The sequence below is a fragment of the Phocoena phocoena genome, chromosome 2 (genome assembly GCF_963924675.1).
Source record: "Phocoena phocoena chromosome 2, mPhoPho1.1, whole genome shotgun sequence".
NCBI lineage: Eukaryota > Metazoa > Chordata > Mammalia > Artiodactyla > Phocoenidae > Phocoena > Phocoena phocoena.
The window spans coordinates 95,391,192-95,506,401 of NC_089220.1; the positions used below are offsets into that span (position 1 = coordinate 95,391,192).

At 40.0% G+C, this 115,210-nt stretch overlaps 2 protein-coding genes across 3 annotated transcripts; one reads left to right on the forward strand and one right to left on the reverse strand.

Annotated features, from left to right (window-relative positions):
* The first annotated feature begins 9,528 nt into the window (after window positions 1–9,528).
* Window positions 9,529–96,437, forward strand: TMOD3 (tropomodulin 3). 2 transcript variants are annotated; one of them, XM_065901475.1, is made up of 10 exons: window positions 9,529–9,629; window positions 47,802–47,995; window positions 52,828–52,984; window positions 78,238–78,360; window positions 79,663–79,752; window positions 83,417–83,547; window positions 85,275–85,382; window positions 88,851–88,994; window positions 90,818–90,962; window positions 95,837–96,437. In XM_065901475.1, the coding sequence occupies exons 2-10, from the start codon at window positions 47,870–47,872 to the stop codon at window positions 95,869–95,871; spliced, it is 1,059 nt and encodes a 352-aa protein (XP_065757547.1). In that variant the 5' UTR covers window positions 9,529–9,629; window positions 47,802–47,869; the 3' UTR covers window positions 95,872–96,437. The 2 variants fall into 2 exon arrangements, with proteins under 2 accessions (XP_065757547.1, XP_065757548.1); XM_065901476.1 differs by lacking the exon at window positions 9,529–9,629 and adding an exon at window positions 80,393–80,401 and having other exon boundaries at window positions 47,870–47,995; window positions 79,663–79,728; window positions 95,837–95,871.
* Window positions 96,438–104,880: 8,443 nt separating this feature from the next.
* On the reverse strand, window positions 104,881–112,690 carry LOC136118472 (RNA polymerase-associated protein LEO1-like). The gene is made up of 10 exons (XM_065871726.1): window positions 112,607–112,690; window positions 111,815–111,960; window positions 110,975–111,059; window positions 109,802–109,896; window positions 109,087–109,221; window positions 108,450–108,585; window positions 107,007–107,148; window positions 105,980–106,077; window positions 105,710–105,937; window positions 104,881–104,943 (listed from the first exon to the last, which is right to left on the reverse strand). Exons 1-10 carry the CDS (start codon window positions 112,688–112,690, stop codon window positions 104,881–104,883), a joined length of 1,212 nt encoding a protein of 403 aa, XP_065727798.1.
* Window positions 112,691–115,210: the final 2,520 nt, after the last annotated feature.

The following is a 115,210-nucleotide window of genomic DNA, read 5'->3' on the forward strand; positions in this document are numbered from 1 at the left end:
ACTTAGTCTCTCAAGCCTTAGGTTCTTCAGCTATACTATAATGGGAATAAACTTCACTAACTACCTCACAGACTTGTGGTGAGAATATAATCAGATAATGGGATGAAAACACTATACTGGAAAGGGCTATACAAAAGTGGGAGATCATTTTTATTATCTATTCACTAATGTTTTCCACTGCCTCTTGAATCCATTTTATTCTAACCAACAATTACATCTCTCACATCTTTTTGAATATGAGGAATTAAAACATGGGTATGATGTAGGGGACTGGAATTATTTTACTTTCCACGTAGAGGTGGGAGAAGTGGTTGATGGGCGCAGTGGGTGTTAGATATACCAGTGAAGTATGTGGGTGGGCATTTTCCTGGGCCACTTTCACAGTACCCTGGGATGTGATCAGGACCCTTGCAGAGACACTAAGGGGAAAGCAAACAGTGATTAGGAGTTGAGAGGAGGGTCTGGCGCACTGCTGCCCTCCTGTCAGCTTTGTCACTACTCAGGGGGTGGGGTAGGCTAAGATTTGAGGTGTGATTGGAGGCCTAGGAAAGAAGACTGTCCTTAGGGCCCCAACAGCTGTGTAACAGGCTCGAGCCCTGATGGTGAAGGGGAGAAAGTGTTACTTGTGAGATCAGCTCTCCTGGGCATCAGCTGCTTTGTTATCACCAGCAACCTTAGTCCTGGTCAGTATTATTTTCTGCTAAGAAAGATATTGAAACATAGCCTCAAGGAACTTTCATAAGCACTGGGAAGCAGGGACTGTCTCATCAATCTTTGCATCTTCAGTAACATCTAGTAAGGTGCCTTGTGTATAATAGGTGCTTAATAAATGTTGCTTGAATTGAATTATCCTCCAACCCCTCAAGAATTATGCTCAATTTTCCACCAAGTGATATTTTTGGAAAATAGTACTGATTTGTATGTCAGCTATGTGTTTCTTTGGGCAGGTCTTTCCATCTATCTTGTCTTCATTTCATTTGTAAAATGAAGTGAGTTAGATGCTCTCTAAGGTCCCTTCCAGCCCCCAGATGTTACAATCCTGTGATTCTAAATGTTTCCATTGCCTCTGAACGTGGGTGCGGGTGCGCAATGCCTCCCTTGTGGCTCCATCTCTCCTCCATAGGCTTTGTTCAGAGGAAGAGGTCTCAACAATCCACAGAGTTATTTGTTCCTCTGCAGCGGTTTTTACTGTTTTCAGAATAGTTCTGGAGGAGCAGCCTTTTTGACATTTTAAAATGTATGATATTTTCTCCTCATATTTTATTTCTCATGGTGGAGAAAGAGGAGAAAATGCAAAGAAAGAAACTGAGCACAGTAAACATGGCATGTTTTTCATAGGTTTTTATTTAGGGAGAGAGAGAGAGTGTGTGTGTGTGTGTGTCTGTGTCTGTGTCTGTGTCTGTGTCTGTGTCTGACTGAGCACATATTGACTGGATAACAGAGAGAAGCCAATCAGAATCAGAAGTACACTGTGTGATTGGGAGAAGCTGGACCAGGATTAAAACTTTCCCATGGATAATCTAAATGTGGATAGTTAAGAATTGGCCATATGGTGAAATGAGATGGGTAGAAAATGTACTTTTTAAGGAAATTTTATTTTAGTACCAAATTTTGCCAGTGACAATCTTTAGTTAAGAAAGAAATTATTCAGAACTAAAATTCTCATCTCTGCCACTTTGGTTTTAAAAAACCCCACTATATTCATGGAATGATATTTATATTTTAATTAAAACTTTATCTTAATTCTGTTTCATCTATTTAAAGAAAACAAATAAGCAGCATTTTTCACTGCATTTAAAAATGTAAAATACTTGCATGCCACCAATGTGTAATATCTTACCAGTTCAGATGCCTGTAATGTGTGACCTTATGTGTACCTGTATTGTTTTGAAGAGAACAAAGGAAATAATACTTTGTAAGCTGTTTAAACTTATATTGGCAACATTTATCTGGCTAAGCAGTTATTGATAAATCCACATAGTTTCATTTTTCATTTTGAAACTTTTCACAGGTAGACATTGATTATATTCATTAGGAAATTAAAGATTAATTTGCCTTTTAAATGTGAAATTGAACATTATGTGGGAAATAAATGTGTAAAAAAGCAAAATGTATGAAACGTGAAATACTTTTACCATGATAATTAATAAGGATCCCAGTCGGCACAGATAGGTGCAGTGTTTGACCTTTTGGAATTTGCCAGCCTGACCTAATGCTAAGGTAAAGGTATACTGTTTTAATTAATCAAGATCTTTCTGCTTTCAAAGATGTAATGTATTCATTTGTGTCTGGAATGAAGTTTCCAAGTGAAAGTGTACAGAACATTAGGAATAATAAACTTTTCTTTTAAAATGAAAGTAAGGACTGATTTAATCTAGATAATTTTAAGACACATTGTCTCTTTAAAATAAATGATTGGCACCATGTTCTCATATTAGAAAAGTACATTTGCTAGAAAGGACCATAGAGTGCCCTTATTATGAGGAAGATAAGAAGTAGACAACCAGAAGTAGCCAGAGGAGAAACAAGACCTCCTTATTAAAATGAAAATACACACACAGACACACACACACATTCAGCTAAACAGTTAACATTTGTTAGAATAAATGGGAGCAAGAATACAGATATACTTAACCCCAAATGGGTTAAGTGTTTTACCTTGAATTTTTTATATTAACTTTGGAATTAAATTTTTTGTAAGCTATGCTGGGATTCAAAACAGGGAACACTAAAAATAGTTACATTGTAAAGGCTTGTCCTGGAAAAACAAGAAAACCTACTCTTTCTGCCACCCTGCTGAACTCTGCCCGAACTCTCTGTCACTTAGACTGATGATGAGGTCCAAGAAGAGGCATAGAAGGCCTGTATCTAATTTCTATATTTGCCGTCTCACACCTTTTCATGGTCAAGGAGGTAAAGTAATTATTTTCTTTGAAGAATTCTCTCAGTCTATGAGGCTGTAATGAATGGGAGTTACAGGTGTGCACTTTGGGGTCAGACTTGCCCAGTTCAGATCTCACTTCTGTTAGTTGTGTGAAATTCTGCAAATTACCTAGCTTCAGTCTCTTCACCTCTGAAATAGGAATCACAGTCGTACTTCACAGTAGGACTATTATGAGGATTCATGTGTAAAAATACTTAGAGCAGTGCCTGGCATACAGAAGGCACTTAGGTATTAGTATCCTAAATTCTAACCTAAATTAATATCCATGGATATTAACAGCAACAAAGTTCTCCGTTTAATGCTGACAATGTCAGGAATTTAAGGAGGACTGAATCTTACTCATTTTTGTGTTTCCACTGTCCATTCCCTTCTGGCAGACAGGCCCTCCCCCATCACTCCAAGAATCAAATATAAATTAGATACAGCTGACTCAGAAGTTACTCCTGACCCACCCTCTCATTTAGCTCCTCATGAATTCCCTGATGTTTCAACTTGCTTGTACTTGCCCTGCTTTCTGGGTGCCCTCCTTTGGATTTGGCAGTCTGGCCTTGAGCAGTGACTCCTTGACTTTGGGTCTGTTGTCTATTAGACTTGACTCTGTTATGGACCACCCTCTCTCAGTTTGATCATTCAGCCTTTCTCTGGGGCTGTAAGAAGTGGTGCCCCACACCCTCCCTGCCTCAGCTAACAGCTCACTTCCCAGCCCACCAGTCAGGGAACACAATCAGATGCTCACAGCTTCCTGCAAGTATCCCACATATCACAGGGCCTCTGTAGGAACTAGATGTACATGAGCTTGAATGAGGCGGGGCTGTGCTTTGGCCCAACCAACCTAAGAAGGGAGATGATGTAGGAAAATCAATGCTGACTCAAAAGGCGTGGTGGTGGAGGCCGGGTGAAGGTGGGGGAGGTCTCCAAATTGTAGACCACTGAACTTATCAATCCTGAGCAAAATTTTAAAAAAGTATTTCCACTTTAGTGGTTTGTAAGCACTTAGAAGTGAAGCTCTGTGTGGATAAAGACTTTGGTGTTGACTAAAAGCTTAACTGTAAGAAGTAGAATGTGCCTGCCTAAAAGCCAACTCTAGCTTCAGTGACAGTAGACAAAGAGTCTTGATATTTGTCCAAAAATCTGTTATTTGTCCTGGGCTTTGGGCCTCAGCTTTTGGAATGCCTACTTCAATATTATTCCCATCATCCTTAAACTTTGGCATGGTTGGTGCTAGGTATTTTTAAAGGTAATTCTTATATATAATCAGTCAACAGTGTCACTGATAAGAACAAAGTATGTCATTTAAATTTGCTATTATTTTATGAATATTGATTTTCAGATATAGGCAGGTATTCTAGATTGAGTGAAAAATCTGTTATTTATTTCTTAAAATTCTATCAAATATAAATGTATATTGCTAATTGGATAAGTAAAATGCTGTAATAATTGCTGACTGTGAAAGGTTTCTTTTGACTTCAAAATTGATTAAAAATAAATTAATTCAAAAATTATTTAAAAGTATTAAGAACTTTCAAGTAGATAAGTAGGGAAATAGGTTGACAGTTACTACAAATATAAAGAGAGTACATTAGTTAGATAACTTAGGAAGAACAACAATATCTTTTTTAGTCAATATATGCTTAAAATTTTAAAATAATAATACAAGGAAAGATAAGTAGAGATTGCATCATACTATTATTCTTTTTTTTTTCTTTTTTTTGGCGGTAGCGAGCCTCTCACTGCTGTGGCCTCTCCCGCTGCGGAGCACAGGCCCCAGATGCGCAGGCTCAGCGGCCATGGCCCACGGGCCCAGCCGCTCCGCGGCACGTGGGATCTTCCCGGACCGGGGCACGAGCCCGTGTCCCCTGCATCGGCAGGCGGACTCTCAACCACTGCGCCACCAGGGAAGCCCATACTATTATTATTTATAGAAATCTTTGGTGTACCTAGCATGTATAATTTAAAACCAGAATTTAATTCTTATTTAGTTGCATTTAGGACATGGCTCTGTTCATCCGCTCGCCTCTGCCGAAATCTGGCTCTCCAGTGACTGTAGGAGAGTCTAACAGCTCACAGAACTGGGAAATTATTGTTCCTATGTTATACTGTGTTAAACTTTACTATTTTAGCACTAACATTTTAAATAATATTAAAACAATAATTTAAATTTTGGAATCAAAATTTAAGTTTATTTGTGTATCCAGAAGTTTATTTTTTTGATAGTGATATCTGTGAGCAGCCTTGGCTTCAGCTGAAAATTTAAATTCTCAGCCCTTTGGCACTTAGCTGAAATATGCATTTAATGCACCTTCAGCGGAGGCACAGTAGGGTATGAAAATATAAGGAATGGCAAAATCAATTCCAGCTGATGGCCTTAGGGAAGTTTGAGTCAGAAACAGGCATTTGAGACGGGCAATGAAACATGAGGAAGCTTCTAACAAGCAGAGATGGGGTGCTAGGGAAAGATATTTCAAGCTAAAGGCTTTGCCTGAATCCTTTCTATAAAATTGTGCACCCCAGCTATGGTGTTTGTCTTCTCTGAGTCCTCCCTCCCACTGCTTTAACCAACTCCAAGCTCCCAGGAATGAAATCCTTACCTTTTAGTTACAACTTGATGTCTTTAGCTTAAGTTTTCTCAGTTTTCCTATAAAACATGTTAAAAAAAAAAAAACTTCACTATATCAAGGAAACTATTTCCTAAAGGAACTTTTGATAACAAGAAAATTGCTGCTGGCATTAATTTGCAAATGATGATTCAGTGTGACACGCTTTATGAGTTACTCTGGCAGGAAGTTTAAAGATAACACTACTTAGGGCTTGTAATACATTAAGTAAAGTCACAGTGTCATTTTGTCAATCACTTCCACTCTGACAAAACCCTGAAAACTAACAGGATGTGTACTCTGTTCCTTATTCAAATATTTTACCTAACAGTCTCAGATATGTTCTCTTTCCTATGTTGAACTTAAACAAACTGTTTTCCATTACTTGAAGTGGGATTAAATGTGTGGGGGAGGGGTGCCAGACCACTTTTATTTCAGAGGATCGCCTGTCATGGAATAGGCACTGCAGTAGTCAGCTTTGCTAGGTCAGTCTATAGTAACAAACAAACCTAAATCTCTGTTTACTTCTTGCTCGCATTACACATCAGCACCTGTGTTCAGCCGAGGCTCTGATTCCATGTGACTTCTCATTCTAAAACCCAGGCAGAAGGACAAGACTCTATTTGGGACATGCCATTCTCTTGGTGGAAGGAAAGAGTAAGCACACGAGTAGGAAATGGCACTCTGAAAGCCTCCTCTCAAAGCTGTCGTATTTGTCGCTTCAATTCATTTTGTTGGCCAAAGCAAATTTATGTTTGTAAGCTTTGCGATTACAATATGACAGTATTTTTGTGAAGAAAGAAGGAAAAGAAACCTGAAGAGAGGCACTGCAAGTCATATAACAGTGGGTAAGGTAGTCTTTTCCTCTACGGGAGAGCAAATAGTTGGGAACAATATTGCAATCCACCACAGGCATTTAGTGGATTAACCTTTTCACTTATTTATGTAAATATAATTTTCAGGTTTTGCCTTTTTCTCCATCTTCTAGAACTGTGCTTTTTCTAACCGTAAGCTAATAATGGCAACCCATAAAGTGTAGTCCTTTTAAGAGAGCTCTGTCTCCACTTCAGGATGAGTTTCACTGGATCTTGTCCTGTGGAGCCAAACCCTCTCACAGCTGCTGTTTATAGCTGCATCAGGACCTTGGCTGGCATTTACCATGAACCTTGTGGATCTGTATCCCACTCATGCACAGGAGGGGAGGGAAAGTTATTCATTTATTTACAAATATTTATTGAATACCTATTGTATGTCGGGCATTGCTGCAGATGCTAGGGAGAGAGGGGTAAATGATGCAAACTCCTTAAGCTTACATGAGTAAATAAAGCAAGATGTTAGGGAGTGACAGGTGCTAAGAAGACAAAGCAAGTAAAGAGAAAGGGTAAGAGGATCAGAGAAGACCTTTCACAGGTGACATTTGAACAGAACCTTCATGAAAATGAGGGTATGAGCCACGAGTATTTGGGAGGGACGCATTCTCCTATGTAGTAGAAAGAACTTGAAGTGAGAAAATACTTGGCAGGATTGAGAAACCTCAGGGAGGCCCCTGTGACTGGAGTAGAGCAAAAGAGTGTATGTGTGGTAGGAAATAAAAATTTTCATGTAAGGACTGGTGGGGGTGGATTTAATTGTAAAGGAATTTCCTTTCCTTTCCAAAGGAAATGTGTTGGGAAGCCCTAAGTGGTTTGGAGCAGGAGGGTGACATGATCTGATTTATTTTAAAAAGGTCATTCTGGCACTGGTATACAGAATAGATTGTAGTTAGAGAGAGAAAGCAGTGAGGAAGGTTCTATTTTTTTACAATTTTATCCAATACTAGGATGTTATTCTTAATACGTCTGGTACCATATGTGGTATTTAATGTATACGGGTTTAGGCGATTCATATTTGTGAGTCTTGTGATTACAATATGATAACACTTGTCTGAAGAAAAGGAAAGAATCCATCATCACATCACTTTATTTTAGAAAATGAATTAGAATAAGATGAAGGCGTTTGTTAGGAAAAACTTAAAGAGCTAAAAAAGAAAATATATTTAATGTATGCCTAATACCCCATATTGGAAGGTCAGGGAGGAAATGTGTCATAGTTTAAATCAGTCAGACATTGAATTAAAAGCCCTCTCTGCTTCTTAAAGAGCAAAGCAGAAGAAGCCATATTGCTGTAAAGGAAAGTCCTTCTTAAAATAAACCGTATCTGGATAACCATGGTTCTCTGCTTTGCTTTTTCAGGAACTCTATTTTGTCAGTTTCCCCAGAGGTGTAGCAGGAACTCACAAGAGACTTGCCAGTTAGCATAACACCTATATATTAACTTATAATGAAATACAGATCTACCAAATGAATCCAGATATTCAGCTCATCCAGTCAGAACACCATCTCCCTGGACTGTGTTAGAGAATTTTTTTTTATGTACCTTGGACATGGTCACAGATGATCTTACTTTAAAGACTTTGATGAAATTTAGGAGACAGTCTGATCAACAGTGGAAAGCATGCTAGAATTTAAGTCAGGCTACTTGTACTTCATTTCTAGATCTCCAGTTACTGGCTGTGTGACCTTGCACAGATTACTTAACTTCTCTGGGTCTTAGTTTTCTCATCTGTAGAAATGGAAGATACTACTATATTCTTTGCAGGGTTATTTAGAGGATTGGATGAGATATTATAAAGGGAGTGCTGGCACAGTTCTTGGCGTGGGTTAAATATTCAATAAATATTAGTTGAACCTGAATTCTGTAGGAAATTGCTCTCAGCTATTATCTCCAAGAATATTTGACAAATTGATTCCCACGAAGATGCTATAGAAAATAAGATGCAGTGGCACAAAATTTAATGTTAATTGCCTCCTAAGTGTATTTGCATTTTGGAGGGTTTTTTTTTCCTTTTTTCTCTTTCTTTCTTCTTTTTCCTGAAGAACTCCAAATCATCAGTGATCTTCATTGCTAGAATTAGTGGATGTTAATTGCATGAAATTCCAGGGTGTTTACCTGGGGTGCTCCCTGCTCTGAGGGGAAGAAGTAAATGCCAGGGGAGGCTTAACAATTAGTCGGCTCCCACACTGGGTGTAGCTGGAATGTGTCTCAAGCAGGCACTTCAATCCTCTATCTGGCTGTATTCTTTGAGAAGGCGTATCAAAGCTGAGCATTACCCCGGGGAATGGTTTATTCCTGAAGATCAGGCCAGGAAAATTACCAGTGAGTGATTAAAGGAATGAATGCAAGGCCGTGGCTGTCCCCTATCCTCAGAGCCCTGGACAAAAGGCAGCCATTTCATAGGCCACCCTAGAGCTGCCATCTGAAGCATTCCCGCTGTCTTCCTCTTCGCCTTCAGAATGCCAACCTGCCCCAGTTCCCCACTTTAAGCAGCGCTTCTACTTTTTTCTCCCACTTACATCAGCCCAGTTCCACTGCCTGTCGTGCAGCTTGAAGCTGGAATGCAAAGATGGGATGGGGTGGAAACTGATCGCGGCGACATCACCCCTGGTTGCAAACCTAAGGAAATCACTAGGGCCACTATGCGCTTGAGGTGACATCCGCCTGATTTACGTCCCTCTCGTGGTTGGCCTGTTTCCTTTTCTATCATTTTTTCACGACAAGTTTAAAGGTCTCGATGTTATGTCCTCACATTAGCAACGAAGGGTACAACACAAGTCCTGCCTTGCGTCCCTCTTGACTAAAAGTCAAAGTAAAGAGGAAATCTATACTAAGGAGCCTCTAGCTGCTGTTTATAGCTCCCAAAGGGTGCAAGGTAGATATTTCCAGTAGTAAAGTACGTTTTCTCAGGCTGGTGTAAGGCTTGGTATCCGCAGCCACTTCCAAAGTCCTGCACACAGAAAAGACCAGGGTCTGCGCTGAGCCGCGCCCTCCTCGCTCGAACTACAACTCCCAGGATGCCCCGCGACCGGGGAGTGCGCACGCGCTTAGGCGGCGGAGTGGAAACAGGGCCGTCGAGTTGGGGGAGCTGCCGGCGGTGTATCAGACAACTCCCTGGGAGGCGGCAGCAGGCAGACGGGCGGGTACTGGGAACTGAGCGGCAGGCCGTCCCTGTGGGTCTGTGAAGGACGTCGGTGGCCCTAGCGGGCTCCAGTCAGGTAAGCCAAGCCAGTGCTTTCCAGGAAGTACGTCTGCGGGCGCGGGCAGGGAGTCGCACCGGCCATGGTGGCTGAGGCGGGAGAGGTTGCCTTCCAACTGCCAGGCTGTGATCTCCTTCCCTACCAGTCCCTCTCGGGGAGCGAGGGGACGCTGGGGTCTGCTTCGGGGCTAACGGGCCGGGGTAGGAGCCGTGGGACGCGCTGGGCGTTGCCCGCGGTGGAGGCGCGCGAATCCCGAGTTGCTGATGAATCACACGGGGGCCCGGCCTTGCCGGGTTCGGGACCGGACCCTTCCCCTCCCGGCTGGAGCCTGCGCGGGCCGCGACCGCGCGAGCTCGCGGTGCCTACCCTTTCCACCCCACCGAGGTGTAGCTCTGGGGACTAGCGTCTGAAAAGGTTTTTTTCACCAAGACTCCTTCAAAGGTTTCTGCTGGGTGAAAGTTGCAAAGAAGAAGAGAAAAAAGAAGTAGGGCACACCCTTTTCTTTTTGATTGAAATCTGGCTTGTCTTGCGTTCGCCGTTTTGATCTATCTGCTCTTAGAATAAATTCCTGGCTCTTGCGCAGCACAGCTGGACCCGGCTGTGAAGTTTGTATGTTGGTTTGTTTTGAGGACGTGACTGGGTCGTTATATTTTTGCTTACAGAAATTGGTGTGTTTCCTCTGCAAGCCCGCATTCTGATTACAAACAAATGAGAAACAGCCGCAGGGGGATTTTTGTTCTGGTTTTTGGTTTTTTTATGTTTAGTTAAGAATCATATTTCCAACTTGCCCTTGGCTTCTCTTAAAACCAAAAGTCATCTGGTAATGAACACTGCAGTAAAACTTATCCCAGGAGGTCATACTTGAACAGGAAATAAGCCTGTGGAGATTTAAGTTAGTTATGTGCGGTCTCCCTTGGTTTGTAACATTTTCATGCAGCTCATGTTTCTTTTTCTGAGAATTCCTTCAGATTTATTTTTCAGCAGATTAAATTGATTAATTCATTGGCCTGACCAAAAGTATATTAGGCTTAGAAAAATAGTTTTGTCCAACCTCATTTACCTTTGCCAGTCTCTTCTTCCTAGTCCTAGGCACCTTTTTACCCTATCACTTCTTTAAGAGCCCACAGTCATTTTATTAGAATACTTAGAATCACTTTTCTAACACATTCCTAGGAAAGGAACAAAAAGGGAAACAGTGAGATGCAGCATATTTTGGCTCGTTTAGCTTGCTTGCTTTTGAATCTCTCAGGATTTCTAGTTTGCTCGTCTTTAAAATGAGGTTGTTTGGCCAGATGACCCCAAGATTGTCAGCCCTAGGTATCTGATTGTAAAAATTCATTTGTTTTATTCAGTCAGGAAACACTGGCCACACCTGTCATTCCAAGCCCGGTGCTACGCATGAAGGAACAAAACTGAGTTCTTGAGGGTGTCACTGACCTAATGCTCAATTTCTTTTAATCATGTTGTTATGACTAGTTACAAAGTTTTGTGGTATACCTTCCAGGCCAAATTACTCTCTAATTAATAACTTAACCTAAAGTTAAATACATACAGATCAAATCCAATTACAATGATCAGTTTCCTCTAATCAGAGATTTTTCAATTGTTAGCTACTGGTCCATTTAAATAAAACACAAGTTCAGTACAACAGAAAGGACTTGAATGGTGTAGGTGGTGCTTCTCAAACTTTAACAGCTGTAAATCACCCAGAAACTTGTAGGTTTGAAGTGGGGGCTTGGAATCTGCTGGTCAGAAAGAGAATACTGTAGTTGCAGTGTGAGGCCACACTTTGAATATCAAGGGTTGGGAGATATTTTAAGGTGTTTATAATGACAGTTTAAAGACCAGTGTTGATAAATGCTGGAGAGGGTGTGGAGGAAAGGGAACGCTCTTGCACTGTTGGTGGGAATGTAAACTGATACAGCCACTATGGAGAACAGTATGGAGGTTCCTTAAAAAACTAAAAAGAGAACTACCATATGGCCCAGCAATCCCACTACTGGGCATATACCCTGAGAAAACCATAATTCAAAAAGCATGTACCACAGTGTTCACTGCAGCTCTATTTACAATAGCCAGGACATGGAAGCAACCTAAGTGTCCATCGACAGATGAATGGATAAAGAAGATGTGGCACATATATACAATGGAATATTACACAGCCATAAAAAGAAACAAAACTGAGTTATTTGTAGTGAGGTGGATGGACCTAGAGACTGTCATACAGAGTGAAGTAAGTCAGAAAGAGAAAAACAAATACCATATGCTAACACATATATATGGAATCTAAAAAAAAAAATGGTTCTGAAAAACCTACAGGCAGGACAGGAATAAAGATGCAGACATAGAGAATGGACTTGAGGCCATGGAGAGGGGGAAGGGTAAGGTGGGACGAAGTGAGAGAGTGGCATGGACATATATACACTACCAAACGTAAAATAGATAGCAAGTGGGAAGCAGCCGCATAGCACAGGGAGATCAGCTAGGTGCTTTGTGACCACGTAGAGGGGTGGGATAGGGAGGGTGGGATAGGGAGGGTGGGAGGGAGACGCAAGAGGGAGGAGATATGGGGATATATGTATATGTATAGCTGATTCACTTTGTTATACAGCAGAAACTAACACACCATTGTAAAGCAATTATACTCCAATAAAGATGTTAAAACACACACAAAAAAGACTAGTGTTGATAGCTGTGATATGAGGTGCATAGCAATGGCTTTTTCCAACTCTCAATTTAAAAAAAGTAATACTACTCTAACAAAAAGAATTTCCTTCACAAGTTTTCTTTTTTCTCTTCTTTTGCTCCTTCCCTTCTCCTTTCTCTTTGATGTATCCTCTCAGCTTTTTTTTTTCTCTCCTCCTCTTCCACCCTCAACTGTTTTCATTTACGTTAATTCAGTAATTCAGTAATCCAACTTGTGTTTTGCCCCATCCTGTTCAAGGTATTGTCTTAGGCTCATGGTGAATACAGACATGGAAGACATGGTTTTTGTCTGGGAGCCTACTCCCTCTGAGATTAGGCATGTGTACTTGTTTATAGTTCAGAGCACTGTAAGAGTTGTCTGTAGGGAATAAAATCTTGCAGTAGGAGTTCAGACGGAGAGATCTTCTACAGTTCTCGGGGTAGGAAGCAAGTGAAGTCATCTTTTTCCCACTCATTGGTCGTCTGGTTTTCCCCAGGCTGGACTCTCTGTACTGTTTGAGTGTGTTTATGACATCTACATAGAATATAGTACAATTTCATAAATTAATTTATTTGGAACTTTGAGTGAGCTGGCTATATGAAAATCAGTTAGGTCTGAGCAGTATTCTAGGGAGGATGAGAGGTGGTGAAGATGAAGATAAACCTGGATAGAGGCACGGAGGAGGACTCAGTAAAACAGTAGAAAGGATCTTGGTGGTTTTCAGGTGTCTGTCTGACGTACAGTGCTCTTGTTATTTAGCATGCATTATCTTTTAAAGTTCAAATTAGCTAGAAAATTATGCCAGCTTTTCAATTGTTCTTTTTCCATCCAGAGGTCTTTATTTATTTTTTTAACATCTTCATTGGAGTATAATTGCTTTACAATGGTGTGTTAGTTTCTGCTCTATAACAAAGTGAATCAGCTATACATATACATATATCCCCATATCTCCTCCCTCTTGCGTCTCCCTCCCACCCTCCCTATCCCACCCCTCTAGGTGGTCACAAAGCACCTAGCTGATCTCCCTGTGCTATGCGGCTGCTTCCCACTAGCTATCTATTTTACATTTGGTAGTGTATATACGTCCATGCCCCTCTCTCCCTTCGTCCTAGCTTACCCTTCCCCCTCCGCATATCCTCAGGTCCATTTTCTACATCTGCGTCTTTATTCTGGTCCTGCCCTTAGGTTCTTCAGAATCATTCTTTTTTTTTTTTAGATTCCATATATATGTGTTAGCATATGGTATTTGTTTTTCTCTTTCTGACTAACTTCACTCTGTATGACAGTCTCTAGGTCCATCCACCTCACTACAAACAACTCAATTTCGTTTCTTTTTATGGCTGAGTAATATTCCATTGTATATACATGCCGCATCTTCTTTATCCATTCATCTGTTGATGGACACCTGGGTTGCTTCCGTGTCCTGGCTATTGTAAGTAGAGCTGCAATGAACATTGTGGTACATGCTTCTTTTTGAATTATGGTTTTCTCAGGGTATATGCCCAGTAGTGGGATTGCTGGGTCATATGATACTTATATTTTTAGATTTTTAAGGATCCTCCATACTGTTCTCCATAGTGGCTGTATCAGTTTACATTCCCACCGACAGTGCAAGAGGATTCCCTTTTCTCTACACCCCCTCCAGCATTTATAGTTTGTAGATTTTTTGATGATGGCCATTCTGACTGGTGTGAGGTGATACCTCGTTGTGGTTTTGATTTGCATTTCTCTAATGATTAGTGATGTTGAGCATCCTTTCACGTGTTTGTTGGCAATCTGTATATCTTCTTTGGAGAAATGTCTATTTAGGTCTTCTGCCTATTTTTGGATTGGGTTGTTAGTTTTTTTGATATTGAGCTGCATGAGCTGCTTGTAAATTTTGGAGATTAATCCTTTGTCAGTTGCTTCATTTGCAAATATTTTCTCCCACTCTGAGGGTTGTCTTTTGGTCTTGTTTATGGTTTCCTTTGCTGATGAAAGCTTTTAAGTTTCATTAGGTCCCATTTGTTTATTTTTGTTTTTATTGCCATTTCTCTGGGAGATGGGTCAAAAAGCATCTTGCTGTGATTTATGTCATAGAGTATTCTGCCTATGTTTTCCTCTAAGAGTTTGATAGTGTCTGGCCTTACATTTAGGTCTTTAATCCATTTTGAGTTTATTTTTGTTTATGGTGTTAGGGAGTGTTTTAATTTCATTCTTTTACATGTAGCTGTCCAGTTTTCACAGCACCGCTTATTAAAGAGGCTGTCTTTTCTCCATTGTATATCCTTGCCTCCTTTGTCATAGATTAGTTGACCATAGGTTCATGGGTTTATCTCTGGGCTTTCTATCCTGTTCCATTGATCTATATTTCTGTTTTTGTGCAGTACCCTACTGTCTTGATTACTGTAGCTTTGTAGTATAGTCTGAAGCCAGGGAGTCTGATTCCTCCAGCTCCATTTTTTTCCCTCAAGACTGCTTTGGCTATTCGGGGTCTTTTGTGTCTCCATACAAATTTTAAGATTTTTTGTTCTAGTTCTGTAAAAAATGCCATTGGTAATTTGATAGGGATTGCATTGAATCTGTAGATAGCTTTGGGTGGTATAGTCATTTTCACAGTATTGATTCTTCCAGTCCAAGAACATGGTATATCTTCTTCATCTGTTTGTGTCATCTTTGATTTCTTTCATCAGTGTCTTATAGTTTTCTGAGTACAGGTCTTTTACCTCCTTAGATAGGTTCATTCCTAGGTATTTTATTCTTTTTCTTGCAGTGGTGAATGGAATTGTTTCCTTAATTTCTCTTTCACATCTTTCATTGTTAGTGTATAGGAATGCAAGAGATTTCTGTGCATTAATTTTGTATCCTGCAACTTTACCAAATTCATTGATTAGCTCTAGTAGTTTTCTGGTGGCATCTTTAGGATTCTCTGTGTATAGTATCATGTCATCTGCAAACAGTGACAGTTTTACTTCTTCTTTTCCAATTTCTATTCCTTTAATTTCTTTTTTTCTCTGATTGCCGTGGCTAGGACTTCCAAAACTATGTTGAATAATAGTGGTGAGAGTGGACATCCTTGTCTCGTTCCTGATCTTAGAGGAAATGCTTTCAGTTTTTCACCATTGAGAATTGATGTTTGCTGTGGGTTTGTCGTCTGTGGCCTTTATTATGTTGAGGTAGGTTCCCTCTATGCCCACTTTGTAGAGAGTTTTTATCACAAATGGGTGTTGAATTTTGTCAAAAGCTTTTTCTGCATCTATTGAGATGATCATATGGTTTTTATTCTTCAATTTGTTAATATGGTGTATCACATTGGTTGATTTGCGTGTATTGAAGAGTACTTGCATCCCTGGGATAAATCCCACCTGATCATGGTGTATAATCCTTTTAATGTGTTGTTGGATTCTGTTTGCTAGTATTTTGTTGAGGATTTTTCCATCTATATTCATCAGTGATATTGGTCTGTAATTTTCTTTTTTTGTAATATCTTTGTCTGCTTTTGGTATCAGGGTGATGGTGGTCTCATAGAATGAGTTTGGGAGTGTTCCTTCCTCAGCAGTTGTTTTTTTTTTTTCCTCAGCAGTTTTTTGGAAGAGTTTGAGAAGGATGGGTGTTGGCTCTTCTCTAAATGTTTGATGGAATTCACCTGTGAAGCCATCTGGTCCTGGACTTTTGTTTGTTGGAAGATTTTTAATCACAGTTTCAATTTCATTACTTGTGATTGGTCTGTTCATATTTTCTATTTCTTCCTGGTTCAGTCTTGGAAGGTTATACCTTTCTAAGAATTTGTACCTTTCTTCCAGGTTGTCCATTTTATTGGCATAGAGTTGCTTTTAGTAGTCTCTTAGGATGCTTTGTATTTCTGTAGTGTCCGTTGTAACTTCTCCTTTTTCATTTCAAATTTTATTGATTTCAGTTCTCTCCCTCTTTTCTTGATGAGTCTGGCTAATGGTTTATTAATTTTATCTTCTCAAAGAACCAGCTTTTAGTTTTTTTCATCTGTGCCATTGTTTTCTTTGTTTCTATTTCATTTATTTCTGCTTTGATTTTTATGATTTCTTTCTTTCTACTAAGTTTGGATTTTGTTTGTTCTTCTTTCTCTAGTTCCTTTAGTTGTAAGGTTAGATTGTTTATTTGAGATTTTTCTTGTTTCTTGAGGTAGGATTTTATTGCTCTGAATTTCCCTGTTAGAACTGCTTTTGCTGCATCCCATAGGTTTTGGATCATTGTGTTTTTGTTGTAATTTGACTCTAGGTATTTTATGATTTTCTCTTTGATTTCTTCAGTGATCTCTTGGTTATTAAGTAACATATTGTTTAGCCTCCATGTGTTTGTGTTTTTTACGTTTTTCTCCCTGTAACTGATTTCTAATCTCATAGTGTTGTGGTCAGAAAAGATGCTTGATATGATTTCAATTTTCTTAAATTTACTGAGGCTTGATTTGTGACCCAAGGTGTGATCTATCCTGGAGAATGTTCTGTGTGCACTTGAGAAGAAAGTGTAATCTACTCTTTTTGGACGGAATGTCCTATAAATATCAATTAAATCTGTCTGGTCTGTTGTGTCATTTAAAGCTTCTGTTTCCTTATTAATTTTCTGTTTGGATCTGTCTGTTGGTGTAAGTGAGTTGTTAAAGTCCCCCACTATTATTGCATTACTGTTGATTTCCTCTCCTATATCTGTTAGCAGTTGCCTTATGTATTGGGGTGCTCCTATGTTGGGTGCATATATATTTATAATTGTTATATCTTCTTCTCGAATTGATCCCTTGATCATTATGTAGTGTCCTTCCTTGTTTCTCATAACAGTCTTTATTTTAAAGTCGACTTTATCTAATATGAGTATTGCTACTCCAGCTTTCTTTTGATTTCCATTTGCATGGAATATCTTTTTCCATCCCCTCACTTTCAGTCTGTATGTGTCCCTAGGTCTGAAGTGGGTCTCTGGTAGACAGAATATATATGGGTCTTGTTTTTTTATCCATTCCGTGAGCCTGTGTCTTTTGGTTGGAGCATTTAATCCCTTCATATTTAAGGTAATTATTGATATGTATGTTTCTATTCCCATTTTCTTAATTGTTTTGGTTTTGTTATTGTAGGTCTTTTCCTTCCCTTGTGTTTCTTTCCTAGAGAAGTTCCTTTAGCATCTGTTTTAAAGCTGGTTTGGTGGTGCTGAATTCTCTTAGCTTTTGCTTGTCTGTAAAGGTTTAAATTTCTCTGTTGAATCTGAATGAGATCCTTGCTGGGTAGAGTAATCTTGGTTGTAGCTTTTTCTCTTTCATCACTTTAAATATGTCCTGCCAGTCCCTTCTGGCTTGCAGAGTTTCTGCTGAACTCGCCTCTCCCACCTCAGAGGCACAGGCCTGACAGCCAGCTGGAGCACCAACACCCTATCAGCCACATGGCCAGATATGTGGGGAGTTTCTTGCCTTTTGGGAAGTCTTAGGTCTTCTGCCAGCATTCAGTAGGTTTTCTGTAGGAGTTGTTCCACATGTAGATGTATTTCTGATGTATTTGTGGGGAGGAAGATGATCTCCATGTCTTACTCCTCCGCCATCTTGAAGGTCTCCCCTTCAGTTGTTCTTAAATTTAAATATATATGACTCTGACTTGATAAAAATAGTTGAGAGCCTTTTTCTTTAGGCTGTGATAGTGGTCAAAGCACTATTGTCCTTCCTTGCTGACATTCGATTTACATGCCTTACTCTTTCTCAGTCATTTTTATATCTGACCCTCTAAAATGACAACTATAAAATCATTGGGAGGAAAATGGTAAAGAAAACAAAATTCTACTGAACTTCTCATAGTCCATTAGGTATGTATTGAAATTGTGAAGAATCAAACTTGATTTGCCATTTATGAAAAATTCAACATTAACAGATACAATTATATCTATCTACCTATGTACATCTGTAATCCATTAGGTGATTTGCAATACTGAAGGAATAGAGATGTCAGTAATCCAAAGTGGAAAGTAATTGAACATGTGGAGGGTGGTATTCTAGAATTTCATTTGAAACAAAATCATTATATCTTTTTTTTTTTGCGATACGTGGGTCTCTCACTGTTGTGGCCTATCCCATTGCAGAGCACAGGCTCTGGACGCACAGGCTCAGCGAGCCTGCTCCACGGCATGTGGGATCCTCCCGGACCGTGTCCTCTGCATCGGCAGGCGGACTCCCAACCACTGCGCCACCAGGGAAGCCCTAAAATCATTATATCTTGAAGCAGAGTGCTACTTTGTATTGTTTTACTGAGGTGTAATTAACATTCAGTAAAATGCACATATTGTAAGTGTCCAGTTCAAGGCATTCTGCCAATTTTATACACTGTAACTTCTACCAAAAGAGATAGAAAATATTTTTATCACCATAGAAACTACCCTCATGCCTCTTTCCAGCCATTTTCCTCACCCACCCTCCGAAAGGTTACCACTTTCTTACTCTGTATTTCTGACACCATAGGTTTGTTTTGCTTAGTCTTGGACTTGACATAAATAGAATCATACAGTAGTATGTGCTTTTTAGTGTCTGCCTCTTTCCTGTAACATGATGTTTCTGAGATTTGTCTGTGTTGTGTGTATCAGTCGTTTGTTCTCTTTTATTGAGGAATAGTATTCCATTGTATGAATATACCACAATTTGTTTATCTCATTTCTTATTTTTAAAAAAAATTTATTTATTTATTTTTTAGTTTTGGCTGCGTTACGTGTTTGTTGCTGTGTGCAGGCTTTCTCTAGTTGTGGTGAGCGGGGGTTTCTCTTTGTTGTGGTGCGCAGCCTTCTCGTTGCAGTGGCTTCTCTTATTGCAGAGCATGGGCTTTAGGCACGTGGGCTTCAGTAGTTGTGCCTCCTGGCTCTATAGTGCAGGCTCAGCAGCTGTGGCGCATGGGTTTAGTTGCTCCACGGCATGTGGGATCTTCCCGGACCAGGGCTGAAACCCGTGTCCCCCACATTGGCAGGCGGATTCTTAACCACTCCGCTCTCAGGGAAACCCTACACAATTTTTAAAAAATTTTGTTTATTTGGCCGCACCAGGTGTTAGTTGCGGCACGCGGGATCTTCGTTGCCATGTGCAGGATCTTTTGGTTGCGGCATGCAGGATCTTTAGTTGCTGCATGTGAACTGTTAGTTGCTGCAAGTGGAATCTAGTTCCCTGACCAGGGATCGTACCAGGCCCCCTGCATTGGGAGCACAGAGTCTTAGCCCCTGGGCCACTAGGGAAGTCCCCAAATTTTAATTTTTAATGTTGCCAAATTTTAGTGCTGTCAGCCTTTTTTATTTTAGCTATACTAGAGGATGTAAAATGGTACCTCATTATGGTTTTAAGTTGCATTTTCCTGACGATTAAGGACGTTGAATGCTTTATCATGTGCTAATTAGCTATCCTTTATTTTCTTTTGTGAAGCATCTATTCAAGTCTTTTGCCTGTTTTTTTCATTGGGTGGTTCATCTTTTTATTGTTGTTTGCAGGAGTTCTTTATATATTCTGAGTACAGGTCTTTTGTCTGGTACGTGTGTTGGAGATTTTTTTTAACCTAGGCTTTGGCTTTTCTATTTATTTTCTTAATGATGTGATGAGCAGAAATTTTTTATGGAGTCATTTTATTAACTTTTAATTTTATGGTTAGTGTTTTTTTATGCCAATCCCCAGGGTTGCAAAGCTTTCTTTAAAAAAAGCTTTTCTTGGGCTTCCCTGGTGGCACAGTGGTTGAGAGTCCACCTGCCGATGCAGTGGACACGAGTTCGTGCCCTGGTCTGGGAAGATCCCACATGCCGCGGAGCAGCTGGGCCCGTGAGCCATGGCCGCTGAGCCTGTGCGTCCGGAGCCTGTGCTCCTCAACGGGAGAGGCCACAATAATGAGAGGCCCGTGTACCGCAAAAAAAAAAAAAAAAAAAAAAAAGCTTTTCTTCTTTAAAGCTTTCTTTTTCTAGGTTTTAGATCTTTGTTCCATCTCAGATTAATTTTTGTGTTATGATGGGAGGTAGGGGTTTAGGTTTATTTTCCTTTCATACAGATATCCATTCGTTGCAGCAACATAGGTTAAAAAATCCTTGCCATTAGATTGACTTGGCAACTTAATTGAAAATAAGATGAGCTACTTTGTAATTTAGTTTTGCTTATATTGTCAGTTTCTTAATAAGGGTCCTGTATCTTTAAAACAAACAAAGCAATAACTTTTATGCACCTCTTCCATACTGCAGCTAGACTGAGATTGATCTAGGGCTAGTTACCATGTATTTCCTGATGGAGGTGCTATTAATGAATTTGAATTTTATTTTATTTATTTTTTGGCCACACCACGGGGCATGTGGGATGTTAGTTCCCGATCCCTGCGCCCCCTGTAGTGGAAGCACAGAGTCTTATCCACTGGACCTCCAGGGAAGTCCCTAAGTTTTAATTTTAAATGGCTTTTCTGTTGGTTGAGTTAATGGAGCTGATCTCAGTTCAGTAGAAGTTGCACCCTGAGCAAGCTATAGAGAGCTTAATATTTTCCTGTTTATTGACTTGGTCAAAATAGATGTAGATATATATATACATATAAAACCCATGCATTTTAGTTTTCATCTTTCTACTGCACTACTCCAGTCCAATCCTTTTTTTTGCGGTACGCGGGCCTCTCACTGTTGTGGCCTCTCCCGTTGCGGAGCACAGGCTCTGGACGTGCAGGCTCAGTGGCCATGGCTCACGGGCCCAGCCGCTCTGCGGCATGTGGGATCCTCCCGGACCGGGGCACGAACCCGTGTCCCCTGCATTGGCAGGCAGACTCTCAACCACTGCGCCACCAGGGAAGGCCCAGTCCAATCCTTTTTGACACAGTTCCTGAATTTGTCTTGGAACAGTTTCTAAGGAGACGGGTTGGTTCTTTTTTCTTCCAGATTTTATTGACTGATAACACAATACAATTATAACATTTTTAAAAGAACGTCAGCTTAACCATGTTACTCTAATGTAACTGTTTCATTTTTCCTCATTTCCTTCCAGGCTTTGTTCATCCACATACCTATTTTTGTATGGTTGAAATCATAGTGTACATGTGCTTTTCTGTGATAACCAGTGGACATCGTGTTCTGTATGTGGGTCACCCTTGTTAGTAAAGATAAATAAAGCTGGAGATGGAGATGAGACCCCTAGGGGACTTAGCAGTGGGAAATGTTGAATCCAAAGCTTAATTAAAATTGAAGTCGAACAAAGTAAAGATTTTCAAAGACAGGGTTACCCTTCCATGGAAATGCAGGACAACTTTGGTTTCCTTATTCTCTCTCTCTCTCTGTCTCTTTTTTTTAATGTATAACAGCTTTATTGAAATGTAATTCACATATACAATTCACCGATTTACAGCGTACAAGAAAATGGATTTCAGTATATTCACAGTTGTGCAACCATCACCACAGTTCATCTTGGAACATTTTCATCACACCAGAAAGAAACCCCTGGGACTTCCCTGACAGTCCAGTGGTTAAGACTCCAAGCTCCCAATGTAGGGGGAGTGGGTTTGATCCCTTGTCGGGGAACTAAGATCCTACATGCCACGTGCCGTGGCCAAATAAATAAATATCAATAAATTAAAAGAAAAGAAAAGAAATTAACCCCCTTGACCATTAACAGTCACTACCTACTTCCTCCCAACACCCCTAGCCATAGGCAACCATTCTGCTTTTTGTCTCTATGAATTTGCCTATTCTGGACATTTCATATAAATGGAATCATACAATATATAGTCTTTTGTGACAGGCCTCTTTCACCATTATACTCTTATAGTTTGCTCTGAGAATCATATTACGAGGTAGGTTCCTCCACAGATATGCACACTTTTTGACCTGTAGAGAGGTACACTCCCTTTGGTACATATGTTCAAACACTTACACCTACTCACTAAGGGAGGAACACAAATACACCAAGATGAACTTACAAACTAAGGTAATTCATACATGGAGATAACCCTTTACAAATAAATAGTTTCATATCTGGGCATATCTAAGCACTAATATCACTACACGTACACACATGTGAACACAACTCCTGAAGCGTATGTGAGAAAATGGGTGAGGATATGATAAACTGGGAGGAAAAGAGGCCTGAGTGGACAAGAGTGAATGAGAGTGTGATGGCAAGTTGTGTTTATTTCAAAGTGTATTCTCCTGGTGTTTAAAACACTTTCTAGAGCTCTTCATCTTTTAAACCAGTAGCAATTGTCTGATATGTTTGTATTGTTTAATATGTGTATAGACTTGTAGGAAAGATTGTTGAATTAGCTTATTATATAGCAGTCCTTTTGAGCAGGATGTTATTAACTGTAAAGTAGGGGATTTGCACATGGAAAAGTATAACCAACAAAATATTTTAGTTCCCTGGGTGTGGTGTTATCATTTTAATGAGGAGTTGTTAAGGAATATTTCCTTGATATGCATACCAGTGAAAAGAGGATACACTGTAATGTATACAAACGTATACATTATAAGTCTGACATCTTCAGGCAACCCTTACCCTGGAGCAAGCGTGGCAAGATTTGATATAACCCCAGGATTTATTTTTGTTTATGGTGGGCAGTTATTAACCCAAGTTAGTATTCTTAAAGAATTGTTCCTTTTTTTTCTTTCTTTTGTCTTTAATGGCCACTGGGATGCTTGCTTGGCTTGAGGGTGGGATTAGCGGGTGGGGTGGGTTTAGAGGGGTGGGGAGATGGGGAAGAAAGTTTAATTTGATTGGCAAATATCAATAAATGATCATTTAAAAGTCAGCCCCCCACTTTTTTTCCACTCCTTTGTCCCAAAGATCTACAGTTTCTTAGAGAAAATCACAGAACCATACACAGAAATGCACGACAGATTTGCACATTTTTATCTCTGCAAAGCCTTCTGTGCAGCTCGGCCCTTCTGTCAGCTATCAGCACACCCTCTACACCTGCTTTTTCTTTGCCACTTTTCTGGAGCCCCCCCTTACTCCTCGTCAGATGATCTCACTTCGTACTCTCCTAAGATATCAGACGACATCACAAGTGAACTGCTGGATATAGTTTGCTCCCCACCACAGGACAGCCCTTGTCACTGCATTCAGCTTCTTAGTTAGCCTTCCCATCTGCCATGTCCTCTTTTCCCACTGCCAGATAGGAATTCTGGCTTATAACTCCTTTTGAATGGGATACCAGGGGAGCCTCTTCAAAGAAATGTTCTAACTGGTCCCTGAAAGGTGTGAAAGAATTTGAACATGAAAAAAATGTAGAAAAGGATATTTCACATGTAACGAACAGTGTAGTCTGAGGGCTGGAGGCAGAAGAGCCAGGAACTGTATTTACTTCTTTGGCTATGATCCAGGGTGTGTGAAGGTCATGCCTTCCCCTTTACTTGACTTTTCTTCCTCTTTTCCCTGGCTCCCTTCCCATCCTCCTTCCACCCCTTTTTAGCATGTCCTTTGATGTCTTTGCTTAGATATTGCTCCTCCCCACTTCTCTCTGGCTAAATCTATCCTTCCCTGACCACCCATAGCGATCTCTGAACTTCTGTATCACTAATTGCCGGTCCCATTCTTTTGTCAGTTAAATATGTATTGCCTTGATTTAAAAGGGAAAAAAAAAGCTTTATGTGCATGTCTCATTTTCCCAAATAGAGTTTATTAATCAAGGTTCTTAGGTCTCAGGGAACACCACCCATTTAAGCTAGGCTACTAGAAGATATGGCAGCAGGGCTGGGAGTTGTAGTGGGTTTTTACCCTGTTAAGGCAGCTGTGCTCCTTAAAATGAACTACAGCTGGAACCCAGAGCAGGCACTTGGAAAGTCCCTGTCCTTTCTCCCTCTGCCTGCAGTTTTGCATGGACTGTCTTCGGCTTCTTTCTGTGCCTCTGCTTCATTCCAGAACAGTAGTTTGGATTTTTTAAAACACTGTGCATAACACTATTATCTATCTTGATTACTGAGTTTCTTGGCATCCTCTTAAATCTTGCACCTGAGGCAAATGCCCCAGCGCTGCTCCATTCTCTCCTTTATAGACTGGCTTTCTCTACTCTCTCTTGCTTTCTTTTTCTCTTCTGCGTTCACCTTAGCTTCAGCTTAAATGTGACTTTATCTTGCTGTGATGCTGCCTCCAGACTGGATGATATATGATCTCTCGGCTTAGGTTTTGTTTCTCAGCTTTCCAAATTCCTGGGGAAGAACTGGATTTGATGTATCTTGCTTGGGCTAGGGGTACTGCCTGTACCGAATATCTGTGAGGGAGGGGCATTGTTATGGCTGTGTACTTCACAGGGCCTGGGGTAAGGGTCCCAGAGAAGGCGGTTTAGGGTTGGTATCCCCAAACCTGCTTACTTTAGTACCAGAGGTCAGAGGGAAGTGACCATGTCATTGTTTTTGTATCTGCACTGCATCTGGCAGATTAACAGCTAAAACGTGGGTGTGCCTCTTTAGTACTTGTTTATTGCTACGACTCCCTGACCATTTGGATTACCTTTTGGGCATAACAGGCTAATCAGAGAAATATGTTTTAAATAAATGTATTTATTTATTTAGGCTGCATTGGGTCTTTGTTGCTGCAGGTGGGCTTTCTCTAGTTGCGGCGAGCGGGGGCTTCTCTTCGTTGTGGTGCATGGGCTTCTCATTGCGGTGGCTTCTCTTGTTGCGGAACCTGGGCTTTAGGCATGCAGGCTTCAGTACCTGTGGTGCGCGGGCTCAGTAGTTGTGGCGCACGGGCTTAGTTGTTCTGCGGCAAGTGGGATCTTCCCGAACCAGGGATTGAACCCTTGTCCCCTGCATTGGCAGGCAGATTCTTAACCACTGGGCCACCAGGGAAGTCCCAGAGATTTTTTTTCTTTTCGGTATGCGGGCCTCTCACTGTTGTGGCCTCTCCCGCCGCGGAGCACAGGCCCCAGATGCGCACGCTCAGCGGCCGTGGCTCACGGGCCCAGCCACTCCGCGGCATGTAGGATCTTCCCGGACAGGGGCACGAACCCGTGTCCCCTGCATCGGAAGGCGGACTCTCAACCACTGCACCACCAGGGAAGCCCCCAGAGATATTTTTAATATTAAAAATATTACCAAAATTTGTTTTATCATCATTTGAAAGTTTTCTAATTTTAGAGCAAATTAACTATTTTTTAAAACATTTTTGAAATTTATTTTCTAGTTCAGAAAGAATAGAGGAGTAGAATATTGATAATCAGGGCTTCCCTGCTCCCAATGCAGGGTCCCTGGGTTTGATCCCTGGTCAGGGAGCTGGATCCTACATGCATGCCACAACGAAGAGTTCGCATGCCACAACTAAGGAGCCCATGAGCTGCAACTAAGGAGCCCACCTGCCTCAACTAAGACCTGGTGCAACCAAATAAATAAATACTAAAAAAATAAAAAATAATAAGTTCCTGTCCTTAAAGGGCTCACAGTCTATGAAGATATGTATTAAGCAACTGATTATGATGAGATAAATGTGGATAGAAGTGTAGGCAAAGTGGTGACTTAACACCTCTCTTCTTCTCTTGCTTTCTTTGTACATTCGTTGTCTCTCATTTTTTTATATTCCCTTTTTTAGTCTTCATTGCTCTCACCCAGTCTTTGCAATTAATTGTCTGGATTATATGGATCTCAGTATGGTAATATCTCATTTACCTAGTATGAAATAATGAAGTATTCCTTAAAAATGAATTTTGAAGATAATGACTTTATTGGCTAAAATTTATTGAACCCTTGCTCTGTGTCAAAAGTGTTCTAATTGATTTATATGTATTCATTTAATGAATTAATGTATCAGCCCCATGAGATAGGTACTATTATTATTCTCATTTTAAAAACAGAGAGACAAAATGTAGTTTACTGTCTTGCCTAAGATTACGAAGTGAAATATCTGTAAGAAGATTGAGATCTTTTTTAAAAATCTATTTTAAATGTCATTTTTGGTAAAATGCATTATAAAGCTTTTCCTGGTCTTCTTAAATGAAGTTCTTCAAACTTAATTTAACCAAGATGATTTGGAGGATATAGAATTTTGAATTCATTGCATGCATCAGGTGTATTATTCTGTGCTACTGAATTGCCTTCGGAGGTTGTTGCCGTTCATGGACTATTGGTAATTACATTAAATTGTCCCACACTTTAGTGCTTTAGTTACTTTATAGTTTTTCCTTTGCTTTTGCCTCCAGCTGCGGCTTCTTAATTACCAATTACTGTCATATTAGTAACTTGCTTCTGTTAATGTGTGGTGTGTAGTAACAAAAGTAAAAGCATGGTAGAAACTAAGTATTTTATAGAGGCAGTATGATATAGTATAAAAAGAATGGATTTTAACGTCAGGTTCAAATCTCACATCTACTGTTGACAAAGAAGTTATATATCCTTGAGCAGTCTCTTTATTCTGAGCCTTAGTTTCATCATTTATGAAATGGGGATAGCAATATTTTGCAGTTATTATGAGGAGATGTATTTGGTAAAGTAAATACCTGGCAAATAATAGGTATGCAAATAAAAATTGATCCCTTTATTTTTCTCTTCATTATGTTGGAATATGGCATATGGCCTCTTTGTTAATCCGAGAAACTCAGGTAAATGAAAGAAATTGCTTCTAAGATGTAAGAAAGATGTAGACACTTCTATCACTTAAAAATATTAGTTTACAGTTGGTGTCATAAGTGTTAATTTGAGTATTACCCTAAACTTCTGTTTTGGGTCCTTGTACTAAGCTCTCAGTAACCTCCTCTCCTTCTCTGCATTAAATTAAGTTGCCTTCACTTCTTTCTGGGTGGCTTTCTTGATTTTCCTTGTTTGCTATTAAAGGAAAAATGTCCCTTAGCCCTTTTCAAAGGAAAAATGTCCCTTAGCCAAGGCAGACCTTATGACACTGGGGGCAATAAACCAAGCTTCTTGGCCAATAACAGTGACTTATGAGACTTCCTTTCTTTCTTCAGTTCTGCTTTTTTCAGCTATCTCCATCTTAAATATGAATTTGTTTTTCTTTCTAGCCCCACCCCCTTCCATTTCTCCCTTCTCAGAAACTATCCGCATTAGCTCTATGGTTATTATTTCACTAGTTTTATACGGTTTGGTTTTTATTGTGTGTGTATATGTATTTCTCAAAGGCTATATTTTGGTAATTTTTATTATTTATAGGGAACTCTCCTATCTTAATATGATAAAAAATTTGGCACCAGAGGTTTTGCCTTCTGTCTTGAAATTCCAGTAAAAACCTGTGATACCCTCTCCTTACTGGACTGTCAGATGCTTCACCACATGCAAGTACTCCAGCTCAAGTCACCAAAAAAAGTTTTTGAACAATTTTAATGAGGCATAATTTACATATCATAAAAGTCATCCTTTTTAAGTGTACAACTCAGTAATAGCAAATAACATTTTCCTATCAAAAACTCTTCAGCGGGCTTCCCTGGTGGTGCAGTGGTTGAGAGTCCATCTGCCGATATAGGGGACACGGGTTTGTGCCCCGGTCCGGGAAGATCCCACATGCTGCGGAGTGGCTGGGCCCATGAGCCATGGCCGCTGAGCCTGCGCGTCCGGAGCCTGTGCTCCACAACGGGAGAGGCCGCGACGGTGAGAGGCCCGTGTATCGCAAAAAAAAAAAAAAGTCTTCAGTGCTGTCTTTAGTCTATAAGAGGATAGTCATCTTTTTGTTCCCAAGGTCATTTATGGTGGGTTGTGTGGTCTTGCTCCTGGCTGCCATGTGGTTGCATACACATACCCCATCTGTTGGTTATTGCTTCTGTTATTCACTCTGGATATCATAGTACTTCGTTAACAGTGAGGTTCTCTATAGTTGGGACACTGAGTCAAAGTGGTGGAACACTACCATTTTGTTGAAGAATGGCTCCTTTTTGGCATTAACTGAGGGAACTCATTCTCTCATCTTAGGTATTCTCCACCTGATGAGAATTATACTCCAGGGCCTTCCAAATCTCTCTGATTGGTTCTGTATTCCCCACTTCCCCCTTGAGACATCAAGACATTATGTAAATTTAGGCATGTGCCTCTCCAAACATAACTGCTTCTCCATGTTACTCTGAAAATTAATTCGATAATTGCTATAGCAAACTTGGTATGCCCCTAGTCCCTTGAAATTGATTAGGGTAGAATGAGTGGTATCCCTAAAAGTCACAAGTGTGCTTTTTCTCCAAAGGTGTATATGAAGTACTTCACTGTGTAGGAGTGGGGCGTGGTCCACTGGGGGGCATGCATTCATAGCAGGCGGGGCATCAGACACCTGAATCAATGGCAAGTATTGGGGCTAAATGGTGTGGTGCATCCTGAGTGTTGTTGACCTGCAGAGTGGAAAAGAGGCCAAGTAGGGTTGGAGGAGCTAAGAAAGGCTTTGGAGAAGATGGACTTGAGCTAGTCTTTGAAGGGTATGCAAGTTTGGATAGGATGGAGAAGTGAAATTTGGGGTTGGGGTAGGGAGGATTGTTGAAGAGAAGTGCAGACCATATTGGGAAACAAATGAGGCAAAAATGTAAAAGTGAACTTAGGATATTTGTGAGACCCTGAGGAAACCAGCCTGATTAGAGCTGAGGATTCCTAGTAATTCGTAATGAAAGTAGGGAAGTGGAGTTTTATCAAAACCACAGGAGGAACTGTCAAAATACAAGCACCTAAAAAATAAGAAAAAAATTCTTAGCAAAGGAATGAAAGGTAAAAGCAGTGTTTCAGGAAGCATAGTCAGGTGACTGTGATCAAGATCGTTAGCACAGGAAGGCAAGAGCTCAGTCAGGCAAGGAGTTTGCTTGCCCCTAGGAGGAAGGGCTTGGTAAAGCATTGTTTTTTACTTCCTTTCTTTATGAGAGTCCAGAAATTTCCCTAGGTACTGGAACTGTTCCTGGGAATGGGCAGGGTCCAGAAACTCAAGGCTTTGAAGGCCTGCACAGAACTTCAGAAAAGTTATTTCTCTTGATGTTTCTTTAGGGAAAAGGAATAAAACACCCCAAAACTGGCCCCATCCCAGTTTCAGAGTCTCAGTTATATAGGGCCTTTGGGCCCAAGCTGTGGAGCTTTGGAGAATATATAATTATATATCTCTTTAAATGATTCTTACTATTGTTCTCATAGATTGTTAGTCTTTTTTTCCCCTTAATTAATGTTCTGAATCTTTTAATAGGACTCTCTAATGGCTGATGCTTTTCGTTGTTTTGCTTTTCCACCAAAGCACTTTTTGCTATTACCTGGGGGTGGCATGCATAAAGTCAGAGGCAATACTTGTTACTGTTTTTTCATACACAGTAACAAAATGCAACAAATGATTGAGTTACTATTTAAATTAAAAATAAAATAAATGCACATGATACAAAGCTCAAAAGTGACCACTGGATATCTGGTGAACACTCTCCCTGTATCTTTAGCTCTCTAGTTTGTCTCTGGTTCTTGTGGATCTTTCCAGAGTTATTCCCAAGGCACTTATTTTTAAAAGTTGAGTGATCTTAGACTTTTAGATTTGGAAGGACCTTAGGGGTCATTTGTCAACCGTTAGTGTTTCTTGTGGTATAGAGAAAAGTGGGCCAGATTTGAGGAATGGACATGGGTGAATTAATGGGGTTGAGTGACTCCTCTAAAATTTCTTAGAATATCACCATCTGAAACTAAAGCCTTTATGAAGCCTGTTTCCCAAAGGTCTCTTTCCTAAATTCCAAATCTATTTTTCCAATCTATTTTCCTTGTTTTAAAGTCTTTTTCCTAATATCTTCCAGTACTGTCCTACTCTTGATTGTCTTGGATTTAATATTTAATTAAAATAGAGACAGTAATTAGATACTTTTAAATTTATTTTTAAAAAAGAAAATGAAATAAAGAACAAGACAGAAGTGTATGTGCTGCTTTATACTTCAGTAGTTTTACTGTATTACTAAAATTTATATTTAATTTTGTGATTAAAATTCTTTTGCATTCGTTCTTATGATTTATGATGTATTGGGAATTCATGTTTTCATAGAAACAGTTCTAATTTTATTATGGGAAAATAGGAAATGATCTGTAGAAATTTGCTTTATTTGGCAACTTTCAAGAAAGCGTTTATTAATATGGTCATTCCACTTTAACTTCTTTTTCTCTAGTACATAACAACATAGGCCCATGTTTGACTTCATTATTTACTTTTTTTTTTTTTTTTTTTTTTTTTTGCGTTACGCGTGCCTCTCACTGTTGTGGCCTCTCCCGTTGCGGAGCACAGGCTCCGGACGCACAGGCTCAGCGGCCATGGCTCATGGGCCCAGCCACTCCGCGGCATGTGGGATCTTCCCAGACCGGAGCACGAACCCGTGTCACCTGCATTGGCAGGCGGACTCTCAACCACTGTGCCACCAGGGAAGCTCATTATTTACTTTTTTTCATTGTTTAATCTGTTCTGGTTTTTCAAGTCACTTTCCTAAAGTATTTCACTTTATTGTTTTTGTGCTTACCTAGCATGATTCAGCTCTCCTTTCTACTTATACATTGTTCATGTTGGCAAGTTTGAGTTAGTGTTTTCTTAAGATCATAGACATTAGAGCTACAAGAGACCTGAGGACATTGAGCCTGGGAATGAAGTGAATAGGCTTCATCCCTTTGCCACTTCTCATCTGTTGATAGTGGCTGCCTAAAGACTGAGGCAGAATTTACCCTGACTGGGGAAAAGGCTGTTTTATTTCCCGTGTCTGGACCTGGAGAAGTCTGCTGTCAGAGCTAGGACATATCTTGGTTATTCCTCATCTAGCCCAGAAAACTGAGGAGTGAAGTAACTTGCTCAAAGTCACAGAGCCCTTAAGTCCATGGATCTACTGACCCCCAATGCTAGGAGCTACGTGTTAGGCCTTTTTTCTCCCTAAGAATTCTGGATTTCTTTCGGGATTTTTTGGTTTGTTTTTCTTCCGCGAATCATAATTGAATTCTATTAAGTACATCAACTTGTCACAGTTTGTTGTATCTTCAGGAAAGACTCAGAAGTATTCATCGGGCAGTTTAAAAATAGGCTTTTCCTTATTCTAGGAAAGAAAGGGGGCTTGAGTTACATAGTCTAGCTAAAACTGAGAGCTTTCTTTTCACTTATTTTTTTAAAATACAAACTTATTTATTTATTTGTTTGTTTTTGGCTGCGTTGGGTCCTCATTGCTGCGCACAGGCCCTCTCCAGTTGTGGTAAGCAGGGGCTAATCTTCGCTGTGGTGGGCGGGCGTCTTATTGTGGGTGGCCTTCCTTGTTGCAGAGCACGAACTCTAGGCACACAGGCTTCAGTAGTTGTGGCACACGGGCTCAGTAGTTGTGGCTCGTGGGTTCCAGAGCGCAGGCTTAGCAGTTGTGGCACACGGGCCTAGTTGCTCCACAGCATGTGCGATCCTCCCAGACCAGGGCTCGAACCCGTGTCCCCTGCATTGGCAGGCAGACTCCCAATCACTGCGCCTTCAGGGAAGTCCCAGCAGGCAGATTCTTAACCAGTGTGCCACCAGGGAAGTCCTCACTTATTTTTAAGACTGAAAGTTTTCCCATTAAACTTTTAAAACTTATCCTCATTTCTATCCAACCAGACCCACCCTCCCAAAAAGGGAGGAAAAATAGAATTTTATGAGAAAGAGTGAATTTTATTAGAGTGAGATTGTTGGTTCAAAACAAAATCTGGTGTAGAAGGGTTAAAACACTAGCAGAGTGAGAGAGACAGGGTAGGGAGGTCCTTTAATAACGTTTTACTTTCAACATTTATCAACTGTACTATTTGACATTTTGGCCAAGATCATGCATTATTTTGCAATTACGAATACAGGTAACACAAGACAAATAACAATAGTAGCTATATTCTGTATGTATGTTAGTATTTATTTTATGATCATTGATTTGGGAAAACTTCATATTAAAAATATATATATTTTCTCTGACATCTTCTACATCTTATGGGCGTATTTTGGTGGTTTAGAATAGTTCTGGTAATTTCTTAGAGCACTTTGTCCCATGTATTACCAAAGCCTTAACTTTTTTTAAGACTCTAGAATGCTGGGACAGCTTTCATACGAAATATTTTTTTTTTTTTTTTTTTTTTTTTGCGGTACGCAGGCCTCTCACTGCTGTGGCCTCTCCCGTTGCAGAGCACAGGCTCCGGACGCGCAGGCTCAGCGGCCATGGCTCATGGGCCCAGCCGCTCCGCGGCACGTGGGATCCTCCCAGACCGGGGCACGAACCCATGTCCCCTGCATCGGCAGGCAGACTCCCAGCCACTGCGCCACCAGGGAAGCCCCACACAAAATATTTTGATGCCTTATTAACTGTTAACCAGCAGGTCTGCAAGTATTGCCAACAACAGTTACGTACATCTTCATCAAGTCACATTTTGTTGAGAATAGTTGATTTTGCCCAGGATCGTTTCCTCATTTGGAGGTATATTTTTCTATATAAACACATTTTCAGTTGAACAGTGATGTACTTCTTAATCCTTTTTTTGTGGCACAATTATTGGTACACAGCGTTGCTAGAGGATAGGGTTCTTCATACCCATGGATGTAAAAAGGGAGTGGAGAAGAGAGGAGACATGCCAGTGAAGGGTTTTTTTCAGTGTGCCACCTGGGCTGTACTCTTATGATTGAAGGTGGCAAGAGAAGGTGTGAGGGAGAATCAGATTTACTTTCACTATATGCCCAGCTTTGCTGATCACCAGTTTTGCATATTGAGACAGCACAACAGTGTATCCAAAGAAAACTTTAAGTGTTGAGATTGAATCTGCATTTAACATTACATCTACAGTTGAATATTACAGTCTCTGTGCCCTATTTTTGCCATGTCTTTGACTCTTATAATCTTTTAAATTCCAGTTTGAGAAACACTTATAAAGTGGGGAGAGAGAACAACAATCTGTTTGTACAATTTTCTCAAATTCTTTTCCTCTCCTTCCCGTGGTCCCTTTCCTCTCCCTATGCCCTACCCCGCTCCAGTCCAATGTCTCCTTACCCCAGGACAGCACGTTAAATGTAATAGGCACTTAATAAATATATACAAATACATATTGATCTGAAGATGGGGAAATTGGTAAGGTTGAAAAGAATTTTTCAGAATGAAGGAAAAATTCTGGTCTGAAGCCCAGGAAATTCAGAAGGGTGAAACTGAGGAAGGATGTTGCCGTTCACCGTTTGTTCACTGCATAAAACTCAACTTGATCTCAGCATGATTTCTTTAAGATCTAGCCTAGTTTATTTTAGGATTTTGTATATAGTTTTACTAACTCAGTATATTAAGAAAATTCTTGCAAGAGGAAGAATGAGTCATAGCGATACTTCCCTTGGTAGAGAAGGAGAAAGAAAACCCTCAATCTCTCCATTATATACTTGGAATGGATTCAGCATTTTGATTGATGGCTGAGCACTGATAAGTTTTTCCTGCAAGCCACCTCATGTCATATTTGATTTTGTCCACAGTATAACTGGTAGAAGAATTTTTTAGGTTAACCATCAGAGATAAAGAGCTCTGTAACCTGATTATTGTGAGAGACTTGTGTATGATGTCATTCCTATTTTAAGATTTTTTTGAGTTTGCAACAACTTTTAAAAAAGCTTGAGCATTTCCTCCTCTGCCCAATCTATTAAACAAACAAACCAAAAAGAAGGCTGGAAAACATTTGGTACTGAGAAACGGGTGTGTTAAGGGTGTGGCTGGTGTGGCATTCATCCCAGCACAGAGTGGGTTCCTCTCTGACCTTGCCTTGTACCTCTGTTGCTGCAACTCCACAAAGAATAAATAGAGAGGAGGTGGGCTACGACTGGGAGCTGGTTTGGCTGCTTTGAGCCAGAAAAGGAAATGGGGGTACTCACATGGGAGCCACAAAGTCTCTCGGTAGAGTCTTGTTGAAAGATTGTTTTTGAAGTGCTATGAGTAACCTATGAAGTATTTCTCTTAATAGTCACAGAAATGACCTTCCTGCTTTCTACTTTAAGGTTGCCCTCAGTAACCTGCTTCCAATTAAATCTCTTCTCTGTTCTGGCCCTAACAAGTTTTTCCAGACTGCCCTCAGACTTCAGACTTTATTTTCTTTCCTTGTGCTTTTGGGATCTCCAGATCTCATTTTTAAAAAATCGAGACGGCATCAGTTGCAGTGACCGGAAAGACGGAGCTGCTTAGCTAATCTCATACTTAGTGAAGGTTGGTAAGTTTCCATGGAACTTTTACACAGAATAATCAACCACCAGTTTCTCAAACTTCTGTGTGCTGAGCACCTACCTCACTCAGATGTGCCCACATCTGGGTCAACCATAGCATCCTAAGAACTCTGCAAAAATCATTACTTAATGCACTGCCTTTTACACTTCATTGTATAGAAGAGGCAGTGAACAGAACAGAAGAATAGATTTAGCATCCAACTTATTTCCTTTAAAAATGTCTTATTTACTACAAAAGTAATATACATAATATACAACTAAAATAAAATGGTTTTTATTTTTTAGAAGGTAAATACTGTGTGCGTAGTGCTTTGGACGCAGTGAGCACTAAGTACATTTTTGGGTTATAATTAGTGTTATCACTAATTAGAATCATAAGCTCAAAAGAAGGAAATGACCTTATGAGACTCTTAAACTCCCTTGCAGTTGAGGAATCTGCTGTACAATATCCCAGACAGATATTCGTACTCAGCCTGTGCTTTAGCAATGCCAGGAATAAATAGATGACTTTCTTTACTCCAGCCTTCTCCATCAAAGAGAAGGTGAAACTAAAGGCCGACATTAAATGGGACAACATTTAGATGCTTTAAATGTTAAAATCTCCAGGTAGAGATAACTTATTTATAAGTATTTTTTGCGTGTTTATTTTATTATTTTATTTTTTTTGGCTGCAACATAATACATGTGAGATTCATTCATGTTTTTGCACATAATCATAGTTGCTCTTTAATGTAGTATTGTCTTTTATAACTGTACCACCGCTCATTTGTGTATTCTCCTGATAGTGGACATTTGGCTCATTTTTCTATTAGTTTGGAGATATGAGTAAAGCTGCAGTGAGCATTTTTGTACATCTTATTTTATTAACACAAACACTATTTCTCTTATGTAGATAGCTAGGAGTGAAATTGCTACATCATTGTGGTATGAGTATGTTTAGTTTTAGTAGATACTACCAAATACTTTTCCCAAGTGGTTGAATCAATTTGCACTCCATTAGCAAATTATGAGTATCAGTTGCTCCACATCCTTGTCTACACTTGGTATTGTCATTCTTTTTCATTTTAGCCATGCTGGTAGGTATATGTATTTTTATTTTTAAAAAGACAAGTTATGAAGAAAAAAAACCCAGGCCATCTCAGCAATTTAATATGAGAAACTTAAAAATACAGAGTTAGGCAGCTCAGTCGAGTGTTAACTTTCCTATTCTTAGCTTAATTTATTTACTTCTTAATAGATAAGCCTCGATTTAGTTCTTAAACAACTTCTTAACTTAGATCTGATCTAGGAAGAAACATCATAAACAAAGCTACTGTCATATAAAGGTAAGAGGTAAGAGGTTAGTGTTTCAATAATCTTGAATGACTCCAGGTTAACTTAAGTGACTTTAATAAGTTTACACTTAGCCTTGAAATTAGATATATCTGCTGTTTTTTAGTACTTGGCATGTGCCATGATCTATCCTCTGTTGAGGATGTATGAACAAAAGAGAGTCTCTGACTGAATATATTTTAGATTTTAGTGACAAGATATAGATGATGAATCAGTAAATATATAGCATGTCAGATAATAATATAGAGGGAAATACAGGGTAAGAAAATAGAGATTGCCTAGTGCAGTAGTGGAGGGGCCTGTGGGAGTTGATATTTTGTATATAGTGGACAGGGAAGTCCTCTCTAAGCAATTGATATTTAAGCAGAGATCTTAAAGAAGTGAGGAAACAGGTCATTTAGCTGTTTCAGGGAAGAGTTTTCCAGGTAGAAGGAACATCAAGTGCAAAAGCCCTCAGGCAGGAGTATGCCTGGTTTGTTGGAGGAAGAGCAAGAAGATCAGTGTTGCTGAAGTGCTGTGAGCAAAGTGGAGAATGGTTGGAGATGATTTGAGGCTTAGTGGGGTGGGGGGGATTGTGTACGACCTTGTGGACCATTGTAAAGCCATTCGGCTTTTATTCTGATGGAGATGAGATGCCATTAGAAGATTGTGAGTAGCAGAAGTAATGGAATCTGGTCAGTTCACACAAGAACCTGTACACAAATAGACATTTTATTTGTAGTAGTCAGGAATTGTCTTTCAACATCTGAATGTTTAAACTGCAGAAAATACATACCATGGAATACAATTTTAAAAGTGAACTATCGATACACAGCAACTTGGACGAATCTTTAGGAATTTATGCTTAATGATCCCTAAGGTTACATATTGTATGATCCTATGTATATAGCATTTTTTTTAATGACTTAATTTTAGCAATGGAGGGCAGATAAGTTGTTTGCCAGGGGTTAGAGAAGGAGATGGGTGTGGTTATAAAAGGACAACATGGGGAATCTTTGTGATGTTGAAACTGTTCAGTATCTCAACTGTAGTGGTGGATACACAAACCTAAAAGGTGATAAAATTGTATGGAACATACTATACACACATATACACAAATATGAGTACAAGTAAAACTGGAGAAATCAGAATAAGATCCGTGGACTGTATCAATGTCAATATGCTCATTGTGATGTGCTATAATTTTGGAAAATGTTGCCATCAGGGAGAGCTGGACAACGTGTTCAGGGGATCCCTCTGTGTGGTTTCTTACAACTGCATATGAATCTATGCAGATAGCTCTGGTACCTTTGCAGAAAATAGACTATAGACTATATGGGCATTAGAGTGGGAGGAGGAGCCCCAGTTAGGAGGAGTTTGCAGTGGTCCAGGAATGAGATGTTGATGACTTGGACCAGAGTGGAAGCAGTGGAGATGGTAAGTCCATGATGTTTTAAAGATAGAGCCAAATGTTTGATGGATCAGATGCAGAGTGTGAGAGAAGTCAAAGTTAACTCCAAAATTTGTGGACTGAGCAACTAAAGGAATGGAGTTGCTGTTTATTAAATGATAAAAACATGGCAAGAGCAGGTCTGGGGGAGAAAATTAAGAGTCTGTTTTGTTCATTCACATTTGAGATACCTGTTAGCCATCCAAGTAGAGATGTTACATAGGTAGTTATTTTTAAGTCTGGAGTTGGGGAGAGAGGTCCAAATTGGAGATATAAATCCAAGAGTTGTCAATGTATGAAATCACCTAGGGAGTGAATATAGAAAGAGAAGCTGTCCAAAGAACTTAACTCCTGGGGGCACTCCCACATTTAAAGGTAGGAAAGATGAGGAGGAACTAGCAAAGGAGAAGGAGGTGGGAGAGTCAGAGAGATAAAGGGAGACCAAGAGGAAATAATGTCCCCATGGCCAAGTGAGAAAAATGTTTTAGGATAAAGGAGGGATCTGTTGTCAGATGCTGCTTCTCATAGGCCTCGTAAGGTGAGGGCTAAGAATTGACAGCTGCCTCTGTATCTTGATTGTGGTGGTGGTTGTACAACTCTATGCATTTATCAAAGCTCACAGAACTGTACATCAGAATGATGTACAGTTCTATATGTAATTTATAAAACATAATAATATACTATAGATAATTAATAAAATATTTTAAAATTTAAAAAAGAAGCATTGACAGCTAGATTTGGCACCATGCAGGTCATTGCTGACAGGGTCAGTTTGGGTGGAGTAAATGCTGGGAACAAAAGCCAAATTGGAGAAGGTATAAGAGAATAAGAGGGAGGGAACTTGGGGTACCAAAAACAGTTCTTTCAAGGAATTCTGCTATAAAGAGGAGCCAAGAAATTGTCGGGAGGGGGATGCAAAGTGTCTGGAGGGGGATATGAAGTCAAAGGAATGCTTGTTTTTAATTTGGGAGGTGTGTTACAGTCTGTATGCTGATGGGCATGATCCTGTAGAAAAAGGGCCCAATTATTGAAGTGATCTTGTATAAATGAGCATGGATGGGATTTGGTCACAGGCAGTGGGATTGGCCTTAGATGAGAGTCTGGACAGTTTTATCTATAAAAACAAGAGAGAAGATAGAGTATATGGGTACAAATTTAGGTCGGTTGGTAGATGTAGCAGTGGAAGCTTAGTTATCCTTTTATGATTGCTTCTATATCGTCAGTGAAATATTAAGGTAGGCGCTTCATCTGAGAGTGATAGATAAGAAATATGAAAGGTCTGAGGGAAAAGAAGAAGTAAAATAGTCAGATTGTGGGAGAGTGACTGGACTGGGGAAATGCAGTGGGATTAGTAGGCAGCACTCTTTGATGTTAGTGGTGATAAATATTAAATGTGGCTGGTCAGTTGGTGTGTTTTTCTCCTGCTTTATCTGTCACCCTGGTACAGGTGAGAAGTAGGAAGAGCGTTTTAACCAGGATTGGGGTTTTGCTAGAGGAGTTCCAGAGAATTTCCAAAGAAATTGAGAGTTCTGGAGGGGTACAATTATTGGTAATGATTAGAGCTAGGTTACAACCGTAGGGATGTAGAGCTGAGGTAGGGCAGAGGACGGGACCATCAGAAGAGAGAAGGTCAAGGAACTCAGAGACTAGGTGTTGAGGGTCAGCAGTGTGGATCTTGAAATCACAGTGATTGCTGGGTGCCAAATTCATGATCATCTCTTCTTCAGCAGTTTGACTATAAGTATTAAAAATATTGGAGAGAAAAATAAGTTTGGAACAGTAATTATATAACATTTAAAAAAAAATCATGACAGAACATTTGCTTGTTTCACTTTTTAGTCTCAGCTCTTTGGAAAAGATGATGCCAGAAATAGTATTAACATAGACAGGCACTTTTGTTTAGCCTACAAATATTTTAAAGGCCATAGCCAGCAGTTGTTTTATTTAGTAATTTTTAATTGGTTTATTTTGTTTCATTAATTGGTTATTATTATGGGTGTTCAAGATTTGTCAAATGAGAACAGTTTACAATGTGGATCTCAAAACAAACGATTATGAAAATATTAACCAAGAACCTTTTTTTTTCAGACCTAGAAATATAGGTGGCATATGGCCATGTTCAGCTCTTCAGAAAAAATAGGTGTGGAACAACAACAACAAAAATTATTAAATACTAACTGAAATTAACACAGAGGTCATCCCTTAGGGCATCTTTTGTCCTTATCTCCTTACAGCCAGTCTGTGAACAAGTCCTTTTGGCTTTGCTTCTAAAATATGTCACATGTTTTTTCCCACTTCTGTCTCCACAGCTACAACTTCAAGCAAAGCCACCATTGTTTTTCACCTAGATTGCTGCTGTTAGCAGAGTCCTAAGCTGAGAGAGTTGGGAGAGACCTTTAGATCTTGGCTTAAAAGTCACCTTTCAGAATAGTATCTGAACCACTTAAAGTAACTTTCCCGACCATCACTTCACCTATAGCATTGTCCTGGGTTTTTCCTTATCATATTTATTGCTATCTGTTATTACCTTGGTTTTTTGTTCATTGTTTTTTGTCTTTCCACCACCTTTAAACTGGAGCAAGGAACTTGTCTGTCTTGTATACTTTTTATGCCTATTGTCTGGAGCAAGTCAATTCCTGGTACAGAAGATGTTCAAAAATATTTGTTGAATGACCAGTAAATATATTGGAAAACAAATAATCACCTGGGAATCTTGTGACAGAAAAAAAGAAGTTTCTGATCTGGCGGGTCAGGTTGGTTCAGTACCCAGGGGTCCTAGGAGAAGCCAGTGAGGAAAAGACACGCAGTCTTAAGCCCAGCACATCTGAAGAGTAAGGCTTGGTATCTCCCAAGGAGGAAATTCATTTCTACTCAAAAGAAAATCAAATCATCATCAGGGCATGTATTTAATTTTAGAGGTCTGGTGACTGATAATTAGATGTTTTTCTTTTGTTTTAACTAGAGAAGATTAGACAGCAGAGAACTCTTAGCCAAAATGGTTTGACACTGAGGGAAGAAAAGATGAACAATGCAGAGGCTGTAAAGGATTAGCAGAAGTTTCAAGGACTGATTATCAGTGCCTTTTTAGTTGTGATAAGGGAAATAGAGTGAGGGAGCAAGAGAGATACTAGATACCTGGGGCAGGTAGAGGGAACTACCAAAAAAGGGAAAGGAGAGACTGATATATGATCCAATTAAATCAAGTTTGGCTTAACTATGTGTAACCACGTACTGCACCTGGTGATGGCAACCCAGTAAGAAATGAGATCTAGGAGAGAATCTCTCTTCCTCAGGGGGCTTACAGTGTCCAGCAAGAGAGACAGAAGATGACCTAATTCTCTGTCATTGTTGGTTTGACATGAGATAGAGGGTGTCTTTAGGAGTAGCTGGCCAGCCATCCTTGGGATAGGATTTCATGTGATGGTCCTCAGCTTTGCTTTTGCAGAGACCTGATTTCAATCCACCAATAGGTGCCTAATTTCTTAAAAAGTGACCCATACTAACGACGCTCATAAAAGACTGGTGCATAAGTCAAAAAACATCAGTTTATTAATCTAAAGTGAGGAAGACTACATGAATAGCGAAGTTTTAATTAGAAGATTACCTGGTGTGAGCATGGAGAGGAATAAGGGGAATTTAGTGATGTCAATGTCGAATGACATCAGGCATTGGCCATCTGATGCTTCTTCAGATGGGACATATAACTGCAGTGGGAACCAGCCAATCACATCTGCTGGTCAGGATATCATGCCTCCTTTGTGCTTCATGAACATGGCCAAATCTTGCTTAATGAATCCCATTTTCTTATATCTGCCTGCTTACTGCCTTCTTTCCATGGTTATGTTACCATCATTCTATAGTCATTTGTTCTATCTACTTTTTTGGGAAACATTCTCTTATTGTATGTTGATCTTATCAGTTGAAGATACTAATCTTTCCTGGGGGTCCGATCAAACAGGAGAGCAGGGAAAATTTCAGGGAAGATATGTATGACATTTTAGCTAGGCCTTGAAGAATATGTAGGGGTTTGAGGACAGAGGTAAATGAGAAAGAGTGCATGCATTGTGGAGAGAGGGAATGAAATAAGCAAATGGCCTAGAGACCTAAAACTTTGGGGCCTATTTGGCCTATAGGCTATATGATGGTGAGCAGCCTGAGATAATATTATAATAGAAAGCTAGCTGGGACCTGGTTGTGAACTACATACATCATGCCGAGGAATTTGGACTTTATCTTGTAGGTCAGGGCTTGGCAAACTTTTTCTTTGAAGGGCCAGATAGTAAATACTTTAGGCTTTACAGACCATATGGGTCTCTGTTGCATTTATTCAACTTTGCCATTGTAGCACAAGAGCAGCCATGGACAATACATAAGTGAATGAATGGGACTGTGTTCCATTAAAACATCATTTACAGCCATAGGCAGCAGGCCGAGTTTAGCCCACTGGCACTGTACTTTGCCTAACCCCACTGAAGGTACTATGAGTCTATTTTAGATTTTTGAACTAGAGGACAACATGATCACATGTGTGCATTTAAGAGAGAACAGATAAGAGTCTGAACTCTGAGCCCGCCCTGTTGAAATAGTGATGAAATGGGGGTTAACACCTCATATTTTGAGAGAATGTAACTTTGAACCACGTAATTCCAGTTTTTTTCTTAATAGTCAGTGTCAAGACCTTACTCTATAAAAAATGTGGAACTGAAGGCAAATAAGTGGAGATTGGTTAAATAGAGAAGTATTTCTCTTAAAAAATTATTGTGGATCCTAGTGTTAATTGATTTTTGCAAAAACTAAATTGCCATCGATGGGAATATGGTACTGACTGCTTCAGTACAAGTTCTCTTTGAGTTCACTGTGCCTCTCTGACCATCTACCATGTGCAGGTATAGCTCTTCTACTATTTTTCTTTTTTGTACAGATTTTTTAACATTTTATTTATTTATTTATTTTTGGCTGCATCGGGTCTTAGTTACAGCACGCAGGATCCTCGTTGCAGTATGCTGTATCTTTCGTTGTGGCGTGCGGGCTTCTCTCTAATGGCATGCTGGTTTTTCTCTCTCTAGTTGTGGCGCGTGGGCTCCAGAGTGCGTGGGCTCTGTAGTTGAGGCATGCGGGCTCTGTAGTTGAGGCGCATGGGCTCAGTAGTTGCAGCGCTTGGGCTTAGTTGCTCCGTGGCATGTGGGATCTTAGTTCCCTGACCAGGGATTGAACCTGTGTCCCCTGCATTGGAAGACGGATTCTTGACCAGCGGGGAAGTCCCCTTCTACTATTTTTCTATGTTTGAATCTCAGAGAAAGCTTTGGTTACGTAGTGCTGTGTCTCCATTTTGTGCAAATGCATCATTTAGGTATTAAGACTGCCTCTGTATTAGTTTAGAACAATTAAGGCAGTTCTACCTGGTGCTGATGCAATGATAAATATAAATGTAAATATGGCATCTCACAACAGTGCTTCATTTAAAGTGATCCCAAAGATCTAGAATACAGCTATTTAAAAAGTATCTAAATAGAAAGCTAAAATTTAAAACATCTGTGAAATGAGATGGCTGAGAATCCACCTGGAAATTAACAGGGTCCTGAAAGTCTTGTGTGAAAAATAAGGAGGATTCTAGAGACTAGTAATACATGAAAAGGAAGTTGGTTAATGGAATGAAAGCTTTTGGCCCAGAATACTCCAGGAGTTTCCTTATGTTCCTCGGTATTGCCTCCACTAACTGAAATCCAGTGAAGCAGTGACAGAGTGAAAAGGAAAGCATACCATGGCAACAGTTCCCATAGACTCTGGGGACTATTTTAACAAAGTTCTTCCGCCAGTGAGTAGGACAAGATAGACTGTCGCAAGAATGTGAGGCCTAGTTGTCAGAATTTACAAATTTATGAAGTCAGTTCCTCTAGAGCAGTGCCTCTCAAAGCCTAGTTCCTGACCCGCTGTATCAGCACCACCTGGCAGCTGGTTAAAAATGCAGATTTTCAACCCTACCCTATAGACCTATTCAATCAGGAAATGGGGTGGGGCCCAGGGGTGGTGTCGTAACAAGCCCTCCAGGGGGTTCTGATTCAGTCTAAAACATGAAAACCACTGCTCTAAAAAGTGAGTTAAGAATGGAGAATTAAACAGTCTGATCATACCAGAATTTCAAGTTAGAAGATTTTCTACATCTGCCTGAAAGTTTACCTAACTTATCTGGCAAAACTAACTTTTGCTTATATACAACCTTTAGAGAAAAAAAAAAGACTGAGAATATTATGCTTAAAAAAATCTATTCCTGTGCTGTGTAGATTATGAAGTGTATTTTTATGAAATGTATTTTACATTAGCTTGGAGATTAAAAAAAGTTCTTGTAGACCCAGTGTAGATTTAAGATAACTTTTCTAGCACACTGGTTGAAACCATTCAGAATTTGTTCCCCTTCCAAGATACAGATGGCAGAGGACAAGCAAGAGAGGACATGTTATCCGTGGGACAGAAAGCAGAGCAAAGCACGGCTTCCAGAGCTTCCCTTCTTAAGGAGTTCTGAGCTTCTCTTGCTAATACTTGGCACAGTGTCAGCACACAGATAATCCTCAGTAAAGGATGAGAGTTGAGAGAGAAGGTATAATCAAGTTAGAAACTCTGAGCCTGTGAACACTTGTGGTGAGTTTTGAGCAGCATTAAATAGGATGAGCAGCAGTTGTTTGCTTTTTACTGAAGCAGAATTGAAGCTTCTGGGAAACTCTGGTAGAGTACCTGGAAGTTCTTGGCAAGATTTCATAATCCGAACTTGAAGGAAATGCCTTTCCATTGCTTTGAAAAGGAAAAAAACAAACCAGAGAAGTAAATTCCTTAAATAATTAAATGAAAATAATTAAATGATATGTTTCCCCCTGGAAATACCTTAATAAACTAATGAGTTAAAAGAAAATGGAAGAGATTTTTAACATATAACTGACAAGATTAGTATCCAGAATACAGTAAAGAGCATCTATTTTTTTTTTAAAGATAACACAATATAAAAATGGGCAAAGAGGGCTTCCCTGGTGGCGCAATGGTTAAGAATCCGCTTGCCAGTGCAGGGGACACAGGATCGACCCCTGGACCGGGAAGATCCCACATGCCGCAGAGCAACGAGCCCATGCGCCAGAACTACTGAGCCTGCGCTCTAGAGCCTGGGAGCCACAGCTACTGAGCCCTCCTGCCACAACTACCGAAGCTCATGTGCCTGGAGCCTGTGCTCTGCAACAAGAGAAGCCACTGCAATGAGACGACCGCGCACTGCAACAAAGAATAGCCCCCCACTCGCTGCAATGAAGACCCGACGCAGCCAAAAATAAATAAACTAAATAAATTTATTAAAAAAAAAAAACGGACAAAGATTCTTCACAGACTAAGGGACACCACTATGTCTAAGTGACTAAGGCCAAGAACGTATGAAAAGATACTCAACCTCATCATAACTCAGCAAAATGCAAATTAAAACCACAATGAAATATCATTTCACATCCACCAGAATGGGCAAAAAACCCCCACAACAACTGATAATATCAACAATCAGCAAGGATGAGCAACATGAAATTGTCATGCATTGAATCTTCTAGGAATGTGAATTGGTACAACCACTTTGAAAATAGTTTGACGTTACCTAGTAAACTTGAGTAATACCATACCCTTTTCCCAGCAATTCCATTCCTAGGTTTGGACAACTTGGAGAAACTCTTGCACATGTATACCAGGAAATAGGTAACAGCAGAAAAGTAGAGAAGGAAAAGACTACAAGTAATTCTGATGTTCATTTATATAACAGTATATGATATAGAAATGAAAATGAAAGAAGTTCAGCTCTAAGCATGAACTCAAAGCAATGCTGAGTGTAAAAACCAAGTCACAGGATATATACTGTGTGAGTCCATGTATATATATATATATATATATATATATATATATATATATGTGCAAAAGATAGCAAAACTAAAACTGTTTAAAGATATGTACATTTAAGGTAAAACTGTAAAGAAAGTAAGGGAATGATTAATTCAGAATTCAGTACAATGGCTACTTCTTTGGGGGGAAGAGATGCAACTGGAAAGGGGAACGTGAGAGTACAAAGTAATGTTTTCTTTCTGAGGCTGGGTGGTATGTTCATGGTGTTCATTTTATTGATCTTTAAGCAATACTATAAACATGCTTTGTGTGACAGATTTTACTTTGGAATAAGGAGCCATCTCTTGGAGTAACCTGTTTAGTCACTGTAAGGAGTGTCATGTTCCAAACCTATAGACCCTGGGTGGCATATAACATTGCCTTTGCCCCTAACACCTCATTCCTATCATATTGCCCATTATAATACCTTATTAGTAGGATGACCGTTGAATTTATGGCCCAAACTGGAACACTTGAGAGTAAAGTGAGGGGATGCTCAAAATAATATGTATTTCTTTGAAATGTTTATTGAACAAGAAGTTGGTTTTATTCTATGTTACAAACCTCAAAAATAAATTATATTAAACTACATTAAAAACTTTTTGGATTGATTGTCCAAACATTAGAAAATAGTGAAAACTAACTAATTACTCATGGTACCTATTCATGTACTTTTATCAATTTCTTACCCTTATCTGTCTCAAATACCATATCATTGGTATTTTAATAAAGGGAGTATTTTTTCAAAATGTTCTATTTATTTTTTCTCCTAAAATTGCCTGCCACCTTCTTTATTTTATTTTATTTTTTTTTAAGTGAAGTATTTATGTATGTATGTATGTTTGCATTGTGTCCTCATTTTTGTACACGGACTTTCTCTAGTTGTGGCAAGTGGGGGCTACTCTTCATCGCAGTGCACGGGCTTCTCATTGCGGTGGCTTCCCTTGTTGTGGAGCACGGGCTCTAGGCGCGTGGGCCTCAGTAGTTGTGGCGCATGGGCTCAGTAGTTGTGGCTCATGGGCTTAGTTGCTCAGTGGCATGTGGGATCTTCCTGGACCAGGGCTCGAACCTGTGTTCCCTGGATTGGAAGGCATATTCTTAACCACTGCACCACCAGGGAAGTCCTGTGCCACCTTCTTTAAAATTGCATTTTACGGTTAATATATTTGAAAGTGCTGGTACCTTCTATTGAATCGTCTCCTCAGACTGTATTATTTTTAATTGAGAAAATTCACTCTCAGGATACTTGGTAAGCTTCTTGTCTTAAAGTTGGAAATACAAAGGATGTTTACCAAACTTAGTAATGACAACAGTGATAATTATGTGTTCAAAAAAGCGAAAAAAAATCCAGGGTAACTGCTCAATCAATGAAGTGCCAGTAGAACAGGTGTAAGCCAGACCTGTCTTGGGCAATTACACAAAATGCCTGCAATTTAACATCTGCATAAGCACAGCTCTGTTAATTTGCTTGTTATTGGTCCCAGATGCTTGCTAGCTGACAGACCCCTGTGGTGAACCTTCCTGTCTTCATAGGAGATGAAAACACATAAAAGGGTCCATAAAATGTTACTAGTTTGAGGAGGAAAATGTATTAGTTAAAATATTAAGTTGGGAAAACTTGGGAGAAGGGAGTAGAAGGTATATCCAAACTTTGAAGTACTGGGCGTTTTACAGCCAAGAAAAATTTAGCCAAATCAGGAAGTCTAAGGATTATTTCTTATTCACATAGGAACATTTTATGAGGCAAATGATCTACATATATGGCTAGAATTTATAGAAATACTTCATTTTTACTTCACGCTTTTTGCAGTACTTATTTTAAGTATTTTTTTCCCCTATAGAATAGTCCTGCTATATCTGGAAAGATGCTGCTTTTTGAGTCACTTCATAGCTGTTTGGGAGGGATGAACATGGTGAGGAAACGGTGAAGATCCTTTCCTACCACCAGACCCTCCTGACCAATCTTGCCAGTCAGTGGATGACATATCCCAGCATGGTTTTGAGTATTTTTGCTGAAACCTTTTCAGAATGCTATGTTTTTTTCCTTTAAAAATGCCTTTTCCTAATAAGAATGCTAGTATGTATTGGTTAGAATACATCGAATATTTCATATTTAAAAAATAATCAGTGCACTTTCTTCAGAATTTTCTTTTATTTCAACTTGTAACCTAGATTACTTTGCCAAATAAATGTATTGTTTTCATAATGCAACAAAATATAAATTAGAAGAAAAAATGCAAAAAAATTTTTTAAATGAACCTTTTCAAAATATGTTTTTACCAATGGCCATTCCTCCCATGGAGAGTATATCCATATCTCCCCTATATTAATATTGAGTCAGAAAATAATGTTCTGAGCAATTTACAGGAAAACAAGCATGCCTCAAACATACTGTGCTTAAACAAAGTATTCTGGTACTGGTAGCAATCATTTGAAAGCAATTGATGGAAAAAATTATATTTTGGTACATATTATAAGTTCTTCCCCCCTAAAACTCAGTTATCAGGAATCTAAATTCTGTCAAGTAGCTGTTTAATGGATTTCAATTTTATTCTCTCCTCCCCCTTTTTTTCCCCAGTGTGGCTTTTTGTTTTCGTTTGGTTGCTTTTTGTCAACAAAAGGCAAAAGATAAAGACATTGAATGATTCATAGGCAAGGGTAGTGTGTGATACGTAGTCAAAGAATATATGACACATGGAAATTACATTTCATTTAACCTAAAATAGATCTAACTAGGTGGGGATGACTTAATATTTTAAATGTTTTTGTTTCTTCTCTCCATAGCTTTAAGAAAAAAAATAAGAAGTCACTTCTGACTGTACTGAATAGCAAAAATTAAGTGACTGCAAACCATGGCACTATCGTTCCGGAAGGACTTAGAGAAGTACAAGGACGTTGATGAAGATGAACTCCTTGGGAATCTATCAGAAATAGAACTGAAACAACTGGAAACTGTGCTGGATGATCTTGACCCTGAGGTAGGTGCTAGGCAATAAAGAGAAATGAAATAATTTTTCAAACCCTTTGATAGTGAGTAGCTGCCTTTGAACAGTTAGCTTTTCCATGACTTTTCCCTGACACTGCCGTCCCCCGCCTCCTCTTTATCCAAATGAACTTTTGGCCTCCTTTCCAGTACCCCCACTTCTGCCTGGTATCTCTAATGACATGACTGTTCTAAACTATTTTCTCCAACATTTTTATTTTCAAACATCTCCTGAAATTTTCTTCCCTTTAAGAAATCTTTTCTCTCTGGGCTGGGAAGAATGTTTTTTGGTAAAATGCAGCAGATGATTAGCTCTTTGATATACGCCAGCCTCTATGCCTCTTCAGGGCTTCGGTACCAGGATGGCTGCAGTGTAGAGAGTGTCTCTAGAGGGTCCTTCATGACCTTAAATCTAATTATTACCTTTCTGAAAGATGCTGACCAAATTGGATCAAAGTTTCTAGTTATTGGTAGAATAGATCTAAGCAGACTCTGGGCAATACTGCAATCCATGTAGAGCAGACCTGAATATATGTATATATGTTTTATTTTGCAAAATGGCTGTTGCTGACCTTATGCATTACATAAGGCTAAGGTGGAGACCCTTGACCCTGGAATTGTTAACCCCTGGTATGTCTGGAGCGGTTGTTGTGGCAGGGCATGTGCGGCTGGGAGGCAGTGAGGGGAGAACACTAAGGTTGTGGCTCCTTGATCTGGAGGTAATGGCTATTTGCTAGGCTGCTTTTCTTTACCACATTTTATTATGACAAGACATTGACTTTAAAAAAAGAGGCATTGACTTTTAGTGCCTTTTAAGGACTGTGGTAAGAGTTTGTTTTATGAAAGTGTTCTTGTCACTACCACACATTTATTTCCTGCTAGAAGGTTTTCTAATTTATATTGAGAATTACACTCCTTTTCTCAGCATTACTTTAGCACTTGGGTAATGTGTCAATACCACTGATCAAATCCCTTAACCATGATGGTTACTATAAGGAAGATTTTTCAGTGCACCTAAGTCTGTGGGGTAACTCAGAATAACAGTGCTGTTTTGCATGTCACAGCAGTATCTGCTCCAGGCAATTCAGCCTATCAGACCTATTTGAATCAAATGGTAGGAGCATAAGAGTTCATCTGGTCCAGGGTTTCTCAGCCCTGGCGCTGTTGACATTTGGGGCTGGATAATTCTTTGCTGTGGGGCTGCCCTGTACATTGTAGGGTGTTTTGCAGCATCCCTGGCCTCTACTCACAACATACTAATAGAATACCCTCCTGATTTAAAATGTACCTGGGATTTTGTTTTAATCGGGTCTGGTGAGACACCATACACGGAAAGTTCCTTGAAAGAAGAGTTTATTACTTTCAGTTCCCAACGGCAGGAAGTGCACCAAGCCACGCAGGGCCACATGGGGGAGCAGCTGGGTTGGTCAGGAGGTAGGAGTGAGGTGCAAGTGTGGCCCAGAACTTTTCTTGTGGTTTCCAAGGGAAGGAATAGGTGAGGCAGGGTGGGCAGATTTGAGCAAGTTTAGAATTGGATAGTTTGAGTAATTTCAGTGGCTCTGGGCTACAGGAGTGGTCTCTAGTTGTCCAGTTCCTGGCCCTGGGCAGTTTAGGTCAGGGGAAGTATTGGCTTGGTTTGTGAAAGATGAAAGAGGTGGTCGGGGGTGTGGGCTCTGGATTGTCTGGTTCTCATATGAGAGGCACATGGCAGGGGCTTGGGGGGAGTTGTTTGCTATCCCTAGGAATTAGTTAGCCCTGGGAGGGGCAGTCTTTCCAGGATTAGCAAGGCCCCCAAGATGTCAAAGCATCATAAAATACAGAAAATTTAAAAAGTGATTAATATGCCCTCCCCCCAACTGTGACAATCAAAAATGTTTCTGGGTATTGCCAATTGTCCCCTGGGGGATGAAAACACCCCCGGTTGAGAAACACTGATCTAGCGCTTGCCCTCTGTTTCACAGATGGAAAACAAAAGTTAGGTGGCTTGCCTCAGTTATTACAATTAGGGAAATAACTGAGACTAGATCCTTTACTACCTGATTGATCCCTGGCCGAGTCTAGTGGTCTTTCCGTTAAACTACAGTGAGTCCCCTTTAACTCGTGCTTTATACTATAGGTCTAAAAGCTGATGGCTTATATTTTCTTATTTGGAAATCCATGGCCTGCTTCCTGTATGGGGAGGCTTGGGTTCTAACTTCTGGATGTATTTTGCAGACTCCCCAACCCTAGTTGTAACTTCCCCAACCTCAGATACTGTTAGTTGAGACTAGAAGAACAGTGATGTTTACTGACAGCTTGCCACTTGTTGGGTGAAGTTTTTGGAAAGTGTTTCAGTAAAGGACCAGGGGAGACAAGAGGTCCGGGGTAGCAGCAGCTACTTCAACCAGAGGAACACACTGTACCTTCCAAAGTCTCAGAAGGTAGATAAGAGAAGAGCAGATGAAGTTTGTATATGGTGCTATTTTGTTATATTTTGGAGGGCTATTTTACTTTCCTTACTCTGCATTCAATATATTTATTTGCTAACTTAACTGTGTTTTCTCAAAACTTCTGTCTCAAAAAGACAGCCAGCCAGCCAGCCTAGGCAAAAGGTATTTTTTCATTTCTAAGACTGGGAATAAATTATTACAACAAAATTCCACTGCAAGGGAGAAGCATGTAATTTTCAGTGGCAGTCATTTTAATGAGATTTTTTATCTATTTGTTAAGTAATTATGATCCATTAACTTTCTTGATTAAAGTGTGCTTCTAATAAAGCATAGCCCATAGCCTCCAAAGCCAGTTAGCTCTCATTTATTTTGTGGTCAAAGACTGTTTTTAAGGGCCAGGATTCCAGCTAACATATCATTTAAAACCTGTATGTTTGACATGGGCATGAGGTGGTATAATGCAACTCCATTGCTACCACCATGAAGTAGCAGTATGTATACATGTGCCTTATTGATGGTGAAGGAAAGTAACTTATATTAATTTGCCTTAACGAGATTTTTCTTTTAAAGTATTCTCAAATCTTTATTCAATAAGTATTGGGGTGGGGGGCAACCTGTAGATCTCAGGTACTATGCGAGGCTTAGGGATATGAGAGTGATCAAAACAAATGTGGTCTTTGCCCTCCTGATGTATAGTCTGGTAGGAGTGTGAGGAATTAGACATTAATCAAATAATCGTGCCATATATAAGAGCATATAATGGGAAGTCAGGAAAAGCTTTCCCTGGGGGAATGGAGCTGCAGTCTGAAAAATGAGTTGCAGAAAAGGATGGACAGAGCGTTCCAGGGAAAGAAGTATATGGCAAGTACAAGGGAGGAACAAGGACTGATGTGGTTAGAGTGGGAGGGCGTGTGAGATGAGGCTAGGATAACCTTAGGGGGTGGGAGTGAAGGTTGAAGAGTATCAGCAACTGATCCAGGGAGACCAGTTGGGAGGCTAATGTAATAGTCCATCCCAGCTTGGATCATAGTGTAGACCAAAGTAATGGTATTGGAGATGGAGAAAAGTTAGACAGTTTTTTAGGAAGTAAAAATGGATAGGACTTGATGGTTTGTTGAGAATGGATTCTTCATGTACAAGTCTTGTCTTGATTTCAAAGTCTGAGGGTAGAAATCTTGTGTTTCTTTTTTATATTCCTATAGACAATTTTGTGTTGTAGAAACATTTTTGGTGAATGGTTAGGAAAAACCTCTTTTGTATTTCATCTTGATAGGTGAGCTTTCTGTGTTATGCATATAGCATTGCATGAGGAAAACACAAAGGCGAATTTTATGAAAATTATTGTGGATTTCAGCAAATGGCCAAAGTTGAAGTGCCATATTTTCTAGTTATAAAATGAGTATTTCTTATTATCATTATCCATATAAGATCCCTCTTTGTAATGAAAAATGATCTTATAACACCTAGGAGATTCAGCATCCTTGCCAATATTGTGAGGTGTTGTAGAACAGAGTTGGCCCTTTTGTGTAACTTTTCTGGCCGCCTCCCATTTTCAAAGCAAAGAATACTTGGGAATTGTGAGACAAGGTAGTATCACGATACTCTTCGGTTTTTGACAAGCAAAAAGATGCAGCTCACATTGTTTAGTCACCGCTTGTTATTCCTGGGCTTAGTGAAAATACAGAGTAGGGACTACAAGAGACAACTTTAGTCCCTTGCCTCTCACCCCTCCCCCACTCTCAGTTACTCCATGCACTCAAAAAGGCTGTACCCAGGTGGAACCTAGGGATATAACTCTTGCCGTGAGAGTCTCTGAGTGTCTTGAGTAGCAGTGACAGTGGTTGCTGCAGATACGTCCTAGTGCTGATATATACACACATACGTACACACAGAAATTGAACCTTTGCATTTAAGCACAAACAAGTAAACATTAATATCCTGATACCCTACTGTATGATATACATGTTTTTCTTCTGAGAAAGTCTTTATGATGAAATAGCAGACATTATGAAGGACTATGATGTATATAGTCATTTAACATTCTTTTGCAGTGGAATTATTTTCTATGTATACATATATGCTGAGCTGTTATAAAGCATTACAAACTATTTTTCATTACTGTCCCAGGATACTTAAAAAGTAAAGGGTGGTTCCTGCTAGTAGAATACTTTCTGAAGAAAAGGTGAATGTGCCTATTTTAATAATAATGTAAGTGAATTCTACCTAATTTTAAAAAACTTTGGAACACTTTTATGTTGCTGCCCTAAAACCCTGTAATGAAGTCTTTAATGCCTACATCCCATTCTAGTCTATAAATCTTTCTTAGATGGTAACATCTGGACGTATATAGCATTATGATTCTTGCTGGTCATAATGGCTGATTCATTCTCTTTGGCAGAATGCCCTTCTGCCTGCAGGGTTCCGGCAGAAGAACCAGACATCAAAGTCTGCCACAGGGCCATTTGATAGAGAACACCTCCTTTCATATCTGGAGAAGGAAGCTTTGGAGCATAAGGACAGGGAAGACTATGTGCCTTACACTGGAGAAAAAAAAGGTAAGCACAGAATTTTGAAGTCATTATTTGACAGCACTTGATTTTTCTTCTTACAGGTAGGACTGGAGAAAATATTTTTAAAGGTGCATCATTGATAGCCTCAAAGATATGATACTGTTGACTTTAAAAATTATTAGGGGGGACTTCCCTGGTGGCGCAGTGTTAAGAATCCTCCTGCCAACGCAGGGGACATGGGTTCGAGCCCTGGTCTGGGAAGATCCCACACGCTGCGGAGCAACTAAGCCCGTGTGCCACAACTACTGAGCCTGCACTTTAGAACCCACGAACCAGAGCTACTGAAGCCCGCATGCCTAGAGCCCGTGCTCCACAACAAGAGAAGCCACTGCAATGAGAAGCCCACGTACTGCGGCGAAGAGTAGCCCCCACTCGCCACAACTAGAGAAAGCAAGTGCACAGCAACGAAGGCCCAACACAGCCAAAAATAAATAAATAAATAAATTAAATAAAATAATTATTAGGTAATTTGGGCAGTTCCTTTACATTCACCTACTTGGCCAATAAGTTCCTTGTTAATGATTTGTTAGTGAGGTTTTATTACACAGTGGTTTTTAGTTCTCTTTAGAGTTCTTTAGTTCTCAACTGTAACAAATATTAAAAGTGTACTAAGGTAAAATTTTAAATGCACTACTGTATTACAAAATGCAGTGATGTCAGAGTGCCACTCAATTTAACTTCTGTCTTTAAAGTGGAATGCCATAAAAAAATTCAAGACATATTTTCAAAGACTCTTACCCTACAGCCTTCCTTATTAATTCAGTGATTCATAACCATTATAATTATAATTGTCAGTGCTTCATAATCATTACTTTCAGGAAATTCTTCTGGTCCAAGTCCTTCCCATTGCAGATTTTTAAAAAAATTTAATTAATTAATTAATTTATTTTTGGCTGTGTTGTGTCTTCATTGCTGTACTCAGGCTTTCTCTAGTTGCCGCGAACGGGGGCTACTCTTCATTGCAGTGCGCGGGCTTCTCATTGCGGTGGCTTCTCTTATTGCAGAGCACGGGCTGTAGGTGTGTGGGCTTCAGTAGTTGTGACACATGGGCTCAATAGTTGTGGCTTGCAGGCTCAGTAGTTGTGGCAGACGGCCTTAGTTGCTCCGCAGCATGTGAGATCTTCCCGGACCAGGGATCGAACCCATGTCCCCTGCTTTGACAGGTGGATTATTAACCACTGTGCCACCAGGGAAGCCCCCCGTTGCAGATTTTGACCTTAGCTAGCCTCAGTGGAGAAGGAGTACAGCTATAATTTTAAAAGCTGTCTATATAATAACATTTCACATGAAGTAGGTTAAATTTCTCCGCTTTCAGTACAGGTTGGCCTAAGAAGCCAGATTCTGCTTGCACTCCTATTTAAAATGCTGTGCGTGGAACACTGGGGAATGGTGGCAGCAGTAGAGTTGATCTTCAGCTCTTCCAGGCACTGGTTTTACATCTGAATCCTTAGTAGGCCAGGTGGAGAGAATGGTTAGAGCATAGTGCTTTCTCCTAGTAAGGCTTTAGCTTTTTATTTGGGAAGGAAGCCCTTCTGGCCACAACTCTGTTACATGGCTATCCCTTAGCTGCAGGGGAAGTTGGAAAATTCGTTTTAGTAGTCCCACCTCTGTAATAGACGAAGGTTGTGAATGGCTTTTGAGTAGGTATTCCACAAGGTCTGCCCATGCCTTTTCAAAATTATCATCCCCAACCCCTCTGCTCTTTTTATCAACCCCACTTCCCCTTATCTCTAGTTGAGAATCACTACCTTAGATACTTGTATTAGTCAGGGTTCTCCAGAGAAATAGAACCAAAAGGGTGTGTGTGTGTGTGTGTGTGTGTGTGTGTGTGTGTGTGTGTGTGTGTGTAGAGAGAGACAGATTTATTTATTCATTCATTTGTTCATTCCTTTTTGTAAAAATTGAGGTATAGTTGATATACAGTTTATAAGTTTCAGGTATACAACACAGTGATTCACATTTTTAAAGGTTATACTTCATTTCGTTATTATAAAATATTAGCTATATTCCCTGTGCTGTACAGTATATCCTTGTACCCTATTTATTTATTTATTTTAAAATATGTATTTATTTAGGCTGCGCCGGGTCTTAGTTGCGGCACACAGGATCTTTAGTTACAGCATGTGGACTCTTAGTTGCGGCATGCATGTGGGATCTAGTTCCCCGACCAGGGATCAAACCCAGGCCCCTTGAATTGGGAGCTTGAGGTCTTACCCACTGGACCACCAGGGAAGTCCCTATCCTATTTATTTTATACACAGTGGTTTGTACCTCTTAATACCCTATCCCTATTTTGCCCCCATTCCCTTTCCTCTCCCCCTGGTAACCACTAGTTTGTTTTCTGTATCTGTGAGTCTATTTCTTTTTTGTTGTATTCACCAGTTTGTTTTATTTTTTAGATTCCACATATAAGTGATAACATGCAGTATTTGTCTTTCTCTGTCTGACTTATTTCACTAAGCATAATACCATCCAAGTCCATCCATGTTGTTTCAAATGGCAAAATTTCATTCTTTTTAATGGCTGAGTACTATTCCATTGTACATACATACCACATCTTCTTTATCCGTTCATCTGTTGTTGGACACTTAGGTTGCTTCCATGTCTTGGCTATTGTAAATAATGCTGCCATGAACATTGGGTTCATGTACCTTTTTGAATTAGCGTTTTTGTTTTCTTCAGATGTATACACAGGACTGGAATTGCTGGATCATATGGTAGTTCTATTTTTAGTTTTTTGAGGAACCTCCATACTGTTCTTCACAGTGGCTGCACCAATTTACATTCCCACCAAGGGTTCCCTTTTCTCCACGTCCTCACCAACTTTTGTTATCTGTGGGTTTTTTTGATGATAGCCGTTCTGACAGGTGTGAGGTGATATCTCATTGTGGTTTTAATTTGCATTTCTCTGGTGATTATGACGTTGAGCACCTTTTTATGTGCCTCTTGGCCGTCTTTTTGTCTTGGAAAAATATCTCTTTAGGTCTTCTGCCCATTTTTTAATCAGGTGGTTTGTTTTTTTGATGTTGTGTTTTATAAGCTGTTTATATATTTTGGGTATTAACCACTTATCAGTCATATCATTTGCAAGTATTTCTTCCCATTCAGTATATTGTCTTGGTTTCTTTTGCTGTGCAAAAAGCTTTTAAATTTAATTACATCCCGTTTGTTTATTTTTGCTTTTCTTTTGCCTTAGGCGACAGATCCAAAAAAATACTAAGATTTATGTCAAGGAGTGTTCTGCCTATGTTTTCTTCTAGGAGTTTTATGGTTTCAGGTCTTACATTTAGGTCTTTAATCCATTTTGAGTTTATTTTTGTATATGGTGTTAGAGAATGTTCTAATTTCATTCTTTTACATGTAGCTAGCTGTCCAGTTTTCCCAGCACCACTTATTGAAGAGACTGTCTTTTCTCTATTGTATATTCTTGCCCCCTTTGTCATAGATGAGTTGACCATAGGTGCATGGGTTTATTTATGGGCCCTCTATGTGTCATGTTCCTCAGGCCAAGCCTTAAAAGCCATGTCACAGTATTGTAGACATGAAGAAGGGCAAGTTTACCTTCAACAATTGGAGAACTTTGGTTGCAGAGCTTTGTTTTGAAATACAGCTAAAAGACGGCTCTCGGCTTCTTAAAGCCACCCTGGAGCTCATCCTTGAATTGGTTGGCCTTGGTTATTCGTAGTCACTAATATGCCTTCCTTTCTTTGGGTCTCATCCCCAAGATTTTGATCACATTCCAGAAGATCCTCAGAATAATTCATGTACATCGTATTAGCATACCTTCCAATCAAGCTAAATGTGAATCCCCTCCTTAGCTCTGAGAATTCAGAAGCTTGTTTTTTTAAGCTGCCTCTCCAGTGACCCTTTACCGGAACACCTGGGTTGAGTACCAGGTTTCTCACTTAATGGCTTATTTCACGGGAGATAAGACTTTCAGATGGAGGATGCCTTCCCAGACAGAAGAGTTTCTCCTGGTTCTTCTTAAAACAGTTTGCAAACCTGATAAGAAATAAAAGCATTTTACTTTTATGGTGTGCTCAGACTAGTTAGAATCTGTAAAATGTGCTATTGTTCACTAAACTAAATCATTTTTCATACTAAGATGACTGGTTTCAGAGTTCAGTCCCCAATGGCAGTATTAGTTTTCTGTACCAGGGAATGTTATAGCGATTCACTCAGCTCCTTGAACTCCTTCCAAGTTATATGCCAGAATCTCATAGGGATCTCTCATTGTAAATTATTTTTAAAGATGACTACTCAATTCTCTTTTAAAAGAAAAATTGGAAACCACTAAAAGGAATAGTTATCCAACTACTTTCTTATATTCTGAGACTAAATGATGATTAATTATACTTGTTATTTTTTAACTTAAAGACACACTCTTTCTGGAGCTAAAATTATACAGAACTGGTATGACAAAAGGGAATACCCATAAAACTGAAAATTGGACATTTCATGAGTTTTCTTTTTGACCATGAACAAAAGCTACACACTCATGCCAAATTTCATCTTTCTAGATCATCTCTGACTGCCTCGAAAAGGCGTAAGAACACTTGAGGGTTGTTATATAGAGATATATTAGTAATTTCATTTTGTGATTTGTGAAATGGTTGTTTATAATTGTACATTTTACAGAATTAAAAGCATATGTCAACATCTGAGAAGGAGGAATTCATCCTCATTAGGTGAAATTCAAGGCATTATGTCTTCGATGCATTTTGGGAACATTTTGTCCTACAGTAATAAATGTTCTCCTTTTAATAACTGTAATTTTGTTGACAGCAAAAAAGAAGGTATTAGGCAGCTAATAAGGCACAGCTGACAAAAGATATATTAAGGATTGTTTTTAAGTGCATTGTTTACAGTAGAATCCACAATATACATCTGTTAAGTTCATCTAAATCTAACAAGCTCATGGTAGGAATGGTATCAAGTAATCTTGGTAGAGATTAATGGAAATGTCTTTGCTGTGAGCCTACTATGTTCAAAATGTTGAGAAACTAAGTGTTTAAGAAAATTAAAACAATGACGTAATTGCAATATAATGTTCCTTTTGCTTGAAGATATAATATTAAAATGTTGGGAAGCTTCTTACCTCTTTCCCCTTGAAATGTTGCAGAAGATGTAACTGAGGCATAGACCAAGGGTGAAGGAGAGTATTTATCCAGCTCTTTCTCATTCCTGAGAATGGTGAAAATGCAGAGTTCTGACTGGTTATTATTTCTCATCATATTTTTACATATCTTCAATATTCTGTCTCCAGGATAGATAAGGCTCAGAGCCTTGCCATGGATTTGACACTTAGAGAAATAATTGGGCCCAGTTTTTAATACTTCTTACTGACTCTCATTTTGCTTTGCTTTGCCACGAGTCTTCCTCCCCACGTCTAAGATCACACTTTACCCTTACCTAGCCTAAGACTTTTTTTTCCCTCATTGTCCCTTATTTCATAGACTAGAGCCTGCTGCACCTTGTACACTCTCTCCTGTGCACCACCAAAGAACCCCTCCCTTCGAGCCACTGACACTCCTAGGTTGGACTCCTCCCCTCCTTGAAGAGCATGCCTGTGCTCCCAGTTGGCCCTTGGGGTACAGCCACCTATTCTTTCTTGTGGTTTCCCTTCCTCTCCTGGATAAAGGAATGCCCTTGGGTTTTCTTCCCAAGACTCTCCTATGCCCTGCTCTGCTTACTAAAGGTGAATTTAACCAGATTGCCTTAAACTAAGGGTTCTCATATACTTTCTAGATTATTTATTCACAGTTCCCTTAGCCTTCCAGAAAACTTACTATAGTCACTCTTCTGAAAGATGCTTCCCTCATCTTTCTGAGTAAATGATTTCTTTTTGGAGGAAAGGCAGACTTGATTCCTTAAACCAGAAGGATCATAGTTATAAACGGCCTAAATCAGCAGGATTATGTAACTGCGAGCGTGCAGTTGGTTTCCACTAAATTCAAGATAAAGACTGGCTCTATTTTTGTACTCAAATTTCATAAATTCTAAATGTCCTTTATATACCTGTAAAAAGTGGTCTTATCAGGCACTGATATGTAGATTGGGCTATTTAACTTAGTCATGCAGATGCAGGCATCTCCTTTGGAGACTAGTCACTGTATCTTTTGAATGATTCACTCCTTTGGGGTGGGGAGTTAGCCTGATGGATTGTTCATGTTTTATGGGAAACTTTCCCTGTATAAACATACCCACTCTGGATATTCCTTTCCCTCCAACATGTCTGTATATAATTTGCATACCACAGAATTTTGATTTTAATTGTTCCACAACCATACACTGTGAGGCTCTGTTTTTAGGTTTTTTACTTTTTAATAGATTTTTATTGGAGTATAATTGCCTCACAATACTGTGATAGTTTCTGTTGCACAACAAAGCGAATCAGCCATATGCATACACGTCGCCATATCCCCTCCCTCACGAGCCTCCCTCCCATCCTCCCTATCCCATCCCTCTAGGTCATCGCAAAGCACCGAACTGATCTCCCATGCTTTGCTGCTGCTTCCCACCAGCCAACTATTTTACATTCAGTAGTGTATATATGTTGATGCTACTCTCACTTCGCCCCAGCTTTGCCCTCCCACCCCATGTCATCAAGTCCATTCTCGATATCTACCTCTTTATTCCTGCACAGCAACTAGGTTCATCAGTACCTTTTTTTTTTTTTAGATTCCATATATATGTGTTAGCATACGGTATTTGTTTTTCTCTTTCTGATTTACTTCACTCTGTATGACAGACTCTGGGTCCATCCACCTCACTACTAATAACTCAGTTTCGTTTCTTTTTACGGCTGAGTAATATTCCATTGTATATATGTGCCACATCTTCTTTATCCATTCATCTGTCGATGGACATTTAGGTTGGTTCCATGTCCTGGCTATTGTAAATAGTGCTGCAGTGAACATTGTAGTGCATATCTCTTTTTGAATTATGGTTCTCTCAGGGTGTACGCCCAGTAATGGGATTGCTGGGTCATATGGTAGTTCTATTTTTAGTTTTTTAAGGAACCTCCATACTACCTTCCATAGTGGCTGTATCAATTTACATTCCCACCAACAGTGTAGGAGGGTTCCCTTTTCACTACACCCTTTCCAGCATTTATTGTTTCTAGCTTTTTTGATAATGGCCACTCTGACTGGCGTGAGGTGATACCTCATTGTAGTTTTGATTTGCATTTCTCTAATTATTAGTGATGTTGAGCATCTTTTCATGTTCCTCTTGGCCATCTGTATGTCTTCCTTGGTAAAATGTCTATTAAGGTCTTCTGCCCATTTTTTTTTTTTTTTTGCGGTACGCGGGCCTCTCACTGTTGTGGCCTCTCCCGTTGCGGAGCACAGGCTCCGGACGCGCAGGCTCAACGGCCATGGCTCACAGGCCCAGCTGCTCCGCGGCATGTGGGATCCTCCCAGAGCGGGGCACAAACCCGTGTCCCCTGCATCGGCAGGCAGACTCTCAACCACTGCGCCACCAGGGAAGCCCTCCTTCTGCCCATTTTAAAACTGGATTGTTTGTTTATTTGACATTGAGCTCCATGAGCTGTTCGTATATTTTGGAGATTAATCCTTTGTTGTTTCATTTGCAAATATTTTCTCCCATTCTGAGGGTTGTCTTTTTGTTTTGTTATGGTTTTCTTTGCTGTGCAAAAGCTTTTAAGTTTCATTAGGTCCCATTTGTTTATTTTTGTTTTTATTTCCGTTACTCTGGGAGGTGGTTCTAAAAAGATCTTGCTGTGGTTTATGTCAGAGTGTTTTTCCTATGTTTTCCTCTAAGAGTTTTATAGTGTCTGGTCTTATATTTAAGTCTTTAATCCATTTGGATTTTATTTTTGTGTATGGTGTTAGGTAGTGTTCTAATTTCATTCTTTTACATGTAGCTGTCCAGTTTTCCCAGCACCACTTATTGAAGAGGCTGTCTTTTCTCCATTGTATGTTCTTGCCTCCTTTGTCATAAATTAGGTGCCCATATGTGTGTGGGTTTATCTCTGGCCATTCTATCCTGTACCACTGATCTTTCTGGTTTTGTGCCAGTACTATACTGTCTTGATTACTGTAGCTTTGCGGTATAGTTTGAAGTTTGGGAGCCAGATTCCTCCAACTCCGTTTTTCTTTCTCAAGTTTGCTTTAGCTATTCAGGGTCTTTTGTATTTCCATACGAATTGTAAGATTTTTTGTTCTACTTCTGTGAAGAATGCCATTGGTAGTTTGATAGGGATTGCATTGAATCTGTATATTGTAGTATAGTCATTTTCACAATATTGATTCTTCCAATCCAAGAACATGGTATATTTCTCCATCTGTTTATGTCATCTTTGATTTCTTTCATCAGTGTTTTATAGTTTTCTGAGTAGAAGTCTTTTGCCTCCTTAGGCAGGTTTATTCCTAGGTATTTCATTCTTTTTGTTGCAGTGGTAAATGGGAGTGTTTCCTTAATTTCTCTTTCTGATTTTTCGTTGTTGGTGTATAGGAATGCCAGAGATTTCTGTGCATTAATTTTGTATCCTGCAACTTTACCAAATTCATTGATTAGTTCTAGTAGTTTACTGGTGGCATCTTTAGGATTTTCTATGTATAACATCATGTCACCGGCAAACAGTGGCAGTCTTACTTCTTCTTTTCCAATTTGTATTCCTTTTATTTCTTTTTCTTTTCTGATTGCCATGGCTAAGACTTCCAAAACTATGTTGAATAATAGTGGCGAGTGTGGACATCCTTGTCTTGTTCCTAATCCTAGTGGAAATGCTTTCAGCTTTTCACCATTGAGAACAATGCTTGCTGTTGGTTTGTCATATATGGCCTTTATTTTGTTGAGGTAGTTTCCCTCTAAGCCCACTTTCTGGAGAGTTTTTATCATAAATGGGTGTTGAATTTTGTCGAAAGCTTTTTCTGCAACTACTGAGATGATCATATGGTTTTTATTCCTTAATTTGTTAATGTGGTGTATCACATTGATTGATTTGCATATATCAAAGAATCCTTGCATCCCTGGGATAAATCCCACTTGATCATGGTGTATGATCCTTTTAATGTGCTTTTGGATTCTGTTTACTAGTATTTTGTTCAGGATTCTTGCATCTATGTTCATCATTGATACTGGTCTATAATTTTCTTTTTTGTGTGATATCTTTTTCTGGTTTTGGTATCAGGGTGATGTTGGCTTTGTAGGATGAATTTGGGAGTGTTTCTCCCTCTGCAATTTTTTGGAAGAGTTTGAGAAGGATGGGTGTTAGCTCTTCTCTAAATGTTTGATAGAATTCGCCAGTGAAGCCATCTGGTTCTGGACTTTTGTTTGTTGGAAGATTTTTAATCACAGTTTCAATATCAATACCTGTGATAGGTCTGTTTATATTTTCTAATTCTTCCTGATTCAGTCTTGGAAAATTGTACCTTTCCAAGAATTTGTCCATTTCTTCGTTGTCCATTTTATTGACATATGGTTATTTGTAGTAGTCTCTTATAATCCTTTGTATTTCTGCAGTGTCAGTTGTGATTTCTCCTTTTTCATTTCTAATTTTATTGATTTGCATCCTCTCCCTTTTTTCTTGATGTGTCTGGCTTAGGGTTTATCAATTTTGTTTATCTTCTCAAAGAACCAGCTGTTAGTTTCATTGATCTTTGCTATTGTTTTCTTCATTTCTATTTCATTTATTTCTGCTCTGGTCTTTATGATTTCTTTCCTTCTACTGACTTTGGGTTTTCTTTGTTCTTCTTTCTCTAGTTAAGTGTAGGGTTAGATTGTTTATTTGAGGTTTTTCTTGTTTCTTGAGGTGAGATTGAATGGCTATAAACTTTCCTCTTAGAACTGCTTTTGCTGCGTCCCATACGGTTTGGGTTGATGTGTTTTTGTTGTCATTTGTTTCTGTGTATTTTTTAATTTCTTCTTTGATGTCTTCAGTGATCTCTTGGTTATTTAGTAGCACACTGTTTAGCATCCATGTATCTGTGTTTTTTTACAGTCTTTTTCCTGTAATTGATTTCCAGTCTCATAGCATCGTGGTCAGAAAAGATCCTTGCTACAATTTCAGTTTTCTTAAATTTTCTGATGCTTGATTTATGACCCAAGATGTGATCTGTCCTGGAGAATGTTCCATGTGCAGTTGAGAAGAAAGTGTGTTCTGCCACTTTTGGGTGGAATGTTCTGTAAATATTAATTAGATCTATCTGGTCTGTTGTGTCATTTAAAGCTTGTGTTTCCTTATTTATTTTCTGTTTGGATGATCTGTCCATTGGTGTAAGTGGGGTGTTAAAGTCCCCTACTATTATTGCGTTACTGTCGATTTCTCCTTTCATGGTTGTTAGCATTTGCCTTATGTATTGAGGTGCTCCTATGTTGGGTGCATAAACATATATAATTGTTATATCTTCTTCTTGGATTGATCCCTTGATCATTATGTAGTGTCCCTCCTTACCTCTTGTAACAGTCTTTATTTTAAAGTCTTTTTTATCTGATACGAGTATTGCTACTCCAGCTTTCTTTTGATTCCCATTTGCATGGAATATCTTTTTCCGTCCCTTCACTTTCAGTCTGTATGTGTCCCTAGGTCTGAAGTGGGTCTCTTGTAGACAGCATATATATGGGTCTTGTTTTTGTATCCATTCAGCCAGTCTGTGTCTTTTGGTTGGGACATTTAATCCATTTACTTTCAAGGTTATTATCGATATTTTCTTAATTGTTTTGGGTTTGTTTTTATGGGTCTTCTTCTTGTCTTGTGTTTCCTGCTTAGAGAAGTTTCTTTAGCATGTGTTGTAAAGCTGGTTTGGTGGTGCTGAATTCTCTTAGCTGTTGTTTGTCTGAAAAGCTTTTGACTTCTCCATCGAATCTGAATGAGATTCTTGCTGGGTAGAGTAATCTTGGTTGTAGTTTTTTCTCTTTCATCACTTTAAGTATATCCTGCCACTCCCTTCTGGCCTGCAGAGTTTCCACTGAAAACTCAGCTGATAACCTTATGGGGATTCCTTTGTATATTATTTTTTGTTTTTCCCTTGCTGCTTTTAATATTTTTTCTGTGAATTTAATTTTTGTTAGTTTGATTAATATGTGTCTTGGTATGTTTTTCCTAGGGTTTACCCTGTATGGGACTCCCTGTGCTTCCTGGACTTGGGTGACTATTTCCTTTCCCATATTAGGGAAATTTTCCACTCTAATCTCTTCAAATATTTTTGCAGACCCTTTCTTTTTCTCTTCTTTTTCTGGGACACCTATAATTTTAATGTTGGTGCATTTAGTGTTGTCCCAGAGGTCTCTGAGATTGTCTTCAATTCTTCTCATTCTTTTTTCTTTATTCTGCTCCTCGGCAGTTATTTCCACCATTTTGTCTTCCAGCTCACTTATTTGTTCTTCTGCCTCCGTTATTCTGTTATTGATTCCTTGTAGTGCATTTTTCATTTCAGTTATGGTGTTGTCCATCTGTTTGTTTGTTCTTTAGTTCTTCTGGATCTTTGTTAAACATTTCTTGTATTTTCTCAATCCGTGCTTCCATTCTATTTCTGAGATTCTGGATCATCTTTACTATCATTACTCTGAATTCTTTTTCAGGTAGATTGCCTATTTCCTCTTCATTTGTTTGGTCTTGTAGGTTTTTACCTTGCTCCTTCATCTGTGACATATTTTCTCGCCTTTTTTTTTTTTTTAATGAGTGGGATTGTGTTCCTGTTTTACTGGTTGTTTGGCCTGAGGCTTCCAACACTGGAGTTTGTAGGCTATTGGGTAGAGCTGGGTCTTGGTGCTGAGATGAGGAAGTCTGTGAGATCTCACTCCGATAAATATTCCCTGGAGTCTGAAAGTGTCTGTTAGTCCAGTGGTTCAGACTCAGAGCTCCCACCGCAGGAGCTTCCACCCGACCCTGTGCTAGCAAATCAAGATCCCGCAAGCCGCATGAGGTGCCAAAAAAAAAAAAGAACAATAACAAAGTAAAAAAAAAAAATTAGACTAGGAAACTAACAGATATGTTAGAAAGAATGTAAAAATATAGATGAATCAACAAGTGGAAGGTACATCAGTACCACAATAGTAAAAAAGAGGAGGAGGGAAAAGAAAACTAATAATAAATAAAAGGAGTGGGGGAAGGCCTTGGCTGTGGAGAGCAGGGCTTAAGCAAGGGCGAGATTTGGGTGGTGGGCAGGGCCAATGCTCAGGACCCACAGCACTGGAAAAGGCCCTGGGGGCTGTGTGGGGTGGGGCTTAGGCTCAAGGAACTGAAGGGTCCCAGTCTCAGAGGGCACGGGGCCTCACCTGGGAGCGCAGCAGGCTTCCTGGGCTCGAGTGGGTGGGGCAAATGCCCTCCTCTCCTCTCCTGCTCCTCCGGTCTGGGGTGTGGGAGGGCCCCTCCCACCTGTGTCTCCTGATCTCCCTGGCCTCCCTCTTATGCCCCCAGGACCCATGTGGCCTGGAGGGGGCTTTGAAAAGGTGGGGAACCAGCTTGGGAGCTCAGCAAGCTCCCTGGCCCCAGTGGTCCAGGCGATCACTCTCCACTCCTCTCCCGCTCTTCCCAGAGAGTCCCTCCCACCTGCCTCTCCTGATCTCTCTGGCTTCAGGGGTGCCGATCTTGTCTGGCCTCTACTTCTCCTCCCCCCTAAGTCCCCCTACATCCTACTGGTTCACTCTGGGGTTCCTCCCATCTCCTTGGGGGTTAGAGTCCTCCATCATCGGCCGGCACGTGCCCTAGTTGTGGGGAGACGCTAACTCCCCGTCCTCCCACACCACCATCTTGACTCCTCCCCCCATGTTTTTTCTTTTTAGTTGATTTAAGCTTGTATATCCTCTTGATGCATTGCCCATTTTATCATTATGGAATGACCTTCTTTATCCCTGGTAATATTCTTTGCTCTGAAATCTACTTTGTCTGATATTAATATAACCAATCTTGCTTTCTTCAGATTAGTGTTAACATAGTATATCTTTTCTATTTGTCCCATCAGTTCTTTGTTCTCTTTCCAACTTTTTGTTTGTTTGTTTCATATCTTCCATGTCTCTATATAACATTTTGAACATATGGAATATAATTATAATAACTGTTTTAATATCCTTACCTGCTGATTTTATCATCTGTCATTGCTAAGTCAGTTTTGATATATTGATTTTTTTTTTCTCTTCCTTACGGGTCGAATTTCCGTGCTTCTTTGCATGCTGGTAATTTTTTATTGGATACCAGACATTATGAATTTTAACTTTTTGGGTGCTGGATATTTTGATACCCCTGTAAGTAGTCTTGAGTTTCATTCTGAGACAAGATTAAGTTATATGGAAACAATTTGGTCTTTTGATCCTTTAGGGTCTTGCTTTTCAGATTCGTTAGGTGGGACTGCAGCAGTGTTCGGTCTAGGGCTCATTATTTCTCCACTACTGAGGCAAGACTCTCCTGAGTTCCCTACCCAGTGCCCTGTGAATTATGAGGTTTTCCGGTCTGGCTGGTGGGAGCACGTTCTATTCCCAGCCCTGCATGAGCCTGTGCACTGTTATTTCTAATTCTTTCAGATGTTTTTTTTTCCTTCGCCCAAGGTAGTTTCACCATACACATGTGCTGCTCTGCCGAACGCTAAAAGGCAGCCCTCTGCAGATCTCCAGAGTGTGCTGTGTAACTCTGTCCTCTCTGGCACTCTGTTCTATAAACGCTGGCTGCCCTCGTCTTTCTGGACCTCGGCTGTATCTCTTTGGTTCAGATAGTTCCCCAGGCTCTGCCTGGGTTCTGTTCCCTGTGCTGCAGCCTGGACACTTTTCTCTAGGCAGTAACCTGGGCAGTCATGGAGCTCACTTTGTTTCTCATCTCTCAGGAATCACTGTTCTTTTTTGCCTGATGATCAGTGTCTTGTAAACTTTCTTATATTTTGTCCATTTTGGGGTTGTTTCAGTCATGGGTAAATCCTGACCCTATTACTCCATCTTGGCCAGAAGTGGAAGTCTCCAGAATCATATACAATAGATATCCTGTTTCCCCAACTAGAGTATAAGCTCCTCAAAGTAAAGAATCTCATATTTCATTTTCTTTATGTTATCTTTCTAGCTCATTATCTAGTATATACAGGCTCACTAAACATTTGTTGAATAAAGAAGCATTTGTTGGTGATCATATTGTAGTATTGAGCAGGTGTCATGTGTGCTGTTGGGTCAAACCGAAAACGCCTTTCCAGTATCTGCCCCCTCATCCTTTGGTTTGGTTGATCTGAGGTTTGTGCTCTTCCTGTTGAAAGGATATCCCAAAGCCCCCTGTGGAGATTATAGTGGCCTAGTTCCCTTAAATCTTTTCTGGAACAAGGTAGCTTATAAATATACACATAGTAAAATTAGCTAGGGCCTTTCACCTCTGTAGAAATGAAATAACTAGAGACTGCTCTGTTTCTAGTTATTGTACTTTTTTTTTTTTTTTTTTTTTTTGTGGTACGCGGGCCTCTCACTATTGTGGCCTCTCCCGTTGTGGAGCACAGGCTCCGGACACGCAGGCCCAGCGGCCCTGGCTCGCGGGCCCAGCCGCTCTGCGGCATGTGGGATCTTCCCGGACCGGGACATGAACCCGTGTCCCCTGCATCGGCAGGCAGACTCTCAACCACTGTGCCATCAGGGAAGCCCCTAGTTATTGTACATTTTATATACTTAGCAAGGATGGGACCATGACTAAGATAATTCTTAACCTTGTGGTAGCTGTAACTTGATATCAGAGCAAAAGAGATGAGGACTTGTGAAGAAAGGTCCTGGCAATAAAATTGTTAACATGGTTTATACTGTCTTACTTATTTTAGAACAATAACAAGGATCTTGGCAAGCTATTCCTTTTTTTTTTTTTTCCTCCTCTTGGCACAAACGCAGGTTTGGATAAATGCCATGCATTTAAGCTACCATTATATGAATTCTTATCTTGGTTTCTTCTATTTCCTTAGCTGCCATTTTGTAGTTACAGAAACATTACTGAACTCTTTCAACATTCTTAGCAACCAAGAGTCATAGCCCTGTTTTTGTTGTTTCATTTGGGGGTGGCAAGCATATCTTTTCATACTTGTCTGAGAGATTTTTTCTGATCTTGTCATTGCTTATTTTCATATTTTGCTACAATGTAAAGAACTGTAATTTCAGTTTTTAAAAAATCCAGTTTTAGATGTTGCTTTGTTAAATAAGGTATTTAGATAGAATGCTGTGTACTGAAGAATAGAAGTGAATAACCATTTTTTAAGACATTATGTTATTTCAAATAAATACAAATATTAAAAGTTATAAGTCAGAGCTTTTAGAACATATTTCAAGGAGAGGAAAAGTAAAATTAGATCAGTACAGGAGTACTCATCCTAATCTTTTCAGAGCTGCACTTATACAGATTAGCACTTTATCAACATGAGTAGGTAAAAATCAGAATCATGTAGGGAGCTTTTTCAAAAATATCCATGCCTAGTCAGTGTTCATTTTCTGAGTTTAGGAACCACTGATACAGGGCTTCCCTGGTGGGGCAATGCTTAAGAATCTACCTGCCAATGCACGGGACATGGGTTTAAGCCCTGGTCCAGGAAGATCCCACACGCTGCGGAGCAACTAAGCCCGTGTGTCACAACTACCGAGCCTGCGCTCTAGAGCCCGTGAGCCACAGCTACTGAAACCTGCACGCCCAAAGCCCGTGCTCCGCAACAAGAGAAGCCACCACAATGAGAAGCCCGCACACCGCAACGAAGAGTAGCCACCACTCGCCACAACTAGAGAAAGCCCGTGCGCAGCAACAAAGACCCAACTCAGCCATAAATGAATGAATGAATGAATGAGTGAATTTTTAAAAAAGAATCACTGATATAGATACTTGGAACTTTATGGTTTTCAGTCCTCCTGGGTTGTTTGTTTTGGAAAACTCTCTGTGTCTCTCTCACGTACACATGCAAGAAATTCCAGAGAAAATAAGAATAACTAATTAACATGTGTCTATTGCGTTTACTGTATACCAGTCGCTTTATATATGTTAAATCATTTTATCAGAATGAGACTGAAATTTCTATAAAGAATAATCCATGATTTTTAAAAAAACATCAGAAGAAAGATGATCATAATAAAATGGTGTACTAATTTTGTTAACAGATGGTTTTGGATAAAAGCAGTATCAAATTTACACATTTCCCTACCCTCTGCAAACACACACACACACACACACACACACACCGCTATACGTCGAATAAAAGCTGAACATTTCACTCATCCTGCAAGACATTGAGGGCACAAATCACATTAACCATTATAATGGAGATCTATTTATCAGCATCCCTTAGTAATTAAGATTTGTAACTTAAATCTAATTTATATGAGACATTTAAATTAACACACATGTTTAGAAATGCGTTTTCTGTTAATATGGAATCAGTCAAGCAGTTTGCTAATTGTGTATTTCCCAGAGAACAGCTGATTTTAACTAAGAAGCACAAGCACTGTCTGGCTGAATGCGTTTAAGGTGCAACACACATCATAAAATTTACCCACTTAGGGCTTCCCTGGTGGCGCAGTGGTTGAGAGTTCGCCTGCCGATGCAGGGGACGTGGGTTCGTGCCCCGGTCCGGGAGGATCCCACATGCCGCGGAGCGGCTGGGCCCGTGAGCCATGGCCGCTGGGCCTGCGCGTCCAGAGCCTGTGCTCCGCAGCGGGAGAGGCCACAACAGTGAGAGGCCGGCGTACCGCAAAAAAAAAAAAAAAAATTTACCCACTTAAAGTGTACAATTCAGTGGTTTTTAGTACATTCACAGAGTTGTATAACTATCACCATAATCTTAAGTTTAGAACATTTTTATCATCCCAAAAGGAAACGCTGTACCTATGAATAGTCTCCATTCCTCACTCTATTCTCCAGCCCCAGAAAACCGCTAATCAACTTTCTGTCTCTAAATTTGCCTATTCTGGACATTTCAAATAAATGGAATCATACAGTATGTATTTATGACTGACTTCCTTCACTTAGCCTAGTGTTTGGGAGTTTCATCTGTGTTTTAGCATGTTTCAGTGTTTCATTCCTTTTTATGTATGAATAATATTTCATTGTATGGAAACACACACTTTGTTTCTCCATTTATCAGTTGATGGACATTTGGATTGTTTCCACTTTTTAGCTATTATGAATAATGCTGCTGTGAACACTTGTGTACAGTTTGCTATGTATACCTACTAGTGGAATTGCTGGGTCATTTAGTAACTATTTTTTAACAATTTGAAGAACTGCCAAATTGTTTTCCAAAGTGGCTGCACCATTTTACATTCCCACCAGCAATGTATTAGGGTTCCGATTTCTCCACATCCTGGCCAACTCTTGTCTGTCATTTTGATTATAGCCATCTTAGTCGGTGTGAAGTGATAACACACATTGTGGTTTTGATTTGCATTTCCCTAATGACTAATGGTATTGAGCATTTTTTCATGTGCTCTTAGACATCTTATATCTTCTTTGGATAAATGTCTCTTCAAATCCTTTGCCTATTTTTAGATTGGGATGTCTTTTTATTACTGATTTTTGTCATTCAATCAAAATATTTGATTTATTATTTTTTTTTTTTAATTTTATTTATTTATTTATTTATTTTTGGCTGTGTTGGGTCTTCGCCGCCGCACACGGGCTCTCTCCAGTTGCGGCGAGCGGGGGCCACTCCCCGTTTCAGTGCACGGGCTTCTCATTGCAGTGGCCCCCCTCACTGTGGAGCACAGGCTCTAGATGTGCCTCAGTAGCTGCAACAGGCGGGCTCAGCAGCCGTGGCTCATGGGCTCCAGAGCACAGGCCCAGCAGATGTGGCACACGAGCCCAATTGCTCCGCGGCATGTGGGATCCTCCCGGGCCAGGGATCGAACCCGTGTCCCCTGCACTGGCAGGCAGACCCTCAATCACTGCGCCACCAGGGAAGCCCTTGATTTATTATTGATAAACACTTTTTATATATTCTAGATATGTTTCTTATCAAATACATGATTTGAAATTTTTCTTCTCTCATTCTGTAGCTTGTCTTTTCATTTTCTTGCTGGTATCATTGTCCCACAAAATTTTAGATTTTGATATAGTTCAATTTATGTATTTTTTTCTTTTGTTGTTTGTAGTTTTTTTTGTTTTACAATAACCTTTTAAATTTTATTTATTTATTTATTTTGGATGCATTGGGTCTTTATTCCTGCGCACAGGCTTTTTCTTCAGTTGCGGGGAGCAGGGCCTACTCTTTTCATTGAGGTGTGTGGGCTTCTCATTGCGGTGGCTTCTCTTGTTGTGGAGCGTGGGCTCTAGGTGCACAGGCTTCAGTAGTTGTGGCACATGGGCTTAGTTGCTCCATAGCATGTGGGATCTTCCTGGAGCAGAGATCGAACCTGTGTCCCCTGCACTGGCAGGCGGATTCTTTTTATTTTTTATTTTATTTTATTTTTTTTTTGTTGTTGTTTTGGGTTTTTTAACATCTTTATTGGAGTATAGTTGCTTTACAATGGTATGTTAGTTTCTGCCGTATAACAAAGTGAATCAGTTATACATATACATATATTCCCATATCTCTTCCCTCTTGCGTCTCCCTCCCTCCCACCCTCCCTATCCCACCCCTCTAGGTGGTCACAAAGCACCGAGCTGATCTCCCTATGCTATGCAGCTGCTTCCCCACTAGCTATCTATTTTACATTTGGTAGTGTATATATGTCCATGCCACTCTCTCACTTTGTCCCAGCTTACCCTTCCCCCTCCCAATATACTCAAGTCCATTCTCCAGTAGGTCTGTGTCTTTATTCCCATCTTGCCCCTAGGTTCTTCATGACCTTTTTTTTTTCTTAGATTCCATATATATGTGTTAGCATACGGTATTTGTTTTTATCTTTCTGACTGACTTCAGTGTGTATGACAGACTCTGGGTCCATCCACCTCACTACAAGTAACTCAATTTTGTTTCTTTTTACGGCTGAGTAATATTTCATTGTATATATGTGCCACATCTTCTTTATTCATCTGTTGATGGACACTTAGGTTGCTTCCATGTCCTGGCTATTGTAAATAGAGCTGGTAGGTGGGTTCTTAACCACTCTGCCACCAGGGAAGTCCTGTTGTTTGTAATTTTGTTGTTGTATCTAAGAAATCATTCCCTAACTCAAGGCCATGGATATTTACTCTTAGGGTTTTTTTTTTTTTCTCAGTTATAGTTTTAGCTCTTACATTTAGGTCTGTAATTCATTTTCAATTAATATTTGTGTATGGTATGAAATATAGGGGTCCAACTTCAACTTCTTTTGCATATAGCTATCCAACTGTCCAAGCACTATTTGTTGAAAAGATAACTCTTGCTCAATCGAATTGTCTTGGTATCCTTGTAGAAATTCAATTGACCATAAATATGAGTTTACTTCTGGGTTCTCAATTCTATTTCATTGATGTAAATGTCTTTCCTTGTACACCATAACACTATTTGATTACAGTAACTTTGTATTTAGGTTTTTAAAAAATTATTTATTTATTTATTTTTGGCTGCGTTGTGTCTTCGTTGCTGCTTGCAGGCTTTGTCTAGTTGTGGTGAGCGGGGGCTAGTCTTGATTGCGGTGCGTGGGCTTCTCATCCTGGTGGCTTCTTTTGTTGCTGAGCATGGGCTCTAGGCGCGCAAGCTTCAGCAGTTGTGGCTTGCGGGCTCTAGAGCGCAGGCTCAGTAGTTGTGGCGCACGGGCTTAGTTGCTCCACGGCACGTGGGATCTTCCCGGACCAGAGATTGAACCCGTGTCCCCTGCACTGGCAGGTGGACACTGGGTCACCAGTGAAGTCTTGTATTAAGTTTTGAAATTGGGAAGTGTGAGTCGTTCAGCTGTTCTTTTTCAAGATTGTTTGGCTCTTCTGGGTCTCTTGGATTTCCACATGAATTTTAGAATCACCTTGTCACTTTCTGCAAATAGCTGAGATTTGTTTAAGGGGTTAAGTCTATAAAGAGTTTGAGGAGAACCGCTTAAGTACTGTATTCATAATACTAAACTTAAGTTCTGCCTATTTTATCCTTTCTTACAAAAGTAATTTTCCTTACTTTTAATTTTCTATAACAAGATTTTATATATACACATTGAAGTATAATTCTTACAGTGTATTCCTGTTTAATCATGAAGAAATATGAAGTGATTACTTTTTGTAGTGTTAAAAACATAATACTGTATAAGCTAAATACCTCTGCAACAAAAATCTCTACATACAGAGAAATTGTAAAGAGGAGTATCAGAAGAGGTACCGAATTATTTCACAGCTGTATAAATAGAGCAAACTTCTGTGTCACAGAATTTCCATAAGCCCTTGGAAATTTTGTTTTGCTTTGTTGTTTTTTTCTGATGAGATCCATTTTGTATTTGTAAGTATTAGCAAAAGTTTATGTATGGGGAAAAATTAGATAAGAATAATGCCTCGGGACTTCCCCGGTGGCGCAGTGGTTAAGACTCCACGCCCCTAGTGCAGGGACCCTGGGTTCGATCTCTGGCCAGGGAACTAGATCCCACATGCATGCCGCAACTAAGAGTTTGCATGCCACAACTAAGGAGCTGGTGAGCTGCAACTAAAGAGCCTGCCTGCCGCAACTAAGACCTGGTGCAACCAAATAAATAAACATTAAAAAAAAAAGAAAGAAAGAACATGCTGATGGGGGATTGGAACTCCCTTGTGCAAAAGAAAAAGAAAAAGAAAAAGAATAATGTCTCTATGGACTGTGGATGAGGATTACAAAAATAAACATTTTAGATTTTTATAATGCTTTAGATTCCATTGGTCCCTAGAATAAGACATAGGCAGCTTTTTGATAGTTTATATAGTTTTGTTTACTAAGTGAATACCATAATCCAGTGTTTCTCGACCTTGGCTGCTATGCATTAGAATTCCTAGAAAGCTTTTGAAAATCCAGATGTCCCATACAGCACATCAGACCAGTTAAATCAGAATCTCTGGGGGTGGGACTTGGACATCAGAATTTATTAAAATTTTCCAGGTGAATCCATTGTGCAGCCAACAAACATTAGCCATGGAGATAGACACCTGAAAGTGCTGGTAAGATTTTGCTCAGGAAAATGTAATTATCCTGAAATGGCAATTAAAGGCATGCCATCTGAATTGTATGCCGCTTTGTTATATCAGCCATTGTGAAAAGTATTAAGGAATTATCAGAATGTAATGATTTGGATTTGCCTTCGTCTGTGAGCTAATGATAAAAGGTTATCTAATAATCACCAGAACTCCAAAGTTTGGTACTAAGAAGATCAGTTACGTTCCACCACATAGATAAGCATTTGTTTGAATTGAAAAGTCCACTGCTAAAGAGTTAAGTTTGAAAGCCACCAGTTTATTGGAAAAATTACTGGGTTGAGAGATTGGGAACCTGTGTTCTAGTGCTAACTCTGCTGTGTAACTTTGAACCAGGGTATTTATATTATACTTTATACAATGAGGTAGTTGAGCTAGAGGTGATCACCAGATTATTTATTCAACTAATTGGATTGCCTGCTGTGAGCTAGGAAATGTAAGGATGGAACAGAACGTTGAAAAGCTCACAGAGGACAGACAATGTAGGGATGGAAATATAAGGATGGAACAGAACATTGCAAAGCTCACAGAGGACAGACAGACATGCAAAATGAGTAAGTGTAGCCACAGTGAAATGTTCAGGGAATTAAGGGAGCACAGAAGTGTACTTCATCTGGTTCAGCATTGGGACAAATGTGGTAGTTTTCTGTTTTAACAACCATTCACAAATTCCTTCTTCCTTACTGGCAGAATCCATCTCTGAAATAGATTGAAAAGGCCAGATGCTTGCTTTTCAAGCTACCCTTGCAGGTGGGGCATGGACATGTGACCTGGTGCTGGTCAGTGAGACCAGAGAAGAAATCTATCGGACAGTTTTCCTTAAAAAGTCAGCAGTTGAGAAAGTGCCCTTCCTTCCTGCCCTGACCTTGCCGCATGAGGATGTGATACGTAGTATCACAAAGGTCATCTTGAGACTAATGGCCTGAGAACAGAGGCTTCCATGCTAGTTACAGACAAAGAGAAGAACAGAGCCTGGATCTTTGACGCCAACATTGAGCTGCTGAACCAACCCTTCAGCCACCTACCTGTGGAGTTATTAAGTGAGATAAAAAATACTTATTGTTGGGCTTCCCTGGTGGCGCAGTGGTTGAGAGTCCGCCTGCCGATGCAGGGGACACGGGTTCGTGCCCCAGTGCGGGAAGATCCCACATGCCGCGGAGCGGCTGGGCCCGTGAGCCATGGCCGCTGAGCCTGCACGTCCGGAGCCTGTGCTCCGCAACGGGAGAGGCCACAACAGTGAGAGGCCTGCGTGCCGCAAAAAAAAAACCCCAAAAAACAAAAAAACTTATTGTTTAAACCCATGCTGCTTTGACAGTGATCTGTGAATCAGCGGTATCAGCATCACCTGGGAGGCTGGTTAGAAATACAGATTCTTAGAGCTCATGTTAGACCTGCTACATCAGAATCTGCACTTGAATAAGATCACTAGGTAGATGACATGCACATTGAAGCTTGAGAAGCACCAGTTTAAACCACTTTAAGTTGGGTATTTTTTTTTTTTTTTTTTTTGTGGTACGCGGGCCTCTCACTGTTGTGACCTCTCCCGTTGCGGAGCACAGGCTCTGGACGCGCAGGCTCAGCGGCCATGACTCACGGGCCCAGCCGCTTCGCGGCATGTGGGATCCTCCCGGACCGGGGCACGAACCCGTGTCCCCTGCATCGGCAGGCGGACTCTCAACCACTGTGCCACCAGGGAAGCCCCTAAGTTGGGTATTTTGTTATATGCAGTTAAAAGCATCCTTACTAATATAAATACATTGTAGATTGGCCAAGTGCCATTTTTTAAATAAGAAAATACTTGCCTAGAAAGTCTTCTGATTCAGATGTAGGAAGTCGCAAGAGACCTCTTATTCTCACCAAAACAAGCCATATAAGCTACATTAATCATAGTTAAAAAAAGAAATCAGAAAGCTTGAAGACACAAATCTTAGTGGCTCCAGAAGGTGGCAAGCCCTCCATAAGAGAGGTGATCCAAAAAAGAAAAAGGGGATCCATTCTGCGTTCTTTCCTGACTGAAATATAGGGAAAAGGAGGAAACTACCATAGAGAGGAGTAAGGAGACATCAGCCTAACTTTAAACTTTTAATGGCTGTGTATGGGCCAGCATGGTAGATTAGAAATCAGAGAATCCCTAGAGCAGCACCGTCCACTAGAACTTTATGCCATGATGGGAATGTTCAGTATCTGTGCTAACCAGTACGGTAGCTACTAGCCAAATGCGGCTTGTGTGACTGAGAAACTGAATTTTAAATTTTAACTAATTTAAACTTAAATGGTCACATACCGTATTGAACATATCATATCGAACAGTGCAGCTCTAGAGATAGGGTGAGACTGCACTACCCTCCAGTTCTTTGCTTCAGGCCTTCATTTAGTGCTAGGGATACTACTCCAAGAACTGAGGCAGTGAAGCAGAGCTGAGATAAAACTCCTGAGGCATAGGTTTTTAGCTCAGAAGATTGAGAGAGAGACAGGAGAGCTGAGAGAAGTCCCTTTCAGGCCATCTCCCACTTCACAAAGTGTAGAGCAGACAACATAAGCGTTGGGCTGAAAGATCTGCCAAGGCCCCAAAAGTGGGAAAGTGGGGGGTGGAACTGGAAAACAGAGCTCCTAGAAATCTGGCAGCCAGGACTACACATCAGGAGCAATGTGGCTACTTTACAGTTCAAAACAGTAGGCAGTGGCTGCTCAGGAGATCTCCAGAACCTCACCAGAGTTCTAATCCTAGGCCTTGCTGAAGAGTAAGTCCTGATCCTGTCCTCAAAATGTTTGAAGCCAGTGAGGAAATGAATTAAACTAACGTTGCAACAAAAAGCCCAGATTCAGCTCAACTGTAGAGCATGTTACTTCAGCACTGACCTGAGTGGCACATTCCTTTCTAGGAATAAATGTCATTTCCTTTAGTCTCTGCTATACTTTTATACAAAAATGCCCAATATGAAGTCAGAGATCTTAAGACACATGTGGCCTATAGTCAAGAAAAGTAAACAGTCAGTAGAAGACCAGATATGACCCAAATATTGGTGTTATCAGTCAGGAACTTTATAATAAAAATCTCAGAAAATCTGGTGGACAAGGCATGTGTGAAGAGATGAAGAATTTTGGCAGAGAGATGGAAGCTAATTTTTTTAAACAAGAACCAAGTGGAAATAATAAAAAAAGAAATATAATATCAGAAATTAAATCTTTTAGATGGGCTTAGCTGAAAATATCTGACCAGCTTTGGTCAGATTCCTGGGAGCAGTCTGTATTGTGGAAGGATTTCTTATGAGTTACACTGATTGATATTTACCTTGAACAAGAATTGTACAACATTCACTACACTGATTATTAAGCCCACAAATATTTCTTTTGATAGAACACTAACTACATAGATTCATCAGGTCACATATTCTCACACATTTTCCTGGTAATTTTCTGATACAAAAGAAAATAATTGGAGGTTGTGTGAATCCACACATAGGCCTTCCTAGATCACTTAGTTAGGATTTTCACCTCTCTCAGGGGGGAAACCAGAGTCAGTCTTGGTAACAGTCCCACCACGTGTAAGTACCTCTTGTTTGGTTGGCTTGCGCTGCAGCTATATCATTATCATTTTCCATTCCCTTCATGTTTTCAGTTTTGCATTGAACATATGGTAATAAAATACTGATTTTCACATAATAAATACTGTAGGTTTCTAGAATAACTAGTTTCTTAACAGGTAACCTTGTTAGTGTCATGGAGGCTTAGAAGAACAGTGACAGAAAGGTTCAGACTACCACTCAGGACATACAGGAATTTCTTTGCAATTAGAACTTGAATTTCTGGAATTAGAATTGCCTCTGCCATCCCCCAAGGGACTGTAGCAGTTCCTTGCTTAAGAATAAGAAAATGAATTCTGTTTTTTCCTTAATTTATAGAATTTTTTTGTTTATTCATTTATTTTTTGATTTAGTATTTGTAGAATAACTCATAATTACTCCAGAAAGAGCCTATTTTTACTTCTCACAAATGGGAAAATTTCTCGGTTCATTTCTTTTTCTTGTTCCAACTTATATGGCCAAAGTGTTGCCTTAGAAACTTATAAATACATACCGAAGATGAAACAAAATTATTGTAGATGTTAATCTTGACCTTTTACTTCAGCTTCAGCTGCACATACTTCTAATAATTTTTGTAAGAATAAAATGGTGAGTTACTAGCAGTAGTAATGAAACTAACAAACTGCTTTACTTTACAGGGAAAATATTTATCCCTAAGCAGAAACCTGTACAGACTTTTACAGAAGAAAAAGTATCTCTTGATCCAGAACTAGAAGAAGCTTTGACAAGTGCTTCTGATACAGAATTGTGTGATCTCGCAGGTATCTCCTAAAAAATTAATTTGTGAATGGTGTAGAGGGGAGGAAAATACCAGCACACACCTTATACACACTATACAAATGCTTGCTTTGCCCAGCAGAGCGCTGTTGAATAAGTAACCGTACACTTGGCTTTGTTTTTTACACTGTAAATCTGACATAAAGGATTTAGTTTCTTTAAATTCTCTTAATGGTGAAATTTTTATATGAATGGAATGTATTGATTATTGGATGTCTTTTCCCATGTTGCCATCTTTGAAAGTCTTTATAAAAATCTTTCATCAGCTGGTGGTCAGCTAGAAGCTGTCTCCAGGGTCTACTGCTATCCCATTTTATTAGAAGACCCAGAAACGGGTAACTGGAAATTAGATAAAATAGTCAGTCCTGAGCTATACTCATCACTTTCCCAACTTTTCTGAAGATATATGGAACATTCCAAACCTCCCTGTGATTTTCATCATTACCAGTTTCTTATCTGGACCAGTATCTGCCCCCAGCTGCCTCCACCCACACCCATTTTTCTAGATAGAAAAATATGACACAGGGGGAGAGGTTAGTACCAAATAACTTTAAGAACTAACATGTTTTAAAGGAGCAGTGATGGTTCTTTGGGAAGGACCCAGGGAAGGGACAGTCAAGGTGTGGTACTACAGCTACAGCAGGTATCTTATTCCTTGGGGCGGGCTGAGGGCTAATGGATTTATAAATGGTACATTCATCAGAGTGGAATGGGCCAGAGGCATACTGTAGCTTCTGCCTTATTTGTGCAAAAGGCCATCAAAAACAAAATCTATTTCTCCTCCTAAGTGTCATTTTTGAGGGGTGCTACTTTAATCTTAAATATGAGAATTCAACCATACTTTTAGTATTCTACTCTTAGCTAAAATACAAATGTAAATTAACATGAGAGTTAAGGTTAAGTTGAAAAATCTGCCTTTTATCGCATTATGTTTGGAGAAATCCTCTGAGGATGAACAGCAACAATAGATCATTTCCATTTTCTCTCTTGGCCACCAGATGGAGCTAAGCATAGACTTAGGTTTAGGGTTAAGCTGGCTCCAGCCGTGTCTAAATTCAGAAATGTGGGGAGAAATTACAAGGGTATTGATAAGAAAGAGATTGTAGGTGGTTTTTAATCATGTTTTCTCTCTTTTTTTTTTTAGCTATGAAATGTGTATTTAATTGAGTAGGAAAAAGCCCAGAGAGTGTTAAAATCGTTGATAGAAATTTGGGGGCATAAAATTAATTCTTTATGTTTAAAATTGATGGACATAAAAAAATAATTTTCTTTTTCTATATTTATAGCTATTCTTGGGATGCACAATTTGATAACGAATACACAGTTCTGCAATATAGTGGGAAGTAGTAATGGTGTCGACCAAGAACATTTTTCAAGTGAGTAATTATAATGCTTTGTGAATTCCAGTCCTTTGTTAATTATGTTTTGTTTTCTCCATGTAATAGCTTCAGTATTTGCATACCAAATGTTATGCATATGTACTTGAAACCTAAGATTCCAGTCAGATGGTATTGACCTAGAAAACCATTGAGAATAGAATATTAAATATTTTATGCTTAATGTGTCAGCAAATGTAATAGGAACTACTCTCACCTCACTAAATAATACTAATGGTAAACGCTATAAAAACTAGTCAAACTTGGCTTTTACTGACATTTTGTTTTCAGTGTTCCTGATTTTCAAGAAACCCCCAACAGTGCTGACAAAGAAAGTATATTATAAAATCAGATTCAGGGGAAAGCAAAGAACTATTCAGCCCCTGAACCTTTTCGTCTGACGCAAAGTATTAGATAACCTAAAGCAAAGCTTTTTAAAAAATTTATTTATAAGACATCTTAAAATCACCAAAGTTGGGCTTCCCTGGTGGCGCAGTGGTTGAGAGTCCGCCTGCTGATGCAGGGGACACGGGTTCGTGCCCCGGTCCGGGAAGATCCCACATGCCGTGAAGCCGCTGGGCTCGTGAGCCATGGCCGCTGAGCCTGCGCATCCGGAGCCCGTTTCCCCGCAACGGGAGAGGCCACAACAGTGAGAGGCCCATGAACCGCAAAAAAAAAAAAAAATCACCAAAGTCATGCCTATTTTGTAATAAATTTAAACAAGACCTGAGGGCACAAGGTAAACAGTAGAAGTGTCTCTATTCACAGCCGTCATGCCTCCTACTCCCTGTACCCTACCTCCACCCCCTCCCTAACTGTTAACAATTGGGAATATATCCTTCCAGACTTTGTATTATGCTTATATAAACTTACATATGTATACGTGCTATACACGAATTGTCTTTTCTTTTCTTACAAAATTGGGATCATACTAGAAATATTTCTTGTCCCTGAATTTTTCAATAATAATACTGTTGGCTGATGTTTTTGAATGCTTACCATGGGCCATGTTCTTCTGTGCACAGCTCTTGAAGGTAAATTGTTCTCGATCCTCACAACAGTTCTACGAAACAAGTATTGTTATTATCTTTAATATGCCTTTGAAGGAGCTGAGGTTTTAAAATGATTAAGTAACTAGCTTCAATATCCCACGAAATCGGTGTTGAGGGTTTTAATCCATGCTACATAGTATATCACTTAGCAATATATCACATTTCCTAGTTAGTACATACGGACTTACCTCATTCAAACATCTGTATAACATTCCATTTTATGAATGTTCTATAATTGGCCATTCCCCTATTTTTTTTACTTTCTATTGTAGAAATGTTCAAGCATACATTATAGAAGAGGGAATAATATATCCATTGTCCAGCTTCAGCTGTTTTTCACATTATGCCAGCTGGGTTTCATCCACCGTCTGCCTCCCTCCCACCCCTTCTACTCTTTTCCCTGGAATATTTTAAAGCAAATCCTGTTTGTTTGTATTACTTCACCCATAAATATTTCCATATGTGTCTCTCACAAAGGCTTTTCTTGTAACATAACCACAATGCCATTATCGAACTTAAAGATTACCAGCGATTCCTTCATATCATCTAATACCCAGTCCATGTTCAGATTTCCCATTTTCTCTCAAAAACATCATTTCACAGCTGGTTTGTTCAAATCAGGATCAAGATAAGGGTCACATATTGCATTTGGTTGTCGTTTGGTTTAAGTTCCTCTTAATTTATTAACAGTTCTCCTCCTCAGCTTCTTTCCCACTTTCTTCATGGCATTTATCCCTTGAAGAAACTGTGTTGTCATGTAGAATTTTCCACATTCTGGATTTGGCTGATTGCAACCTTGTGGTATCATTTTACTTGTTTCTCTCTACCTCCTGTGTTTCTGTAAACTGTTGTTTTCTAGAAGCTTGATCAAATTCAGGTGCAGTTTTTAATTTTTTTTGGCAAGAATGCTTCCTGGGTAATGATTGAATCACATTAGGAAGTATATCAAGTCTGGTCATTCCTCTTTGGGGAATGTGTTAAGATTGATCAGTGGACTCAAATTTTGGCAACCTGATCCATCCAATTAAAGTTCCCCATGAACCTTTCTTAATAGTTTCCACATCCTGTTGACTGGATCCATTATTTCATTATAGAGCAAGGCTCTTTATACGCATTCTGCAGAGAACAAAAGGAATTTTTTGGTTGTAGAAAATTTAGAATTGAGGAGGAGCTCATTGAATTTTCCATTCAGTGAGGAAGATTTTCTCCAGTCCCCTTGATCTACCATGTTGAAGAAGACTGCCTTGCTGATCTTTCAGCTGTCCTCAGGAAATTAATTTTCAGACTTTTGTCTGAGCTGATCTCTTCAGGATGCTGTGTGTAGGAGGGTGTCTCTGTGTGTGTGTGTGATATTTGAAAAGAACAAGGTACTCTTAGAGGGAATTTATTGCATGAGTAAGCAATATACTTTGTCTTAAGGTGAGTTTTGCTTCTAAAAGCTAGAGGAGGGCAGCAGGGAATAACTAAGCCAGACAGTGACCCTGTCAGTCTTTCCATGTCACTTGCTCTTAATGTTGTGGTCATTCTCGTCTTTAAGAATCTGATGCTCTAGGTGTTCTCCCCAGAAAATATATCCATAAAAGTTTATCTGTTATAGGTGTTCATGGACCTCCACACATACCTTAGAGCGCATTTACATCTCACTAGAGGGTTCAAGGCTTCTGGGTCCTCTTTCAGTTTTGAATAGCTGTATTCTGGCCATGTGTGTGGGTATAAATGGTGAAGGACTGGGCTGTAGGATGAAGGAGGGCAGGGAATTCCTGTCTCAGTAGTTCTTCTATGCACCATTACCTTTCTCTGTCTCCCCATTCCCTGTTTCTACTCTTCTTCCTGATAAGAGTCCTCTGCCCTTTCCCATTGTGTAGTACTCCCCACAGGAGGAACAGGCAGTGTGTCCTTCTGTCAACTCACTCTTTGTGGAGGCTGTGTTTGTTCATGTCTCTGATTCTTACTGCCTTTGAATTAATTACTAGTCAAACCTCAGAGAAACTGATGAGTTGTGAGATTCTGTCATATGAGAACTTTATCTTGGACATTGCTAAAAATAAATGGGATCACCAGCTTGTGTCATCAACTATATTTTCATGGTAAAAATATCTTGTAATACACCGAGGCAAGAGGCAGTGAAAATACTCATTTTTGAAGGCTGATACACTGCAAACAAATTAAATGAATTATGTTTGGTATTTATATTCAGTAAAATTTTATTTCAGTGCTTTATGTGGGAGCACATAAAGGATCTTTTAGAAATTTGGGGAGGGCTTCCCTGGTGGCGCAGTGGTTGAGAGTCCACCTGCCGATGCAGGGGACGCGGGTTCGTGCCCCGGTCTGGGAAGATCCCACATGCTGCGGAGCAGCTGGGCTCGTGAGCCACGGCCGCTGAGCCTGCGCGTCCGGAGCCTGTGCTCCGCAACGGGAGAGGCCACAAGAGTGAGAGGCCCGCGTACCGCAAAAAAAAAAAAAAAAAAAAAGAAATTTGGGGAGAGAAACTTATAAATTTGTTCTATTGAATATGTTTGTGTATGTGTGCTGTGTGTTTCCAAGTTAATATATGCATTCACTGTAATAGTATCAACCAGTTACACTCTTGCTCTTTTCATTTGTTGCTACAGATGTGGTAAAAGGTGAAAAGATTCTTCCAGTATTTGATGAGCCCCCAAATCCAACCAATGTTGAAGAGAGTTTACAGAGAATTAAAGAAAATGATGTGCGTCTTGTTGAAGTTAATTTGAATAACATAAAGGTAGGTGTGATACGCAAACAAAAAGTTGTTCTGAGTTGCTTTGAGTCAGTTGGATCTAGGATGAGAGCTGGGCAGTTCTGATATAGTCTAATCCTTTCTACTTAATAGTAAAGTTTTTACTTCTAGTAGTATACTAACGTAGATTCCTTCGATTTTAGAAGTTAAAGTATTATAGTATTTTTCTGATTTACTTTTTAAAGGCTATCACATAGAAATATAAACTCTACAGACTGTCAGAGTATACCTCTCGGGCTTCCAAAGTACTGCCCACTTTTAGGAGCATTTTAGCCTTTCAGGTTTTGCTGTTTTAATCAGCTCTCTTGAGCTATAAGGTGTATATAGTGAAATTCTCCCTTCCTAGCGTGCAGTTCTATGAGTTAAAGTAACTGGATACAGTTGTACAACTACCACCACAGTCAGATGTAGAACATGTCACAACCCTGTGTCATCATTCCCTGCCACCAGCTCTAGCACCTGACACCCAGGGATCTGTTTCCTTTCCCTATCGTTCTGCCTTCTCCAGAATTTCATATAAATGGAACTATATAGTGTGTAGCCGTTGAGTCTGGTTTCTTTCACTTCGCACAGTACATTTGAGACTCGTCCATGCTGTTGTGTGTCTCAGTGGTTTGCTCCTTTGTGTTGTAGAGCAGCATTCCTTTGTCTGGATGTGCTGCAGTTTGTGTGTCCGTTCACCAGCTGATAGACATAGGAGTTGCTTCCAGTTTGGGATGGTTATAAATAAAGCCACTATACACATTCACATACAGGTTTTTGTGTGAATGTATGTTTTCATTTCTCTTGAGTAAACACCTAGAATTGGGCTTTGTGGGATCTCACTGGGATTTTAAAAATTCAACTCTTCCTTGGAGTAAAGAAAGAAGAAATGAGTTAGGAGGGCACAGGGATAATTAATTACCAAAGAGTAAACTCAGATGATCTCAACGTATTAGCCATTGTATAATAGCTTCATTACAGATTCCTCATTTTAAATCTTAATATATCTGAATTGGAGGAAGGGAGAACATGTGGAAATTACAAGAACCTAGGGAATAAGACCTCTGTGCTCTTCTTGTGGGTGTTCCTTCCTGTGAGTGGAGGGGGAAAAGCCTTGGGGAAAGCTAATATCCCTAGTTGATCACTAGTCTTATTTTTTAAAAAAATTCAGTTCAATTCAGTGTATGTCTGTCTCTAAATCAATAGTAACAATCTGAAAATAGGCAGGCTACAGGAAATTGAAGTCTTGGTACCAAGGGGGAAGATCAGTGTCTCCTAAAACTATCTCTTTCCTCATTTCAAGAAATGTAGAGTTAATCTCTCTTAATACCTTGCAGCTTGAGTGACTGAAAACAGTATGTCATCTGCGTCAGGAATCATCATAAGTAGATTCCCACATCTTTCTCTTTGTAGAAAAGTGGATCCACTTTGAGTACTCAAGGGCTGACTTCTCATAATACAAATAATTAAAAAGAATTTCTTTAACCTCAATGCTAGAGAAACAGTGATGTATGCTCTGCTCTATGCCAACAGTTTGTACCATAATAGAGAAATCAAAGAAGTAAGAAGGAGGCTGAGTTGTTTGTTTTCAGTTGTAGACCAGCGGTTGTATGTTACATAATTTCTGAATACATTTTAATGCAAAAAAGAAAGTACAGATGTATTTGATTAATGGACTGAATTTCCTGAAAACTAAAATGTAATAATGTTTCACATTTTTGTCTTTCAAGAATATCCCAATTCCAACCCTAAAAGATTTTGCAAAGGCTTTGGAAACCAACACACATGTGAAATATTTCAGTCTTGCAGCCACCCGAAGCAATGACCCCGTTGCTGTTGTAAGTAAGCTGACTACTAATAATATCGAAATTATGGCTGTGTAATACCAGGGCATGTTACAAAGGTGCTTAAACTGATTTTATGAACAAGATTTACTCTCTTTTAATTCAACTATACTTCAGTAAAAAATAAATTTAAAAACTAAAGTAATTTTTTAATGTAGTTTCAAAACTGTGTTTTAAGATCAACTGTTAGTAACCATGATGTGCAACAATCAATAAGAGCAAATATCAGTAAAAAAAAAAAAACAATTTACTCTTTTTCAATTGATGTTTACTATTAGGCAATACATTACTTACTACCATTTTATGTTTACTTTCTTCGGTATTTCCTTTCTATGAAATTTTTTAAACATAAATGGAGTCATGCAGTGTAGGCTGTTCTGCAACTTCATTTTTCACTTAACCGTGTATCTCAGAGATCTTTTCATATCAACATATAAAGTTATACATCATTCTTTTAACACCTGCAGAGGGTTCCATTTATGGATGTATAGTGTTGAATTTTTATCAAATGCTTTTTCTGTGTCTGTTGAGGTGATCATGTGGTTTTATTCATGTGGTCTTTTATTCAGTTAATATGGTATATTACATTGATTGTTTTTATAATTATTTTATTATTTTATTTTTTATTTTTGGCTGCATTGGGTCTTCGTTGCTGTGCATGGGCTTTCTCTAGTTGTGGCGAGCGGGGGCTACTCTTCAGTGCGGTGCGCAGGCTTCTATTGCAGTGGCTTCTCTTGTTGTGGAGCACGGGCTCTAGGCACGTGGGCTCAGTAGTTGCGGCTCGCGGGCTCTAGAACGCAGGCTCAGTAGTTGTGGCGCACAGGCTTAGTTGCTCTGCGGCATGTGGAATCTTCCTGGACCAGGGATCGAACCTGTGTCCCCTGCATTGGTAGGCGGAGTCTTAACCACTGCACCACCGGGGAAGTCCCACATTGATTAACTTTGTTTTTGCAGTACACGGGCCTCTCACTGTTGTGGCCTCTCCCGCTGCGGAGCACAGGCTCCGGATGCGCAGGCTCAGCGGCCATGGCTCACGGGCCCAGCCGCTCTGCGGCACGTGGGATCTTCCTGGACCGGGGCATGAACCCGTGTCCCCTGCATCGGCAGGCGGACTCTCAACCGCTGCGCCACCAGGGAAGCCCCTGATTAATTTTTATGTGTTAAATCAACGTTGCATTTCTGGGGTAAATCCCACTTGATCAGGGTATAAACCCTTTTCTTCTTGGCTTTGAGGACAGCACTCCCTTTGATTCTCCTCCTACCTCTCTGGTCCCTACACTGGTTCCTCCTCATCTCCCCAACATCTAAACATCTAAAGGGCTCAGAGCTCAGTTCTAGTCCTTCTTCTTTTCTCTATCTGCACTCACTTTCTGGGTGATCTCATTGTTTCATTGCTATATATTATCTATGCATGCTGATGACTCCCAATATTATTATCTCCAGTTCACACCTCTCCCCTCAACTCCAAACCCATGTCCAGCTACTGCTTAACAGCTTTACTTGTATACCTAACAGACGTCTCAAACCCAAGTCCCAAACCAAACTCCTGACTTCCGTCCCATACCTGCCTCTCTCACACTCTTTCCTATCTCACTAAATGGCAACTTCATTCTTTCATTTGCTCAAGTCAAAAAAATAAAATAACAATAATAATAATGGAGTGATCCTTCACTTCCCTTTCTCACAACTTTAAATGTATATCCAGCTGTGTCTTCAAATATTTCCTGTATATCCAACCACGTCCCACCATTTTCACAGCTACTACCCTGGTCCAAGCCACTGACTCCTCTCACCTGGATTATCCTAATTGAGCTGCCTGCTTCATCTCTATACACAGCATCAGAAGTGACTCTTAAAACTTAAATGTTCTCATTCCTGTACTCAGAACCCTCCAGCAGTTCTCTATCTCACTAAGTAAAAATCAGAATCTTTCAGTGGCCTAATGAGGCCTTACATGAGCAGACCTCATCTCCCCTCTTGCTGTTTCTTTCATTCTGCTCCAGCCATACAGCCTCCTTGCTCTGCCTCAAACAGGCCGTGCATGCTCCCAACTGAGAGCCTTTACACTTGTTCCTCCTGCCTAGAACTTTCTCCCTGAAGATATTCCACGTAATTTTACTTCATCACTTAAATTATTTCAGTCCTTGCTCAGATGTCACCTTCCAGGTGAGGCCTTTCCTGACCCTCGTATCTAAAACAGCAACCCCACTCCTACCCCCAGCACTCCCCATCCACCCTGCTATGCCTTTTTCCCTCCTCTATAGCCCTTTTTACCATCTGACATTACATTTTGCTTACTTACTATGTGGGTCCCCCACTAAAATGTAAGTTCCATCAGGTAGAGACTTGTATGTTTTATTTCTGAATTTACAGAACAGTACTTATCAAAAATAGGCCACTGTAATATTTTAATAAATGTGTGTACAGATGGATGGATAAGGGATTTGCTCCAAGTCACACAGCCAGTCGTTGCTATTAGGACGTTCAAGTGTGTAGGTATCTGTCCCCAGTTCTTTCTAGTATCACTGCACAGTATTGCCTTTTCTTTAACTTGACTTTAATTTTAAGCTTGATCTTACCCATATTCTCTGGAGTTTGGCCTTTCTTTTGACGCCTCTGCAGGGCTTTATAAATAAACTCACACTCCTCTTCTTCCTCCTCCCCGCTCCCTTCTGCTCACTTACAGGCTTTGTTAATTAATCAGTATAGCACTTATTAAGCACTGGGTCAAATTCCTAGCACTGCCATATCCTGTGAGAAATGTAACGGAAGCAGATGGAAAACATACCGTTCTTTGAATATTTAGTTAGCCCCTTCTCCATAGTTTTTGTGCTCTCTCAGTTCCAGTCATCTGTGATCTTTTCTGGCCTTCTGCCTTAGGCAGTCCTTTTGGTCCCTGCCTTGGAAATTAGTCCATAATTTACCCTCATTTGGGCTTCACAGTAACCCAGCTGCAGCAGGACGCAAGTAAGAAAAGATGTTCCAAAGAGAAATTGATGGGACTTCCCTGGCGGTCCAGCGGTTAAGACTCTGCGCTCCCACTGCAGGGGGGTGTGGGTTTGATCCCTGGTCAGGGAACTACGATCCTGAATGCTGTGCGGTGCCGGCAAAGGGAAATAAAAAAGCAAAGAGACATTGATGAAGTTACTCCTACACAGAGACTCAGAGAAAGTATGAGAGACGCAGGAGAAAGAAGCATGAAGTGGAAGTAGGAATGAATCGCAGTAGAGAATGTTGCCGATGGGGAATTACACATGACAAAAAAAAATCTAGTCTGTGACCAAGTGCATGTGAAAATAGATACATGTGAGACCTGTGAGGTGTAGTGTGTCAAGCTAAAACAATCTAATAAGAAACATTAAAGCAGTTGTATTGATTTGTGTATTTGTTTCAGGCTTGTTCAGTGTTTATTTACTAGGTGCTGTCAAACTGTAATCTCCAAATATTTTCTTTAATTTCCAGGCATTTGCAGAGATGCTAAGAGTGAACAAAAGTTTGAAGAGCTTAAATATGGAGTCCAACTTTATTACAGGAGCTGGGATTCTAGCACTGATTGATGCTTTGAGAGATAATGAAACCCTGGCTGAGCTGAAAATCGACAATCAGGTCGGTGATGTACAGCAGCAGCTTTGAGGAAACTACAGCCCACACTCTGTGCAGAGCCTGGGGACTCAGGAGGTGGGTGGGAGGAGGGCTTTCAGGGAACCCTTCGGAAGGTGGTCCTGAAAAGGGATGAGAGAACATGTGGGGCATCCAGAATATTAACTTAATGTATAGAAAGGTATACAAGCAACTCTCCCTGGCTGGTCTTAAGAGAATTTAGATGGCTGGCTGTTTTGAACTGGAATAATTCTTACAGGTGACAGTCCATCCTCAAATTTTTCAGCTCTTCAGTGGCAAGATCCACATAATAAAATTTTTGCATCTGTAGCATGTCAGTCCCAGACACAGTAGGTGAACAGAATAGGTTCAGTGAAAAACAGAAAACTCCAGTACCCAGGTTACCCAGAGACACATACTCCTATGCAGCCACATTCAGTGCTGACACTGTAAGATAATGCTGGGTCACCCGTGCCAGACGCACTTTTCTTTAAAGAAGCAGAGAAATATACATGTTAGAGGTGTTTCCATCCACAGTGGTAATGAACTAAAAATAAAACAACATTACACATTTGACTAAAACACTTCAGTCTCTTTTATTTGAAAAATAACTTCAGTTATTTTAAAAAAATATGTGGTAAATGACTCCCTTAATCCTTCAAAGTAAGTAAATTTTGTAGATTATGAAGGTAGAAAGAAGAGTTATATCTTAAAAATTAACCAGAATGCTACTTAATCAATGTTTCCAATTTTTTTATTGAGATATAATTCACTTACCATAAAATTTACTCTTGTAAAGTATACAATTAAATGATTTTTAGTATACTCATAGAGTTGTGCAACCATCACCACTGTCTAACTCCAGAACATCTTCATCGCCCCCAAAAGAAACTCCACACCCATCAGCAGTCACTTCCTAGTCGCCCTTCCCACCAACCCCTGGCAACCACGAATCTACTTTCTGTCTCTATGCATTTGCCTATTTTGGACAGTTCGTATCAATGGAGTTATGTAATATGTGACCTTTTGTGTCTTCCTTCTTTCACTTAGCAAAATGTTAAGGAGGTTTATTCATGTTGTAGCATATATCAGTACCTGTTCCTTTTTATGGCTGAATAATCTATTATACTTGGGTTGTTTCCACTTTTCGAATTGTACAGATATGCTGCTGTGAACATTCATGTACTGATTCTTATACGAATATATGTTTTCACGTCTCATGGGTATATACCTAGGAGTGGAAATGCTGAGTCATATGGTAACTGTGTTTAACCTTTTGAGAAATAGCCGAATTGTTTTCCATAACAGTTGTACCATTTTACATTCCTGCCAGCACGCCTAAAGCTCCCAATTTTTCCATATCCTTGCTAACACTTACTATGGTCTTTTTTTTTTTTTTTTTTTTTTTTTTTTTTGCGGTACGCGGGTCTCTCACTGTTGTGGCCTCTCCCGTTGCGAAGCACAGGCTCCGGACGCGCAGGCTCAGCGGCCGTGGCTCACGGGCCCAGCCGCTCCGCGGCATGTTGGATCCTCCCGGACCGGGGCACGAATCCGTGTCCCCTGCATCGGCAGGCTGACTCTCAACCACTGCGTCACCAGGGAAGCCCCTATTGTCTGTCGTTTTGATTATAGTCATCCTAGTGGGTATGAAGTGGTCTCTCACTGTAATAATCCACATTTTTTTGATGTCTGTATGATCATACACTAAACTTTTTGTTTCTCTTATGTATGGTGTAAGACTTGGGAAAATTTTTAAGGAATCAACATGTACCTGAAAAAGTATTTTGATCTAGCTCATTAATACTATTCTTTATTTTCAATTATTCCAGAGGCAGCAGTTGGGGACGGCTGTAGAATTGGAAATGGCCAAGATGCTTGAGGAAAATACCAATATCCTTAAATTTGGGTATCAGTTTACACAGCAGGGACCCCGAACCAGGGCAGCTAATGCTATAACAAAAAATAATGACTTAGGTAAGACATATTCGGTGTGAAACTGAATTTCTGAATTGTATCATTAAGCTAATGTATTGGAGGGACTTTTTTTAAAATACATTTTTATAAAGGAAGATTATTTGGCTTTTGTTTCTAAAATCCACACAGTCCTTTATAATACTCACTGAATTATAGTTCAGTTTAAATGAGGTTGTAGTGCTTATAGGTTAGTGGGTGACAACCTATTTCACAGCTTTTAGTGAAATAGTTTTCTACAACAAACATTATAAAAAATGCTTCCCTAAAAAATACTTTGTTCTCAATTACAAGTCACCTCTTGGGGTTAGTAAAACAAAGATTTCAATGTTATAGGAAAGTTTTGCCCTTTTGATCAAAGGCCTAGATAGAAATTCAGTTTTATATGGTAAAATATAAAATATAGTTTTTTAAAAAAAATTATTTATTATCCATTTGGTTGCTTCGGGTCTCAGTTGCAGCAGGAGGGCTCCTTAGCTGCGGCTTGCTGGCCTCCTAGCTCCCAGTTGCAGCACGAGGGCTCCTTAGTTGAGGCATGCGGGCTCCCCAGTTGCGGCTTGTGGGCTCCCCAGCTGCAGCTCGCTGGTTCCTTGGTTGTGGCATGCGAACTCCTAGCTGCAGCATGCATGTGGGATCCACTTCCCGGACCAGTGATTGAACCCGGGCCCCCTGCATCGGGAGCGTGGAGTCCCAAGCACTGTGCCACCAGGGAAGTCCCTAAAATAGTTTTAACCTGAGTTTTAAGTTTGGTGTTTGTCATTGAAATACTTTAAAAAATGCATTTAGACAAGAATTAAAATGATACTTCTTACAGCCGAGTCACATTTCACCGTTATGCAGTTCTTTTAGGCTTTGGCCATATTTGAGTTTGCAGTTTTTTTAAAGATTTCTGGAGCAGAACTACAGCCTCATTCCTTTAATCCAGATCACTGTGAAAAGTATTAGTTCAAACTCTTTCTGTCCTTTGATGACTGTAGTTTCCCATGGAAGATTTTAGCGTCTTGCTTTTTAAAAGAGAAATTTGGTGTGTTTTGGTGTATTGTTGATTTTAGATGTAGTTTGCGAGGTCATGCTAATATTTTAGTGTTGCTTCATTTGTTGGCTTCTATTTTTTTTTCCTTCAGGAATTTAATTTTGCTTTTTAGAGCAGTGTTTCTCAAGTCTAACTGAACTTCATAAATAGAGAACCTTAAGAACGTATACATTGTTGGCTCTAAAAAGTTAGTTTTTTACTTACTAGGTTATACTTTATTGTAATAGCCTATTTTCAAAGACTTTAAGCTTTTGGAGGTCAGGGGCCATGTGTATCTGGTGAATTCACAACTTTCTTTAAAACCATGTGTGACAATAGTAGGTACTTAATATTTATTAAGTAAAAAAAAGTAGTAGAATTTGAATCCTGGTTAAAGTTGAAATTTCTGGTAACTAAGCAGCTATAAACTTAAGCCAGAAGTGTCTCCATTCTTCCTTTCCTCAGAAACCACCTTAGCTGTCCCAGGATCCCACCGACGTATTTGTAGCCCTAGCCATGTCTGTCAGCTATGCCCCTCCCCGAGGAGGCGGTGCCGGCGAGCAGCAGCGTGAGAGTCTGCACGTGCACATCCCTGCATGTGAAGGGGACGCCAGCCTTTCAGGGCCTCAGCAGTTGTGCTCTTCTGCGAGCCTGTTATGGCAGGTGCTTTGCCCGGAGCTTTCTAAGAAAAGAGGGCCTAATGTTAGAGCAAGGAAGATTTTGGCAGATGGAAGGTGAGGGGAGCAGATGAAAACAGTTCCCTCGGCTGCTTTATGTCAACACTGAGCAGTCGAGGAGCTGCTGTGCATAGGCGTGTGTAATAGAGGATGAGGAGGCCGTGTAGAAGAAGGTGCAGTCTGACACGAAGCAGAGGTGAGAAACGGCACACAGCTGTGTGCTGGCAGCTCTCTAGACAAGCTGCCCGCCCTCCCCATGCTGTTCACTCTGATCCAAACCAGATCTTCAGACATGGGTCTTAGGCATGAAATGAGAATAAGGACATTCCTGGAGCGAGGAATTGCATGAATAAAAGCTCAGATTTGGGAGTAAGCAAGTTATTTATATGCTGAAGACAGCCTGCAGATTTTGAGAAGTGACCCTCATAACAGGATGCAGGATCCAGACTAAGCTTTCAACAAGCACTTGCTATTTGAAGCTAACAGAATAAAAAAAATTATTTCAGCGGATTAAGAGGGAATGCTGATAGAAGGCACTGAAATTATGTGGTAAGGAACTTAGATTCCTTTGGACTTTACATGGAGGCATTTGAGAGCCATTATAAGCCACTGAGTGTATGATTAAAACGAAACTTCAAAAACACTATTCTTATGACTCTTCTGGAGATAGAGAAGAAATGAGATTAGTTAGGACTTATTGGCAATTGACTAATCATGAAGTATCGAGAACGTATATTAGTGGAGTGGATTTTGGAAAGAAATTGCCAAAGAATTGTTAATAGGGCCGAATTTATTAGTCTTTCATCCACAGGATGAACCAAAGAATTGCTGAGGTAACAAGTGGGCACAAAGTGAGGAAGAGGGGTCGGACGTGCTCTTTGCCCGCCTCCCTCTGCTGTGCTGTGTCGCAGCAACAGCAGCCGGCCCTCCATCCACCCTCAGCGGGATTTGTTTCTTAGCCCTGCACTTTGATCTCTGCCTGTGGATCAAGGTGGCAAGCCTAAAGACCGTCTTCTTACTTGCATTCTAGTATGCGGTAACTGGACAGAGATATTGGAGCACAAGACTTGAAACGTGTACAGCATCAATGGGGCATATCGTTTTTCTTCACCTTGCAAATGGGGCTACATCAGAGCTTTAGTGTTCTGATTTTGATACTGTCTTTCCCTCTCTCATTGTTTTCTTAGTCTCAACTTTTCATTGAAATAATCCTACCTACTCGCCATCTCTTCAGCTAAGGAGTATCACGGCTATAACAGCAAAGAGGTTATATGGTGTACGTGCAATATTCGATTGAACTTTGTCTCACGTCACTACCTTTACACTAGCTAACTACATAATTAATTTTCTGTACTTTTTTTGTTTGTTCCATCTGTCCTATTGATCTTGTTTATAATGTGCATTTTTTTAATAACATGCTTTTTAACATCTGAAATGGTCTGCCAATAACATCCAAACACTACTGCAATTCAGAATTTTCTTGGAAATGTTCTACCCTAAAGAATTATGTGCTTTGCCTTTCAGATATATCCATGTTCTTCAGAGATCCATATACATGAATTAAGTTTGTATTTGAGGACTCAGTTCTCCATTTGATTTCTTCCCCTAATATTTCAGTAAATACATGAAACTTGTTCATTAACATGGACTGAAATTAGAGTTGGGGTGCGCCTAGTTAAATAAGTATAAAAATGTTCACGGGGACCTGATACTTCAGTCCTCCTGGTTTTTATTTTCTGGACAAGCTTTTATGTGCATCACTTGACTGTCCAGTCTCATCTCTTGAAGGCCAGTGAACAGAAGCCAGCAGTCAGAACAGCATGAGAGCAGAATTCGTAGCCTGGCCAGGAGGCCAGTGCACCTGTTAGCTTTTCATTCCTCTGTTAAAACAGCCAATTCAGGCTGAACAAAGGCAGGTGTCTTCCTACTTGCTTCCATAGAAGAGAGTATAGAAATTAATAGACCAACAATGTAACTTAAACAGAGGAACTTACTGGTTAGAGTATCAAAACCAATTATGTATACATGCAAATCCTCTAGCTTTATAAACGCTAAATTGACTTTCCTCATCCCGAAAAGATGGCTGACCTCAGGACCATCCCGTTACCCCACTGTGGTGGGTGATGAGGCTGAGTACCTTCACCGAATGTTTTCTATATTAACACTACACTAAGCAGACTCTACTCGCACAGCCGTGAGGTACAGGTATCATTATCCCCTGTTACAGAGGATGAGTTGGGGCTCAGAGAGGTTACCTTACTTGCCAAAGAGCAAACCACAAAAAGCAACAGATTCCCACTCTTGCTGACTCCAGAACCTGTGTTCGTTTTCCTCTCTAAATAGGAGTTGCCACGATGCTGAGGAGCCCTGACCTGGTGGCTCTCAGCAAATATTCTCTGGTAGCTGACAGGTGAGAGTGAAGGTAGCAAGACCCTGACGCTGAAGACTTTGCCCTGCTGCTGGTGAGCACAGCCAAGCGGCTCAGGGTCACCAGCCCGGGAAGAGGCTGGGGGTCCTCAGATGTGCACCTTCGTTTACTCCATTAACTGGACTAGTTGGCCAGCCACTGTGGCTGCCCAAGTTTATGGTAGCGAGATGTGACATCACCACATTACCAGGGTCTAAGATCTTCATTACTTTGCATTTGTTGTCTTCTCAGAGCCCTGAAGTGGCTCATTTTGTAGGAGATAAGAGAAGGAAAATTTGGAGAGCAGTAGCAGCAAGTCACTTACCTTTGAAACTGATAATACTATTTTTGGTATGTTCTTGAACAAACTGAGGAATTAATCAGAAGAGCATGCAAATAGTTACGTTTAACACTTTCTAATCCCAGCTGCCTGAATGTCATTTCAAAATTTAATACAGTAAGTTATTAATCATTTTTTAGTGGAGGTATAAATTTTAATACACAAATGAGACAGGCACAGTGACTTGAAGGTGACTGCTGACCATTCTGTTGAGGATTTCTAATGTTACTGCAGTGTAAGGACAGCTGAGCTTTAGCCCCTCGGTTCTTAACAGGTAAGTAACCGTGCTGAAGGATGTGAGTTTTTTATTTTAATGGCCGTCTGAACTGCAAATGGACAGTCCATTTTTGTACAACTCTAACTGGATCACACAGAAACTAGTCACAAGCAAATTAACATTGTACAAACTAACAGGGGTTTCTAACATTCTTTTTCTCATAGTTCGCAAGAGACGAGTTGAAGGAGACCACCAGTAAGTCTGCCAACATGTAATCTTTGGAAGACTCCGAAAGTTTGCCAAGGGCCCGTGTTGCGATATCAGATGTAAAATTTTCCTCGGGAGAAGGGAAAAGACTGGAAATTCTTTTTTTTTTTTTAACTACATGTATCTTTTATCTAGTTTAAGTTGTTACCAGTTTCAGATTGTAAATCACTAGTAGGTAATATTTTGTATTCTAAAGCATTATTTCTACTTTCTGCTAAAAATCAGTTTTAATTTCGCTTAATTAAATGGTTTATGATGAGTCTTGGGTTAAAAAAATACAATTATAAAAAAGTTTAGGAAGTCATTTATGTAGAATAATATGAACATTCTAAGGACCAATCTTTTTTTAAGTCAGAAAGGGACATTGCTGATGTCAGAATTGTTGTTGCACCTCTTAGGTACAAGGAACTTCAAAGCTTTCCTTATTCCATGGCAAGGAGACTTTTCCAAGTTTCAGAACACATGAACTTGGCAAGAGTATGGTTTTTGCTTCTATCAAGAAAGAGAAATGCCAGCATTTTAAAACAGATGACTCAAAACCTGGTCATCTGTTTTGGAGTCAAAGCAGATCTCTAGGAGAGAGGAAGCAGTCTCCTGTACGTTCCATGGCACTGCACTTGTCCAAGGTGTCTCAGCAACGCCTACAGTTTTTTTCAACAAAGTCATCAGCTTAGCCAGGTTACACACTTTGTTTAAAAGTATAGTTAGGTCTAAGTTCATTACTGTTTTTCATTGTAATAATGTGGGCATTATTAAATTTTTGTGAAAGCTCATAGTAAAAAAAAAAGCATCTGAGTAGGAAAGCTATTTTTTTCTTCCCTGTAAAAGGCATATAGCCAACTCTCAGTTATTTAGGGTAAAAGCAAAAAGAAAGCTGTTGTTAAACACATGAAATCAAAGTTAATAAATGGTGGAGATGACGTCTGAGGAGCATGCAAAACAGTCCTTTAAACTGATGGTTACTGATGGTAAATTAGAAACTGGCCTGGGTGTAAATTAAGAGCTGCACAGGATAGTGAGACGTTCCTACATGCAACACAGAATTGTCTGAATGGTATATAATCACCACTCACTACAGATTTTCCCAACCAATAAGGAAAATGGCTGTTAGATAAATCTCGCTTTTATTATCTGTTTCCTTTCATCTTGTACTTTTTGGTCTACATTGTATAAAAGCAACTTCTCATAACACAAGCTGTCTTCCTATCCTTCAAAGTATTAAGGTGAACAAACGGTGGTCCTGTGGTGGGAAGACTATTCCAGATCCAATAGTATGATAGACAATTTGGGCCTGCATTCATGTCCTATTTCAGGGCAGCCCCGGAGCAGGAGATGGCAGAGGCGTTACAGCTGCAGACGACAGGGGCAAAGGAGTCTGAGCAGTCCTGGCCTTGACAGTTCAGGCCTGGGTGTATCACTTACAGGGAGATTTTTCGAAAGGAGGAATCTCCTTCCAGAATAGGGGAGAGGTCTATTGTTAATTTTTTTAAACTTCCTGAAATTGAATTATAAAATGTCTGCTCCTTTGTCTTGGGTTGGACAGTTTATCTAATGAGCTAGGCAGCTCCTTGCGTGCTACAGTAATAAGCCTTCTTAACAGGCAAAAGCTTTCCTCATGAGGACTGAGTGTGTGTTTTTTTGGAATCAGTATCCGTTGTTTGAAAGGGGCCAAAGACTGGCTTTGCACTGTACTGCTGTTCCCTTTCAGTTATAGGGTGCTGGAGGTTTTTCCAAGTTAGCAAGTCAAGCTCACTCTCGCTCGCTCTCTCCCTCTCTCCTTTCATAAATGACTTTGGAAATGCACTTGGTTTTAGAGACTGCACAGTTCCAGCAGGGTGGGGAGTCAGCATGGAGCAGCTGTGCAGAGCTACCAGTACATTTTTAGCAAGGCTTCCTTGCTTGCCCTGCCCTGTAAGTCAGTCAGTAAATTGCTAAGTATGTTACCCTTTCCTCCCCAAAGCTTTTTTTTAAATATAGGTAGGTGGGCCCCACCTAAAATTGTGTGTTATACTTGGGGTAATATCTTTTCCACTTATTATTTATCAAAGTATGAAGAAGTTGAGTGTTTTCCTTGTACCATTCCAGTTCTGAGCTACAATAGTTCATTATATAATTGAAGAAAAGATTTCTTAATAAATAAGGGTGAACATTCATCTGATTAAATGCAGAAAATCTTTCAAGAATTGTAATGACAAGGGAGAAAACTGATGTTTACTTTGATCTTTAAAAATCTGGCACCTCTTACCCTTTCAGTAACTTTCAGTATTTCTCTAAAATTTTTTATAACAGATTGGAGTTGTGAAATACTCTTGATTTTTAAACCAAAGATTTTCTAAGACTTAAGTTTTTATAGTGTAACCAATGTAAGCTTATCTGGTTATCTAAGCAAAGACTATTCTTTGCATTTTTAAATTGCTGTTTTTTAAAAAGCTTTTAATTTCCCATTTTATAAAATGTTATATTCATATTGGAAGTTCTAATTCTTCCAGTTTGTCTGCATGAAATTGTATGTATTAAAAAATCAATATTAATAATACTGATATTATTAAAATGGATTTTGGTGCTGTATACTTGGAGCTAAAGCCTAGGAGAAGTCTAATTCATAGGTGAAATACATTTTCTAATGGTGCGGTGCCTGTCATTTAAAAGACCAAATAAACATTTTGTGTTTAAAAAATGAGCAGATTGTTAGAGATCTTAAGGAGAATCACATCTTGATTGTTAAATTGCAGATTCTTGTTATTTGAGTGAAATAATCCATATACTTGCTTTGTACAGTAGGTGTCCTCTGGAAAAGTTACATGTATAGAGCTTTGTATATTGTTTTTCCGTTGACAGCATCTGATATTTTTTCATTTAAAAAGGGGAGTCCATGGTATACTGAAAATTATAAAAGAAAAAATGTTTTGATAAAATGTTAGTCATGTTCTATTGTACATTATATTTAACCCTTGCCACCATTAAAATAAGATTAAATAATTCATGAGGTTTCATAAAATCTTTAAATTTTCGCTCTGTGGTCCCAGGACTGCCTCACTTTTTCCTTATAAAATCAGGAATCACTGTTACCTCCCAGCAGATACAAGGATCACTGTTTTTCTAGAATCCATAGCAATTTCCGTTCTCTGTAAGTTCAGTACTGTCCAGTTTTGCTCCTTCATTTCAAATGCCACTTCACTTAAAAAATTTTTTTTCTAGTTTTATTGAGATAATTGACAAATAACATTGTATTAGTTTAAGGTGTACGACATAATGATTTGATATATGCACATACTGCAAAATGATTACCACGATAAGTTTAGTTAAACATCACCTCACGTAGTTTTAAAAAATGTTTTTCCTTGTGATGAGAACTTTTAAGATCTATTCTCTTAGCAACTTTCAAATATGTAATACAGTATTATTAACTGTCATAACTATGCTGTACATTAGTCGTAGGACATTCTCTTATAACTGGAAGTTTGTACCACCTGACCACCTTCACACATTTCACCCACTCCCCGTGCCCCACCTCCGGCGACCACCTCTCTGCTTGTTGTATCTATGAATTTAGTTTTTTTAGATTCTGATACGTGAGATGATACAATATTTATTTGTCTTTCTCTCTGACTTATTTAGCATAATGCCCTCAATTTTCGAACAGTATTAACTAAAGACATGGCACCCACAAGAACCAAGCAAATTGGATGTGTCAGAGCACCTCCTATCAAGGGGTGTGAGTTCTTCAGTCTAAACATCTATAGAACCATCTTTTCCATCAGCTCCCACTGAACATTAATGTTTCTGGCTGTTTCTCACCATACGACAGTTAATGTTTCTAGCTACTTCTCAGTCAAAGGAACTCTTCACAAATTTTTAAATTGAGAAAATTATATTTACAATAAGCAAAGATTTTTATAGTCTTATGTCATTTTTTTCTTTTTGCGGTACGCGGGCCTCTCAGTGTTGTGGCCTCTCCCGTTGCGGAGCACAGGCTCCGGACGCGCAGGCTCAGCGGCCACGGCTCACGGGCCCAGCCGCTCCGCGGCATGTGGGATCTTCCCGGACCGGGGCACGAACCCGTGTCCCCTATATCGGCAGGCGGACTCCCAACCACTGCGCCACCAGGGAAGCCCCTTATGTCATTTTAATGTCATTCTTTCTTATGTCATATTGATTTTTCTGCATTATAATTTAGTTCCGTTAAGTCTTTCCCTATAAAAACTGAAAAACTTGGAAATTTTTTTATAATAAAACATTTATAACAGTTTGTTAATGCTGAACTCTAGCCTGCAGTCTGATCATTCAGAGGAGCCAATCTTGTCAACCATTACCAAGTATTTTAGACAGACTTCATTGACATATAAAGACTTTTACTTAGGACATCTGCTCTAGTGGCTAGACAAGAATAGACTGTAACACTGTGAAACACCACCAGCCATGTCTTGTTAGCATTGTTCAAGTTCGTACACTTTTAAGATGAACTCCCATGGAGTCTACATATGTGAGGCTTAACTTCCTTTTCTACAGACTATCAATATGTTGTAAGTGCTGCAAAGCGATTAATAGGCCTAAAATTTTTCTGTCAGATATTGTAGTCCACTCAGAGAGTAAGGTTTAAGAACAGAGTCTGGGTGCTTCTTGGTGGCTGTGTATAGCAATATTTAGGAGTGTAAATTTCACCTTAACTCACAAAAGAAAAAAAGTCTTTGATTCAGTTGTTTAAACTTTTTAGATCTGCTTAAGAATTGTAAAACAAAAATTGTGAAAAAAATTGCATGCATACATGTGCATTTACACACACACATAGCATAAAAACCTTTGTAATTTTGAATAAATGCCCACATTTTTTTTCAGTCTTTTGGATGAATTATATTTGGTTTTAGTTATGTTTAAAAGCTTGAAAATTACCTTTATAACAGTGCATCATTCTTTGTCACATGAAATTGGGCATTTAAATACATTTTTTAACTCTAAAATGCTATAAATGCTTTACTTTTTCAATTTTTATAAATATAACAACTGAATTTTATAATACTGATACTTAAATATTACAAAATATTAATATTATTGGCTCTTATTAGCACAGTGAAAGTTCTTTTGAAACATATGGACTATAGGCATTTAGAATTTACCACTTCATATTGGAATAAATAATTTCACTAAAGTTTATCAAATATACTGTAGACTTGGACTTTTTGGAAAATCCATTTAGTGCCTATGTTCTAAAGTTCATTCCTTACACACCTCTTAAGAACAAGTTTATTAGTTTCCCTGAGTTATTCTTTCCTACCCTATTAAGTTAAACCATATAAAACTGTCAATACGTGACCATTTATACCCATAAAAATAGTAAGTTCATACGGTTCAATCTCATACCATCAGTACTCCGTCTGGTCTGTCCATAAAATCAAATTGAAAAAAAAAAAAGGGCTTCCCCGGTGGCACAGTGGTTGAGAGTCCGCCTGCCAAAGCAGGGGACACGGGTTCGTGTTCCGGTCCGGGAAGATCCCACATGCTGCAGAGCGGCTGGGCCCGTGAGCCATGGCCGCTAAGCCTGTGCGTCTGCAACGGGAAAGGCCACAACAGTGAGAGGCCCGCATACCGCAAAAAAAAAAAAAAAAAATCGAGTTTTTTAAAAAAAATTGACAAATATGAAGAAACAGGGACCTATGATACAGTGCGTTCTGGGCCTGATGGGAGCCAATCCAGCTATTAAACTAGAGATTATTTTTGCAGTAAAACAAAGACATCTCTCATCAGTCACCTATATCCACCAACCAAAAGAAAATCAGCGCAACGTGTAATGGGTTTGAGGAAACTTTTAGGGATAAACATCAAATAATTGAATTTTGAAACTTAAGCAATAACGAAATTCCCCTTGAATCTTTAGTGTTGGCTGGCCTTCCAAGGATGGCTGTCGGGCTTACGTTCACATACGGGAAGTCTTGATGCCTGTTGGAGGCTCGGGTGCTTGGGTTGTCAGGTAACTCCAGCTCCTGTGAGTCTGAGTGGATGTGGTGCCAGGAGCTGTGGCTGTGGGAGACAGTGCCCTCATGCTCAGCCCAGTGGCACCCTGCTCCAAGCACCAAACAATGAGAGGGTCCAAAATCCCCAAACATCTTTTGGCCTTCAAATATTAAGCTTTCCACCATGTCTACAAGGGTTGAGGGCCTCTAGGCTCGGCCCAACTGCCCTGTTGCTGAAGTAGCAGAGCCTCAAGGCCAGCCCTTATAAAGAACAGCTGACCTAATCTACAGATTTAATGTGATCCCTATCAAATTACCCATGACATTTTTCACAGAACTAGAACAAATAATCCTGAAATTTATATGAAACCATAAAAGACCCATAATTGCCAAAGCAGTCCTGAGGGAAAAGAACAAAGCAGAAGGCATAACCCTCCCAGGCTTCAGACAATACTACAAAGCTACAGTAATCAAAACAGTGTGGTACTGGCACAAAAACAGACATACATATCAGTGGAACAGAATAGAGAGCCCAGGAAAAAACCTACACACCTATGGTCAATTTGTCTTTGACAAAATAGGCAAGAATATAAAATGGGAAAAGATGGTCTCTTCAACAAGTGGTTCTGGGACAGTTGGACAGCTGCATGTAAATCAATGAAGTTAAAACACACCCTCACACCATGCACAAAAATAAACTCAAAATGGCTTAAAGACTTAAACATAAGATATGACACCATAAAACTCCTAGAAGAGAACACAGGCAAAACATTCTCTGACAAAAATCATACCAATGTTTTCTTAGGTCAGTCTCCCAGGGCAAGAGAAATTAAAAACAAAAATACACAAATGGGACCTAGTCAAACTTAAAGCTTTTGCACAGAAAAGGAAACCATAAACGAAACAAAAAAGCCTACGGGCTGGGAGAAAATGTTTGCAAATGATGTGACCAACAAGGGCTTAATTTCCAAAATATACAAACAGCTCATACAACTCAACAACAACAACAAAAAAACACAACCCAATCGAAAAGTGGGCAGAAGACCTAAATAGACATTTCTCCAAAGAAGACATACAGATGGCCAATAGGCACATGAAAAGATGCTCAAAATCACTAATTATTAGAGAAATGCAAGTCAAAACTACAGTGAGGGGCTTCCCTGGTGGCGCAGTGGTTGAGAGTCCGCCTGCCGATGCAGGGGACGCGGGTTCGTGCCCCGGTCCTGGAGGATCCCACATGCTGCGGAGCGGCTGGGCCCGTGAGCCATGGCCACTGAACCTGCGTGTCTGGAGCCTGTGCTCCGCAATGGGAGAGGCCGCAACAGTGAGAGGCCCGTGTACCGCAAAAAAAAAAAAAAAAAAAAACTACAGTGAGGTACCACATCACACCAGTCAGAATGCCCATCATTAAAAAGTCTACAAACAGCAAAGCCTGGAAAGGGTGTGGAGAAAAGGGAACCCTCCTACCCTGTTGTTGGGAATGTAAACTGGTGCAGCCACTATGGAAAACAGTATGGAGTTTCCTCAAAAAACTAAAAATAGAGTTGATGTATGATCCAGCAATCTCACTCCTGGGCATATACCCAGATGAAACTAATTCGAAAAGATACATGCACCCCTATGTTCATAGCAGCACTATTCACAATAGCCAAGACATGGAAAAACCTAAATGAATGAATGGATAAAGAAGATATGCAATGGAATATTAGCCATCAGGAAGAATGAAATAATGCCATTTGCAGCTCAACAGACTTGAGGTTGCCAAGGGGTTTGGAGGGGTAGGAAAGGGAAGGAATGGGAGTTTGGGATTAGCAGAGGCAAACTATTATATGTAGGATGGATAAAAAACAAGGTCCTACTGTATAGCACAGAGAATTATATTCAATATCCTGTGACAAACCATAATGGAAAAGAATGTGAAAAAGTATATATATACATATGTATAAGTGAGTCACTTTGCTGTACAGAAAAAATTCACACAACATTGTATATCAACTTTACTTCAATAAAATTAAAAAAAAAAGAATAGCTGACTTTATGATTGAACTGTGCTAGTACTTCTCAGCATTCTGGATGAGTCTCTAAATGGCCTTTCTGGAGCGGGTGCTAATTATGTCTCTGTTTACTGCACAACTATGAAATTATACTTTAAAAATATAAAAGGGAGGGAAATATAATGTATATCCAGGTTTTCTGCGTGGTAAGATGATGGGCTATTTCCTTTTCTTTGACCATTTCTATTTAACAAAAGACTTCTAAAAAAACGTATCTAATTAGTATTCAACTCTCAGAGGTAGAGGAATATAAACATTAAATCCTGAAGAATTTACATGGTCAAGTCCAAATCCCATCAAGTTGAGCAAACTGACTTCAGAGAAGTTGAATAACTTCCCCAAGATAATACCATTGGCTTCTTCATTCAATAAATAAATTTTATGCACCTATTATGTTCCAGCTACTGCACCAGTCACAAAGCTAGAAGTCAAATCTAGTGTTTTGTTTCCCACTGCTCTTTTTTCTCTAAACCTTTTGGTGACCATTTCTCTCAGATATTTTGGGTGTCTTTCTCCATAAGGTCACTAATGTAATCTGTTCAGCAGTGTGACTGCTGTGCAAATAAGTTCCTGACGCTTGTCTCAAAAATGTTTTTGTTTTTAACTTAAGAAAAAGCTTTGGACAGAGGTCTTAAGTTCTAACTCAGCTTCCATGTCTGTAAAATGAGAATAACAGCAGCTGCCCTTTGAGTTGTTCTGAGGATTAGAACTGGTAAGGCCCATGCAGCACTTGGCAAAGCACCGAGTCTCCAGCGAGCCCTCCGGTGCTGTACCTGCTCGGACAAGGAAACCCAAGACCCAGAGCAGACAGTTAACAAAATAAACTTCTCATTTGGGAAGAATGTATTTTTTAAAGTCACAGACTTGCTTCTAAACATTTTTTAACCACAACTCGGATTATGCAAAAGCAACTCAATTCCTCCCTTCAATCAAAACAAGTCATTTCATCATTGTTTTAAAACAAACAGTTGAAAACCATACTTACAGCAAGCACGCGTTTCATGCTTCAGTCATCCTCTTCTTCTTCGCCGCCTGCTTTCCTCTTTCTGGAGGGTTCACCTCCTGAACAGATATGAGAGAGAAGGTGTAAAATTTAATACTGAACGTTTCTGGAAATTTTGTCTTGAGTAGTTCTGAGCTGATGGGGGAGCTAGCCCTTCATGTTAGAACCCTACCCACCAGTGGCGACCTTGTCCACAAACACTGTCTCTACAGGTCAGACAAGGGGAGCCCGGGCTTCCCTGGGCCAGCAGTCAGGGCTCAGGGACACCTCACTCTATCCTGACGGGGATTCTGCTCATTATTACTTGAAATACATACCTCTGCTTCCTCAGTACTTCACTTTCTCTATCTAAAATTCAGTATTTTAAAGCCTGTCAATTTTTTTAAAAGGACTGCTTGTGTTTTATGTGCTTTTTCAATATGCTTTCCAAGTTTTAAATATATTTTTTTCACATGAAAAATTAGTGCTTCCATTACACAGTAAGGCCGATTTCTATTACTGAGATGTTTCCTCTGATCTGTAACTCCAAACCCATAGCGGAGCATGTTAAGTGTTCAGAAAACACTGGATGAATGAATATGGCACAATGGCAACAACATAGTGATTTGCTTGGGTAATTAAGACTCACATTTTCTTTGCACTTGTGCTCTTATAAGTGGAAAAGGAAATAATTAAAGGAAAATAATTTTAACAACAAGGAAACGAACTAACCCTCCACTATTATCATACCCATGATGAAGGGGAGAGGCCCCTTGCTCTACTGTACTCAGCTACTTCTAATTCTCTGGTCGAGCCCTGGTGTCTCAGCCATGTGTCTTTTCTCACAGGCCTCTCCATCCTCTGGCACGTCCACCCTAACGCTCTTCCTTCAGCAACCAGCAGGACGGCACCTGCTCTGGGCAGTCTCCCACCGCGCACAGGTGTCAGGCCCTCCTCTGGGCCACGTCTAGGCTTATTACTGCATTCATCGCACTGAGTTAGAGGGAGGTGTGTAGACATCTGTCTGTGCTCCAGGGCTGTGAGCTCCTCTTCATTCCAGGAGTTGACTTGTGGCTACAGGGCAAACCCCTTCAGACTGAATAAATTTGTTTTTACCCCATCACTGGTGAGCTTCTTTGCTCTCAGCGATCTTTGAGCCTTATCTTCATCTGGTCCCTCATCACTCTCTGAAGAATAGATTCTGGCCCTCTCCTCTGAAAGCAAAGGGACTTTAGATATGGGATTGACCTTCAAAGATGAAGACCCATTTATTCCTGAATTTTTCTACTCTTGAATATTGCTACTTCCCACCATATATTTCCCTTGAGGAGCCAACAATTTTTTTAAGTTTTCATAAAGAAGTATGTACAGCTTTCAAACATGCTTAAATGACTTAGATTGGAGAGGTTTTTCCTTCGGAGAGATTGTCTGATCATTTTTAAATACCCGAGGGGCTTCGTGCACACATTTTTTAAAAAATTTATTTTATTTATTTCTTATTTTTGGCTGCATTGGGTCTTCGTAGCTGCGCACAGGCCTTCTCTAGTTGTGGCGAGCAAGGGCTACTCTTCGGTGTGGTGCACAGGCTTCTCATTGCGGTGGCTTCTCTTGTTGTGGAGCATGGGCTCTAGGCACACGGGCTTCACTAGTTGGGAACATGCGGGCTCAGTAGTTGTGGCACACAGGCTCAGTAGTTGTGGTTCCCAGGCTCTAGAGCGCAGGCTCAGTAGTTGTGGCGCACGAGCTTAGTTGCTCCGCGGCGTGTGGGATCTTCCCAGACCAGAGCTCAAACCTGTGTCCCCTGCATTGGCAGGCAGATTCTTAACCACTGCGCCACCAGGGAAGCCCCACATTTTTGAAAACTACAAAGTTTAAACACTGGGTCCCTATACAAGCAGGAGAACTGCCTTTTATACATTTTCCTCCATAAGGACAAAATTATTTAATTGATTTTCTTTATTATGGGAGTGCCTTATTTTCCAAGCTAAGCTTTTGTGTGGCAAAGTGGTCCTAGGGAAAATAAAATAAAAGGCCTTGGTACTGTTGTCCTAAGTGAATAACAGCAAGACAGTAAGAGCCCACCAGAGCACAATCGCTCCCATGGCCCTGAGATGGTGAAGCGTGACCTCCTCTCCCGACTCACCTCGGCCATGGTTCTTGCTGGCTTCACCCTCCTCACCACTGCTGGGGCCCTGGTAGGGGGCACTCGGCCCCCGCTGGTTCTGCTTTTCCCACAGATGGATGGTCTCCTGGTGAGTAGAAGCCCTCAAACGTTCTTCTTCTTTCTGTAAAGAAGCAAATAAATTACTGAACTTTAAAACAAAAAATGAACTCACTTAGTGCCCCCTTGAAACTACTTTACTGTAAAGAACACGTAAATGCCTCGCCCAGGACAACACCAGTTCCTATGTCCTCAGGGTACAGTTTTCTCCATTTTACACCTCTGTTACCACACATGGTCATCATCTTGTTCAGTTTGAAGGTGTGAAGACAACACAGGGTGAAGAGGCAAAGGCTCCCTCCCTCACACCAACCGCTCCATCAGAAGTGGCACCGGCACAGCCTTGGGACATGCAGCGTCCCCTGTGCTGCCAGGCAGAGCCCAGAGTGCGGCAACCAGCCTGAGGAACCTCGTTCATGCCCAGTGGACGCCTGAGGGAGGCGGGTTCTCTTCACCCCTGAGACAGACACCCGACTTGCCCAGGCTCCACCGAACTACAATGGTGCCCACATATTCCAGTCTGGGGCCCTCAACCCAGAGAGCTCCCCACAGGTCCTGATGGCAGGATGGGGAGGTTCTGGTGGGGAGGGTCCCTGAGCCTCAAAGCAGAGCCTTCATTCCCTTCCATCTGCCTGGCTTCTACACACTGGAGTTCACTAGGCAGAGCCAGTGTCAACTGAGTCAGAAATGTCCTCATGACCTTCCCACATCACCTCCTATCTGGTTAACACAGTTTAATGATGTACATCAAGGGTTATATTTTTATATAAAGATTTTTTAAAATTAATTAATTTATTTTTGACTACATTGGGTCTTTGTTGCTGCACGTGGGCTTTCTCTAGTTGCGACGAGCAGGGGCTACTCCTCGTTGCGGTGTGCAGGCTTCTCATTGTGGTGGCTTCTCTTCTTGCACAGCATGGGCTCTAGGTGCGTGGGCTTCAGTAGCTGTGGCTCGTGGGCTCTAGAGCGCAGGCTCAGTAGTTGTGGCCCACGGGCTTAGTTGTTCCGCGGTATGTGGGATCTCCCCGGACCAGGGGTCGAACCCGTGTCCGCTGCACTGGCAGGCGGATTCTTAACCACTGCGCCACCAGGGAAGCCCAGGTTATATTTTTAAATTACTAGTTCCCCTCTGAAATCTCACAGATTGGAGAGAGAACACCCAAGGGTCTGGATTGCTGTATCTCACCATCAGCCATTGACTATGACAATTACTGTGGTTAACCACATGCTTAGAAGGTTAAGCAGACTCCCTGATAACCACAAGAAATAAAACAGCTGTGACAATAAGAAACGATGAATTAACATTCTGGAAAGCACAGTTCTTAATACCCCAAACAATCCCAGGATAAATCTCAGCCAACATACCTTAACCATCTCTGTGCACTGGCATTCAGGATCACGACCAGCCATTGGTAAGATTCTAATCTTCTGTGTCCTCGAGCATCTATTAGCAAGTAGCAGGGTCATCTTTCTAAGTGTGGCACAGTCTGTAGCATGAGGTCTGCAGGAAACAGAAAAAAGCGTCTCACTGTTTACAAAGAATATTTGGAGGCAATCATACCAACAGCAAACACAGCTGCGGACAATGACACACCAGCCCCTGCGGCAGCCCTTTCCTCTGGCGCATGCGTACACCAAGAGCATGCTCGCGAGCGGCAGGCTTCCCAGGTAAACGTCCCTGAAGGGAAGGGACACGCTGACCAGCAGAGCAGCACAGACAGTCCAGGCCTCTTACCAGGTGCGTCAATCAATGTGAGTTAATAACCGGTCTTCTGGTTTGTACGGCGGGCTCATGTTGGTTTCCATAGCGTGAACTGGCTCCCTGAGGGACAGCAACTTGTTGCAAAGGTGAAAAATAGCATGGGAACCAAACCATGTGCCTTGGTGAGCTGCGCCTCAAAATCAGGTCAATCAGGACTGAGGCGGGCTTTGTGCACAGCCAGCCTCTCTGCCCTGTTGCTCTTTAACTGCCAAGTAGCTGTGGGTCGCTATGAATAGTTACCTGAAGGTGAGTTTGGACTTAAAGATGGCTTGTCCCTGCAGACCAGTGTCTTCCCTAATGAACAGCTGGTTGTGATTGCCCTGCATCGGGGCCTTGTAAACATCAAACACCTCATTGCCTAAATGCAGGGACAGGCTGGAAACAAGAAATAGTTCAGTTATTAGCGTGGATATTTAACAAATCCTACAGCTTCCATTCTACCCTGTTAGCTGTCCTTAAAATGCTGTGGAACTGCAGGATCCTGTCCCCATAGTGAATTCATAAGAAAAACAAAGAAAAGATATTGGAAACAACTAACCTAACCTTTCAAAGTAAAAGGTGGTAAAATCCATCTTTCTTTCAACTTCAAATATAATTGTTTTTATCATTTTCCCAATCTCTACCATTTCACTAGTAAAATAGAAACCATTTTTGCAAACATACCAATTTATAATGTCCAATTATCACAAGTGGGCACTAAGATTAGGCTTTCATCTCAGTAAGGTAGATACTGTGAATTTGATCACATCTTGGGTCTATGACTAGAGTATCCCAGAGCTGCACTGTGATCTTAACCTTATTTATTTCTCCCAGGTTTCCCAGGTAATGCCAGAGGCCTAGATCTTGTTGATTCTGTAATGAAAGATGATCCCAAAATATGGTCCTACGCAGAAAACTTCATTCATCCCAGGCCTCCCTCTGGGCATTTCCATACTCTTCAGGCATTTATGCTCACCTTCCATCGGACCACTTGACTATCCGAGCATTGCTTTCTTTAATTTCATTTCCTTCTTTGTCCCGGCGTATCCTCCATCGTATAGTATTTTCTATCTGTTTCAAAACACAAAGGCATTAGAAAACCAGTGTTACTAACTGCATGCTCTTTTTTCCTCAAGTGACCTGTAATCATGTGCCAGGAATTCACAGATGGGAAGAGAATAAGCGCTCACCACAAAATAGCTGATTAGACAACATGGAAACCTTCCTGCTACAGATACCTAGAGATATTGGTTGAACTCAACAGACATTTTGTTTTAATCTTCTCTGAGCTCCAGTTCATGGCAGTGGAAGCAAAAACTTCAGGGCCATATGAGGTAGGCGGTTACAACTGAGATCTCTGTCTATTGCAGCCCAACTTGAAGGCTATGAACCCAGAGAAAGAAGGACTAAAAAAGGACCCATTCACCTAGTAAGATAGGGAAGCTCTGAGTATTAATTTTAAAAAGAATATACAATTAAGTAATAAACAACAGATTAAAACCTGAGACTTTTGCTTTACCCTACCCTTATGGTGGGGAACTCCAAATTACAAAAATAGCATAAAAATGGATCCTGCCACGGCTACCACTGCGGCCTCTGGCAGAAGCTCATTCAAAACCTGGTTAAAGGCAACGCCATCCCTGTGAGAGCAATGGTAGGGTTTTGCCATCCAGGCCTTCTCGAGGGAGACCACCTAATGACAAGGCCTATTTTCTGTGCATAACCTGAATTTCCATAAAGAGTCTGAGATACTCTTATTGTGGGAAGCTGCTTGGATCTATCCACAATAAAATGTGGAGGCAGTTCAGTATACCTAGCTACATTATTATTTATCCTGAAGGAAATAGCTAACAATTTTCAAGAATTTTTATCTTTACTTCTGTCGAAAAATTACAACCGCAAAAGAAAGGTTAAAAAAGTGACAATTCTACAAGGATTTTTTAAAAAGGATATATACCTTCTCCTCTAAAAATATTCTGAAAAGATATTTAATTCCTTGTTCTAAGCAGTTATTTGTTGATTGTTTATGACAATAAACATAAAGATCATTTTATAAGCTGGTCTCAAATTGTTACCCCTGTGTTTTACTTTATAAAAGGAAAAACTCAAAAAAAACAAACACACACAGGAATAAAGTGTGAAACGGTACCTTTAATTTTAACCTGGCTCTATCTTCTTCATCAAGCACTTCCTCATCTTCAAATTCATCTTCATAATACTGAGGATCAAAAGGCCTAAAAGTTGTTTTTTAATGTAGTATTAGCCATCTTTAGTATTGAATATAATTAATGTATAAAATAATAATCTTTACAACATGCACTAATATGTTAAAAAAATCACAGTTGACAAATAACTTCATGTAAAACTTCAAAAAGTATGCAAATTACTGTACTTCCTTGAAATCTGATTTTAAAACATATTACCTGAAATAAAATCCAAATGTGACTAATAGTTCAAAGTTTTTAAATTATATTTTTGTTCGGTGATGCATGTCCTCTAAAGTATAGGTGACACATGATCTATCTTTTCATATTTTTTAAGAAGAGTGTCATGTTTAATTGCATAAGAGCTTGCAATAGTGCACCATCGTGAATAATACCCATCAACACTATTTTGTTGTCTAAAATTGTGGTCGTTTCTAGATTCACAAAGGCTTTTGCATTGAACATTTGTGATTTCTCTAGAAAACTTTCTCATTTTCCAATTTTTCAGCTTTATGATAGTGAAAAATACCTTCATCAGCTATGTCTGCTCATTTATAAGAAAGTGCCAAAGTGCTAGAAGAATTATTAGCATTAAAACTTTCTCACACCAGTAATTCATCATTTTCTACCACAGCACATTCTAAATTTATTTTTTCAGAGTTACATGAGAAATCTCCCACCTCTGTGATTAGCCAACTCATTATAAATAAGAAAAACATTTACATTCCACATGTTTTTACTCAATATCTTGGGGGGGAAAAAAAACCTTTAATCAGTTCTCTTACTTGGGTTCTATGCTGAGAAATTTGGGTAGTTTAACAAAGTACAGTTCATTTCCTAAATCACAGTTGATGCTGGGAATTTCTGCTTCTATTTTGGTTTCAGAAATTGGCCCTTCCTCCTGCTGGTCCTGAGGCACTCCACGTCCATCCTAAGAGAGAATCAGAATGTGAGAGCCTGAGTTGACATTAGAAATGCTCTAGCTCTCCTTCTACACTAGGCAGATCCAGGTGTGACCAGAAGTAAACTTGGACACCCCTTCAGAGATAAAGCAGTTGGCAACCCCTCCAGGCCTCTCCTTAAAATTTCATCCTCTCCCCACTCCCCAGAAAAAACCACCATGCAAAACAAGACCTGTTAGCCTGCATTACCAGAAAAAATGTTGACATATCTAGCTTGCATAAGATGTTTAGCAACAGATGTGTGAAATTATGCAACCCCTCAATGCTAAGTAAGTATTAAAATCAGAGAAGAATGTCAAATAGTACACACTTCTTGGCACATGTGTAAATAAGAAAAACTTTTAAATCAAAGTTTTGATTTAAATCAAAGTTTCAAATTATGCATCCTCACAGTCTAGCCCCTAAAGTTTGGCATCAAATTCATTCTGAGCAATTCCTTCTATTCCCTTTAATATCCAGAAATTCCCAACATAGCTAAGAAAGTCACCCATTCGTCAGATGTTTCAGACTGCTATTCGTTTTCCATGTCCCCTCCCCTACATGACCCATCAGCCTCTGAAACTTTTTTCTTAACTTTGAACAATGGGCCCAGTTGAGATTTGTAATTGTACTTACAGTAACAGGCTGTCCTGAAATGGGTGGTTGATTGTCCCCGTCACTCTCTGAAGAAATGTCATCTATGTCTCCAAACAGATCCATGGTCCCACTATAATCTTCAATGTTGGGGGGAAAATGCACAGTATTAATTTCTCTCACTGAAGTTCTTCACACAGTTCTTAGCCCATCACTTCAACATATTCCCAAGATTCATAAACCAAACCTCCACTAAACCGTGATCAGACTGGCTCCCTGAGCCTGGCCCTCAGAAGCCTCACGAGAGTGTCTACAGGGAAGGAAAACAGCAAAGTTAGTTGGTGGAAGGCCAAGCTGCTGTGATAGCCAGCTTTCAAGGTGGATCCCAGGGATCCCTGCCTCTGATATTCTTGCCCTTGTGTGATCCTCTCCCACAGGTATCACGGTTGGTCTATGTGATCAATAGAATACAGCCTCACTTCCAAGGCTCTGCATGACATTGTGGCTTTTTTGCCTTGCTCTTTCTCCCTTGGGTCACTTGCTCTGGAGGAAGCCAGCTGCTGTGATGTGAAGACACTCAAACTGCTGTGGAGAGGCTCATGCAGTGACAAACTGAGGTCTCCTGCCAAGAGCCATGTGAGTGAACCATCTCGGAAACAGATCCTTCAGCCCCAGGCAAGCCTTTAAATAATACAGTCTCAGCCAACATCTATCGATTGCAGCCTTGTGGGAGACCCTGAGCCAGTGCTAAACCACTCCTGACCCTTAGAAACGGTGAGATATATTGAATGTTTGTTGTTTTAAGCTGGCGCTCTCAAGGAATGTAGTTGGGGAAGGTGGGGGATGGTATGCAAGTCACACAAAACATGTCTACTCTGACACTCCTATCTCCCTGTCTTTGAATTCCCTCTGCACAAAGCCAGGGAAGCTTTGGTATCTCAACTTCATTAAATGAAGGCCACCACTGAGTTTTTTTGGTGAACCAATCAAGTATAGAGCCATGTCCAGCTATATGTCCTAACACATCAATCCAGAATATATCGATATAAGTGCACCCGTATCAGTAAATTTGGCCCAAGGTAGTTAGTGTTTGTCCTTCATCTCACATTCTTAGAATCCACGTCCACACACATTCCCCAGGCTTTTGCTCATATGTAATAGCAAAATCTTGCAATTCTTTTGGTGTGTAAGTTATTTCTTCTTCAGAGTTTGTGCTTTCTTTGCCAGAGTATGATGAGATCCTAGTGATGGGTCTGCTGGTAAAAAGTAGGTCAGACAGCACTCAGCTGGGTGAGTCTTGAGGGGAATGCAGACTGCCCCAAGTGATGTTATGACAGCATTTTCAAGCAGGAAGACTAGTTTCACAACCTACTGAATGGGAGAAAATGTTTGCAAATGATAGGACCGATAAGGGGTTAATACCCCAAATATATAAACAGCTCATACAACTCAGTATCAAAAAATCAAACAACTTGATTAAAAAATGGGCAGAAGACATTTTTCCAAAGAAGACATACACATGGCCGACAGGCACACGAAAAGATGCTCAACATCACTAATCATTCATGGAAATGCAAATCAAAACCACAGTGAGATATCACCTCACACCTGTCAGAATAGCTACCATCAAAAAGTCTATAAAGGCTTCCCTGGTGGCGTGGTGGTCGACAGTCTGCCTGCCGATGCAGGGGACATGGGTTTGTGCCCCGGCCTGGGAAGATCCCACATGCCGCGGAGTGGCTAGGCCCGTGAGCCACGGCCGCTGAGCCTGCGCGTCCGGAGCCTGTGCTCTGCAACAGGAGAGGCCACAACAGTGAGAGACCCGCGTACCGCAAAAAAAAAAAAAAAAAAAAAAAAAAAAAAAAAAGTCTACAAATAGCAAATGATGGGGAGATATGGAGAAAAGGGAACCCTTGTATGCTGTTGGTGGGAATGTAAATTGGTGCAGCCACTATGGAAAACAGTATGGAGGTTCCTCAAAAAACTAAAAATAGAACTACCATATGATCCAGTAATTTCATTCCTGGGTATATATCTGAAACAAAAACCCTAATTCAAAGAGATATGTGCATGCCAATGTTCATAGCAGCAATATCTACAATAGCCAAGATATGGAAGCAACCTGTCCATCGTCAGATGAACAGATAAAGAAGATGTGGTATGTATGTACAATGAAATACTACTCAGCCATAAAAAAGAATGAAATTCTGCCATTTGCAACAACATGGATGGACCTACACGGTATTATGCTTAGTGAAATAAGTCAGAGAAAGACAAATACTGTATGCTATCACTTATATGTGGAATCTGAAAAATAAAACAAACCAGTGAATATAGCAAAACAAACAGACTCACAGATGTAGAGAACAAACCAGTGGTTACCAGTGGGGAGAGGGAAGGGGGAAGGGACAAAATAGAGGAAGGAGATTAAGAGGTACAAAGTACTATGTACAAAATAAATAAGCTACAAGGATATACTGTATAGCACAGGGAATATAGCCAATATTTTATAACTTTAAACAGAGTATAACTTATAAAAATATTTGAATCACTATTTTGTACACCTGAAACTAATATAATATTGTAAATCAACTATATGTCAATTTAAAAAAAACCTTGTTTCCTCAGACATAGGAAGGCAGACTG

Excerpts from the sequence above, each read along its gene's own strand:
- TMOD3 (XM_065901475.1), top strand. The coding sequence starts at position 47,870 with ATGGCACTATCGTTCCGGAAGGACTTAGAGAAGTACAAGGACGTTGAT. Across the intron at positions 78,361-79,662 it reads AGAATTGTGTGATCTCGCAG|CTATTCTTGGGATGCACAAT; the intron begins GTATCTCCTAAA and ends CTATATTTATAG. Across the intron at positions 88,995-90,817 it reads AGCTGAAAATCGACAATCAG|AGGCAGCAGTTGGGGACGGC; the intron begins GTCGGTGATGTA and ends CAATTATTCCAG.
- LOC136118472 (XM_065871726.1), bottom strand. The coding sequence starts at position 112,690 with ATGGATCTGTTTGGAGACATAGATGACATTTCTTCAGAGAGTGACGGG. Across the intron at positions 111,060-111,814 it reads TTTCTCAGCATAGAACCCAA|GCCTTTTGATCCTCAGTATT; the intron begins GTAAGAGAACTG and ends AACAACTTTTAG. Across the intron at positions 104,944-105,709 it reads GCCAGAGGATGGAGAGGCCT|GAGGTGAACCCTCCAGAAAG; the intron begins GTGAGAAAAGAC and ends ATATCTGTTCAG.